Source organism: Pinus tabuliformis, chromosome 5_2 (genome assembly GCF_031772625.1).
Source record: "Pinus tabuliformis cultivar Carrire ecotype Pingquan chromosome 5_2, CPIR1, whole genome shotgun sequence".
Classification (NCBI taxonomy): domain Eukaryota; kingdom Viridiplantae; phylum Streptophyta; class Pinopsida; order Pinales; family Pinaceae; genus Pinus; species Pinus tabuliformis.
The window spans coordinates 879,224,955-879,369,133 of NC_142306.1; the positions used below are offsets into that span (position 1 = coordinate 879,224,955).

General features: G+C 36.0%; 1 protein-coding gene and 3 pseudogenes across 1 annotated transcript; 1 reads left to right on the forward strand and 3 right to left on the reverse strand.

Moving 5' to 3' along the window:
* The first annotated feature begins 13,717 nt into the window (after positions 1 to 13,717).
* Positions 13,718 to 15,476, forward strand: LOC149162110 (E3 ubiquitin-protein ligase WAV3-like; annotated as a pseudogene).
* Positions 15,477 to 38,036: 22,560 nt separating this feature from the next.
* Positions 38,037 to 38,486, reverse strand: LOC149162111 (putative 3-hydroxyisobutyrate dehydrogenase-like 1, mitochondrial pseudogene; annotated as a pseudogene).
* A 1,272-nt stretch (positions 38,487 to 39,758) lies between these two features.
* On the reverse strand, positions 39,759 to 94,321 carry LOC149162112 (large ribosomal subunit protein uL3 pseudogene; annotated as a pseudogene).
* LOC149162113 (putative disease resistance protein At4g27220) lies at positions 93,695 to 96,560 on the reverse strand. Its single transcript, XM_089435627.1, has one exon. It carries the CDS (start codon positions 96,470 to 96,472, stop codon positions 94,430 to 94,432), a length of 2,043 nt encoding a protein of 680 aa, XP_089291753.1. The 5' UTR covers positions 96,473 to 96,560; the 3' UTR covers positions 93,695 to 94,429.
* Between the last annotated feature and the right edge of the window lie 47,619 nt (positions 96,561 to 144,179).

Consider the following 144,179-nt stretch of genomic DNA (forward strand, 5'->3'; position numbering starts at 1 on the left):
GGTTGAAAGCTAAACATTTCTAAGGGTAGATGCTGCAGGAATTAGGACTCCCATTTAGAAGCTTGTGAGGAGAGATTGTCATCTTTTCTTGTTCTATTTGGAAGTGGGTGAGCTTTGTCAAAGTAAAGGAGAATTCTTGAAGGACCCTGGGAGGAACTTGCACAACACCAAGGCTCAGGTTGTAATTGTTCCTTTTGTTACCTATTAATGCAAATGAGTCCATTCTTCTCAATAACTTGTTATTTATGAGTTGTTTCATGTACTCCTTGGTCTATATGTTAAATATGTTTTATTCTATGAGATTATCAAGTGCTATTTAATTGTTTGATTGTTAGTGGATGCAGGTTTCAAAGTGAAGGAGGAGCTCATCCGGATCAGCGGAGCTGGACTGCTACAACAGCGTGGAACTACAGGTAGGATCTAAACACTTGATTTCTTGTATAGTAAATGCATGTTTAGAGAAGGATTGCTCTTGTTTGTCTTGTTTGTCACTAGAGAGTCTTAGGCTCCTAGGGAGGTTGATTTGTGTCCGCACTATCGACTCTTTCCGCCTGACATGGATTCTCTCAAGAGTACTATGCTTAAGTCATCTTTCATGGTTACTTGTGTACATTAGTGTGTCATTCATTTTTGTGCAATGTGATTTGGTGTGTTAGTTTTCGAACAAATTTCCTACTTACTATGTTTTCCTTGCTTTGCAGATGTCTGTGACTCCCCACATCGGTTTCGCTGATGGTGCTTGCCGTAGTACCCGGAACCTATCATCTGCGGCGTGGGCTATTTATGACACTCATGGTGAGTTGATGGATCTTCAAGGTATATGTTTAGCTCGCACAACTAACAACATTGTTGAACACAGTGTGATCATCGAACTATTGTCAGAAGCCATTACTCTTGACATTCAAGAATTGGTTGTCAACCTGGATTTGCAGCTTGTCGTCCTTCAACTCAATGGGCAATATTCCGTCAGAAACCCTTATATATTAAGAATGTATCTTCGTATTCGTCTACTGCAAAGACATTTTGATTATATTACATATCATCATATTCCTAGACGCATGAATACATTGACAGATGCATTAGCTAATTATGTGTTGGATAGACATTTACGAAACATGTGAAAAGATAAAACAAATCATTTGTACCATAGTAAGCAAGAAAATACAACATCTATATATATATATATATATATATATATATATATATATATATATGGTGATAATGTTTGATACATCAAAACCCCAAAAAATAATATGTGTGTCCAAAATAACATTGGTGGCTCGCAGGCCTCATATATCCGTGGCATGCAGGCCTCAAAAATGTAAAATGTTGGACCTAGGAACTAATCAGCATGGTGATCATGGTAGCATGACACGACTCGTGCAACACGAGTCAACAATCGGGAAATCTGATCCGATACTCCCACCGTATGTATATGGTACCAGCGAGGAATGTTTCCCACTCGAGCATACTCTGTGATACCACGAGTCAATCCCTCAAGATTCCTCATGATCTCCTCCTCATTGTCACTCCCCTCCTGATAAGGAGCGATAACATCAAATTGGAGGGTGACGTGCCTGACTATTAGGGACATCCCAGCAGGACGCTCTGATCCAACATCTGCATTAACAAAACGAATTGTTATAAACACATATATATATAAAACAATTAAAAAATCACAAAAAATAAAATAAAATTACCTTCATCATCAAAATCCTCTCCATCTGGTAGCAGCATGTCCGGATCTCCATGAAATTCGATACGACTATATGGCCAGACCTCCACGACAATCAGTTGTCGTCGTAGCCATGAAAATAAGCCAGGCCTGTACGATATGTGCTAGCCCCCAATGATCCTGGGCATCAAATGACTCTAGCGGGCCATCCGCAGGTCGCGTAGCAAGGGAGGATCTACCTCAGTCAACTGGTACTGGACACCCGCTCCAAGAAAAAGGTCACTAGTATGGATCCGAAGCAAAATTTCTTTAGATTCCCCACCTTAGATTTGGTCAGCTGGTGTTTCATGTTGATATTCATGGCTTCCGCCCAATTGAAGATTGTCGAAGCTGTGTAGTTGATAACATATAGGAATTTAGATTTGTTAGTCTCATGATCTGCCTGAGTCCCCGCCACTCTGTTGATAGTCAATAGTAGCACTCTCAGTGTCAGACCTCGGACGGTGGAAATCTCAATCTTACCACTCTTAGATTTGAGGGCTTCAGGGCAATGTTAGGGAAGCAACATGGATATTCTTGTCCCAATCGGTCGTGGTCCATATAAGTTGACTAGTTCCCCTCTCCGGGACAGTCTTATGATGAAATATATGTTTGAAGTTTCTAACTCCATCTCCTGGTCACTAGTGACGAATATTTCCCGATTTATGTCCTAGAGACTAATCAGGTACTGAAGCAACTCAGGTTGGGTCCGCATCCCTGGCGTGAGAAATAATTTGAGGAGCCCACAGTCCCTCAAAGCGTTCAGGCAATTTGGATCATTCAATTCCTGGGTGTCCACATCCTCATGCTCACGTTCTTTCCAGTCTACCATTTTCAGCGATTCTTTCCTGCAAAAACCATAGATTTAAGTCAATAATCATTTTTGACCCATAAATTTCAAATTCCAATGGTGGTTTTGAAGGGAAATTGGTTTTTTCCCTATTCACGGCACGACCGCGCCTGTTTTAAAAACAGTTGCATCGATGGTGGGATAGGCCATTTTAATTACCCTTAGCCGACGCGATTCTGTGCCTGGGTGTTGCGCTGACCGAGGGCGAAAAACTTTTGAAAAATCCTCCCTCAAAAATCCCAAAAATGGCTAAAATCTAGAATAAATAGTATGACAATGAAGCTTAGGGCTTTGGATCTTACCTGTAACTCGCGGCTCGGCAAATGACCTCCCAGATCTCCTGTAATCTACTCCAGAACAATTAGGGCAAAAGTGTGTAAAAAGCTTTTCATGGTAAGGTAAAATTGTAAATGGTAAAAAACATTTAATTTTCCTCCCATTTATTTAGTTTTTCATGAAATATTAGGTTTTTTAAATATCTTGACCTATTTTTCCTCAAGAATTGTATAATGCACTTTACCTTTTTGCACAATGTTAGGTGATGGATGTTCGATGATGATGCCGAGTCACCTTTACGCCCTTTTATGACTCGTAAAAGATGAAAAGATTGCCGAGTATTTTCTCCTTTTTGATTCATAAAAGAGAATAAAATGGAGGGTCCACTTTAAATCTCTTTCCGACGATTTAAACACGAAAAGATAGCCAAGCCCTTATCGTTTCAAACTCGTTAATGGGTGCGAAACATCGTGCGCCCAATATACTTTTACCCCATTTTTGGGCTGGTATGCACTATTTATGAAAAAGGTACTCCTTGAATGAAATGGTCAAGCGGTTCTCTCAAGTATTGTTTTCTACCTTTTTGGGTTCGAGAGACACAAATTTACGAAAAGGAACCATGTGGAGTTTTATTTTCCGTGTCTTTTTCAAACTCTCTAAACATGAAAAGGATATCGAGTTACACCATTGTCGGACTCGTTAAAATATTAAACGACATTGGATTTGTCACTGTGACGAACATGAGCTTCTCCTTCCTAGGTCTCATTAAACTTACTAGGTCAGATTCGTTCAAAGGATGAATTTACAGTGCAAGCATATGCTGTCCCTTTCAAGCTTGCAATTCAAAAATAATTGGGATACCTGCCAGAAATGGTGGGGGGAAATTTGGAAATCTAATCAGTTGTGTCGGCAGATCACTTTTGAACATGACACTTTTTGCTTTGTGTTGGGTTGGGATATCCTCCTTTTTATCATTGACCTTCCTGGGTTGAGCCATTCATTTTTTAACTTCCATTTGATCTCTGCTACGTCGTAATGACCACCGATCCTATGGATCCAAAAGCTGCCAAACTTCTAGTCATGTCGCCGATATGTTCAAGAGTTGTCCTTCTGCAGTTACACTTACCTCTGATTATCTGTATCATCCAAAATCATTTTTACATCCTTTTGTCTCGTGTCAATGATGTGGGATACATTATGACCCTCCTTCAACACGGTCGCTTTCTGTCGACTTCAACTCATTATCCGAAAAGTTGACCAAGAGACCCCCTTCTAGTACCTTAGAGCTTGCATGCCCTAATGGCAAGTTCTTCACACTCGATGACAAGTTCACATCATTAGCTTTCGATCGAGTGATTTCACGGGTTTTCGACTTCATTTCCTCTATTCACATTCCATGGATTGTGTTGATAGTACCTTGAGGACCATTGTCATTATTGGTGGTTTCTGTCCTGCTTGTTAACATTTTACATCATTGACTGGTAATCAAGCGACTTTCTAGCATGCTTGACATCACACATTTATTCACATGTTAGAATTTGTACTTCTATTGGGTTGTGTTGGAGTAAAATACCCTGGGCTCAGGTTACAAAAGTCCAGGTTGTGAAGCGGTGTAATGTGATGATGTTGATATACATGTCTCTCTCAGATGGATGGCTGCGACCATACCATGGGTTATCATGTGTGATCCTTCTCATTAATGGATGGTTGCGACCATACCTTGGTTTCGACATCATCCTCTTTATAGGATGGTTGCGCCCATGCCTGAATCCATTTACATGATCATTCTCCGGGTGGATTCGTCCATGCCACGATTCATGTATCATTTGATAGGGTTTTCAATTATGTATATATATCTGTACTTTCTTGTAGGTTTTCCGACGACAGATCCTGGTTCCCCGCACTGATTCATAAAGCATTTCATCCCTCACTCTTGTTCGACTTTCACGCTTTTGGGGGCATCTGTTACACAAAATTTTGTCATTGTCCCTATACTCCCCGTTCCTTGATCCTGGAGGACTTCTACAGTGAACCATACATGCTTTCCCATCATGAAGAAGCTCCCATTGTGCCCCTCTTCATGAGCAGAACAATTTCCTTTTGCACCATTTCCCCAAAATCTTCTCTTTTTCCCAGTTCAAGGGACCAGTGTTAATGACCCTTGTCCTCCTCGTGCCGATAGGCGGGGATTAACACTGTCCATAGCACCGACCACAGTGACTGAGATTTGTTCCAGTCACGCCGATCCTTTTATGGAAAGTTTTTAAATAAGGAGCCAAAGCTTCCAGCTCTAGAAGCTTCGTAACGAAAGTCTGGTAAATGGTTTGGCCGGATGGGGTCGAGGATGTCAGTTTGGTCTCCTTTCCCCTATAAGGATGGAACTACCTCAAGAGATGAGACCTTCTACCATGAGAAGAGAATCCATCTCCCATCCATTCGTGCTATATAAAACTCCATTTTTCCCAAGCACAAGCTAGTCTGTAGTGTTAAAGTATTAAGATTGGTGTGCTAGTGTTAATTAAGTTTGGAGTAAACAACAAGCTATTCATAGTTGTAGCTCTCTAGTTGTGTGAGGGAGAAGTGTGAATTTGGTTTAGTGTGAAGCCTAAAGGGAAGAGACTTAAAACTATCATTGTTGAGGCCATCATGGAATGCTAACGGAAGTGTGTGGGAACCTAGTTTTGTCAGAGGAGAACGACAACGTCAAGTCAATGGTTGTAATCTCTTCTTGATTCAATATATATGCAACTATCGATTGATTTCCTACATGATGTGTCATCTTAAATGTTTATGGCTTAATGTTTATTAACTTGTTAAGTAGGTTGAATTACAATTTGTCTATTATCACGATTATTGTTTGTTGTTGTTTACTTGTTTCAGGTGTTCGAAGAAGGAAACGAGAGATAGCTGGAGCGAGCAAGCAAGGTCATCACCAAACGGGATAAGCGTACTAAGAGGTAGGCCCTCTTAATTGGTTCTAACCTAAGGAAATCTTCTATAGAATGTATCAGTTGTGGCTAGACCCATTATCGGGCTAGAGGAATTGTTTGTGTCCGCACTCATAATTTTACTTCACCACAAGGTGTCTCAAAGTTAATGTCTTAAAACATTGTCTCTATAAACACAATATATAACACAAGTGTTATTGTCTCTTAGGAGACAATTTTTTTGGGTAAATTGTCTTAAGTTGAGACAAAAAAAACTTGTGTATTGTCTTAAATATTGTCTTTAAATGAGTGTCTCAAATTAATGTCTTAAAAAATTGTCTCTATAAAGACAATATATAACACAAGTGTTATTGTCTCTTAGGAGACAATTTCATTTTTTGTCTCTCCAGAGACAATAATTTGGATTAAAGACATTGTCTTTATAGAGACAATATGTCTTTTGTCTCTTTAAAGACAATATAAAACAATGAATCCAGAAAAATATCTCACCATTGATATAAATCAATATAAAATGTATTTAATTAAAAATAAACAACAATATCATTGATTAATTCATATTAGGGCACAATGGAATCGAACCACCAACCTCCTGCATGTAAAGCAAGTGCTCTTCCATTGAGCTAGCACCCTTTAAAAAATTATGTGATCAGGTTGGGAAGTTAGAGGATGTGGCAGAGATACATGAGGTGATGATGGAGCTCCAGGAGGGTTGCATGAGGTAAGCATGAAAAGAGGTTAATTAAGGTACCAATGGTACCTAATTGATAGAAAATAGACTTGGTATGGTGATCAGGCTACATTATAGAGAAACTAGTTGAACTTCTGGTTGAGGTTTGACCCTGGTAGAAATTTATATGTATCGTATCAGAGCTAATTATTAGCCAAGTTTAAGGAATTTCAAATTTATGGTGTCAAGGGCAAGGATCGGAATTAACACACCTCAACCTGGGTGGTTGGGGATGTTACAATTCGTAATAGCAAGATCAACGAGCATAATAACTAATGTTGCCATTGTCAGTGTCAAAAGAACCATCATCCTAAAGCATGTATGTATTTAGATTTATAGCGAGGAGTTGACGGAGCATGGGAAATACAAAGTTGCCGTCATGTGATATCATATGGAGGAGCTCTTGATGGCCAATCTACAATTGGCAGGGTTCTGCTTTACAATATCTTTGCATCGTGATTCTGAATGAGAAAGAAAGTTTGGAAGAAGAACTTATTTTAAGGATAAAGAGAATATTATGAGAAATAGGTAACATACAAACATCTACTTCTGCTTCTACATGGTCCCATCTCTGGACAACTCTCAATGGCCATAGTTACACAATTCCTTTCCTGCATAATAGACAATCAACTCTTAGATGGATCCTAAAGTTTCGTACTTGATTATTAAGGATCGCCTCTGCCACACTCTAGAGTGTGTAATTGCTCTTAGAAAATGAAGTGTTGGAAATCAAAATGTTGAAACAGGTTTACAATTTTTAAGAGGAAACATTGAAGGGATGGTTCACGAGAATGAATATACCCCTATTGGATTTCAAATTATCTTCCCTGGCATGTTGGAAGAGGCAAGAGTTTTGTGCTCGGAACTTCCTTATGATTTGACACACATCAAAATCATACTCACTCATCGAGAAGAAAATGGGAAGGGCAAAGCAATAAACAATCTGCATGACTTATCTTTAATCTATATAGTATAGAGAATTCATAAGATAGTCGATTGGAATAAATCTGTCAAGCATTAAAAAAGGATGGCTAGCTCTTCAAATTCTCCTTCTACGATTTCTTGTGCTCTGATTCTTATGGGGAAAAGAGATTGTCTCGAGCATTTGGAGTATCTGAGTTCAGTGCTACAAAAATTTGGGAATAGTGTGCCAAGTGTTTATCCCATAAATTTGTATGCTATGATCGAAATAATAGATTGACTACAATGATTAGGATTAGCAAGACATTTTTAAAATGAGATAATCCACACTTTCGATGATTCCTATAGCCACTAGACGCAGAAATAAACAAGCAGAGAGGGAAAATCGTCGACAACAAACATAAGTTTGAAATTCCATTGATTTCCTACTTTTAAGGTTGCATGGATATCATGTACCTGCATATGTCTCTTGTTGTTATGACCTCCATTTTATCTAGAAAATTGGTAAAGTTGGCCCAACAATGTTGACGTTTTATTTTTTTTCAAGATAGTGGGAAACCTTTCATAACTCATTTGTCAAACCAATAGTGGTAACGCTTTCATAACTCATTTGTCAAACCAATAATGGGATAGGAATTATTTTCTGTGATCTATGAATATAGGTTGATTCATCAACGTTATTCAAGGAAAATTAGACCACCTGGAATTACCCACTGGTGGTATGTAAGGGCAGGTTGTCACTCTTGCCAGATATCTTGGGCTATTAACTTGTTTCCTTACATTCACAATATTGGTAGTATTAACATGATCTTATATATGTGCTTGTAAATGTAATAGAGTATCACATCGATCACTGATATACTTACATAATACTGATCTTAGTCTGGTAAAGGATAGTGTTATTAATGAACATAACACTTCAGTCATACTAATATGTACTAGTAATCACAAAAGCACTGAAATCATAAAAGTAGACCAGTGGAATCTCAAAAGCAGTGGAATCACAAAAGCAGTGGAATCACAAAAGCACTATCCTTGTACAAATCTAGAGCTGATTCATGCTTAAAAAGAAAGAGAAGGAGTAGATCATCACTGCCTAGTGTCTTTCACTCTTTTTCAACCATCCTTGTCTTCGCAGCGTGTAGTAAATAGCTTGTAAGTTGTTAAGGACTCTTAAAAGGCCTTACTGGAAGTCTTGATAGGGCCTTTTTTCAATCAAATAGATTGAACAAGACCTTCTAGTCAAGCTTGTAAGTCGTTTAAGTCATTAAGGACTATAACGCTTGGTTTCTTTCTATCAGGAACTACTGAGGACTTATATTGGATGTATATCAGTATCCGATTAACAACATCCTTGCTAAACAATGAGGAGGGAAAAGTGGAGGGCTCGTGATTTTTTAAATATAGACGACCTTAGTCTGCAACTTAGGACAATCACATGGTAAAGTATGCGTAGTAGGAACTGATAGGGACTCTGAAAGAACTAGTGTGTAAGTTTGTTGAGTATAGTGGTGTCCTTGTAAGTGTTTATATTCCTTTGTATCCAACCTTCTGAGTTGTATAGCTTCTATAGAGGCCTTCAAAGTTCAATAAGGTATGAAGTAGTGACATATTATGACGTCTCTTTTAGTTCCTGTCAGGCTAACTATATACACTCTTAATTCCCAATGTTAAATTGTCAATCAAGGAGTCGTAGACTTAGAGGTGCAAGCACAGGAAATGCAGGATTGGAGCCTAGTCCAGCCTAATCTAAAGTCGATGACAATATGAGCAAAGTAAAACAAACGACAAGAAATTACCACTAAGAATTCATCATTGGGACACAGAAATAACTTGCGTTATAAAGGCTTAGATCACAGTCTTTCATGTGTGATCAATTGTAAGTAGCTTACTTCATTTTTTCTTTCCTTCAATGGATTCTTATAATGGTTAGCTAAGCTATGAGAAAACCAAATTAAACTAAATAAAACAAACTATAGGAATTGTTAGATATCACAAAAGTCTTCACTTAATGGCACATGCAGGTGAGTGGTGAGATCTCTTGTCTTAACCTTTCCCGTTCTCCAAAATAGAATACAACAATTCTAACATACAACCTGGGAAATAGAGTTTGCAAATAAATATATGATACTAGATGCATGTAACATAACAAATATTAAATTAAAATTAAAAATACAATGAGAAACATATTTCCAATATTGAGAGGCCCTCCCAAGCTGGCAATTGCTAGTGGAGGCACTTAAAATGAACTCCAAGGATGCACCACAAATCTGGATTCAGTCACCTTCCATATATTGAAAACTAAACTCAAATTACAACAATTAAATCATAACTCTCTTCCTCCTCCATTACAAAAGAATGATCATAATGACAAAAATTCCTTGCTCTCACAACCCTATGAGGCTTATTTATACATGAAAACCATGGAGGAATGGATAAAATGGATTCCCTCAAATTAGATTTTGGTTAAAACCAATTTTACAATTTTTAGAAGGAAATCCCAAAAATCTAGGTTTTTATGCGGAAATTACAAATCCGGGTGAAATACACTTCGATAACTCTCTATCCTCAACGAATTTTTAGAAACCATTTGTAGACTTTGTATCTGGCTATGTTTTCTCGAAACCCATTTGGTCATTTGAAAATATCCCTTTTTTTTGCATGAAAATCGAGGCGCAAGTTGGCAGCTTGAGATTTTTACTATTTCGTTTGCATAACTATTCCCCCTGAGCTGGAGGTCCACACATCTGAGTTGGGTGAATTCTGACTCAAGTGTCTGCATGTCGATGTCATTCCCGACAAAACCCATGTCCCCAATTTTCTTCTAGAAGCTTCAAAAATTTCAACTTTAATGCAGTACCGAATGAGCACAGTTTGGTACCGAATGAGCACAGTCTGGTTAATTCAGTACATGATGAGAAAATTATGGTTAATTCAGTATCGTGTGTTCACATTCTAGTTAATTCAGTACCAGATGAGCGTAGTCTAGTACCGTATTAGCAGAGAGCACAGAAATAGGTACCGGATGAGCACAGAAATATGTACTGGACGAGTTGGAGTACCAAACTAACTGTAGGAACATGTTTCTTGGACATAGAAACATATAAAATATGAAAAATTATGTATTAACCACATAGGATGAATAACAAGAGATAATGGAAGTTTATGGTGTAATCAGGGATATATTCTTGACGAAATGTGAGGAGAAGGTGTAATTATGAGTGTATTTATATAATATGACAAAAATGCAGCCCAACAGTTCCTTGGAACAAACTTGATCTAAAATTTTATGAAGAATTTTAATTTTTGAGCATTCAACTGATATAATGATTGCTCTCTTTGCTCAAGGATTCACTTTTAGGATCTCTAGTTTCCCAAGATTTAATTTGAGATTATCTTTCTGGTGTTCAGCTTTCCCATGATCCATCTCATCCATCACACATAAGGACTTGGACCATTCATGCACGCAATTCAAAGTATATTTTTACATATTTCAAGCACTGACTATAGAGATCATTTCACAGATTTGAGAAATCTGTGTGCTTATTTGCAACATTCAATTGCATATTTGCATGTTGTTGTTGTTGACTTGAAGCCCTACTTTGCAGATTTTCAGTGTTTTGATCAGCGAAATTACCTCAAGGACACACCCTCAGATTATCAAGCAGTCATTTGGAAATGAGAAGTTTGTTATTAGTGACAGGGACAACAAACCTAAATTGTTCTCAAAACACCGTGGGATTGATTACCCAAGGGGCATTTCTGAGTGACCACACCCCAACAAAGAAAATAAAATTATGTTAATGTCCACAAATGACCAAAATATGTCAATGTCAGTCCAGAAGACAACAATCAACAACAACAATAACCAGTTCCTAGAGCATGAGCATTTACAAAGACCAAGAAACCCAAAACTAAATCCTAGACTAGAAAAAGAGTAGACAAAAACATAGAAAGTGGGTGAACTCAAAAGTATCAACTTGGATAGTGTGGTATTTAATATATCAGAAGAAAACACTCCTCCATGAAGAGAAACTAACTCATATGAATAGAATGTCAAGGAGTAGAAACACCCCAAGTCAGTGATAGTCAGAGGAGGAAACATCATCACTGCCAATGACAATAGATGTGAATATTCTTCAGTCAAAATATTACAAGCTTCTTCATCCTTTATTCGACATTGGATGTTTGTACAGCCATTATTGAAACCTCAGACTTGCATCTTAGACATTTAGTAGACTCTTTAGGCCAATTGATCACCTGACCTGATTTGATGATATTGCCCATACATTGGGACATGACAACACTTTTTACTCCCCATTGACATATATTGTGGCCTCCATTTATGGGTTCTTGTCCTCTTGTTGAGCAGCCTTGATTCTCAAGTCCATTGCGACCTTGTTGGACTTGATCCTTTTAGACTTGCCCTTTTATGCTATTATATTTTGTACTTCATTTTTAACTTGAACTAATTATGATGGAGTGTGAGGTTCTGCCACTGACTCACTAGGTGCCTCCACAAATGGAATATTACAATGTACATTCACAATTCCATTAGTTGTTTTTCGCTACTACTGAAATTAATAAGATGTTTGTTTCATACTTCTTCCTTATTTTCCTGTGAACAAATTACCGGGGGAGAGTTAGAAGTTAGAACTATGCATGAATTTTAGAATTGTTAAGGGATATTCCAAGATACATTTGATGTAGCCTTCTTAAACTCTATTATGGATACGATTTTCAAAGAGACAATCCAAGAAAAATAAGAGATGTTTTGTCCATTTCTATTCCTGGTGAACATACACATCACTTGAAATATTTGCATAAAGAAAAGAAACAACAAGTTAAGAGACACTATGCAACTATCCAAATATATTGTTCAATGCATGACCAACATTTTCCAACAATTGTGTAGTTGTTTGAGGAGGAGGGCATTTCACATCAAACTTCTCACACGCAGCCAAAAGATACTTGTTTGCCTCCTCAGATGAGATATCTTTAGGGATGTTGAGTTGTGCGGCCTCTTCCAACCCTTGAAGCATGTCTATCCTTCTGAAAATAAATAAAGAAATAAATAAATAATAATAATAATCATAATCATAATAATATTAATAATAAATAATAAATAATAGATATAAATATAAATATAAATAAAAAAATAAAAAATACCTACATTTCCATTACCACTAAAACATCATAGAAAATGGCCCTAAAATATGAACATGTACATGTTGAACTATATATCTATATATATATATATATATATATATATATATATATATATATATATATATATATATATATATATATCTTAAATGCTTAGAAATCACCTGAAAGGAGTGAAATCAATTTCTATAGGATCCTTGTCCAACCCATTGGCCTTGTAAAGGATTTTATAACCACCAGTTCCAAGTTTTGGCATGCTTGTCTATCAAATACTATGTGCTCTTAATGGTTGCAGGTGAAATATTGGTTCGATGCAACATGTTTTAGAATGAAGCTTGATTATTTATCCAAGTCATGCTCAAGTCTCAACCTCATCATATATTTGAAACCCAATATTGTAGACACATGACTAACATTAGACATAGCAAGTCAAAGCTCCACAGATTAGAATACAATTTATAAAAATGGAAATCAGACGTTGGATATTCCCTTTATCCTGGTCATGACACATTATTCTTCCTATTCATAAATCTAGGATTATTCTTGATCTGGAAAATAAGAGGGCTATTGTGATTGAGCACACACAATATACACTGATCAACAGCTTTGGAGAAGAGCAATCTCAGAGCTAGATGGCAGGCTTCAGAAAGGGCCACCAAGCCATTGACCACATTTTCACTTTACAAGCTATCATTGAAGAAGATAAAAAAAACAATGCCAAGCCTTTTCCTTTGTTGTTGTTGTTTTCTTTTTTTCTCACAGTTTTAATGGATGGTCAAGACTGCTTCAAAACTAGACTCAAAAGAAAAGGAGGTAGATACTAGATTTTATTATTGTCCTACTTAGGAAACCCATTTTATTTGAAATAAATCTTTCTTGACAAAATGATGGTCATATTTATCTTATAGCAATTCCTTTTTGTGGCCACACCTTATCACTTGTTCTCTCCAAAAATTTCGAGTTGATTAATTTTCTCAGCAAAAAGAACCATGAAATTCTAAACTTCGTATCTCTTTGTATGAACTCTCCTACTATGGTTATGGGGTGTTTTGAAGAAATTGTAAAACTATGGTTCTGTGTATATAGATATGGCGATCTAATCCATATATTTTATGATGCAGAAAACATGTTCTCTTGATGCAATGAAACCAGGACATCGCTATGCCTTATTTACTGCAGAGTGTTCCCACACTTTCCACTATGCTTTCATTACTTCCAATAATGACACATGGAAATAGGGTATGTCCAGTTTTTCGAGCCAAGTGGAAAGGAGTTCCCTTACAAGGGATTCATTCAGAACCACTGTGTTTCAGAGCACAAATAAGTCTTTTGAATTGGCCACAAAAGAAATATAGTTGCATGACAATTTTATCCTGTTTTTCACTTGCTCGTCCCCCACATCATAAAGCTGCAATACATGTTATAGAGCCTGTTTTTTTTGTGGATGATGAGCCATTGGAGAATCGTTCAAGTGGAGAAAACATGTCAGGTGGGGAAATGGGAATGAACCTATTTTGGTTGAAATTGAGATAGCAGCAGGAAATTCAGAGGTTACGGATTCAACAGGAAAATTATCATAAGGAAGTGTCAGGCTTCAAGGCAAAGAAGTTGATAGTACATATGTACAGTTAAAAATGTTTCCTGAGTTTTTTGCAATTCCATGCTTAGAGTTTCGTGAGAAGTTTAGTGTCCTGGTACATCTGAAAGCTCCATGCTCTAGTGCAAAACAACAGCAAAGCCAAAGAACTTGGAATACTGGAAATCCATCCCAAACCCCTGATATGCCCAGAGATTGAGCCCCCATTGATCTTGTAATTGTTCTTGATGTTATTGGAAGCATGGGAGGCACAAAACTGGCACTATTGAAGCATGCTATGGGCTTCATGATTCATAATATTGGCCCCATGGACCACCTTTCAGTCATTGCCTTCTCATCAACTGCTAGGCGTTTGTTTCCTCTACGATGTATGTCTAAGGGGGGTCGGCAGTTTTCTTTGCAAGCAGTGAATGGCCTAGTGTCCACTGGTGGAACCAACATTGCTGAAGGATTGAAAAAGGGTGCCAAAGTGCTGGAAGACCAGCATGAGAAGAACCCTGTCTGTAGTATCATTTTACTCTTGGATGGGCAGGACACCTACAATGTGGGAAACCACAGGCAGGTTTCCATTTTGTCAAATTCCAGGAGGGTTTTGGATTATCAGTCCTTGTTTCTAGGATCAATAAGGCAACCTGCAGAGCAACATAACATACAGATCCATGTACACACTTTTGGATTTGGGACGGATCATGATTCAGCATCCATGCACTCCATATCAGAGACTTTTGGTGGCACCTTTTCCTTCATTGAGACAGAAAGTATCATTCAAGATGCTTTTTCATAGTGCATTGGTGGTTTTCTAAGTGTGGTGATTCAGGATATGTAGGTTATTGTCACATGTGCAAGTTCAGGAGTGCAATTGAGTGCCATACAAGCAGGCAGTTATGTAGGAAATATTCTAGACGATGGGCAGAAGGGATTGGTAAATATTGGAGACTTGTATGCAGAGGAGGAGAGGGACTTCTTGGTTCATGTTAAGCTTCCTCCATTTAGAAAACCTGAAGAGAGCACCATTGTTAATGAAATGAAAATGTTAAAGGTTATTTGTTCTTACAGGGATCCTGTTTCACAAGAAACTATTCATCCACCAATGAAAAAACTATATATTCAATGTCTTGAATATGTTAGCAGCAATGAACAGGATGTCTGTCTTGAGGTTGATAGGAAAAGAAACAGATTGTGCACTGTAGAATCCATAGTAGAGGCTAGAGCACTGGCAGACAGGTGATTTGACAGGTGCCCAGCTTGTATTGGGGATCAAGAGAAGGGCTTTGTAGGCATCCCAAGGCTTTATGGATCAGTTATCAGTTGGTTTTGCAAACCTGGTGGCTTCTCTGACCTTATTCTAAGCATTGAGGGGCTTAAACAGGGTTGCACTCTTTTCCCCATCTTAATCAGGATTTACATTGAATCATGAGCTTGACTAGTTTCTAAGGGAGATGACACATGCCAATGAAGGGTGCATTTTACACCATGGTCTAAGTACTTATTGTCATTGACTGATTTGGTCTTAATTTCTTCCTCTCTTGAGAGTCTTCAGTCACAACTTGATTCGTTGGCTTTCCATTCATAAGTTGGGGTTGTTAATCTTAGTAAGGCTAAGAATATGTTTTTTAGTGAAACCAAATATACTATGTCCTATTTGCATTTCTCCAATAGAGGAGAATTAGTTAAGATCACCCCTACCTATTCTTATTAAGTTATTTAGGTGTCCAGTTTTCAAGGCCACCTTTCAATTTGGGACCAGCTTCTCAAATGCGGCTATGCAAGGGATACACTTCTTTAGCTGTTTTGGAAAAGTAGCGCTTCCAATTTCATTTTCAAGACATCCATCAATGGCGACGATCTTTCACTATCTTGTTAGACCAATTGTATTGGATGGATCAAAGATCTAATTAGACCGAACTTGGGTGAGGCCAGTTGAACACTTATTGAGAGATGATTAGATGATAGATCAACCATCATGCTCCACCAGATGATCAGATGTAAGCACACAGTTCCACATGCCATTATACAAGTTGATTTGGACCTCACCCACTTCAACTAGAGACTTTGTTCAAGCTTACCTCTTACCTATACAACCTTTGCACTCTTGGAGATTTTGCCTTTGGAGAGGAGAGGTACCCCTATATGGCTCTTTTATCTTCCAAGGAGATTTCTTCACATCCTTCTCAAAGTACATTGAGGAAATAATGTTGGTAAAAATCTACATTGTTGTAGTCTATAGTTATTTTCATTGATCATCTTCCTCCCTACATGTCCTCTTTGAATTCCCCTTGTTTCCCTCCTTTGAAGGCAGAAATCAATTGTGCAGTAGACAATATCTATAGGAAGTTCATTCAAGCAACATGGACCTCCCTGCGCCACCACCCCCCACCACCCACTCAACAACCCTCTTATCCACTCAATCCTAAGTTGGGCTTCAAGGTTGAGACCTTAATAAGAATATTAGAGGTCATTCTTATTTGACCAACATACCTAAAATAACGTTGGCCTCATAACTTAAGAGATGAATTGACAAATGAACATGGAGAATTTATAGGTGTCCTAAAAGCGGCCTCTGACAGGTTGAGATAGTAGCCTGATTGAATTTTCATATCGTTGATTCTAAACTAATCTAGGATTACCTACAGAAGGGGTCTTGATAAGGACCTAGTATTCACTGTTTATGTAAGGTAAGGTCCAAACGTTGCATGCGTCTCTTCTTGAATTGTCCCTTTACCAAGGAATTGTGGATTCTGGACAACCTCAAAATCTCACAGTGGTGGAAAAGGAAGAAAGTTGGGAAGGAGAGTCAATTGAAGCAACCCAGGAAACTTGGCTAAAAAACAATGAGGCTAGAAAGAGCCACCATTCCCTGCCAGCTTTTGTCCTTTGGGAAATCTAGTTCAGAAGGAATGAGGCCTTTTTCCAAGAAAAAGTAGTCTCTGCTAGGAACCTCCCCTAAATTCAAGAGATCCTACCTTTTCTACCAAAAAGTATCAAAGCAAGAAAACCTAAAGAAATCTAGCAGTCCCTAACATCTCTCCTAAACTTTAATACTCCTCATTGATTCTTTGATGAGACAACAAGAAGAGATTCAAAACAAAGTGGGGGTGAGGGGATTCTGATTATTCCATATAATCTAAACACAAAGCCAATCTCCTTTAAATGTGGATGAGGTGTTGCCACATATCTTTTTGTAGAAGTAAAGGCTACCACCATCGTAATGAACTTTGAATGTGGATTACGTGTTGCCACAAATATTTTTACAGAAGTAAAGACTACCACCATCCTAATGAACTTAGAAACGGGAGGAGGTATTAGAAGCCTAAATATATATGGGGACTCCAAATTGGTTATTGACTAGATGTAGAGCTACAAAAATTAGAAAATGTTCAATTACAGTGGTGCCTCCAGTTTAAAGAAGAACTAAAGAACACCTTCACTTTTGTATCCTTTCAGCACGTCTACAAAGTATAACCAACAAGATGCTATTGTCTCAAATCAAACACACAGAAGAGAACATGGTTCCTTGCCGATCAAAGGATTAATCGTGGGTGGGGAAGAAATCCATCCATCCACCAAGGCAAATCGAATACTAGTTCAAGATTACTCTGGTTGAACATGAAGTTGTTTTATACAGTCTATCAAGGCTCTTTCAATGTATATGAAGAAAATACCAGTGTCGCCTTTGTAAAACTTGTTGCTTGAAAGATAGATTCCAACTTGAAAATTCATCCCATTTTTGGACAGCACCATAGGGACATTGCTTTTGGATGTACTCCTTTGATTTAATAAAGGTTTATGCACTGGTATCATGACCTGATATTTCCAATGGGGCAACGAAAGTGTGATATCACTAGCTCAAGATTAAGACCAGACAATATATCCCTCATGATAAGAATTTCATATATGTACAATATAGGAAGTTGATACCAAGGAGTATTTTACTTTTCAATGCCTCATCTACTATGATATACAAGTGAGATATTATTTCCCCTTCAAGGATTTTAGAAGGAGCCTCTCTATCTTTTTGGCTTATTTTTACTAGATATTTTTTTTGGCACTCCTTCAAAAGATAACAGTTCTCCGATGCTAATGCCAAACCATGAGATAACCATCTAGGTTGAGCTACTTGATTAATTCCAGCTTTCAGACCCTCAACAATATCAGTGGAGAAAAATGTCATTTAGGCTATTTGGTAATATGGTGGAGATACTACAAAGATAGTCAAGAGATACTGCCACTACGTACTTTCTTCATTCACTATCTTCCCTATTAGTTTGTGGTTATCTCTATCTCCTCAATGCTTCTATGGGGGCATCTGATCACCCCCCAAATTTTGATAACACAACCATTTTCCACACACAACCCTCTATTTTACAAATTCTTTTCCATTCCCTCACCCCTTTCCACCTGATTCCTCGTGCCTTCCACGTTCACATCCTTGTTTCCTATAGCGCTACCTTTGCATCACTATGCATTCATCTGTGACTTCTATCGGCATGTCTTTGCACCCTTTTGGTGCAAATGCTAGTATATGAACAAAAGGAATGGGCAGCCAAGAAAAAAACTTTTAATATCATTTTAAAGTAGAAATTATTATCACTGCAATAAAAAAAAATACGGAGAAAATAGTATAGAACACAAAATGCCATTACCTCAAGAAATTCAAGGTCATCAAGGAAATCTCACACATAATATATTATCTTTTCTCTTGTTTTGAAGATATGCCTAACCTCTGAGTTGACCATCAAATCTAGATAATGTTGCTGATATCTTGTTTCTTGTCAACCAAAACTCCACAATAATCAATTTGTGAGTAAATCAGCTTGATTGTTGTAGCGAGTAATGCAAAAAAAGAAGAGACAAATTTTCCATTCTATTAAACAAGTTATTCAATACAAACAAAAAACTAGAGTTTGTTAATGGGCTTACTCTGTAGGAAGTCAAAAGATACAATGGACCAACAAACTAAATGCTCATAAGAAGCAATTTCTAACACCATAAACATAAACGTATGGTAAAATAATATTCAGATCAAAAGTAACTATTTAGGGACACATAAATAATTTTTAAAAAATCAAATACCCAGTCTTTCAGAACATATCGTTCAGGGTTTCTAGGCTGACCAGGAGACCATATATCAGTCGTTTTATCTCCCTCATTTTCTTGGAACACCACAGGAAAGATGATATACATGTTCTATATTGCAAGAGAAATTATAAATATAGAAATCTTAAATGATCCTTGGAGTATTCAGAACCTTTGTCTAAGCCTGGTGGTCTTTCACTGGGAGAGCTCTTTGCCTTGGCATCATGTGTAGACAAGGCGAAAGAACTAAAAAGGATACATGAAATATGCTAAGTTCTCCCCTTTTTCTTTTTCTTGTAACGCAACCAATGGACATTTTCATTTACTCATGATACAATCTCCTCTATAAGAGTTTATAAACAACAATATAAAGAAATCCCATGTACACAACATAAATTTGCAGTAAACCAAGAAAAAAATAGAAATAAATCCTTGGTACTGCAGAAGAATTTCAAGTTCTTTGATCTCATATTATGGGGGACACTTGAAAATGGGGTGCATCTTCGTCTCCTACTCCTAAAGGTGGCACACTTGGTCGATCCTATCAAATCATGGTATATGCTAATCTGGAATCGATGATAGCCGACCAAGAGTTATCCCAAATAGATCATGAATAAGTGCATCCAATGCCTCTGCTCCCATTTTGGTGTTCCAGATTTGTACTGACATCAGTATACCTAACACATTTCCATTGACCTACTTTTATGGTCATTCATTGGATATTAATACATTGATCTTATCTTATCATTTCTGCAAATATGGGGGGCAAATGACAATTCCATTCCACAAAATAGCTACACACAATCTGTTATGAAACCAGCTCAAGAAAAGATAGAAAAGATAGATCAACACCTTAGAATTCAGCCTCTTCGAGGGGGAAACCTCCTTTACATTACATAAATGAACAATTCTTGGATGATTCAAATGACAAAACCTCCTTTCTATATATAGGAGTCTAAGGAGTCACAATATAATCCAGCCGACCTAACAATAATAATATAAAGCCACAAAAATAACAATAGAGGGATTCTATGGGGCACAGTAATAACAATATGGGGGCAATAGGGGCACAACAATATTAATAAGGGGTATAACTACAATAGTAATGGGGTAATCACTAGTATTATAGGGACCCAACATGCCCCTCTCCTTCAAAAAAGTGTTGTCCTCAACGCTTGAGTAGTTCTGGATACTTCTGCATAAAATTCTCATCCTCCCATGTGGAATCTTCAGCGGATAAGTTCTTCCACTTGATAAGATACTCTGAAATTGATCGATTTCGTAGCTGTCGAGTTCTTGTTTCTGTGACTGCTTCCGGTTCCAATATAATTTTTCCTTCCTCGTCAAGTTCTGGCAATATTGTTTGAACTGGGAGCTTGTCGCCTATAACCTTCTTTAAACATGAAACATGGAAAACTGGGTGCAATCGAGAAGCTGCAGGAAGCTCCAATTTGTATGCCATAGTACCAATCTTTTGCAACACCTTGTACGGACCATAATACTTTGGTGATAATTTATTATCCTTCTTAGCTTGCTTGAGGGACATTTGCTTATATGGTTGTAGCCGTAGGAATACCCAATCACCTACATCAAAACTTCTTTCACTGCGATGTTGATCTGCCTGTTGTTTCATTCTATTTTGTGCCAACACGAGGTTATCCTTTAAGAGTTGGAGGACTTGTTGTTGATGTTCGATGTGATGTTCCACTGCCTGAACCTTAGAATTTTCTCTTAAATATGATGTGATGGATGGTGGTTGATACCCATAAAGTGCCATAAATGGGGTCATTTTTGTTGCTGTATGGAAGGAAGTGTTATACCACCATTCAGCCAGAGGCAACCATTTGACCCATTGTGTCTGTTTATCAGATACAAAGCAACGAAGATATCCTTCCAAACATTTGTTTACTATCTCAGTTTGCCCATCAGATTGAGGATGATAAGATGAGCTATGAGCTAACTGAGTACCAAGACAAGAAAATAATTCTGTCCAAAAATTTCCAGTGAAAATGGGATCTCTGTCACTTACAATAATCTTTGGGTTTCCATGTAGCTTTTGAATTGTTTCCATAAATGCAGTAGAAACTGTACTGGCTTTAAATGGATGTGATAATGCACAAAAGTGTGCATACTTGGTAAGTCTGTCAACTACCACCATGATGACACTCTTTCCCTCAGACTTGGGTAAACCTGTGATAAAATCCATTGAAACCTCCTCCCAACGTTGGCTTGGAATGGATAAAGGTTGTAATAGACCTGGTGTCTTAATTGTTTCAACTTTATTTTGTTGGCAAACCAAACATTTCGCCACAAACTTTTGAATATCTGATTTAAGGCCATCCCAAAAAAATTCCTTCTTAACCCTGTGGTAAGTTTTTAAAAATCCTGAGTGCCCTCCTAAGGGAGAAGTGTGCAATTCCATAAGAATCTTTTGTTTTAGCTGGGAATTCTTACAGAGGTATAAGCGATCTTTGTACCATAACGAATCATTTTTCCAGCTAAATGTATCAAACGTACTGGAATCTTGTTGTAGCTTTCGAATAAGTGCCCACACTTCTTCGTCATTCTTCCATTCCTCCCTTGCTTCGTTTATCCAATCTGGTTGGATAATAGAAATGGCGCACAACAATGCTTCCACATCCTCATCCTTTCTTGAGAGTGCATCTGCCACCACATTTTGCTTCCCTTTTTTGTAGATGATTTCAAAGTCATAACCCAACATCTTTGTGACCCACTTTTGTTGCTCTTCAGAGGATAATCTTTGTTCTAAAAAGTATTTAAGGCTATCATGATCCGTTTTTACCTTGAAGTGTCTTCCCATTAGGTAGGGTCGCCATTTCTTAAGTGCATGGAGTATTGCCAACATTTCCTTCTCATAAATAGCTTTGCTTAAAAACTTTCCCTTGATTGGACGACTTTCAAAAGCAATGGGTCTTTCATCTTGCATTAGAACAGCACCAATTCCATTTCCTGAAGCATCACATTCCACAATAAAGGTTTTTGTGAAGTCCGGTGTAGCTAAGACCGGTGCTTGGCACATTGCCTCTTTAAGATGTTCAAAGGCCTTTGTTGCTTTCGGAGTCCATGAAAATGCATCTTTCTTCAATAATGTTGTTAGAGGTGCTGCTATTCTCCCATAATTCTTAACAAACTTGCGATAATACCCTGTCAACCCAAGAAATCCTCGCAGATGCTTTATGGATGTGGGGATTTTCCATTCCTTAATGGCTTTAATTTTGCTAGGGTCTACCTTAACTCCTTCATGAGATACAATATGACCCAAATATTCCACCTCCTGGACTCCAAAGAAACATTTGGATCTTTTTGCATATAATTGTTTCTCCTCCAATAGTTGTAGCACCCTGTCAACATGTTCAACATGATCCTTCCAAGACTTGCTGTAGATTAGTATATCATCAAAAAATACTAACACAAATTTTCTAAGGAATGGTTTGAAAATTGAATTCATCAAACCTTGAAATGTTGAAGGTGCATTGGTAAGGCCAAAAGGCATGACCAAAAATTCATAATGACCCTCATGAGTTCTAAATGTTGTTTTCGGAATGTCTTCAATCTTCATTCTGATTTGATGATATCCTGAACGAAGATCCAACTTGGTGAAGTAAATTGATCCATGCAATTCATCCAGTAATTCATCAATGACAGGAATGGGGAACTTATCTTTAATAGTGAGCTTGTTGAGCTCCCTATAATCCGGACACATGCGCCATGATCCATCCTTCTTGTGCACCAATACTACTGGAGCAGAGAAAGAACTTTGACTCGGTTGAATTATACCAGCCTCTAGCATTTCTGCAACCATACGTTCAATTTCACTCTTTTGGACATAGGGATATCTGTACGGCCTGATGTTTGGAGGAACACTTCCTGGAATCAGATGAATAGCATGATCATGATCACGCATAGGTGGGAGACCTTTGGGAGTCTCAAATACCTTGGAATGATTGTCCAGGACTTTTTGGAGATCTGGAGAAATAGATGATTCCGATGTGGAAACATCTAGCGAACATAATTGTGCAATTACACCTCTTTGCTCCTTTTTTAGAAGCTTTGTCATACCATTAGAGCTGATTATCTTTCCTGGTTTCCCTGCAATACCCCTTAATTCAACTTCCTTTCCTTCCGTAGAAAATTTGATGAAAAGTTCTTGAAAATTAAAAGCTATTGTACCCAAGGATTGTAGCCATTGGACTCCTAGTACAACATCAGCACCTCCCATTGGAATGGAAAGCATTGGGCTAGTCAATACATATTCTCCCATGGATAGCTTGATATTATGGCACTTTCCAGAGAAATTTATTGTTCCTCCATTTGCAATCATCACTTGACACTCTGGTGCTGGATATAGGAAGCAATTCAATTCTTTTGCTACCTTACAATGAATAAAATTGTGGGTGCTTCCTGAATCAATCAACACTATTACCTTTTTCTTCTTGATTTGTCCTTCTATCTTGATGGTTTGAGGAGTGGTAATTCCCGCCAATGCATTACAAGATATGGTCGGATTTATTTGTTCTTCATCTAGGCTTTGTTCCTGGAGTATATCCTCTTCTTTTGACCTTTCTTGCTCCTTTTCTTCTTCCTCTTCACAATCTATGTAGAATAATTTCTTCTCAGCACACTTATGACCTTTAGTGTATTTGCTATCACAACTGTAACAAAGCCCTTTTGCTCTTTTTTCTTCCAATTGTTGTGGTGTCAACCTTATAGGTTGTGGAAGACTATGGGCAACAACACTTCCGTCTTTATAGTTGTGAGTGGTATGCTTCCTGGTTGCCATAATTTTGCTTTCCATTTTTCTTGCTAACCTGAATGCCTTCTCTAATGAATCAGGTTCCCAAAGGCGAACATCATGTTGGATATTATCCTTTAAAGACCCTATGAACACATCAATCCTATGCTCCTCTGGAATATCTTTTACCCTTATGTTCAATTTTTGGAACTCCTCAATGTGCTCCATTATTGAACCCTTTTGTTTGAGACTTATCAATTGGCTAAAAAAAGTGTTGCTTTTCGTATCCTCATAATGTGCTATCAATTCTTCCGTAAAAATTGCCCAAGTGATAAATTGTTTACGAGAGTGATGAGCCCCAAAAATGGATAATTATTTGGGCTCATTCAACCTCCTAATTCGACTTAATCCACCATTCTCATTAGTTTATTGCATGTTTTTTATTATATTTATGCTAATAGAGTGAATTGTGTTAGTCATTATGCCAACAAGTCTAATGTGTGCTTTGTGTAGCCTTTTTGGTCAATTTGGAGACAAAATCAATGGTTGAAATGAGCACTTGGTAGCCAAATTCGTGGAGAGTATTTTTAGGAAGGTGTTCCCTTCATTTATGGGCCCTTACCTCGAATTCTCCACCATCAGCTCAGAGTTCAAGGGCCACCAAATCAATTAACACAAGGGAAGCCAAGCAAGTCAAGTAGGACTGCTGTTAACTACAAGTTTTGGGCAGCCGAGTCCCTAAAGTTTAGGAGGATTGTTGGGGTCCTCAATTTGTATAAATAAGAAGGCTTAGGGGCTCATTTTGGTAAGCTAGTAATTAGTCAATTTGTAGCTAGTAGTTAGCCAATGGTTAGTCATTTTGTAGGCAGAAGTTAGCTAGTTTGTATTTCGATTTTGAGGCAATAGATTAGCTTTTCTTTCAGCTCATTTTCAAGTTCTCCTTGTGGACAATTTTGATGTAACTCTTCTTTTCTTGCTCAATAAAGATGAATCCAGCTTTGCACCAGCTCTAAATATCTCTTAGGAGGCTGTAGCTCTTGGGGTTGGGCCCATCTCAAGTGCCCAGTACCTCCTTTGTTTATCTTTATGTGTTTTTGCTGCATTCTTAGAATAAAATCTGCTATTTAGATTTAAATATTGTGTTGTTATTTAGGTTGCTTTCGATGATTAAAAAGGTTCTTCATGTTCAGATTTACTTGATAGGTTAATCACAGGGAATATATTCAGGAAAAGGCTACCAAGTACTTTGGATCTCACCTCACCTTCAGTGGAATCATGAGCTGGGACCAATGTAACCTTGCTGCCCACAAAAACACATTCTTTGCTTCACCATGCAATTATTAGTGTTCGAATCTCATTTGCAGAACTTGATATCAGTTTTGGATGCATGTTTAGGTTTATGATTGCTTAGTTTCATAGTTGTTTCACATGGTTTCCTTGCAAATAAACTTCTGTTCATTTCCTTTTGCTGTTAGGTCAGATTAGAGTGAAGTAACTAGGTCATAGGTTTTATAAGTGTTTGTTTGTTTAGTTTGAAAAACCACTTGCAGAGTACCTGTTATCCTTCCTTACCTGCCCATCCTCCATCCAACCTACCTGCTTCACCCTTCACTTAAAATCCTTACCTTACATTTTCCTCATCCGCTTACTTTGCCATGATTCTCCTATTCTTGTGCAACATCGTTTCATCCCTCCTTGAATAGATCTCACGATCTACGCCACTCCTCAACTCCATCCTCCAAGTCTTGAACTCCCCTACACCCCTATTTCACCTCCATACTCATTCCTCCACCTTTTTTCCTCCATCCATGCTTCAAAACCCCATTTCTGAACATCCTGTAGAAAAATTACAGAACATCCTGTAGAAATCCTAAACATCCTGTAGAACCCCTGCAGACTTCCTGTAGAAGCTCACGAATGAGGTTTCTTGATAGCCAAACTCTGTGAAACTCTCTGGAAGGGTGTTGGGGACTCCTTAGACCCTCTCTCAACCTTCCCGACCTCTTCCAAGCATTTCTCCTCCTTGATCCACCTCTGCACAGTCAAAAATAGTTAAAAACGCATGCATGATAATTCCAACAACTTAATCAAAAATACAAAAAGATGTTTTCTTCAGATAGAGGCAGTCTAGACAAATGTATTTTACCTTCATAGAAGTAATGGCATCTCTTTCAGTGGTTTGCATGCTCTCCTTTGCGTCAGTAGGACTAGCTGGTAGAATTAGGGTTTGCTAGGGTTTGCGTTTCTTTTTGGCTTTCAATTTCTTTTTGCAATTAGATTAGCTTCCTTCGAGTTAGCTTTCATCCATCAATTAAAAAGCTTCTTCTAAGAGCTCATAGAAGTTGGCTTAAGCTCCTAGTGGACTTGTGCCAGCTGACCAAGTGATAGCTGCGGCAAGAACTAGTACTTGTGTATACAGCACCGTCGCTTCCAAGTTTGTTACGAACTACCGGGTTGATAAAATTAAAGAAGGGAGTTCCAGGAGTTGTAGCATTATTGCTACAATACTGGAGCCCACCATCTTTTTGGCGCCGTTGCCGGGGAAGCATCAGAGTATTGGTGATTTCTGCTTTTCTTCTATTTTCCACTACAATCTTCTGCTGAGTAGTTTATTTCATTTCCATTATGCAGTTTCGTTTATGCAAAAGTAGATTAGCATTTCCCGCTTTCATAGATTAGCATTTCAATTCCGCAATTTCATTTCTGCAAGCGTAGATTAGCATTTCAATTCTGCAAGCGTAGACTAGTATTTCATTCCTGCAATTTCATTTGAGAAAAATAGATTAGTCCTTTCCTGCTTTCATTTCAATTCCGCATTTTCATTTTAGCAAGATAGTTAGCTGCAGTTCAATCTATTTCAATTTTGCAGGTAGAAGTAGAAAAAAGAAAAAATCAACCAAAAAGATTTCTTTTCATGCCTTGTAGGAGTAGAGATAAGTTAGAAAAATGATTGCACAACACCCCCACTGCTTCACACAGTCAACCTTGTCTCTTCTTCGATGGCTGTGATTAAAGAACCCTTAGGTGGACAACAAGAAATATTTGAAGAACCTCAAGGGAAGAAGAAGAAGAAAACATTCCTCTGGAGCAAATGGATACAAACAGAAATCTTGGGAGCAGCACCCTGTCCAAAGAAGAATTTGAAAATCATATCAAAGATTTCAAGAGTGATATGAGGCAGTTTCTTGCCATGCAACTGGATACCTTGCAGATCCAAAAGAAGCAAGAAGAAGCCAAGAGGGCTTTGGCCATTTTTTGTCCTAGGTGCACTAGAAAGCATCCTAGGAACGAATGTCCATTGTACTCCATAGAAGTGTGTTTTGTATGTGAAGAATACCATCCTACAGATCAGTGCCCTTCCTTACCCAGAATCAAAGCTGCATATCAGAGAGCCAAAGGAGCCACTGAATCACTCTATTATATGAACCAAAGGAGGCCACATGAACCTAGATCTTATCAGCAGGAACTGCAAGGGACATCCGAGACCTATTATGACCCCTATCAAGCCACTTTCATGCCTTCTTGGGGTCCCCCTGCTCATCCTTCCTGGTTCACGCCTCCTCCTTGTTCCTTCAAAGATCCATATTATGCCCAACCAGATGCTCATTCGTTTCACTCTTACGCTCAGCCACAGCCTGAGTGGAATGCACCTCATCAGGGGTGGAGGCCCCAGTACAACACTCCTCCCACTTCTTTTCCTCCACCACCTGCTCGTCCACAACCATCACCTCCTCCTCCACCAAGGCAACCCCAAATGCCTACCCAACCACAACCCCATCCGCATCCATCTCAAATACACACCTCCACTCAACTACCCGTACCACCATTTCCAAAACCATACCATGGAGCAGCTCAACCCAATTGCAAAGCTGAGGCACAACATGTCCAAACAACTGCTCTTGAGCTCAATGATCTTCACCATAGCTCAGGAAGAGTATTGCAAAAAAGGGACTATATTGAAAGCATTGAAGGACCACATCACGCAAAAGAAGATTCAGAAGAGGAAATCAAAGAACCATGGGCTTTACTTGATGAAGAGAAGACATCAGAAGCAGAGATAAAGAAAGATCCTTCATGGTTACCATCAAATCTTCCATGTATTCAAGAGAAAGGTCAACAAAAAGAGGAAGATGAGGAAGTCATAGTAGAAAGTGACATGAAACATGACCCAGATCAGCAAAAGGACCAAGGATATCAAAGCTATATTGAGATATGGTTCCAGACAGTCACTAAGTTGCAACAATACTCTCTTCCTCAGCGATGTTTCATCCCTTCAAAGTCAGATCATTTTGTCTCTGAAATATGGATCGCTATCAAAGCATGCATTTTGAGCCTTCACATCATCTTGTCTCTAATCTCGATGTGCACATGGCTCCATTGGAAGTATTCTTATACTTGAAAATGATTTTGTTTTTCAAGTAGGGTAGGGTAGAAAAAAGGAAAAAATAAAAATAAAAATGAAAATAAGAAGAAAAATAAAAATCTAAGGTGAAAACCTCCTCGGAGGCACCTTAGATTGGCTCATTGAATGAAAACCTCCATGACGCGGTCAATGGGTTGGGAAAAAAGAGAAAAAAGAATAAGATCCCTGGGTGAAAACCTCCCTTGGAGGCGCCCAGGGCAGGCAATTAGGGTGAAAACCCCCATGAGGCGCCCTAGTTGTAAAAAAGAAAGAAAAGAGAAAAAGAAAAAGAAAAATAAATCTAATTTCCATTGAATAATTTCAGGTTGCAGCAATGACATTGCAGGTCAGGAGGATCACTCAAAACAAAGACAAAGGAGTTTTTGTGCCTTCTACAAGAAGTTCTGTATTTCTACAGGAAACATCTTGTAGATCCTTCAAGCGAGCCAAATTCGATTTTGGAAGGGGATCTAAAGCTTGGAATCCATTGGTTATGCCTGCAAGCATCCATGTTCCCATCCCTCACCCTTTTCCATCATCTTTTCCACCTCATTGTGCTTCTTCATTGTGCTTCTACAGGAAGTTCCTGTAGAAATTGTAGAAAGCTAGAAATGGATTTCAAAAAAGTGGTTTGGCGATCATGGTAGCTTCCTCAAGGGTTTAGAAGTCCTCCTGCAATCTTCAAACTCCTCCTCCATCATCTCCATACCTGCATCACAGCCTAAGTTCATTTTTCATACCATGCAACAAAATTGCAAAATGCCTTGAAGCAAAAATACCTAGAACAGAATTTGTTTTTGCCTTAACTTGAAAACCATGCATCCATTTGAAAAACCGTTTTACAGAGAATCATACAGGGGTGATGGTAACATGCTTGAGCAGTTTCAGCCAATTCCGGTGCACGGTTTCCAAGAAATTAGCCTCCATCACCATTAGCCATTTTTGCATATTCTCCACATCCGCGTGTCTGTTTCAAAACCTGTTTCATGGGGAGATGCACATGGGTGATAGTAGCCTACCCAAGCAGTTTTAGCCAATTCCGATGCACAGTTTCTGAGAAATTGATCTCTGAAATCTTCAGTCATTTTCCATTTTTCTCGAAATCTGTGCATCCATTGATCACGATTTTGCTATGGGAGGTGCATCATGATGATAGGAACATGCTCAACAAGTTTCAGATCAATTCGGTTCACCGTTTGGAAGCAATGGCAAAAACAAGTTCTGGTCCGGTGAAAATTCAACAACAGCAGCTTGAAGGTGCAGATTTGAACGTGGAAACAAATTCCTGCAGCTTAAATCTGGTCAGAGGACACCTGCACAAGGAAAAAAAAACCAAAAATCATCAGCCAAGCCCTCATGCAACCAAAGGATCCAGGCATGCAGCAGCAGAATATGAGCATGCAGCAGCAAAAAGCACTTCACAACAGCCATTTGACTTCAGGTACGTGACTAAAACCTGTTCCTCTATTGCATGAATCTAATCAAAGAAATGCATGAACGAATGGAATGGTGAAATTGAGCCACAAATATAGCAAGGTTAAGCCGATTGCCTTCTCTAGCACTCAACTGGAAGTCACGTAGTACACGTGGACAGCTGACTTACGTGAAAATTAAAGCAACGAGGAGTGTTGGCCGTTTAAACTTCAGTTCAATTCATGACAGTGATTACAGGGGGAAAACACACAATTCAGGGACAACACTTCCAGTTGCATGTGGTCACGTACACTTGGCCACTTCACTCTCTCACGTGAATCACGCTGCAGTTAAACGACGCTCAGCTGAAACTCTCACCACTCTTTGTTCAACTACGATCAACTGAAGCACATGTCCACCATTTCCAGATCAGTTAACCAGTGGTCCTCTACAAGATTTCTACCTGATTTCTTATATTTCTGCCGTTTAAAAAAAAAAAAAAATCTCCCACCTATCGCACTCTACAGGCGTTTCTACAGGAAGCTACTCTACAAGAAACCCAACATACGAAGAAGCTTGGACTGTTCACGTCGACGGTGGAAACTCTTAGTGAGGTAGGCCTGAACATAACTTTCCCATGCAAATAATTCAAAAGGTGGTGAATTCGACGTGTTGAGTGGGTAAGAAAAATGTGAATGCAAGTCTGTCTATGAATTCAAAAGCCGTTTTCTTATTGCTGCCTGGAATTGTCTTCAGTGCAACATAGCCCATGCTTTGGAGAAGACCAAATATTTAGATTCAGACATTGAAAAAATATGAAGAAAAATACCATTTCTCTTTTCAGTTTACTGCAGATCTAATTGCAATGAATCATATAGATTTTATTTTCACTAGCACATATCAAGAGATTGTTGGAAGCAAGGATATTGTTGGCCAGTATGGCAGGAACTGCTTTCACCCTTGCTGGTCTTTATCTTGTGGTTCATGGAATTAATGTTTTTTTATCCCAAGTCCAACATTGTTTCTCCTGGAGCAGACATGCAGAGTTATTTCCCTTACACAAAGAAGCAGCATCGTCTTACTGCTTTACATGCTTCAATTGAAAAACTCTTGTTCAATCCCGAACAGACAGCTGAACACGTGTATTTTGAATGACCATAAAAAGCCCATTATCTTTTCTATGGCAAGACTCAATAGAGTGAAAAACATGATAGGACTGGTTGAATGGTTTGCAAAGGAAAAAAAAAAAAACTTGAGGGATACTGTCCTCCACATTCTGGGGAGGAAACCATATACACGATTCCCATTCTGATCAGTGCAAGCCAAAACAGAGCGTGAGGAAGCAAGATATTGAGGCAGAGAAGAAAACTAAGGGTAAGGAAGCTAGGGGAAAGAAAACCTAGGGTAAAGCATCACAGTGAAACCATCACAAGGAAAGCAAGAGGAAGAGAAAGAAAGAAAAAGAAGGAAGAAACAGAGTGGAAAAGGAGAAATGGGCCAAATTGCTAAGCCTAAAACTGTGGGAGGAACAATGGCACAAACACCTCGGAAAAAAGATTGCAGACCCAGGAAGAAAAGACTGAAAAAGGCCAAACAAGTAAAGGCACACCCAAGGCAACCACAAAAAAATTAAAAGAGAAGGCACCCTCAGCCAAGCAGGCCAAAACAGTGAAGACTGTTTCTACAGGAAGACAAAAAACAACCACTACAGGAATTTCTACAGGAAGTTTGGGGAAAGGGCAGCAGAAGGAGAAATTGGCCGAGATTTTAGCTAGGGAGGCAGCACCTGTGCTGGCCACCCTAAGAACATCCATCCCCTCCATGAACACTCATTTTTTTTCAAGGTTCGGACACAATTTAGTCATGGTTCAACCTTCTAGAGGAAGCTACAGGACTTTCTACAGGAAGTTCTGTATTTTTACCAAAAACATCCTGTAGAAGCCTTTGGGCAGGCCAGAATCAATTATGGAGAGGGATTTGAAGCTTGAAGTCTGTTGAGGAGGCATGCAACCAATCTTTTCTTCCATCCTCCACTGGTTTCGCCTCCTTTCACCACCATTGTCGCCATCAGATTGAATATACTTGCACAATCATACCAAAGCTGAGAATTCTCTAGGAAAAGGAGCAAGTAGTGGGAAGAAGCAAAGAGAAAAGCATGGTTTCATGACAGAGAAGAGACATCACTTCAGAATCTTGGCATGACAGGGAGGCCACCAGGGCCATCAAAGATGAGGAGATAGATTGGTTGCTCAGAGGATGAGCAACACTTTCAGTAGGGGGGTGATGATGAGCCCCAAAAATGGATAATTATTTGGGCTCATTCAACCTCCTAATTCGACTTAATCCACCATTCTCATTAGTTTATTGCATGTTTTTATTATATTTATGCTAATAGAGTGAATTGGGTTAGTCATTATGCCAACAAGTCTAATGTGTGCTTTGTGTAGCCTTTTTGGTCAATTTGGAGACAAAATCAATGGTTGAAATGAGCACTTGGCAGCCAAATTCGTGGAGAGTATTTTTAGGAAGGTGTTCCCTTCATTTATGGGCCCTTACCTCGAATTCTCCACCATCAGCTCAGAGTTCAAGGGCCACCAAATCAATTAACACAAGGGCAGCCAAGCAAGTCAAGTAGGACTGCTGTTAACTACAAGTTTTGGGTAGCCGAGTCCCTAAAGTTTAGGAGGATTGTTGGGGTCCTCAATTTGTATAAATAAGAAGGCTTAGGGCCTCATTTTGGTTAACTAGTAGTTAGTCAATTTGTAGCTAGTAGTTACCCAATGGTTAGTCATTTTGTAGGCAGAAGTTAGCTAGTTTGTATTTCGATTTTGAGGCAATAGATTAGCTTTTCTTTCAGCTCATTTTCAAGTTCTCCTTGTGGACAGTTTTGATGTAACTCTTCTTTTCTTGCTCAATAAAGATGAATCCATCTTTGCACCAGCTCTAAATATCTCTTAAGATGCTGTAGCTCTTGGGGTTGGGCCCATCTCAAGTGCCCAATACCTCCTTTGTTTATCTTTATGTGTTTTTGCTGCATTCTTAGAATAAAATCTGCTATTTAGATTTAAATATTGTGTTGTTATTTAGGTTGCTTTCGATGATTAAAAAGGTTCTTCATGTTCATATTTACTTGATAGGTTAATCACAGGGAATATATTCAGAAAAAGGCTACCAAGTACTTTGGATCTCACCTCCCCTTCAGTGGAATCATGAGCTGGGACCAATGTAACCTTGCTACCCACAAAAACACATTCTTTGCTTCACCATGCAATTATTAGTGTTCGAATCTCATTTGCAGAACTTGATATCAGTTTTGGATGCATGTTTAGGTTTATGATTGCTTAGTTGCATAGTTGTTTCACATGGTTTCCTTGCAAATAAACTTCTGTTCATTTCCTTTTGCTGTTAGGTCAGATTAGCGTGAAGTAACTAGGTCATAGGTTTTATAAGTGTTTGTTTGTTTAGTTTGAAAAACCACTTGCAGAGTACCTGTTATCCTTCCTTACCTGCCCATCCTCCATCCAACCTACCTGCTTCACCCTTCACTTAAAACCCTTACTTTACATTTGCCTCATCCGCTTACTTTGCCATGATTCTCCTATTCTTGTGCAACATCGTTTCATCCCTCCTTGAATAGATCTCACGATCTATGCCACTCCTCAACTCCATCCTCCAAGTCTTGAACTCCCCTACACCCCTATTTCACCGCCATACTCATTCCTCCACCTTTTTTCCTCCATCCATGCTTCAAAACCCCATTTCTGAACATCCTGTAGAAAAATTACAGAACATCCTGTAGAACCCCTGCAGACTTCCTGTAGAAGCTCACGAATGAGGTTTCTTGATAGCCAAACTCTGTGAAACTCTTTGGAAGGGTGTTGGGGACTCCTTAGACCCTCTCTGAACCTTCCCGACCTCTTCCAAGCATTTCTCCTCCTTGATCCACCTCTGCACAGTAAAAAATAGTTAAAAGCGCATGCATGATAATTCCAACAACTTAATCAAAAATACAAAAAGATGTTTTCTTCAGATAGAGGTAGTCTAGACAAATGTATTTTACCTTCATAGAAGTAATGGCATCTCTTTTAGTAGTTTTCATTCTCTCCTTTGCGTCAGTAGGACTAGCTGGTAGAATTAGGGTTTGCTAGGGTTTGCGTTTCTTTTTTGCTTTCATTTTCTTTTTGCAATTAGATTAGCTTCCTTCGAGTTAGCTTTCATCCATCAATTAAAAAGCTTCTTTTAAGAGCTCATAGAAGTTGGCTTAAGCTCCTAGTGGACTTGTGCCAGCTGACCAAGTGACAGCTGCGGCAAGAGCTAGTACTTGTGCATACAGCACCGTCGCTTCCAAGTTTGTTACGAACTACCGGGTTGATAAAATTAAAGAAGGGAGTTCCAGGAGTTGTAGCATTATTGCTACAGTACTGGAGCCCACCAGAGAGCAAAGCCATTGATACCATACAAACTGATTTGGTTCCAAATATAAAGTTTCCATATGTACCTTTTGTGTGTTTTGCACATTATTGAGATCGAAAAATTTCTCCATCTGTAATATCCATGTTGCGGGATCCTTGCCATCAAACTTTCTCATATCGATTTTTGGAATATGGTGGGTCTTCGATCCAACCTTAGAGTCTATGATATCATTATTAACATTTCTTTTGTTCGCATCATGAGTTTCCTTTACTACCTTTTCACCATTAGTAAGTATTTCTTGTAGAAAATTTGTCAAATCTGTCTTCATATCTGTCATGCCTGTCTTCAAGTTTGTGTTCAAATCTATCTTCAATTCTTCCATGTCTGTCTTCAAATTTGTCTTCCAATCATCCATCTTAGCTTCCACACCCTTTATCTTAGATTCCATGCTATTTATCTTAGCTTCTGTTAGCTTTTGTGAGTGTGACATTTGTTGCACTTGTTCTAGTAATTTTGATATATCATGTAGCATTTCTTCCTCTTCTTCATGAGTCATGCTAGAGCTTTCAGGTTCCTTACTAGGTGTTTTCATTTTCTTTCCTCGAGGCATCAGTTACTAATAATGATTCTTTACTATACCCTTTGAATTCCTTCAAACCCATCTTACACAAAAAAAAAAAAAAACTACACACCTTTTTTCACTTTGTAGAAGCCTGATATTGAATCTGATGTATCTCTGTAATTAAATATCCTCCAATTCTAAAATTGCAACCTGTAGTAGTCTTCTGTGTCCTCTCTCCAATGCCACAAGTCTGACCCAAATTGGATTCTCCAAGGAAGAGTTATGCGAAATCTCCCACAGTGACTTGATTATAGACTAGTTCAGTAGAGTGAACTTGTACGACGTGCCACGAGTCACTGTTTTGACCTATGGATCTGAAAATGCATACAAGAAACTACAGTCCGTCCTCTTTCTGTACCTTCTTACGAAATTTCAATCTGATCTCCAGAGAGAAAGTTATGACGATTTTCCCCAGGTCACCTATTTCGAATGTAATTCAGGAGTCTTCAAAAAGACCAACTTCCTCAGATCATATCTCCGCAAATATCGCGCGAAAAGCTCTAAAATTCAGATCCAAGGTTCAACGTGATTTCTTCTCAAATGGGTTTTTTTTGTGACTTCTGAAACATCACAGAAAAAAGTTATAGCGAAAATGCCACGATGACCTGTTTGGAGCAGCGAAACCCTAGAATCCAAAGCTCTGATACCAAATGTTATGAAACCAGCTCAAGAAAAGATAGAAAAGATAGATCAATGCCTTAGAATTCAGCCTCTTCAAGGGGGAAACCTCCTTTACATTACATAAATGAACAATTCTTGGATGATTCAAATGAAAACACCTCCTTTCTATATATAGGAGTCTAAGGAGTCACAAAATAATCCAGCCGACCTAACAATAATAATATAAAGCCACAAAAATAACAATAGAGGGATTCTATGGGGCACAGTAATAACAATATGGGGGAAATAGGGGCACAACAATATTAATAAGGGGTATACCTACAATAGTAATGGGGTAATCACTAGTATTATAGGGACCCAACACAATCCTATCTAGATAGTAGGAGAAAATCATTTGTAGGAGAAAAATACTTGTGATGACCATTAGAAACATGGAGACTCCCATCAAAGAGAAATTATCCCAACTAGAAGAAACTACCAGCAGAATGTCAAGTTGGACAACAAACAAAATGGAGGGATGTGATTAAATATGTGTAGAGATGAAAAAAAACGAGAAAATTTTAGACCCAAAATCATCAATTAAAAGAGGGAAATGTAAGTCTAGGAAATAACTAAGAAAAAGAGGGCAGTTGCAAGCCCAAAAGTCTATTGTGAAGGGCATGACAATTTCCCTAGAGGCATTCCTTCTTTTCTAGAATTTTTTTTTATATATGGATAACCCATAAAAGTCAACCAATGTAAGGCAAAACAAGAGTAGTGTTTAGAAATGAAAATAATAAAAAGAGCAATGTCTGAAAATGGAAATTCTAACAAGAGTAGTCTTTGAAAATGAAATTATATGTTTAATTACATGTATTAGACATTATACACTTTGTTAAAAATATTGCATTTAGATATTTCGATAATGTAATATAACTTCATAAAGAATTAACCCTAGAAGGCAACAACATGTTCACCCCAATGAACCAAAGTAAAAAGAGGTATATCATTGATTGGTTTCCTATTATATAAGTCTCTAGGCAAGGAGGTGCTCAACTATGGGAAATTGTCTTGGTGACTTCTACCTTCACCTTCAATATGAGAGTGATGGAAACCTAATGGATGACCAATATCAGGTTCTAGAGAAGTGGTAAATATTGTTCAAGACAATGTCATATACTCAAGTGGCTCTTCTAAAAACTGAAAAAGCACCACCACCCCTTTCCTAAATAACCCATTGGGTGGGATATGACTTGTATTTGATGTTCACATCAACATTTTTAGCAGAATTCTCAAATGTAGAACTTCAAAATTTTGTATTGAGGTGGAGGTAAAACCTACGTAAAAATAAAATATGTTATTTCAAGTTAAAAAAGACTATTGGAGTGACAACATACAATTAATTTATCGTTGAGAATCATTAATGTTTATGCCACAATGTTTCAATGATTTAATGTCATCTATTGTGATTTATTGTGCGTTAAAAATATAATGTTGCAATATTAATACTAAGATATTTATTTTATTTTCTCTCTCCACCTTTTGTGGATCCTATTTTCCTACAGTTTGAAGGGCATGCCAACTAGAATCAAATTCTAGTTCATCCGTGAAATCATAATTATGATTTAGGAAAGGCAAGGGGAGAAAAGAAAGTAATAATAAGCTACAGAGGATATCATGCATGATGAGGATGTCTAAAGTGTTTATTGACATTGTATAGTAAAATATGTTTCCTTAGGCTATATTTGCAATCCACACGTCAACAATATCAAGAAGACAAAAACTAGTAGGAGTAGACCATACCCTGTACTGCCACTTTATCCAGTTGTTGATTACAAAATCTTAACAATTGATAATATCTGTTAGGGATACATTTCTACACTCACTAGATGAAAGAAAACATAGGAAAATATGCTCGGTTTCAATGGCAACCTCATTTATTCCCAAAATTCCAATGAAACCTTGGCTAACTCGTGAGCTCCTCTGGCCCCAATTCTCACTATGGTGTGCCTAACCAGAATGACATTTCAAAAAGGAATGAGGCCTCTTTGATTTCACACAAATATAACACCACAAAGAATTCTAAGAGCAAGCATGAGTCCTAAGGTATCTAATTGGCGACTCTTCCCGTGACGTGAAAAATAAAGGTAAATATCCACAGAAAATACACAACTAAATGAACTTTATATCCTTCTAATTTATATACAATGTATGTTAATCACGATATAAGAAAGCTAGTTTAGACTTCCCTAAAATAAACCAAAAATAGAGAGATGGGTTCCCACAAAGGGAAATTTTTGTCAATGTCATCTCCTAGGGTTTTAGCAAAGAACAAAAAATCAATAAGATTCAAGCAAGAAGTATAATTAAGACATAAAACCCTAATTTTAGTTCAGGTTCCATACCTCAACATGCAACAAATAGTCATAATTTCAGTTCTGGCCATATTGTGAAAATATTAACCCTTTTCGTGGCTGTTGAAAATCATGGAGACGTTGGATGGAGCAAGGGCTACGAGAACCCTCCATTTTGTAGTGCATGGCATGATAGTTACAATGTCAGATTGAGAGTGGCGTGACTGACAAAGAATGGTTACCAAGCCTCTCAGTGGCAATAATAAACGCATGAAAACCCAACCGCCCATCTCCATTAGCCTTCATAGATAGATAAAGTTGGTGATACATGACATTCTTGGGCAGAGAAATCCCCATTTTATTAGCGCCCTACAATTCCATACCTATATCGTTAACCATATAATATGCAAAAATCTCAGGAAAAAAATCTTGTCAGATAAGCCTCTCTACAAACAGATGTTCCATCACCTTCGACTTTGGTGCTCCATGGGAAAGAGACAAGTACTCAAACACATCCAACCCAACTTTGTCAGCAAATACAAGGCCCTCACCAAGACCTGCTAGGTTCCCCGCGACCGTAATTTGATTCGCTATCTTGTAGCTCTGGCTTGAGCCCGGAGACCCCAGATAAGTCGCTAATCCTAGCCCAACCATTTCTCCAGGTCAAAATAAAGGGAGTCAACAAAATATACACTAAGTGGTTCTTACCAAAAATATCGTTGAAGTACCACATTATCTTCAATGGTGAGGTTCAAATCCCCTACCAAAATAAGGGATCCCATCTTTAACAAGCCGTAGGATTCCAATTTATCCTAGAAGTATCTTCTGGAAGAATATGGCGCATATGTATTAAGAATATTAAATTTGTCCTTCGAGCCCCTGATGAAACCAGATAGAAGGATACCTGCAAAGGATTTATAGGCAAGAAAATTCATGACCTTAGGATCCCAAAAAGCCGCAAGACCACCAGAGTTCATTGGCTCTCTTTCGTAAGCAAAGATAAGTATACAAAACCCTAGTTCTGCACATTATCACATAAAAATAAAGAATGGCACTAAAAATCTCTTGGCTCCTTCAATTTTCCTAAATTTGCCTTGACAAACTGCGATGTCTAGCTAAGATTACGATAAAAATGCTTCAGAAAGCTTTTCCCTGTCTAATTTATAATTTTTTTCTACAATTTTTATTTTTGTTAAGATGTATGGCACCTACTAAACGTCAATTTTGACAAAATAAAATCCAATTTTGCCTCTTTTCATAAGTTTTGACTCATCAATCCCAAGTTTTAAATCAATTTCGACAAAAATGCAGTCTCAAATTGAACAAAATTCCTCTCATGTTTCAATTTAGACAAAGGAATCCAAAATATTCACACTCTACATCATTATTTAAAATAAGCAGCTAAAAATAAACTAAGTTTGTCCATTTTTCCACCCAAATTCTGCTTACAAATTATGGCATTGAGGAAGCCAAATCACATCACACATCATTTGCCTCCACATATCCGACAATTCATAACAGCATACATGGTCTGTTATAGGGTCTGAGATTAATCGAACTTACCATCCTAAGATCTGGCCATACATAATGGTCTCGTTTCCCTACAATAAATAAAGGGTCTGGAACTCAGCAAGAATTCCCCATCTCTGCAAGCTACAACCAATATCATGGCTCCACTCAGCTCCCCCATGTATCTCTCTCCATATGACCCTGACCTCATTCCAAAACCTATATTTCATGGAAGGTGTTAAAACCTCGAGGAACTCACTAATATGGCAATGGAAGTGAAGACTAAGCACAGGATCCATGGCCATTGACTTACCTTTACCATTGTTGTTACAAGAGGTTTGAAGACGAAACATTTTGCAAGGTAGAGCATAAATCAATGATCCACTGTTTCAATTTTCTCTCGGAGGTTTGAAGAAATTAGCATACATAAGCCTTCAATTTACCAAAAATCTTGGCCTTCTCCTAGATTTCCTGTAACCTCCCATGTCCAAACTTAGAGGATGTATCAATGAATTTCAACTTGATTTTCTCCGAGGCAGTATGCAAGATATGTTTCAAAAATGACTGTCATAAAGTAACAACCCGCTTCTTGGTGCCCATACAACATCCTCTGATCATAATGTAATCATCTTTTACAATACCGTAGTGAGGAAACCCACCTATTGGTGTTATATCCTTTTCATTCCTATCAAATTCAGTCATTGCACTGTGAGATTCTTGATATTTATTTCCACCCTTATAGATCTTCTTAGTCATCTCAATACAATGATGGTACCCATTCTGACCAACATTGGAAATAGTAAATGAAACCCTAGCTAGATTCCAAGCACCAATACAAGCAACCTTTCGCAAACCCCTGTGAGTTTTACGAGGTAGTATTGTAACACCCCACCTGGTTACAACACCTTCATTCCATTTTCCCTTAATTACATCAATAATGTCAATAATTTCATCTTTCTGAAAAAGAGCATCAGTCAGAACCCATTTTTCAAAGAAGTTATATGCAAAATCTACCTTCTAGGGAATTGTTCCCCCGTTTACTTGGATTTCCATTAGGTGAGCCATTTTATGCTTCAATCCTTTCATATTCTTAATCTGGGTGTGCACTAGAACCCTGATGATGGTAGCATACTTCTTCATTTTCTCGAACTCGCCCTAGATTTCCTTCTTACCCTCCTAAGAGTCATACTTATTGGCATATTTAGTGAAAGCCTTTTTCTTGGCCCTGTACCAGTTCTTGTAAAATTGCTTTCACACCTCCTTTTGAGGTGTTAATCCCAAATTGTGTTAAGGGTTCGAATCCCTCTAGGATTCATTATATAATGACCACACCCATGTTCAACATTAGCAAGGTCTCGATTACTATTACGGCTTCACAAGTCTGAGCCCAAATTGTGTTAAGGGTTTGAAGTCGTCGAGGAGTTTTTATAATATTGATCATGCCCACGATCACCAATGGCGAGGTCTCGATTATTGTTATGGCTTCACATATCTCCTTCTTGCAAAGCTTGGATCTGGGCTTCTCGACCTCTCTGACAATGTGGGTCATGCTAGCCTTCTAGCCCAAGAAGGTCATCAGCTTGCAAGGCTTCGATGGGTCATCCCAGGGGAATGACTTTCACTTTTCCTCTTGTGAGGGAGAAAGCCCAAAGAGCCATGCCTGGGATGCTCAAACTTCCTGTGACTAATATGAGACCCATGAGTTTGTGTATTTTGGGGGAAGGTTTAAGATGAAATGTTGATTTTTCTTAAAATATGTCTTAAATTAAATGGCATATAATTTAATATTAAATAATATGAGGGCGTGTTTTTTGCGGAAAGGTTTAAGACGAAAAATGTATTTTGTCTTAAACAAATGTCTTAAATGACCCTCATGTGTAGTAGTTCCTTATAGAAATTCTAGAATTTTGCATAGAATCAATTTACCAGAGACATGTTTGGCCATCTCATATTTGGAAACTACCAAACCTACCTATTGTAAAGAAATGTTTTGTTATTGTTTTCAAGGCTTGTTTTTCTTACTATGGAAAGCCAAGACCAATGCTAACCACCAATGCCAATGCACTCTAATTCCATATGACAATTGCATGAGAAATCTACCTTCCAATTTGGGTTCAATATTTGAGTGCTTACAATGCCAACTAGATAAATAGGCCTCTGTTTACGAATTTGCAACTCCCAAAATCTGTTGTGACAACACAGAGAACCATGATAATTTACAAATTTAGCTCCATAGATTCAAATATGAATGGTTGTTCATGAGTTACCATGCACATGCCTTGGTATTTTATGCCAAAAGTACACAATGGTGCATTGATTATTAGCTTGGGAAACATAGTAAACTGATTATTAGCTTGGGAAATAGAGCACAAGATTTTCCCACAATTGATTATTAGCTTGGGAAATAGAGCACAAGATTTTCCCACAACAGTAAATCCCACAAGAATATGTATGAGTTGTACATTTAATATTTAAGCAAATTTATAAGTAGGAGATCACTAAAACGATATTTGCACTAGTCAGCAAACCATCCAAATGATTTTAGTGTCGTAATATAGTTTATAGAAATTACCTGGATGAATATACCATAACCAACATACCATGAATGGATGAAACACTGGAAGTGTGAGGGAATTACACCAAGCAACAAAACAATGAGTTAGAGCCCAATACAGATGATTGTCACCAATGAAAATGGTCTGAAATTTCCACACAATTACACCAATGATTTGAGGGAAAGTTGACTCTCATTGAATAATGAACTAATCACTAGAATTCCCAGTCAAATAATGAGGCTGGATGTGCATTCAATTAACCTTGGAAATCCTATGAATTGATGATATTGTTGTGATTCAACAATTCATTGAATTAACTGTCATGATGCCAACATCTTGGTGCAAGGAACTTGGCAAGGTTGAGCAACATGGTCACAGGTATTGCCAAACTAGTCACAAGGTGAATGTGGACTTTGTTGGAATCATGTCTTGGGAAACAACATGTGCATGGAATCATGGACCCTAACTCTAAATATACCATGATGGAGTATGGTAGGATCAACTTTCTACAGGATCAACTAAAGCCCACTGGGAAAATGTATGTATTACTACCACATGCATCACCTAATTTTCAACATAATCTATTTATGCAAATTATGTCAAATGGGAAATATTGGCTAAGTCCAATGAAAATTAGGTAGAAAGCCTTATGGGGCCTTCAAACAATAATATCTTGATCTCAATGACAGCATAGGTAAATCATTAGGGACAATTTGTTTTTCAACCAACCATGTTAGTAGCAAATCTTCACAAAATGCAGGCATGCAAAGATTTCTTTTAGTTCTAAGGAATAACCTAGTTAAAGCTATCGATATATGACTTGGACTCTTGCATGTAGTTATATGGGATTCAATCTACCTACATGAAAGTTTCATGTTATGGTTATCTTTGAGATTTTGTTCCTAGAGACAACATAAGTTATAACATTTAGAAGGTTTCTCATGCCAACAGTGGATGTCATGAATTCTTATGGAACTGGTTACCCCTCTTCTAAGGGGTGCCTATAGTGATATTTTTCACTTTCATGGGCATTTTTGTGAGTAAAACAGTCTGGATACATGGTTACAGCATTAGGCCAAAACTTTTCCTTACATTTTTCTCCATTGATAATCAACATACCCCTGCCTAGAACCCATCTATCTCCCCCTTTTCTTCCAGATCCACAAATCCCTTTCTAGGTCATGAAAATGGCATCAGGATTTTTTTTCAAACAAAACTAAGCATTTATTTCGGCTCTCATAAGTTCAAAACCTGGTATGCTTGCAAAAGTTACAACAAACATGAAAATATCCCAAAACCCTAAACTTTATGATGACCTTAAATGAAAATAATCAAGTTGAATTCCATAATATAAAAAACTAACTCAACAACCCTAACAAAAATACCATGACATGTAGGACTTCAACGGTAGGAGTTCTGGAAACGAGCACGAGCACCATGACCTCTGAACTTCTTGGGCTCACAATGCCTTGGATCAGTCACCAGCAAAGTCCTGTCATACATGACGAGGATATCCTTTATATCCTTCTTCGAATGATCGTCCACATATTTTTGGTAGAAGGAAACTAGGACCTTCGCAATACTCTGCCTAATGGCATAGATTTGCAAGTGTGCCCTCCTTTCACTCTGATTCTCATATTCATGCTAGTGAAATGATATGCCTAATGACATAGATATGCAAGTGTGCCCTCCTTCACTCTGATTCTCATATGCACACTAGCAAAGTCGTGGCATCGCAATAGAAGAATGGACTCGAATGCCTTACGACTGAAGCATTGAATGGAATCCACTGCCACCATTGTTGAATGCTCAGTTAGTATCTCTCTAGTTTCACTGTAAAAATCTCACACCATATCTCGGGCTCTTTCTTAACCTTAGGGCTCATATACGATGGGTTGAAAATGGCATAAGAAATCGGCTTATGTTTCCATACAACCCTCCATTGGTTCATCATAGAGAACGAAGGAAAGGATAGAATCCCCCTTACAAGGGAATGATTGGGGAAAATGTGAACAAAGACCTCTCTACTGATATAACATGTGTTTGATATTTTTTTGGTGCCAGAGCAACTCCCTTAATAAAACGTCTTCCACCAATTTTTTTTTAAGACAATTGTATTTCACTTAGTTTACTACATTTTTTCTTATGACAATTGTATTTCACTTGGTTTGAGATATTTTTTTAAGACAATTTTAATGTTTAAGACTTAAAAAATGTCTTACACTACCCTTTCGTGTAGTCGTGCACCTTTCAAGACCTTTCCAAACTAGGAAAGGTACATCCACAAATCTCAGGGTGCCCTTAGCATCAGGCAATACTTATGAGCTAGTAAGAAAGTGCAGGCATATTAACTCAAGGATTTGAAACCCAAAGTTTATTTTTGGGTGGGAAATTTTATAGGCCCATACTATACTTGGCCAATATTTGGCACATGGAGAATTTGAATGTCTAGAATAAAATGAAATAATGATGTAGGACTAACCTGAGCCAAAGAATAGGGCAATGTAGAGTACATTCTTGCACCCCTTTCACTGTAGAACATAATTCTTTCTACTGCAACCAAAGGTTGCACATTTGAAAGTTGTTGACTCCTAAGAATATAACTACTCCATACAAAGCCCCAACAATGATAAAGAGATCATTTTTCATGCCCCTGATATGCAGTAATCTATTCATTAGTATCTAAGAAGAGTTTATATCATACAAAATGAGAACATCACACATTTTGATGATCTGTCTATCCAAACAAAATATTTTGGGCAGTAATCTGTCATACAAGATATTTTCAACTACATACTACTTTGTGTTGACTTTCCAAAAGATAGTTTCAAAGAGAAAAGAACAGGTAGGTGTGAAGAAGTATCTAACAACATTATAATCAATACTTTGTTAGTAAGTCCACCACTACTTCCATAGATAGGACGTGAATTGTCCAAAGAATGATTATGAGTATTGGGTAGTGAAGTATAGATCTTGAGTTGAGCTCTTTATCGAAGGTTCTATTCTGCCTTCATGTCCAAGAAAAATAATAAAATCTTAAAATGTGACTTTGAATTGGATATCTTAGTATCTTGTAGACTCGTTATCATGATAACGAAAGGATTCTAGTGCCAAAACATTAGCAACTTGAATGCCTACTTGTGGAGGGAATAGTTTTTGTAATTCTCTGCAAAGTCTATCCCTAGACAATGTTTGACAACAATAGAACTAACTTCCAACATCCATGTAATTGGGTTGTATTTTCTTTGATCTTTGCTACTCCTTGAATAGCCTGTAGTTTGCATGGTTAAAGTAAGAAAATTAACTCACATTTAGACATTAAATTGACAGACTTTTGTTAAAACCATTCCTTTTCTAGCTACAGGACTATGCAAAGTGCTTACCTAAAAATATTCAACAATCTTGCGAGAATTATGGCCTAGTGGCCTGAAGTGAATGACATTCCCTCATCTTTTCATCAACAATAATTGAACCCATTATAGTAATTCAAAAATCACCACTCTAAAATAAACAATATAAGTTATCATATACTCTAGACATTGCTTTATCTCATAAAAACCTTCAAATATGTCAATGTTAGGCTGATGAATGGTACATATAACCGTCCTTACAGTATCTATTGTATTACAAACAATTTACATCACAATTGCAGCTACTATGGCATCCAAAATATAAGTGGGCTCATCCATGAAAATTATAGAAGGATTTGAAACAAGCTCAACAACTATTGTTAGCCTTTTCCTTTGTTCTGTTGACAATCAAGTCACACTAGGCAGGCCTACTAGTGCATCCCTTAAATTGTCTAATTCTACAAGTTCCATGACTTCATCAACAAAGGCCTACAAATTGGTATCTTTTGCAAGTCAACAACATGAGAATTTGGCACCATGTCATAAGAGAAATTGATTAGTTTTGTAGACTTACAACTTTGGTTTCTTTGTCAACGTCCTTCAAAATACAGAGAAACAAAAAAATATATCAATGATTCCCAGACAGTGACATGTGGAGAATGTATGTCATTCTACTCACAGTTATCGAAAATCTGAGAAAAGGTTTCCTGTTTTTTGGGAAATCCATATATCTAGATATCACCCTCAATATATCCTCCAATCTTCCTTCCAGCTAAGACATCCATGAGAGTTGTCTTCCCTACACTAGTAACCCCCATAAATGTCATAAGAACACCAAGTATGAATGCACCTGTAACATAGTAATTGAAGTTGATCTTTAGTCACTCATTCCCTCAATTCCTACAAACGAATCCAAAATTAGTCAGCCAAATCCATCAAGTACGAGAATCCACAAAAAATGGCAATAGTTGGATCACATAATATATCAGTCTCAAGGGTCAAGTTCCATACAAGGGGCATGTCAACAAAGTATTTGAAATTTTCAAAAGACATGGCTAGTGGTTGAAATGGAAAAATCATTCCTCGCTTTGGAACAACACATGTTGCATCCTCCAATTCCAACTCATTATTCCCTGCTAGATTAGTTGGTCGAATGCTCATTTGTCTGATTTGCATTTCGGTTGCATAACCATTGATTTTTTTTTATATAATTGAAAATCATGGAATCACCTAAAATCTAGTTCCTTTATAGTTCAATATATTCAACAAAATTTGAGAAAGAGATGGTTAAAAATTTTCTTACAAGTATTATTGTCATTTGCAGAAGACAAAGAACATGAGAAAGATCCTCTTCTTAACCTTGTCTTGTATTGAGACCTTACTATGCACCATTCTATTGGGATTGCATTTCTTCATTAGCTTCTTCAGAAATAACGGCTTGAGGTTTCCCAAGAGCTACGCATAAACAAATCCCATATCATTTCATATTGGAATTGATTTGATAAAATAGAAATAAATAAAAAGAGAATGGCAGGTATGTGTTTAGTTAAGAAAATCGTGATTTAGATATGCAAGAGCAAAGTTAAGCAACATCACACATTGAAGAGTAATGAAAATACCAACAAAGCACCAAATCTTTTCCAATACCAATATCCTTGTGTAAATATGTTACGACACTTCAACACAGTAAGGCCTAGATTCGTGGTGTTTCATGCATTCTGAAGGCCAACATGGTTCCATAAAACTAGTTGATGTAATGCATGGTTGCATAAAAACTCTTCATAATTAAAAATATATTGGTTCTATATAATTTCACAGAATCCGTAGTGGATCAAAATGGTTGAACACTTACAATATTCCATCTAGGAGCAAGCATCTCATTCATGCAGATTGCATTCTTTGCATATATCAAAGGTTAGCACTAGTAGCCCCATATCCACCAATTTGGGACGATATTTTCATTTGAAATCCATCAAGCTTGAGACCTATTCATCATCCAAGGGAAGAACAGGAATATAGAAGGTGTATGGTTGGTTTGATGAAGGTTCTTCCAGAGATACATTTCACTATGAGGATCCATTCGGGCATGTTTTACATGTAATTGGAGGAATGGTTACATTTATTACATTCTCTATTTTCATGTCATTTATTGATATCCTTGTTCTTAGGTTAAAACTAGGGTGTAAGACCATGTGGATGAAGGATCTGAGAAAAAAGGAAGCTTTACAAGATGAACACCCAACTTGAGATCATTCCATGTGGCACTAAGTTACACATGGGTTTGGTCAAAGGCCCACTTGAGTCTTGAGGTTGGACACCCTCTTCAAGGAGGTGCTTGGGGGATGTTGCAAGTAAGAAGGGGTGATAAATAACCCTAATGGAAGAGATTATGTGTATTTGAAGGTGTGTTTCCCCCTCAAGTAGAAATTTTTGGGGACAAGGAAACATTTTCACATATTTGGAGGCATATTTCACCTTTTGAGGTATTTGGGTTTAAGTACATTACAAAAATTCAAACCTAGGTGACTATTATCCATATGATCCTAGTTAAATAGATAAATTGCTAAATTTAATATAATGTAGAAATTACTTTCATATCATAGCATCAATCACACAATAACTGAAAATTTAAGCAGTGGAAGAATAAAAGAGTTTTGTAGATACATAAGTAATTTCTTCTCAAAATCAGCTTTGCATACCTCAAGGAAATCTCTACAAGCTACTAAAATAACAAATGCATGGTCATCATAATCATCTCAAAATGAGGTATATGATCTACACAAAAAATAAAGGCAGAAGTTGTACAACTGTTGTATTGCTCCATATGGCCATACATATCCATATGATTGTATTGATTCTTTGTACAATTTCCTTTCAACCTATTGAAAACCTGTAATTTCATCCTTATTGTGCATTTCTTTCTCTCAGTTGTTCAATGTGGGAAATACCTCTCTATCTTGTCTTATTTATGCTTTTCTGAGACATGTACACGTTCTTGCTTGCACTACATTGCTCAATGTACATACTGTTTGAGACCCTTTCTTCATATCTAGAAGAAATTGTGCATGAGGAGATACCATGTGGTTGTTGACATAATCAAACCCTTAGATGAATATTAAATTCATGCTTTTAAATGATTTCATGAAATAGAAAGTGGAAAGTGGCAATATGGGCCCATTTTATTCATTCAAAAGACAAAAGGAGGTGCTCCACTTGAGGAGGATTAGGGCCTTGAAAATAACCATGAATAAAATGGCACAAGGCCACCGATAGAGACGTCATCTTAGAGAAGATTTGATAGGAACCAAAATTATTGTAAAGCCCCAACCATGGCCACCCAAATACAAACCAACAAACTGCACTAGCAGATAAGCAGAGAAAAAGAACCGCAGGGCCCATGGCATCACGACATCCTTCACACCGATGAACCCCGTCCCTTATTGTCTCCATCATATTGTGCTCCAGCACCATCAAACCAACATGAAAACTCGTTGAGGAGAAAATGTCGCCGAAAATGGGGTCAAAAGGCACAAATGCATTTTCCAGTGTCCCCTTGTTATGTATATCTCCCACCAAAGAAGAGGAGTTTAACTTAATCTTCGTCAATGAAGAACAACTATCATTGTCCTCAAAGCCACCAGAATTCACCTAACAACCTTTGGCATCTTCACCATGCCCAAGTCTACAACTTAATCCACATCCTCTGACTACGTTGTGTTGGATAACGCCTCCTCATACCACCATTCAGATAAACTATCAAAGCCTAGAAACCCTTGACCCTCATAGAAAACCTTCGCAAATCCCTCTCCATTCACATCTAAATTTGAAACATTATAAAAAAGTATTGGTAGCGTATAATCTTATCCCTCGTCCAACAAGTCGTCCCTTGAAGCGATGATGCCATTTTGGCCTTTGGTAATGGTCAATCCCATATCCTCTGATGATCCGTCATATTATCCCCATCCCTCTATGGACTGCACAAAATAATTCGGTCGTGAGGATCCTATCCCTCAAACTAAGATTGTAGTTGGGTCCTCCCCTCTTTCCAATAAGTCATCCTATGTAGTTGGGTTGCCATTTCAGCCTTTGGATATGGTCTCGTCCCCTAGTACATTTTCCCCTGACAAGGAATTAGAGGTTATTTTGTCCTCATCTAAGAATATGGCTCCCCTTTCTATTAAAAGATCCATTTTCCATAATCCTCTGGATTCTGGAGGTCAATCATATAAAAATGTCACACATAGGAAGAAGAAACCCCCTAAATATAAAAAGGTTTCAGCTTGTAACAAGATCAAATTGGGTTTTTCTGATGAGGTTGGATCTCCCAATAACTAGTTTTATATTGATTCTAATTTTACTATTGGGAATGTATCTATTTTGATTTTGATGGAGTTCAGGTCCTTAGAGGGGATGTAACCGTGCATGTGGTACCTCCATTATTATTCTTTCCATTAGCATTTGGGGTTTGGGAGTGACCCCAAAATTAAGCTCCCTCGGAGGTATTGTTTGGGTTCATAAACCCTCTCTAATCCTTTTCCAAGAAACGATGGTTTGCAGAGATAAGGCGTGGGAGGCAATGTTGTTTGTGTGCCCTACATGGCATGTAGTTGCAACTGATGCTATTGGATTATCTGGTGGTTTAGGGGTTATGTGGGATCCAAAAATTATTGAGATGCAGGAATTTCTGTTGTGTGTGGGGATTATCATGACCAGACACATGATGGGAAATTGTCAAAGGGTCTGAATTGTCAATTCATATGCTCCATATGTGGGGCATAGACTATTTTGGGACCAGGTTGCACAATCTGGAATCCTTCGATTAAGTTCCATGATCATCACGGGGGATCTTAATTTTTCGATGGGGAGGGAAGAGATTTGGGGACAAAAGTCTAGAATTGATAGTATGGCTTCTTATTTTAGAGGTTTGATGGAGGATTTTTCCCTATTGGATGTGACACCAGATCCTCTTGGCCCCACTTGGAGGAATGGGAGAACTAGTGAGGAGGGTGTCTCAAAAAGAATGGACAGGTTTATGGTTAATCAAACTATGGTTAATCATTTGATAGATATAAGATCTTATATTATTCCAACATTTATTTCTGATCACTTGCCCATTATGCTAACATGGGACGAAGGGAACATAAGAGATCATAACCCTTCAAATTCAACCTGAAATGGCTTAAAATGGATGAATTTGGGGATCTGGTCTGAAATGTTTGGTCTTGGTCATTGCTTCCTCCTCCACATAATCACATGACATCCATATTCCAAAAGCTTAGTGATGCACCTCAGTATTGCAACAAGAAAGTTGCAACTCCCAAAGCTACCAACTTTAATTATCAACCCGAGGTTCATACAAACTTAAGAGGTATCAACACTATATGTGCAACATACAATGTGTCATTATTTCACTGTCATGATGTAATGGAGTGAATTTAATGAAATCAAATCCTAAACTAATTGCATAAATGGAAATGTTACTTTGAAAATAAGTTAATCCTAGGCAAGAACAATAATTTGTAATTGAAATCCTAAGATCATGAATTCAAATAAATAGGCCTAATCTACTTTTTAAAAAGGCATGTCCTAATTCATTTTTACTCTTCCTCAATCACGAATTTAGAGCCTAGGGGTTATGATTCAACCCTAAGAGACAAAAGCCATGATTTTTTAGCAAATGTGGTCAAGTTTACATGTTTTAGGGGAGTGCTACAGGAAGTTACAAGTTTTCCCCAGGAACATATAATTCACAGAATGACCAATTAAATCAAATCCAAATGGGATGGGACATATTTTTTTTATTCAATAGGATGTCTTAGGTCTCCATTCCAAGTGGAATCACTCAGAAATATCCCTGTTAACACATGCTAAAAAATAGCAAAAAATTACTAGTCTAAAATCTAGAAATTTGATAACTAGTGAGCTAATTAACCCGTCAAATGACTAGCCAAATAAAGTGAAAATGCAATCGGCTAAATTTTTTGATTAACTTAAATTTTTTTATGATCTCATTCAAGTGGAATAAACTCAAATGAAGTTCATTAGAATGTTCTAAAAAACAATAGAAAATTACTACTATTTGCTACAAGGGACTTTCAAAATATTTTAAATTTGTGAATAAGAAACTAATCCAAGTAGCTCAATGATTACTATGGCCTTTCAAATTTGTTCCAAAGATGAAATAATGCTTGTGATCTTGAAAAAACTCATGCCAACCATTTAACCCAATCCTACAACAAGAAATCATCAATACTAAATGTAGAAATAGGAAAAACAAGAACAAGAGATGCATATGAATAAGAAGTGAAAAGAAAAAAAGTAAATTATACAAAAGGGATCTAAGGATCCTGGGATGGCCAAGCCCAAGGAAACTCAGATTTCTATGAAGGAGATCAAGTTTTAGAAGCTAAAAATGGAACCAATCTTCATTATTTGAATCAATCTAAGTACATCCCTACTAGAAATGAAAGTGGAGCTGCAAAAATACTGGTTTTCTCCACAAGAAGACTAAGAAAAACCAACCCCTAGAGGAAAATTAGAATTGGCACTTACAAAAAATTATGAGGAATCATTCTCCTTGAAAGGAGGAAGCTTTCCCCTCCAAAATCCCTGAAATAGTGGATCTCGTTCCCAACACTAGAATCTGCATTAAATGACAGGGAACACATTCCTAGATTTTCTCAATCATTGGAGCTCTAGAATTTGTGCAATAATTTCATAATATCTTGTTGATTTATTATCCAATATTGATCCTCCTGTACTAGGGAGCAAGTCCCTAAATTATCTCCTTCTCCAAATCTTCATAATATGCTCAATATTCTCACAATATTCTTTAAAAATAAAAAATATTAGGCACAAATGTGCAATTATCTCTAAACCTTCCCAATGAACATATTAAAGCTCAAAAACATTATTAAGTGTATAAGGAGAGGTTTCATATAACCTTAAAGTGCCTAAGAAATGATAGATGGGCCTTAATTTATGTCTAATTTGGAGGCCCATCATACCCTCGTACTGAAACTGTTGCTCATCCTCCTTTCCATGTGGTTCTTCATGTATGCTGGCCTGTTTCATTATTTGTTTGTTGGTCCATGTGTTGCTCCTTCTTATTCTCTTATTGATACTCTTCTATTTGCATTTCTTTCTTATCTCAGTTTCCCAAGGAAGCCCTAATGTAGGTTGAGGTTGCTTCTTTCTCTCAGGTGATTCTTCAACTGTAATGAGTTCTATTTTTGAGGGAAACACCTTACTTTTGGTTCATATTTTTGGCCACTTGGATCTTGTAAATTTACTGCAAACTCAAGTGCAATCTCATCATCATACCCCCTTACCTTTTCAAAGAATCCCATCTGGTTGCAATTTTAGAAAATGGTAAGCACTTCAATTGCAGGAGTGAATTTTTGGATTCTTAGCCATGACACACCATACTATCCATCATTTTCTCATTGAAAACACTTAACATAGAGATATTTATTCTTATAGAGGGATAAATGATGGTGAATAACCTAAAGCAAAAGAAAGGAATTAGGTGATGACCATTCTACTAACTTGGATACCTTTCACCCTTGGAGAATTTACCATTATGCAACCCAAACTTCTTGCAGCAAATCCTTTGCATCTCTATTGTGTTTCTTTTTACCTTTTGGAAATTAATTAATCATTGTTCAACACCCCAGTAACAAAATTTTTATCAAGGAGCTCTCATGTAGTATTGTTGGTACTCTTGTAGCACTATTGGTACTCATATTGCACTTATGTTCTTTCCTGTAGCAGTTTCTCAGCTTTCTTGTAGCTTCTTGTAGCTTTTCGGAGCCCTCCTATAGTGCTACAAGATCTTCTTGTAGCAATTACAATCTTCCTTTAGCAATCTAGAGAGGGGTTGAAATTTGGTTTTTGAGCTATTGGGATGATGGAGAGTGGTGAGTACATGAGCTTCACACAACCTAAATCCTGTAGAAACTAATACTTGCATGCAAAGAGGTGGTGGGTCCACCTTTTATTTCTTTCCTTTTTTTGTTGATTTTTTTTCATTATTTTTATTTTTTCATTATTTTTCTCTATTTTTTCATTGCATGCAAAATAAACTCCAAGTGATTTGAGTTAACTGAGTTGGACCTCACCTACCCCTTCGCACTACTTCTCTTCCATCATGACTAAATGATTACATCCCACTTTCTCAAGTCCTCTTCACTTTTGTCTTGTCCTATCCCCCATCTGCAGGTGTCTTGGTGGAAAACTGAAGTTAATTGCTATATAAGGCTAAGGTTGCTCTGCTACTAATCTTGGCTATAAAAACCTTTTCCTTCATACACTTGCAATGTTTTTCAAGCTAAAATAAGTTCGTAGGAAATATTTAAAGGATTGCATCCCTGAGCCTTACCCTTGATATGCTTTTGTAGGTGATATTGAGGTTGTTGTTATGAATCTTAAAGTTTCCTTTGGTGGTCCTGAAGTTACTACTAATGATCTTGAAGTTGCATGTGATAATTTGTTGGGGTATTCTAGATTTTCTTGTTGATTTTGTTGCTCTACTCCTGATATGATCTTGATGTGAGTGTTGTAGCTGATCATATATTATTTCTAAATAGAAGTAAGGTTGGTGTGCATGTCTTCTGAACTGAATTGCACCTTGACTGGTGATGTTCCTGTGTGTGTGTGTGTAGGTATTCATCTCATGAATGGGTTGCATCTGTTGGTAGAGTTCTTTTCTAAGGGTGATGACTCCCTTCTTGGGTGCATACATTGCTCCCTCATGCTTCCTGTTGGTGGGGAGAAAAAAATATCATAGATTTGTTTTGAATGCATAGGTTGTTGCAAGAGGAGTTTCTTCTGGTCTTCAGTTAGCATGGTGGTGTTGAGGGGAATGATGAAAATCCATGTAAACAGGGTTGGAGTCATAAGGAGGTAATGTAAATAATGGAAAAATGGAGAACAATTCTGTGTGTGTGTTTTAGGTAGGACATAGTGAACATTTTGAGCAAGTTTAGGTGAAATGGAGTGGATGAGTGATGAAAGTGGTGTTGGGGGACCTCTCTCAACCTCCCTAAAGAAAATATGACCTTTTGAACCCTTTCTCCAATCAGATCTGCCTCCTATAGCTTCTTATCGACCATCCTGTAGCAATTCAGAGCTTCCTGTAACATTTCAGGACAACTTCTTGTAGAAAATTTATTTTATGCATATCTCCCAAACGGTAGACTAGTGTAACTTGAAATTTTCTGAGCATGTTTCCATCATCCTTATGCACCTCCCCATAAAGAATTTTGGCCAATGGATGCACGAATATCGATAAAATTAAAAATGGTTGTAGGTGATGGAGGTTGATTTCTCGAAACTTGTGCATCAGAAGTTGCTGAAATTACTTGAGCATGTTACCATCATCCATATGCATATCCCCATGAAATAGATTAGAAAATGGATGCACGATTTTCAAGATATGATAAAAACAATTTTATGCTTTGTGTATTTTGGCTTCCTGTAGCAAAACAGAGCCCTCCTGTAGCATTTTAGGACAATAAAGAAAATGAATGGGAAAAGCTTCAGAATGATTGGTGGATGGTGGAAATAGATTAGGGTGATGGATTGGCATGGCCTTGGTCCTATTGGAGCATCTAGGCAAAGGAGGAGAAAGCTCAAGTTTGACTTCCTTTGACTAGATTTTTGATCAATTTTTTTTCCTTTTGGTGCTAAAGTGTCTTTGTTGCTTGCAAAAGTTGGAGAGAACATGCATTCATGAGAGAGAGATACATGGAGCAAAGAATTTTTTTCTTTTCGTTTTTTCATTTTTTCTTTTAGGCCTACTAGCTACCTCAATGAGGCTTTCAACTAGTAGGTTTGCGTACACACTCCAAAGGAGGTTTTCACTTAGAATCTTTTCTTTTTCTTTTATTTTTTCTCTTTTTTCCAACCCATTGACCGCCTCATGGAGGTTTTCAATCAATGAGCCAATCTCAGGCACCTCAAATGAGGCTTTCACCTGATATTTTATTTATATTTCCTCTTATTTTTTGTATTTTTTATTTATCCTACTCTACTTGAAAAAACAAAATTATTTTCATGTGTAGGAATACTTCCAATGCATAACAAGATGACAAATAAAATCATGTGTAGGCTCGAAACATATGCTTTGACATGTACCTGAATGTGAGATACCAACTTCTTTGATTGAGATGAGATAAAAAATTGTTGAAGAAGAGTGTGTTGCTGCAACTTAACAATTTTCTAGAACCATATTTCAATATAGTTGTGATGCCCCTAGTCCACTTGTTGATTTTGATCATCTTAGATGTCTTCTTCTTCCATGAAATTCATATCTTCTTCTTTTTGTTGATTATTCTATTGAACACATAGAGGATCTAATGGTGAACATGATGTAACTTCCTCAATCTATGATTTTGATGTCTACTCTTCATCAAGTGCAGCCCATTCTGAATGTTGTCCTTCAATGACAACAAGAGAATCTGTTTTTTGCAATACTCTTCCTAAGCTAAGATGAATACCATTTATATCAAGATGATATATTTGGAAATGTTGTATCTTAGCATTGTAAGTGGGTTGAGCTACTTCCTTGTGTGGGTTTGGAAATGGTGGTACAAGTAGTTGAGTGGGAGTGGATGTTTGAGATGGATGTGGTTGGGGTTGTGGTTGGGGTGGATGTGGGGTAGGGATAGCATGGAGTTAGGTATGGAGGATATTAAGGAAAATATTCAGGATATTGTGGATTTCTCTCATAAGGTCTGTGCCAATATTGTTTCCAAGATTGGTTTTAGGGTTGAGATGGCCAAGGTTTCCAAGAAAAGGGTGTGTTCCAATTACTTTGAGATGGATGTGCATAGCCTTTAAATTATGAATTAGGTTCTTGCATCATACTAGATTGACTAGGCTTCCATGGTCCTCTTGGAGCTACATAACATAGTTGCTTTGGTAATTGACTTGCTCCATTGTCTTCTTGGTAAAATTCCTTCAACCTTGGCAGTGATGGACAATATTTAATAGTATGTGATTCTGCATGCACAACACAAATATCAACATCTTATTTTTGCTCATTTTCCATTCTTAACATTTCTAATTGTTCACTTAGATTGCTAAGAATTTATGTTTTAAAGTTATCAAGCAAATTTCCAAGTTCAGCTTGACTTACCAATAATGATGTTGATTTACTTACTCTTTCCCTTCCTCTTGATATGTGTTTGCATGTTTCACAATTTTTTTTAAATGATAATTGGTATACATCACCTTTACTCATGAGATCAAGGAGATCAATCCACTCATCCCTAATTGTTATAAGTAAGAGGGTTTTTAGTGTGTCAGATCATAGATGATGTAATTTTTCCCTCTTAACGTTATATATGAACCTCTCTATTAGATCCTCAAGGCTCTCATCTTCTTTTTGAATCATTCTAAATATTCCTTCTTTAAGATCGTGATCTTTATATTTTTCTAGAAATATTTTTTGCATATCATTCCATGATATTATTGAATTAGTCTCTAAACTCATGAACCATTTAAGAGCTCTATCGTCCAATGTTTCCGAAAACGATCTCAACTTTTGAATGTTTAATAAGTAAACATAAGATCTACAAACAATTTCAAATTCAAAGAGAAAGGTTTATGGATCCTCTAACCTCATACCATGGAAGTTGGGAAGGAAAGATGAAGGGATGTTCATCATATGCACATTGATATCAGTATCTTGAATGGGAAATCCAATAGGATCTTCTTCATTGTCATCATCTCCATCCATTTCTTCTACCTTCTCTACCACCTCTTCTTCTTCTACATGAAAAAGTGGATGGTAATGTGGTTCTTACTGCACCACGTGATCAAATGGGGGGGGGGGGTTGGTGTTGGAGAAGTATTTTATTTTTTTCTTTGAATAAGAATGCTAATGCAATGCAAATTTTTAGTTTTGAAATGAAATATGCCTAATGCAAATCCTTTTTGTTTTTGAAAAAAGTAAAAGAAATGAATCAACTAGGTAAGAAAACAATGTATACTTTAACACCTTCTCAGAAACGATGCCAAAAGTTGATGAGCCTCAGTATTGCAACAAGAATGTTGCAACTCCCAAGGCTACCAACTTTAGCTATCAACTTTAATTATCAACTCGGGGTTCGTACAAACTTAAGAGGTATCAGCATTATATGTGTAGCATACAATGTGTCCTTCTTTCATTGTCATGATGTACTGGAGTGAATTTAATGAAATCGAATACTAAACTAATTGCATAAATGGAAATATTACTTAAAAAAAAAATTATCCTAGGCAAGAACAACAATTTATAATTGAAATCCTAAGAGCATGAATTCAAATAAATAGGCCTAATCTACTTTTTTAAAAGGCATGTCCTAATTGGTGTTTTATTCTTCCTCAATTACGGATTTAGAGCCTAGGGGTTATGATTCAACCCTAAGAGACAAAAACCAAGATTTTTAAGAAAATATGGTCAAGTTTACAGGTGTTGGTGGAGTGCTACAGGAAGTTACAGTGTTTTCTCCAAGAAGTTACAGGTTTTCTATAGGAAGATATAATTCATCGAATGACCAAGTAAATCAAATCCAAATGGGATGGGACAATTTTTTTTATTGAATAGGATGTCTTAGGTCTCCATTCCAAGTGGAATCACTTAGAAATACCCCTGTTAACACATGCTAAAAAATAGCAGAAAATTACTAGTCTAAAATCTAGAAATTTGAGAACTAGTGAGTTAGTTAACCTATCAAATGACTAACCTAATCAAGTGAAAATGCAATGGGGTAAAATTATTTATTAACTTTAATGTTTTTATGATCTAATTCAAGTTGAATAAACTTAAATGAAGCTCATTATCATGTTCTAAACAATAGCATAAAATTACTACTATTTGCTACAAGACACTTCGAGAATATTTTAGATTTGTGAATAAGAAAACTAATCCAAGTAGCTCAATGATTACTATGAACTTTCAAAGTTGTTCCAAGGATGAAATCATGTTTGTGATCTTGCAAAAGAACTCACTTCAACCATTTAACCCAATCCTACAACAAGAAATCATCAATACTAAATGCAGAAATAGGAAAAACAAGAACAAGAGATGCATGTGAATAAGAAGTGAAAAGAAGAAAAGTAAATTATACAAAAAGGCTTTGAGGCTCCTGGGATGGCCAAGCCCAAGGAAAACTAGAGTCCTATGAAGGAGAAAAATCTTTAGAAGCTAAAAATGGCACCAATATTCATTATTTGAATCAATCTAAGTACATCCCTACTAGAAATGAAAGTGGAGCTGCAAAAATACAAGTTTTCTCCACAAGAAGACTAAGAAAAACCAACCCCTAGAGGAAAATTTGAATTGGTACTTATACAAAATGATGAGGAAACATTCTCCTTGAAAGGAGGAAGCTTTCCCCTCCAAAATCCCTCAAATAGTGGATCTGGTTCCCAACACTAGGAATCTGCATTAAATGACAGGGAACACATTCCTAGATTTTCTCAATCATTGGAGCTCCAGAATTTGTGCAATAATTTCATAATATATTGTTGATTTATTATCCAATATTGATCCTCCTGTAGTAGGGAGCAAGTCCCTAGATTATCTCTTCCTCTAAATCTTCATAATCTGCCCAATATTCTCACAATATTCTTTAAAAATAAATAATATTAGGCACAAATATGCAATTATCTCTAAACCTTCCTAATGAACATATTAAAGCTAAAAAACATTATTAAGTGTATAAGGAGAGGTTTAATATAGCCTTCAAGTGCCTAAGAAAGGCTAACTTATGTCTAATTTGGAGGCCCAACACTTAGATCGAGGAAAAGGGCCGCTAAGGAATGGATTGGGGGGATGAAGGAGGGAGAAACTAAATCTCTTAGGGAGATTGACATTTTCCTATGTTATTTCAATGATCCTCAGGATCCATTATTCTTCTCAGAGGAATATCGACATAGGATCATTGAATTGGAGTGTATGATAAGGGAAATTCTCCATTCATGGGAAGAAGACATCCACATGAATAGCAAGGCAACATGGATAAAAGATGGAGATAAAAATACCAGATATTTCCATGCACATTTAAATGCCAGGAAACAGATCAATTCCATAAGGAGGATAAGAGATGACGTCGGAAACATATTCAGTTCACAGATATCTATTAAGCAGGCGATTGTCACACATTTCAAAGGCCAATTGGTGTCACGGGAGACATCTTTCTGGCCGCAAATTAATTTGATGTTCCAAAATGTTCACATCGGAGGATAATGAAAGATTGAGATAACCAATCACAAGGGAGGAATTGACGAAGATATTGAATGAATGTGAAAAGGAGAAAATTCTAGGCCCCGATGTGTGGGGGTCTGAACTTTTTATTCACTTCATTGATTTGATGATCCCAGATTTTTTGGAAGTAGTTGAAGAATCTAAGATTAATGGGTTCATCGCAAGGGCCATAAATTCTACTTTTGTAGCATTAATCCCCAAAAGGGTGGAACCAAGAACCTTTCCATATTGTCGTCCCATATATCTCTGCAATTCGGTGTACAAAATCATATCAAAGTTGATTGGAAGTAGGTTGAATCTGGTATTATCGAACCACATTACAGAGAAATAGTTTGGTTTCTTAGAAGGTAGACAAATACAAGATGTAATTGGTATTGCCCAGGAGATGATGCACTCTATTAAATCATAGAAACAAATAGAATTCCTTCTAAAGGTAGACTTGAGAAAGCCATATGATTGCATTGGCTGGGAATTCCTTTTCTTGGTCTTGTTAAAATCTGGGATGTCTCTATTTAACATTAAATGGATTTTGGCATGTTGCAAAACTATAAATTTTGTTGTCATTATTAATGGTTTTCCTTCACGGTTTTTCAATTCATATAGAGGAATTAGACAGGTATGTGCTATGTCTCCATTTCTCTTTCTCTTAGTTATTGATTGTTTCAGTATAAAAATGAGGGTGTCAAGGGATAATTGAATTATTAAAGGGATTAGAATAACTAGAAATATTTCCAAATCTCATTTAATGTCCGTAGATGATATGTTACTCAATGGGGAATCCAAGGTGGGGGAGTGGAGAACCATTAGAGACCTCATTAAATCATTTGGAGTTGCATTTGGTTTGTGTATGAATGAAGGCAAATCGGTCTTGTTACATGATGATAGTGAGGAGAATGTAAGAAATGACATATGTGACTTGTTTGGGGTAGTATCGTCAATCTTGGGTGATAGTTTCACCTACCTTGGATTTAAGATGAAACCGAAAGGATATTATAATCAGGATTGGGCATAGCTGATTGAAATATTTCACAAAAAATTGGACATTTGGAAGTAAAGATGGTTAACGATGGGAGGAAGGATGGTAATGATGAAATCAGTGCTACAAAACATTTCAGTTGCACCTTTATTTAATTCCAAGGGAGATCATCCATAAGATAGAAGCTATCATGAGCCGCTTCTTATGGGTTGGAACATAGTTACAAGACAAGATTCATATGGTACGATGGTCATCACTTGCAATGCCAATGGATGAAGGAGGTTTGGGTTTCATAGATGCATCCACTTTTAACAAGGCTTGATTATAAATAACATGTGGAGGGAAATGTCTGGAAATGGTGTGTGGTCTCATATCATTAAGGAAAAATATATGTTTGGTCAAACTTTCTCCTCATGGATTAGCAGTGGTGCGAAGAAGAAATTTGTTATATCACACATATGGAGAAGTATGATGCACACTCTGTTGAGAAATCTAGGGCATAGAAATTAGGTGATTTCTCTTGTAATGATAATTGATTGTGAATGCTTTCTACTCCTTTAGATTATGATATTCTCTTTAGTTATATTATTATAGTGTTCTTCATCAAACAATTGTCAAAGCATAAACAATAAAGAGACAAGAGACATAGAATATAGGTGATCAGCCAGGGCCAAAACCTCTCCCACTTGAGAGGAAAACCCAAACGAATTATTCTTCTTATAGAGACTTCAATTGATGAATACCAAGACCAAGACCCTTGACCTATTTGACCTCTCCAAGACCAAGACACCAAGCTTCTTATTTTGACCTCTATTTCTTAATAGAGTCAATGATAGTAAACTACCTGTTTCTTCTTTCTGCCTCTGCTACCTTTCAGATCTCGACTTCCTTTTCTCTACTTTAGACCTGCAACTTCTCGACCCTAATTCAGAAACCCTAGTACATGTAGATGACCTTCTCTTGTACCTTGATTTCCTTTGCTTTAGGTGGAGGCTACCTCCTTGACAACTCAGCTTGAGATACTCCTTAGTTTTCTCCTTGACTTGACCTTCAAAAGGGATTGCAGTACTTCAACTTCTTCTGCAATAGATAGTGTCTATACTTCACACTTGTGGAGTGATTCAACCCAAAACAAACCCAAAAACAAAGCTAAGTACATCACTCTTCCTTTCCTTCTCTTCGTTGGTTATGAGGCTCCTTTCCTAGTGATTCTCGCACTCCTTATTGCAGACTTCTCCTTGACCAAAATTATGTCCTTGAAATGAAGTCAATTTTCCCTATTTATAGTGGTTTTCCCATGTAAATTAGCCAACTTGAGTTGTGTGTGAGCCGACATGTCCTTTGGTGAAGCTTCATAATTTCATTTAAGGTCGACTTGAAGGAGATGCTTGAGCTTGATCTTGGAGGGTCTCTTTGACTCTTTCAATGACTCACATATATTTGTAACATGCCCAAGAAGGGTCTTCCATACATAATATTGACTCAATAGACTATTATGACTCAATGACAAACCTAAAGGCTCACAATGGGAAACTTAACTAAAATAAAATTCCTTGATCATGAAACCCATGATTCAAGCATTACAAAAATAATTTTATTTTCTTCTTTACATCAATTACATAAAATCATATTTACACATGTCATTATGAAGACCGAACCTAGTTACACTTTTCAACACACTCTACATTGGATGTTGGGGTTTGTCCGTTGGGGGGCTGGAGATGGATCCAAGATCAAAATTGGATTAGATGCCATCATGGGGAAGGCTGGAAATCATTCATTATCCTTTCAGATGTTGTAAATCCTTCACAGAAAGGACATTATCCACTTGCAACAGATATATCTGTCGGGGACTCAAAACATTGATCAACAGAGTTGGAGAAGGGTCAAAGATCTTGGCATACTAGAGACATATCATGAGGAATGGGGGTCATACGTAGCGCAACTTTGATATGCTGGCATCACTCTTGGTGATAAGCAAGATTGTATGATATGGGGGGTAAAATGAAAAAGAACAATCCGATGGTCCAAGACATCTACTTGAAGTTGCCAAGGACCGAGAGGATCAATGACTATAATAAGTGTCTACACGATATATGGAGATAGAATCTCCCGAACAAATTAAAAAAAATTTCCTGGCTGGCAGCACATGATCGTATATTGACATGGAACAACTTACAAAAGTGTGGGTTCATTGGTCCTAGAATATGCCCTCTATGCATGGGGGGGAGATACAGATCATTTGTTGATCAAATGCTCATATGCGAGGCTGATTTGGGATGGGGTTATGGAGGAAATGAAGCTTCATTTTGTTGGCACTAATCAACCCTTGTTTAGATGTCTTCTGTCATGGTTCACTTCACACAGGAAGTACAGGTCCCTCCCATTATATATCATATGTATTATATGGCGAAGTAGGAACACTAGCATTTTTTATCAGAAAATTGTGATTGTTAGAGAAGCCATTATCAAGATAGTTGTTTTTTTCAACGAGATCGGGTCGGTGATCAAGTCTAACAGAAACAAGAAATGCAAATTCATTGATATTCAAAAAGAATATCTGGTTGAGTTTTTTTACGGATCCAAGAATATAAGGAAATGCAGATGTGGTGCAATCATAGTTACTAAGCCTGGTAATTTCTTCCACTTCTGGTGGGAGGGCGGAATGGGATCAAACAACAAATCAAAGATTACAACATTATGGGGAGTCCTTATCACAGCAAAATGGCTAAGATTAGACAAAATTCAAGTATATGGAGATGCAAAAGGAATCACTGACTGGGTAAACAAGAATACTAATTTCAATCCCCCCATACTTGCAAATTGGATGATGAGGATTCGGAACCTGGTAAGGAATTTTAATCATATACATTTCCAACATATATATAGAGAACATAATTGGACAGCAAACCTCCTATCTAAAAGAGGTATTTCGAAGGAAACATGTAAAAAAAAAAATCTCAGTCTTTAGTCAGGGTATCATGGTAAATGCAAGGAACATCAACTACTCTTAGGAGACATTTTAACACAAACTTGATTTTGATGGAAGTTTTGTATCTTTAGATAATGAAAGTGTTCATTTATGAAAATGTAATGGTTATAAGCTAAAGTTTGATGTTAAGAAAGACATTTTTTGTAGAACAGGAAAATAGAAATGTATGGGCATAGGAATGATAGGAGAAGTATGAAAGGATAATATAATGAATGAAATATGAATTATGTACTATCCTTATATTTTAATATAAAGATAGTGTTTTTTCTTTATATATATATATATATATATATATATATATATATATATATATATATATATAAGTAATGTTCAAAATAAATGAAACAGTCAAAAAACACATTAAAATACAATCGATGGAGACCGCAAAAAGTACTCCAACTATGTTAATGCCTATCCACGTTCAGCGAAAGTGCCTCCATTGCTCCTCTCATGAAGCACACCTTTGTCATCGGCCTCCATTGCTCTGCTTCCTGAAGAACCCATCAACAACGTAAAAATGGACTCCTAATCCTTTACCTTTACCTTTTTTACTAGCGCCCCGTATTGAATATTTTAAAACAAAAGATTTCTTGTCCTAAAAAATTATCTTAAAAGCCCCCTTGTGTAGTAGTGTCGAATGCAACAAAAGACAAGTTGTCTCTAATCGTATCAACAAAGATCAAAGGGACATAAGATGAATTGATGTCCAAGAAATCTTGCTAGGAAAAGTTGTCGCATTCTTCAAAGTCAGCTACCCCCACAAAATAAAGAGCCCAACAAATTGTTGTCTTTATATAAGATAACATGAATGGTAAGTGAAATAACAACCTTGATGTAGGTGTGGGACAGTAGTAGCATGCAAGTTGGTGGACTTAGGGTGCACTTTTAGAGTCAATTTTGCAGTTGTTAGATAATATTGTCTTAAATTGATATGTTTTTGTCTTAATTGTTAATTGTCTTAAATGAGTTTCATCTTAAGTGGCCATTGTTTTAAATATAAAGTTTGTCTTAAAATATTTTTGCCTTAAATATAGTGTTTTGTCTCAAAATAATTTTGTAATATTTTTGTCTTAAATTGATTTTGTCTTAAATATATATATTTTTTAAATATTTTTGTCTTAAATATAAAGTTTTGTCTTAAAATATTTGAATTGATATCAAATTTTAATATAAAATAACTAAACTTTTTAAGACAAAAGATTTATTTTATCTTAAAAAAATGTTTTAATTACTCCTGTGTAATTTCTCTAAAATCCGCAGGAATTTATTGAAATCACAAACCTGATGGGTAATCCTGTGCAATCGAAATGCCCTATCCACATATACAGTGAAAAAAAACTAGTTTAAATAACACAAATCAAGATTTCATCTCAAATTTTTCCACTGATTCCACATTAAAAAGTCAAAAAAATCTCAGCGAAAACAACTCCTTTTAGAAGTGCAACCATTATAATCACATTGGTTTGGCAACCATTATAATCACATTGGGCCAAACCAAGGGATCTGTACACTGAATTGCAATAGCCTGTGGAAGGCCAAAATACTTGCATAAATCCATATAGCACAGAAGAATCGTTATTGTGCAGACGGGTTTGGTCTCAGCCACAAATTGATCAAGGTCGAGGGTATGCTCATACACCTCAGGAAGGATATTGGCCTCGTGAAGATCCGGAAGAAGAAACAATATTGCCACAAGTGGGAAATCGTTGAAGAAGTGGGATATCGTTGAACAATACCCACGACCGAGGACCATACAGTGGATTGGGCCACCGTGCACCTGTTAGACGGTCAAAGATAGGAACCAAGAGTTTGCAACGTCGAGACAGTGGGGATCAAGTCTCAAGGCCATTGTTGTGACTGCATCATCTCTTCATCACAGGGGGAGGTTATCTTTGACCGTCACCTTTTCTACCACAAAGAACACAAGTCGTTTCATTGAGTTGTATACGGCGGATACATCTCAGATAAGGGATTGAAGGCCATTTAGTTTATTGTTGTCGTGGCCAGAAGCCTTCATATGCCATATCAAGGTCGATCACTCATTGGTTGGGGCGTGAGACAATTGACTGTCACTATCATATACTCTCTCATTTTTGTGGGTTGAGCTCTATATCTTTATTCCGAAGGGTCATACTACTTTAACATGTACGTATTCAGTTGTTGATATTTAATGGTATATATTTCCCATATGATACTTTATTTGAGTTTAATATAAATCATATATTGTCGAGCTAAAAAAAATATAGTAATATAATAATAGTGGGGAGAGGAGTTTGTGAAAACAGTTGTCTATAATGTGACTTTTTGGAAGCTTTTCTGGTGGGTTTTTTGGTCAAAATCCGACAGCAATTTATTGGAATCGCAAGTTTGATAGCTAGTTTATGCACAATTGAAGCGTCCCAGGGGTTTTCCAGGGCGCTGAATCCAAATATGCAGTTAAAAAACCATTTTAACTGCAACAAATCAAGATTTAACCTCAATTTCTTTCATCGGATTCCGTCACCAGAATCTCCAAAAAGTCGCATTATAGACAACTCCGTTTGTGAAATTTGTTGGGAACTTTTTTTAAGTTTATTTTGAACATGGAAATTTGAAAGGAGACTTTTTGTTAAAAAAAAAAAGGAAGAAAGAGAAAATTAATTTGTTAGATCCATTGAAAATTACAACATTTGGGATCTTACAGTGGTATCTGCAAGATAAAATGATTTATTTTCACAAAATATTTCATCAGCTATTGCAGGGATTGATTTTGCAGAATGTGTCTTCCCAGTTATTATTGTAGAGGAATTTCTTCCATTAGGTTATTATTTTTATTGCAACATATTGTTTCTCCGTTATTATTGAAATTCAATCATAGCATAAATCAATTTCTCAAAAGGGGTAAATCAATTTTATTGAAGAAAGCTAGGGAGAGAGAATGAAGGATAAGTATTGAAATCCTTTGATTCCAAGTCATAATGTCATCACTTTACTTTTGGAAACATCTCACGAATCAGCATAGTTATATATCAGTTGCTCCTCTAGGTTGCAATACTTTTGTGGATAAAAAATGGCAACAACTTACATATCAGAATTAGCAAGAGTAGAACAATAGGCATTTCTCTCGGAAGTTCCATGCTATCCTTTAGCAGTCAAAGGATATCCGGAAGGAAGATGTAAGAAGAAAGTGTCTCTTTGAACTTGGATCCAAGTTGAAAAGTAAAAATTCAAAGGATGTCCCCCTATTGTTGGACATCTTGTACATGACTTTGTGTTTGCTTGATTAATCAAATTGTAAAGGATCAAGTTGGGCCTTGAAGCCATCCATGCTTGCTTTGATACAACCTAAGTTCTTGGAGCATTCTTGTGAAAAGGTTAGACTCATAGTTGCCTCTTGCCTCAGTAAAATCCTAGCCTTAACAGTGTCGCTACCTCCATAAAATGATGACATCATGAGAAGTATTTTTCAAATGATGGTAGAAGCCTAAGGGTTATAACACATGGTGAAATTAAGATTTGGTATAGTTATGTTGGATCTATATTGTGATGACTTAATCCTCCAGATTCTTTAATATTGTACACCAACATTACAACATCTCATTAAATTATGTCAAAACAGACATGCAAGAGATCATGTCACTGATCTTGGGAGAAGATGAGGTCATATGAAAACCAAGTGACATCCAAATTGTTGGCCATTTGGAGGAAGGAGCTAATTATATTTCTTGTTGCCTATGAACTAGTTAAAGGGTTGGTCAAATAGAATATCAAACTACTTAGGAAGTAGCTTACCAAGCATGAACTAACAAGGATTTATGGAGACAACAAGAGTGAACTAAGAAGGAAATTTTTATGCTTTGTATGCAAGGGACCTTGGGTACTTAAACACTCATTCTCAAATGTCATGAAGAAGATAATGGGAACATAGTAATATTCCTCTACTATAGTTGAGTCCATTAGTTTATAGGAGAATATCCATAGAGGATACGAGCAGTTAAGTAAAAGTTCACATGAGCATAAAATTATTTTGTGAGCACAGAAGACCAAAGAAATGACATTGAAGGAGACTTGCGGGATGAATCAATAACGATGGACCAACATGGTGAACACTTAGAGGTGCATTGGTGCAACATACATGATGAACACTTAGGAGAGAATGAGGATGAACCATAGATTGTTTCCATAAGTGGAGAATTCCATGGAGAAGACATTCAAGGAAACTAGAATGGGGAACCAATAGTAGTGAACTGACATGATGAGCATGAAAATGAAGAGGAGCATAAAAAACATAGTGTGCAGGATGAGCCACTTCCAAAGATCCAATCAAAATCTCAAGTTGTAGTTGTGAAAGTTGAGCATCAGGTGCAGACAGATACAAAGGCATTCAATAGGACACCAGAATCTCTAAGAGAGGACTTTCAGGGAATGTTTAAGAATTTTAAGACAAATATTATGACATTGAAGCAAAGAATCCAGTCAGTTCGAGGCATTATCTTACAGGAGAACATGAAAATTGAATAACTCATAGGAGTATGTGCCAAATCAACGACCATGTTATCTAGTGTTGAGGAACGACTCAAGTCCATCTCAAGGCAGTCAAAATAATATACTTGGGAGTTGCATAGCATCCCTCTTCTGGGATACATCGACAAGGCTAGAAACTCTATCAACATACCTTTTTGCATTGGAGAAAAGAGGGAAATACTTTCCATATGGATCTTATGTGATCCCTTCATGTTGGTTTTACAGATGGGCTAATACTGAGCAATGATTTTCCAACTTAGGAGCATCCTAATTAAAATCAGAGTAGCGCAACATCATCATGGTGGGAGTGTTTCTCGCATTAGTATGTACTCACAAGGATTTATGAGCTGGAACCTGATTGATGAGATTATTCTTAGATATAATATTTTGGGATTCAACTTTGTTAAGTAAGGCATTCATCTATGACCATTTCCATGAGAGGTAGTCATAACTAACTATTTTTTCATGATTTTTTAATAGTCCACTAGGTACTCATTGCATCGGGTGATCTCACAGTGGTGAAGAAGTGGGATTGAAACTAGTGAAATGAATCACATAGCGTCAATCATCACTTCCGAGGCTTGCACCTAGTAACCAGGACTTCTTGGGAGGTCACCCATCCTAGATCACCTCTGGCTCTAGTGCACTTAACTATGGAGTTTTCCCCACAATCAAGTCCACTTATCTTGTTACCCCATCTGCAAAACCTTAGCAAGTATTGTGCCTCATGAACTATTCAAGTAGAGTTCTCTTCACTCTTTTGAATTTAAGTATTGAGGGTTTTTCATAGTGCATTATATTAGAATAATTTTTTGGGATTCAGTTGTGTTAAGTAAGTCATTCATCTATGACCATTTCCATGAGAGGTAGTCATAACTGACTAATTTCTCATGATTTTTGAATAGTCCACTAGGCACTCATTGCATCGGGTGATGCTCACAAGGGTGAATAAGTGGGATTGAAACTAGTGAAATGAATAACTTAGTGTCAATCACCACTTCTGAGGCTTGCACCTGGTAACCAACACTTCTTGGGAGGTCACCCATCCCAAATCACCTCTGGCTCAAGCGCGCTTAACTATGGAGTTTTCCCACAATCAAGCCCACTTAGCTTGCTACCCCATTTGCAAAACCTTAGCAAGTATTGTGCCTCATGAACAATTCAAGTAGAGTTCCCTTCACTCTTTTGAACTTAAGTTTTCTTGAGAAGACATTCAGAGCCAAGGACATAATATAGTTATGGCTATGGCTCATGAGCTATGCATTGAAAAGTGTAACTAGGTTTGGTCTTCATAATGACATGTAATTCTGATTTTTGTAAATGATGAAAATAATAAAATAAAATTATTATTGTAATGATTTCTTCATGGGTTTCATGAGTAAGATATTTTATTTTTAGGTGGCTCCCATTGAGAGCCTTTAGGATTTGTCATTAAAGTCAAAGAGTCAATGTCATGTATGAAGAACCCTTCTTGGGCATGTTACAAATGTATTCAGGTATATAGGATTGTCTAATAGCCCACCAAGACAAGCACATGTTTCTTATCTTTAAGTTGGCCTCAAGATGAAGTAGAAACTCATGCCAGCTCACCCTATATGGAGACACACCTATTCAGATTTATAGGTCGACTTATTATATGGGGAAAACCACTATATATAGGTGGGAAGGGTCTTCTCATTACCAAAATTCAGAAGTCGAATATCTCTGAGATTTTTGGATGACAATTACAGTGCTAAGTTCAGATAAGAGTGTAAAAGAAAGTTCAATGAAGGATCTCGGTCTAGGATACAAAAGTATAGAAATAAGATTGGATTCCTTAGAAATTTGGATCACAAAATGGAGACACAAGTTCGGATGGAACTCAGAAAAGTAATGAAGGGACAATGAATATTTGTTTAAGGGTTGATCACAGTCATCAAGTTTGGGTCTCTGAAATTAGGGTGGAAAAACATAGAGACAAAAGTTTAGATTTATCTGAATTCGGATGGATAATTATAGTCAAGTTTGGATGTCATTAAAGTCAAGAAGTTTAGACTTCTATGAGAGAGTCTCGGTGTTATGAAGAAGACACATTTCAGTAATGGAAACCACATATTTGGTTCTATATCACAGTGATTTGCTGACATTACATTGACATGTTTCGGTGTTATCTCTAGTGTATCTACAGTTTGTTGAGGAGATGATCTCAGTGTTAAGAAGGTCGAAGAATAAGAGGATTCAAGAAGAAGAAAAGAGAAGAAGATAGAGAACTAGTGCCTTGGTCTTGGTATTCGTCAATTGGAATCTCTAGAAGAATAATTTGTGTGAGTTTTCCTCTCAAAGAGTGAAGTGTTTTGGCCCTCGCTAATAGCCTACATTCTTTGTCTCTTATTTATTTATGTTCATGCATTGGTAATTGTTTGACGAAGATCCTCATCTAAAGTTGTAAAAATCACTCATAAGCAGTTACTAATTAAAAGAGGAATCACCTAAATATTGATGCCCTATATTTCTCAACATGGTATCAGAGCCAAGGTGTCAAATTCAATAAAATGGCATGCAATCAAAGAGACACTCAAGGATCTAGTTTCAAGAAAGGCATCAAAGAAAGTTGAATGATATCAAAGTGAAAGTTCAAAATCTACATTAAGAATCAATCCCTAGATCGAAGAAGAAGCCTACACCAGCAAAAGTTTTGATCCTCTAAGTCATCGTTAGACAACAAAGACCCTCATCAAGTCGAAGATATCTACAATGAAAGGTAGCCCAAAGTATAGACATCCAAGAGAAGCATTTATGATCTGCAATCATTCACAACCGATAAAGTCGAAGTATCTTGAAGGCTAGAAGGCACTGTCATCATATTCAAAGGCTATAAGGTAAGTTCCCTCTCATTGAAGCAAGGTCCCCTCCCTTATCCTTAAACAAGATCATTCGATGAAGCATCAAGACATCTTCATCAATCATCATCATCAAAGGGAGTTAGATCAAAGGTGTTGTCATCATAAAAGAGGCAATCTCCTTTTTATTGAAGAAGGGATTTTATTTGGAAAAACATCATCCAAAAGGGCACTAATACCTCTTCATCAACCACCATCAAAGGGATCAAGTTGAATATTTCATCTTCACTTGTCAAGTAAGTATCTTTATTCTATAATCTAATCTATTAAAATGAATTCGTTTTGCAAGGAGATCTATAAGCTGGTTTTGTCATTAAACTTCCTAACATGGAATAGGAGGATAGAAATAATCCTCCAAGAAAATTAAGTCATTAGAAAAGTCTCCAAACCATCTAAAGGTCAATAATTATCTAATACATGGAAAGAGATCAAAGGACTCAAGGGATTCTTATGAAATTAGTCAAAGGTCCCTTCATATCAAGATTGGAGACATCAAAGGAGATGTATGATAAGCTAGTAAAACTATTCGTTGAAGCTGCTATAAAGAAGGTCACATCACTTAAATCTAATCTACACAAATTGAAGGTATCAAAGGATAAAGGGTTATCTTCATAAGACCTCAATTGCAAGATCTGGGAGAGATAATCTTCATTGTTCTAAACACACTAACTAATGAACAAAGTAACAAATATCTATAAGGATAAGAAGGCTATCCCATTCAACAATGTGTGATCTGTTTAGTCAATTTAGTATCCTAAATTGCTTGCATTAATTATCAACCGAGGTTTGTAGACTTATGAAGTGTGATGCACTATATGTGCTTAGTTAACTTTTCTCTTACTTCGTTGTTTTGAATTTTTATGTTTGTTTTGGGGGTTTCTATTCTCTGGTGTCTAAGAATATACAGTCTATGAGAAATTTACAGGAATCTAATGAGTTTTCAAAGAAAGGATAGGTTCCTAAGTTAGTATAGACTCCTAAAGAAATGGACCAAGAATCATTTTTGACTAGTTACAGAGCATCTATCTTATCTATCATTTAGTCTTAATCTACCATTTAGTCCTAATCTACCAATTAGTTCTAATGCATGGATCTAATTCTTAAAACCAAAAGTAATACTTATGCAGAGGGTAAGTCAACAATTGCATTCATTAGCCATTCAACCATTCAATTTTGGAACATGATAGAATCAATCTCCTTGAAATGATATTTTGGAATGTCAAGTGATGCAACTAAGTAATGACCTGAAAACATAAAAGAAAAGATGACAGATTGTAAAACTAACAATATACTGAGTAAACTCAATCACTGCATGCATTAGATATTCAACCAATTAAATTAGAATTGTCATCATTTCAAAATGGTTTTGAGAACATCGATTTATACATCTAATTCACAGTTTTGTGCTAAAATGAGTAATCAAAAACAATAAGAAGCTAAAACAACTGTGTATTCTCTTGTCTTCATTGTTCATTCATTCATTTCTCACATAATATCTCAGAAGAATAAGACTTGCACAGTTGTGTTTTTTACCCTGACATTATTGGTTACAAAACTGAAATGAAACAAAACTAGAGAAAATGGACTTGCAGAAAACAAAGTAGTAGAAATTAAAATGAAAACAACAAGTAAAAACCTCCTTCAGTGCAGGGACCCTTTGCAACTCATGTGGCTGGATAAAAGCTAACTAAAGATGTACTTTAAACCACCATTGACAAAACAGAGTTTGTATTATCAACAAAATGAATTCTGAGTAGATTCTTGTAACAAAAAGCTTGTAATCCTTCCTTAAATTCCAACTTATTCTCGATCTCATTTAACTGATATTTATAGAAAAACAACATAACTATCTAAGAGAAAATCTTGTTACAGGTGGCTTAATCCGAATTTTATCATGACTGTTTATATAAATACATGCTACAAATGGCTTAATTCGAATTGTAATGAGACTATTAGATTTTTGAACAGCTACAGGTGGCCTGATATGCATTAACTTTTCAACTCCTAATCAGCTACAAGTGGCTTACTCCGCATTAACTTCTTCAACAGAACCGTTAGACTCCTGATCAACTACGAAATGTCAAGAGTCCTACTGCTATTAGATAACCTGTTTGACTCCATATTTGACCAAGACTTTAGATATGATTTTCTATCGATCTAGATTGAGGGAGTAGGATAGAATCCATGTAGAGATGATTCTAGAGATGCCCATGTGGCCCAATTCTTCATTTGACACTTGTAACCTGCCAAACCATGAGAGTAGCTATGGAACTCACAGTTAGCTATAGAATAGGCTGCGTTCTGCAGCTAATTTGCAAAAATCTATTAAAATAGCAAGAACATGAAAATATAATATGGTGATCATTTTAATGCTTTCCTATGACAAAATCTAGCATTTATCATTGATTGGATCTGTAGTTTTGTGATAAATTGAGAAAAAAAGGTGAGAACAAATGTTAAGGGGAAGGTAAGTTTGAGGTTCAACATACCCCCACTGCAAAATCATTGCATGTCCTCATGAAATTTGCCAAAAATGTGAATTTTCTTCTCTAATGCATTTGCTCAGACACTTCTTCTAGTACATCCAATTTTCTTCTTTTGCTCTTCTTTGAAGTGACTACCATTATGGGTTTCCTCATAAGAAGCCTGTATTTAAGGTTGATGACTGTTTTGTTCAGACTTCTATTCTTCCTCTTCAACTTCCTATTTTCTTATACCACAGTCCTAGATGCAGAATGGTATTATCATGAATAACCTTGTCCAATTTACTTTGTTCCCTCAAGGTTTCATTTTCCTTCTTGATATGTCTGTTCACTATCTCTAATTCATAGATTTCCTGTTTGAGAGACTCAATTAGAGGTTCTTGTGGATTGACAGAGGGTTCTAGATTGACAGAAGATACTGGATTCATTGAGGCACTTTTCTTCTCCATTGATTCTATATAATCATATATTTGTTGTTGTATTGGGACTATGCCTGGAGATCCTCTGCTTGGGCTACCTTCAAAATGAATGTCAGGAGAGTTTTGAGCACTATGTGCAGAAGAGATGTTAACAAGAGAAATTTATGGGGTTTCCTCTTCTAAGTTTATGAATTTTGTCCTTTTTGATGGTGTTTTCTTTACCATCCCTCAAAGTCTAGAGCTTCTTCTAGGTTGTGGATGACTTACATTCTCTTTCTCTTTGATATTTTCCTCTTTTCTTGCCTTTCCTTGCTCTGATTTGTTTTCTGATTTCTGTCAATTCTTCAGATATTAATTTTTCATCATCTTTCTATGATAAAGACTCAGGTTTTTCTTCAATGACTATACCAATCTTCTTTCTTCTGCTTTTTCTAACATTATCTTATTTGGGTGACTCTAGTGCTTCTTGAAAATGATTTCTAATGAGGAAATCCTCCCAAGTATCTCCTATGTCCTTTAAATGAAACTCAATCAGTGTCTTTATCAACCCATGATGGTACACGGTTGTGTCTACGAATTATATTTTCTTCTGCACATTGGAGGCCATCCTTCTTAAACTATTTAGCAGGAAGAAAGGAAGATTGATTTCTTCATTTTCTAGAAACTTCATCAATAAACATATATGGTAGACATACATGCACCCGAATATTTCCTCACAGGTGATAAATTTCTGCAATATCAAAAGCATGCTTCTTCATTTACTTTTAAGAGCTGAAATATGAATTCCTTTTCTAAAAACAAAGACATCCATACCTGGGTTCCTAAGGATTAGTTTTTATGATTCACTGTGGAATTCCTTGTTTTGAACCATCTTTCACCATATCTTGGAAGTTTTGTAGTCTCCGTTATGAAGGATTCTGTTACTGCAAACTTAATGTCTCCAATTTCTACTTCTGTACCATCAAAAGATCTAGCAAAAGATTTTGTGATCTCTTTATGAAAACCATCAAATTTTTCAATAAAGTCGAGCCATCCAGCCTTCTGCAACATTTCCTTGAGTTGTGGGTATCCTTCCATATATTTTTCTCCTACTGGTTCTGACTTGACAATGAGTCCTGTGTCTTCTGTTTCGCAAAATTTCTTAACCTTCAGAATTACTCTCCTGGTTTATGAAATGGATTGACTGCGAGTATGGTGAAAAAGAACTACGGGTTTGTGTGGAATAAGTAGATGGTGAGGGTTTGGAGAGACGTGGACAAATATGTCACGTTGTGGTGATGACTGTTAAAACAATGAGGGAATTTAATTATGGACCGTTACGTGATGGAGAACGGATGGTGTGGTGGATATGCAGTACGATAGATATGGGAATCAAATCAAATGATGATTTGTCATGGAGGCATATGAATGCCCATATTAATGGAGTTATGGCTACATAATCAAACTAGCTACGGAATGGAGTTAGCTGCAGAACATAACAAAGATAAAATATGGCTATGGAACATGGATGTGAAATAAAATGAAAATGGAGTGTAATGAAAGGAAAATGGGATATAACAGTGAAATGGAATGAGAGTGAAGTGAGATGAAATGAATTTGCAGATTAGGCACTGCAAATGAATGTAGTGTTATGTCATTACTTATTACAGAAAGAGAAATAGGAAATATAGGATGTCAAAAATCTCTGATTTTCACCCTGTATTTCCTGTATAAGTAAGCCAATGAACAGTTGGTTTTCAAACTTATACATTTTATTTATATATTCTTTTATGTTTATATATATATATATATATATATATATATGTGTGTGTACAGGAAAACTAAGTTAGTGGAGAAGAATAATTCTTCTTCACCAACTTCATCTCAGTGTTATCTTGGAAAATTATGACAAAATCCTCCCTTGTAATTGGCTTATGATATATTTTTAATCGATGACCATTTACATTAAGAGGTACCAATTTCTCATCTATTGTTCTTATTCTCACTGCTCCATTGTTAAATACTTCTTCAATCTCATATGGCCCAAGCCAATGAGTCTGAAACTTCCCTTGAAAATTTTTGAATTTTGAATCAAATAAAAGTGTCTAATCTCCTGCCTGAAACTTCTTCTCCTTGATATAATTATCATGCCATTTAGCCCTTTGTTGTTGGACCAAACTGGTTCTTTGAACTACATCTTGTCTGATTTCATCAATCTCATTGAGTTATTGCAATCTATGTTTTTGTGCTTCTGATAAATCCAGTCCCGATTGGACTGCCATATTTAAGGTTCTGATTTGAAAATCTATAGGGAATAGGACTTGCTTCCCATAAACAAGCTCATAGGGAGTATGTCTTGTTGTGTTCCTCCTTGTAGTTTTGTAGGCCCATAAGGCTTCAGGAATCCTTTCTGCCCAATCTCTTCTGTGTAGATGTACAGTGTTAGTGAGAATTCCTTCTATCACCTTATTGGTAGATTCAACTTGATCATTTGCTTGGGGATGGTAAGGAGTAGGCTTCCTATGTTTTATCTTGTATTCTTTTACAAGTATTTCCACCATTTTAGATGTAAATTGAGATCCTTGATCTCTCACTATTTCTCTTGGAACACCAAAACGAGTGAATATGTCCTCAAAAAGAAAATTAACTACAGATTTCTCATTAGCAAAAGGTAATGCTTTAGCTTCTACCCATTTAGTGACATAATCAGTGCATACCAAAATATACTTCTTCTGTTTAGATGGAGGATTAATTGGTCCAACAAAATCCAAGGCCCATTTTTCAAAAGGTTCAATGAGTACCTAAGTTTGTAGTGGAATTTCATCTGAACAAGTAGGTTTCCCTACCTTTTGATAGTTGTCACACCTTTTGACATACTCTTTGGCATCTCTGAAGATAGAGTGCCAATAATATCCTAAATGAAGGATTTTATAAGCTATCCTTTTGTCAGCAAAGTGTCCACAACAAGGTTCATCATGGCATGCCTTAAGAATTTCAGGCATTTCATCCTCTCGAACACATCTTCTTATCATGAGATCTGGACTTGTTTTATACAATTCATTAGTAATCCATGAGTAATTTGCACTTGTTTGAATGATTTTTCTTTTCTCCTTAGGAAACAGATTTGAAGGTAATTTTCCTGCAACTAAATAATTAGCAATATATGCAAACCAAGGAGTTTTAGTAGTTACTGCAAAAATATATTCATCAGGAAACTTATTTTCAACTAGAGTGTTATCCTTGATATTTTGAATTCTTGACAAGAAATCATCAACTGTATTTTGTTTTCCAGGTCTATCTAACACAGTGATGTTAAACTCTTGCAGGAGTAATAACCATCTTGTAGCTTTGCCATTAGTTATCAGTTTATTCATTAAGTATCTAATTGCAAAATGATCTATATGAACAAAGGTTCCATAGCCTGTTATATAATTTCTGAACTTGTTGATAACATGAACAAAAATTAAGAATTTCTTTTCAGTTACAGTGTAATTTAACTCAGTGGGAGTCAAATTCTTGCTTGTGTAGTAGATGGCATAAGGGATCAATTCTTTTTCTCCTAATACATCTCCTAGAGATGTATCTGAAGATTTGTTGAAATATGAAAAAGTAGTTTCCAATTTGGACTTCTTAGGATGGGTGCCTCAGAATTTTTTGGTTTCAAGGTCTCAAATGCCAACTGGCAGTCAAGATTCCATTTGAATTCACAATCCTTGGTGAGCAATTTGAAGAGTGGTGATGCTAGTTTAGTGAAATTTTCTATAAATCTTCTATAATACCCTGTGAATCCTAGAAAACTTCTAACATCCTTTTGACAACTTGGAATTGATAATTTAGAGATGACTTCAACTTTAGATTTATCAACTTTAATTCCATCTCCTGAAATGTGATGTCCTAAAACAATCCCTTCTGTAAACATCATAAAACATTTTTCATGGCCTAGTGAAAGGTTTGCTTCCTTACATCTTTTAAGAACTTTTTCCAAAATTTCTAATGCTTTCTCAAATGTATTCCCATAAAATGTAAAGTCATGCATATATACCTCTACACAATCATGTATTAGATCAGAAAAAATTCCTAGTACTGCTCTTTGAAATGTTGCAGGTGCATTGCATAATCCAAAAGGGAGTACTTGGTAGGCATAAGTTCCCCATGGGCAGGTGAATTTGGTTTTATCTTGATCTTTAGGTGCCACCTGAATATGATTGTAACCACTAAAACCATCCAAGAATGAGAAGTACTTTTTACCTTCTAATGTATCTAACACTTGATCTATAAAGGGCAAAGGAAAATGATATTTCAGGGTAGATTTATTCAATTCTCAATAATCAATACATACCCTCCATTTACCATTCTTTTTAGGCACATTCACTAGAGGAGAAACCCACTGGCTATCTGAAATTGGGTAGATGAAATTTACATTCAACAATTTTTGCAACTCTTCTTTCACAATTTCCCTAAGATTTGGATTCATCCTTCTTCGAGGTTGTCTGATAGGTTTACAATTTTCCTCAATGTAGATGTGATGTATACAAGTCTTAGGAATAATTCCTTTCATGTCAGTGTATTCCCATGCAGATGCAAAAGAATGTTTTTGTAAAGTTTTGATTAGATTTTCCTGTTGTAATTTTTCTAAGTTATTGTTTATGTTCAATGTTTTCCCTAGAAAGATTTCAACTGTAGAGATACCAAATTCTTCCATAGAATAAAGAGACATCTGCCTAGATGACAAATATTCAATATTAGATCTTTCTTGGAACTGATCATGTTCATATTCTGGAGATGATTCAAAATTTCCCATTGTATTCAAGATTTGACTATCTTTGCTAATGGTTGAAATAGTAAAGAAAGGTTGAATATCATTTTCATCATCAATCCATTCTTTGTCATCTATCTATGTGATTATTTTTTTTGGAGGATATAAAGTGAATTTCTTAGTTGAATTACCATCAAAGATATACATGTCACCCGATCTACAACTAATGAATGCATCAATTGTGGCCAGTGAAGGTCTTCTTAGTATAAGTGGATGTCCTCCTAGATTGCTCTTTGGGGTTAGGATCATAAAAGCAATAGGGTACTCCCAAGAGTCTAAGGACACTAAAATATCTTCTAACACACCATCTGGTTTGGTTACAAATCTATCTACCAATTGCAATAATGTAGGTGTATAAAGAAGATTGGGAGTTTGAGTTGTTCCATGGTTTGTTTGCTCATGATGTTTATTGTTGCTCCTAAGTCAATCAGTGTATTTGGAATTTCAACTCCATTGATATGTGTTTTTACAACTGGACTTCTTGGATCTACATATTTTTGTATGGCAATTTTTCCCATCATTATGTCTGCTATTTTTCCTGTTAGATGGATTCTTTTTACTTATTTTGTTTTTCTTCCTGGTTTCTTCATGCTCAACTCTTTTATTGTTTTAGCTAGAATTGGAATCTCCTTAATGGCTTGTAATAAAGGGATTTTGATACAGACATTTTTCAATTCATCTTGAAAATCATAATTAGGCAACATAATATGCTTTTCTACCCCTCTATCAACTTGTAATCTTTCTGCAAAAGGAGGTGTAGAAGTACATATTGGTTGTTGCTCTATGATAGGAGTTGAGTTTATTGGTTCTTTCTGTTTTTTATTTTCAATGTTCTGGATTCAAGGAGATGTTCCTCCAAAACTTTTTTTTGCTGCATAGAATCTTCCTCAGAATTGTTCTTGAATAACCACAGAAGGTTTTTTCTTTTCTAATACCCTACCAGATCTCAATTGGACATCATTGAGATCTAATGGAGTGATCATGTAAGTAGGAAATTGTTGTCCCTCTACCATGTAGGTATTATGAGGATTTTTATTGTTGGGGTTAGGTAATGGTTGGGCAGGTAACTAATTTGGTCTTTGAGGAAATGGTAGTGAAAGTTGAGGGTTTTGGTTTTGAGGTTGGGGCTGTTGATTTTGTTGAGGAATTTTTTGGGGAGGATAGTTTAGATATGATGGAGGATATTGATAGTATGGAGAGGATCTTCCATAAGGATTCTGCATTCCTTGAGCCCAATGTTTAGTTTGAGACTGAGATTGAGGCCAAGGTTGTTTCCAAGAATTCCAATTTGGAGGGGGCTGCATATACATTTGGTTGTTAAAACATTGATTCTGTTGCCCTTTCCAAGGTCTTCTAAAGACAAAGAAAAGAGACTCTGTTGTATTTGAAACTGTTTCTTCTTGAAAAACAACCTTAAGTCTAGGGATTGAAGGACAATTTTTGGTCTCATGATTCTTTGAACAAATCACACAAGTCTCTATAACTTTTGCATCTAAAGGGTAGCCTATTAAAGTGTGCTTCTTTCTGCATTTGGGATAGAAAAGAGCTAGCGCAACAATTTCGGTTTTTTGCTCGTTTTGTAACTTAAGGGTGTCTATCTGTTCACTAAGGCTCCCTAGAATTTCTATATTAAATTCATCAAGAATGTTTCCAATTTCTACCCTACTTACTGCTCCAGTTGCAGATTTATTCACCCTAATAAGAGAAGGATCTCTTAGACCTTTCCCAGTTTTGGGTTTTCCTCTTGAGAGATGAACACATAATTCTCCTATGTCACTTAATCAGAGTTGAGAGATATCTCCCATCCCCATCATGTTAAGGATATCTATCCACTCATCTCTAATGGATTTTAATAGAAGATCTTTTAAGGTATCTTCATCTAAGTTATCCATGTTTGCTCTTTTTAAGTTATAATTGAATCTCTCAATTACATCCTCTAAATTTTCATCCTCTCTTTGTATCATTTTGAACACTTCATCCTTGTGATTGATGGGCATGCAATAATCCAAATATCTGTCCAAAAACACTTTATTCATGTCATTCCATGTTCTAATGGACTGAGTGACCAACCCCATGAACCACTTTAAAGCAGCTCCTTTCAACGTTGAAGGGAAAATTTTGAGTTTTCAAGAGTCTTGTAAATAATCATAAGTTCTACACAAGACTTCAAATTCAAATAAGAAGGTTTTAGGGTCTTCACTTTTTAATCCATGAAAGTTTGGGAGGACAGAAGGTGAGATATTTTTCATTGTGGCATCTGTTTGTTCATCAACTATAGGTAATCCAAAAGAATTATCAACTTCCATATTTCCTCTACCTCCTCCATTATTTCCTTTACCTTTTCGTCTACCTCCTCCTCCTCCAAACAGTGTGAATTTTCCATCCTCTCCTTCTTCTGCCATTATAGTTTCTTCAAAGTCAATATAAGATTCAACCTACAAGGTTAATTGTTCTTCCTCTATTTCCTCTATTAATGGTATGTGGGAGAGAGGTTCTACTTCTTCTTCCTCACTAGGTATTCTTAATTCTTCAACTAAAATATGTTCCCCTATGGAGGTGAAAAAGGCTACTCCTTTTGTTGGAGATCCAAGATTTTCCTCCTCTAGGACTACCTTAGTAGATGAAGTAGGAGATCCTCTTGATTGAATTTCTGACCTTAGAACTTTAGGAGGTCTATGGCTAGGAGTATGAGCTTGAGATGGAGGTGTATCTCTTCTTAGTCTTGGTGGAGTAGGTGGTGTTGTAGGAATTGAACTCTTGCCTCTAGCTATAAATCTACCCCTAGAGTCTCTTTCTCTACACATATCATTTATTTATTTATTTTTGAATGTTAGAGATAAGGTTACCTAATTACACTTCCTCGGCAATGGCGCCAAAATGTTTAGTCAACTTAATATCCTAAATTGCTTGCATTAATTATCAACCGAGGTTTGTAGACTTATGAAGTGTGATGCACTATATGTGCTTAGTTAACTTTTCTCTTACTTCATTGTTTTGTATTTTTATGTTTGTTTTTGGGGTTTCTGTTCTCTGGAGTCTAATAATATATAGTCTATGAGAAATTTATAGGTATCTAATGAATTTTCAAGAAAGGATAGGTTCCTAAGTTAGTCTAAACTCCCAAAGAAATGGACCAAGAATCATTTTTGACTAGTTAAGGCCTAATTAGAAAAAAACAGAGCATCTATCTTATCTATCATTTAGTCTTAATCCACCATTTAGTCCTAATCTACCAATTAGTTCTAATCCAGGGATCTAATTCTTAAAACCAAAAGTAATACTGATGCAGAGGGTAATTCAATAATTGCATTCATTAGCCATTCAACCATTCAATTTTGGAACATGATAGAATCAATCTCCTTGAAATGATCTTTTGGAATGTCAAGTGATGCAACTAAGTAATGACCTGAAAACATAAAAGAAAAGATGACAGTTTGTAAAACTAACAATATATTGAGTAAACTCAATCACTGCATGCATTAGATATTCAACCAATTAAGTTAGAATTGTCATCATTTCAAAATGGTTTTGAGAACATCTATTAATACAGCTAATTGACAGTTCTATGCTAAAATGAGTAATAAAAAACAGTAAGAAGCTAAAACAATTGTGTATTCTCATGTCTTCATTGTTCATTCAGCCATTTCTCACATAATATCTCAGAATAATAAGACTTGCACAGTTGTGATTTTTACCCTTACACTATTGGTTACAAAACTGAAATGAAACAAAACTAGAGAAAATGGACTTGCAGAAAATAGAGTAATAGAAATTAAAATGAAAACAACAAGTAAAAAGCTCCTTCAGTGCAGGGGCCCTCTGCAACTGATGTGGTTGGATAAAAGCTAACTAAATATGCACTTTTAAACCCCCATTTACAAAATGGAGTTTGTATTATCAATAAAATGAAGTCTGAATAGAGTCTTGTAACAAAGAGCTTGTAATCCTTCCTTAACTTCCATCTGCTTCTCGGTCTCCTTTAACCGATATTTATAGAAAAACAACATAACTGTTTAAGAGAAAATATTATTACAGGTGGCTTAATCCGAATCTTATCATGACTGTTTACAAAAAGACATGCTACAAATAGCTTAGTTCGAATTGTAATGAGACTATTAGATTTCTGAACAACTACAGGTGGCCTGATATGCATTAACTCTTCAACTCCTAATTAGCTACAAGTGACTTACTCCGCATTAACTTCTTCAATAGAATCGTTAGACTCCTAATCAACTACTAAATATCAAGAGTCCTACTGCTACTAGATAACATGTTTGACTCCATATTTGACCAACACTTTAGGCATGCTTTTCTGTCGATTTGGATCAAGGGAGTAGGATAAAATTCATGTAGAGATGATTCTGGAGATGCCCATGTGGCCCAGTTCTTCATTTGACACCTGTAACCTGCCAAACCATGAGAGTAGCTACGGAACTCACAGTTAGCTACATAATAGATTACATTATGTAGCTAATTTGAAAAAATCTATTAAAATAGCAAGAACATGAAAATATAATATGGTGATCATTTTAATGCTTTCCTATGACAAAATCTAGCATTTATCATTGATTGGATCTATAGTTTTATGAGAAGTTGATAGAAAAATGTGAGAGAAAATGTTAAGGGGAAGGTAATTCTGAGGTTCAACATGGTCTCTATGCAACATAGGAGAAGATAGGTTGAGGGCAAAAAGTATTCAAACATTTCTTGAAAGAAAAAGAAGAACATATTTAATATTCAATGTTATGAGCATTACAGGAAATATTGTCCTAAACTCAGAAGGGCAATAACAAGAAAAATAGAGTAGAAGTCCACTTCACCGAAGAAGTGGAGGAAGTTGAAATAAGGAAGTCGAAGGAAGAGCATTAAAAGTAAGAACTCATGACATCACCATAAGAAACATGAAGGATGTCTGATATTCAACTATGAAGGATATAGCTCTTGGAGGCCTCATTAAAATCTCAAGTAAAAAGGAAGAAGTCATCTAGGACAAGTCTCATCATACATCAGTCAAAAGGAAACATCTAATGGATAGGGATATGCAAGATTCTCTAATGGAATCCTCATCGAAAGGTTCGCTGATCTAGAGAGGAAGAAAGTGTTTCATCATGAACTCCAACTTGTGGAATTCTTGGGATGATGGTATGATGACATAAGAGACGAAGCAGATAAAGGGGTTGGAGCTCTCTTCAATCAAGGAAGTTGTTGAAGGAAGCCTAGATGACCTAAAGGTAAATGAGGTATGTATGCGTGTATTCAATATTATAAATTCATGTTGTATGGTTGCAGGCAACATGGATCACTGCTCTATCTTGAGAAGCATGATCAAAGGAAAGGAATCGCCTCCTATGAAAGGTTGTTGGAAGGCATGGGTCACACTAGATGAAATCAACATAATAAGTCCTCATATGAAGTATGAGGTATGTTATACGTAATTTATAGCTACGAATAAGTACATCTTCCCTAAGTGGGTAGTTACACTTAGAACAATAGAAGTAAATATGTTTAACCTTTTCCTACAATAAACAGATAAGATAAAGGAACCTACTTGTGATCCTTCACTTCCTTGGATCTCCTTTGAGTTTCTCCGTCGCTTCCGCTCAAACTGAATTCGCTCAGTTGGTATCTGCCAACATAAATAGAAGACGACAACAATCAAAGCATATGATCTATTTATTGTAAACAAATGGGATCGACAACATTTGAACATACATTCATCATAGATATAGACAAAAGTATTGGAAAAGGAACAAACAACTTTATTGATTGATAGAAGGAGAAGTTACACCCAATGTGATTCGATCCCGTGTCACTCATACAGCTTAGTCCAAACCCTTATCACACCAATAGCACATCAATCTAGCAACATAACATTACTTGAAAATGCTTTCAAGTCTCAAACCGACAATATTTATCTACAATATCCAAGTTCTAGCCTCCTGATCACTATGGTGAGTGGTCAATTTATAAGGAAATGCAAGTGGTTTTGTCATAAATTGGGCATTGAATGGTTTTCCAAAATTGGATATTTAGTTTCTATGGTGAAAGGGATGAGAGGATGGAGGATTAATTGATCCATAGCCTATCAAAAAACGAGCTCATAGGATGAGATAAGAGTTGGGCATCCTTCTAGAATGCTCTTGAATCAAGGAATATTCCTAGAATCCTATGTCAATTTTGCTCATCCTCGCCCAATGCAAGTTAAAGTGGACCTAAGTGCACTGCAACGCAGGTATGAATGTGCCTGCCTGCTATGCAGATCAGTTGACCCTGACCAAGGTTGTGCTGGTGTCCAAAAGAGGCATTTTAGCAGGGTTTTAGGATAGGAAACTTTCATGGATGAAAATATTCAATATGATGACTTGTCTAGGGCATGTAGCAACTAAATTAGGGTTTGATGAGCCCTAATTGTATTGATCTACTTGTTGGAAATGATATACCCAAATAGACCTATAACAGTTGCCCCCTAAAGCATGAAGTCAAAAATCATAATGTCGAGTGATATGCTTTATGATGTGATGAGGAGGATTTGAAGCGACAGTAACCTGCATCAATTATAATACATAATATCATGATATCTTTGAATTTTTCATGAATTGCTGAGGGAAGGTATACCCATTCTCAGCATATAAACTCTTCATTACATGTACATAAATCATATAGTAGTCTACAGATATAGACCCATGATAAGATGACCATCTGTGTAAAGCCATTGTACATATGATTTAGTACTCTCTTGAATTCGCAGCCCGGATGGATGAAACTAGATTCAGGGTCTTCTATCTCGTCTAGTCATTTGCTCAAGTATGAGTCTAAGCATGTGAAAATGTGATATGAAGTCGAACACGGGAAGACACCGTCTGATTACTAGCTAATGATGTAAGTTGTTAACAGACGCAAGAGAAATCACCGATAATGATAATGATTTTCAAGGTACTACAATACATTTTTCATGGTGTGAATAAATGTTTTGATGTCGAACACCATACAAAATATTTTGGTCAAAGGCCTTTGATGTCAACCTGTCGTAGAAAGTGAGAAACTTGCCATTGATATATGCAAGCCTCAAGGTACTGGAAGGGTGTTTCTAAGTGAACTTCCTGGATGATGTGTTGATGTTTACAAGAAGCGACTCGTCGTAGGAGGGCCTTGATGTATCCCCCACCAATGAAACGGAACGAGTGTAATGATTTTGAAGACAGAATGTGACTGAAAACACAATGTTCACTAATGGCGGTCATGAAAATGAAGGTTTATGAGCATTGAAAAGGATGAAGTTTACTGAGTGACTTCTCTTGAACATGTCGACGAAACTGAATGAATTGGCAACATTGACCCAAAACCGAAGTGATGGATGGCGTGATAGACCATAGGTATGATAACCATCAAGTAGATAACCCAACCCAAATAGTCACAGAGATGAAGTGAAAGTGTTATGTTCAAGAGCGACTTCCTACCATAAAGTGATTTACCCCTTTTCCCATTTCCCTAGGCATTTTTGACCAATACCTCTTTATTTTTTAACAAGCTTGAGGAGGATAACATATGTTTAATGTATAATTCCACCCTTCAGGTGAATCCATCACTATGTGATGTTTTAACAAGTCTAGCGAAGGTGAAACTCAGTCTTGTCATGATGGACAAGTTTGTCGCTATTTGATGTTTTAACGAGTTTAACGACAATGAGAACTCGATCCTTTTCATGTTTAGAAAGTTTGAAAAGGAACAAAAACAAAACTCCACAAGTTATTTTTCATAAATTTGTCTCTCAAGTTCGAAAAAGCATAAAATAATACAAGAGAGAACCTATTGACCATGTTCGATCAACGTATTCCTTTTTCGTAAGTAATCTATCTCAGTCCGGAAAAGGGTTAAACTTATACTGAATAGATGTGGTTTCCAATCCATTTACGAGCTGAAAAGGACAAGTGCTCGATAATATTTTCATATTTCGAGTCTGAAAAGAGCTTAAAGAGGACTCCAGGGGGGTTCCTTTTTCAATGTTTAACAAAGTTTGACAAAGAGATAAAAGTATGCTCTGTGGTCAAAAGTACAATTTAAAATCATGCATGTCAAATGGACTATGTCTGTTGTAAACCTGCTCGAAGAATCACCAAACGGATTAAACATATATGTTTCATTGGTAAAAATAGGTAAAAGCTATCGTTTATTCATTTAATGAACATGAAATAACCATAAAACAAGAATTTACCAATTCATTTTTACCATTTGATATTTACCATTCAATTTTGTGCTCTGATCCAGTTTTTACCTCAAACTTCAATAACTGATTGCGGGAGATTCTGTGGATCATTCTTCGTGCTGTCAGGACCAGGTAGGATATCTACCTCTTCTCTTTCATTTAAGGTCATTATTTTTCAAATTCAGGCAAATTTTTTAGGGTTTTGGGGTCCCAAGGGAAAATATACCACGCCTTGGGATCAACACACCCTAATGCAGCGAAAATATGGAATTGATACCTATGGATAAGTACATCTTCCCTAAGTGGGTAGTTACACTTAGAACAACATAAGTAAAGATGTTTAATCTTTTCCTACAATAAAAATATAAGATAAAGGAACCTACTTGTGATCCTTCGCTTCCTTTGATCTCCTTTGAGTTGCTCTCGTCGCTCCTGTTCAAACTGAGTTCGCTCAATTGGTACTTGCAAACATAAACAGAAGATGACATCAATCAAAGCATATGATCTATTTATTGTAAGCAAATGGAATCGACAACATTTGAACATACATTCATCATAGATATAGACAAAAGTAATGGAAAAGGAACAAACAACTTTATTGATTGATAAAAGGAGAAGTTACACCCAATGTGGTTCGATCCCGTGTCACTCATCCAACTTAGTTCAAACCCTCATCACACCAATAACACATCAATAAAGCATAATAACATTACTTGACAATGATTTCAAGTCTGAAACCAACAGTATTTCTCTATAATTTCCAAGTTCTAGCCTCTTGATCACTATGATGAGAAGTCAATTTATAGGGAAATGCAAGTGGTTTTTTCATAAATTGGGAATTGAATGGTTTTCCATAATTGGATAGTTAGTTTCCATGGAGAAAGGAATGAGAGGATAGAGGGTTAATTGATCCATAGCCTATCCAAAAACGAGCTCATAGGATGAGATAAGAGTTCGACATCCTTCTAGAATGCTCTAGAATCAAGGAATATTCCTAGAATCCTATGTCAATTTCGCTCATCCTCGCCCAGCGCAGGTTAAAGTGGGCCTAAGTGCACTACAACGTAGGTCTGAATGGGCCTACCTGCTATGCAGAGAAGTTTCCCCTGACCAAGGCTACGCTGGTGTCCCAAAGAGGCATTTCAGCAAGGTTTCAAGCTAGGAAACTTTCATGGATGAAAACATTCAATATGATGACTTGTCTAGGGCATGTAGCAACTGAATTAGGGTTTTATGAGCCCTATTTGTATTGATCTGATCGTCAGGAATGATGTGCCCAAATAGACCTGTAACAAGGTAGTTGACTACAATTAAGGAACTCTGATTGGAAGCTCTCGGGAATGAAATGTGTGAAGAAAAGAAGGAATATATCATGAGATATGCAACCATGGTAAAGGCAATCAACATTTGGAAGACCAAGAATTTGACTAGGAAATCTCCCAGACAGATATGAAGATTCCGATGGAAGTCTGAAAAACATGGAGATCCTTGACAATGGATATCTTTGGGAGATATGTCAACATGTATGAAGGATGATGATGAAAATTGGAAGATGTCATGATGAAAGAACATCACAAAGGTAATTTTGATTTAAGGGTTCAATTCTTATTTTTGAACAAATACCTAGATGGGCTTATGTAGGATTTCCACAGGAAGAACTATGGATGTCTTCCCCGAGGACCTTGTAGAAGGATGTAAGATTCTTCCAAAGAAAATGGTATGAAGAAGGCAACATGAAATGAAGCAAGGCTAGATGTAGATTAATGAATCACTTTATGATGAAAGGAGTGATGACATGATTGACTCATGGATGAAAGTGATGGATGGTTTGTGCCCTATGTAGAAGTCCCAAAAGATAAAGACTCAGGGACAAAGGAATTCAAGACATCGAAGGAAGGAGTTCTTCAAGTAGCTGAGGATTTTTTGTAGGTCCCTAATTAAGAGGGAGCCTGGAAACTAGTTTCTTACTTTGAAGAAGCTTGAAAATTCCTAAGATAAGAGGGTAAGTGCATACATTCCTTTTGTAAGAATGAGTACATTCCTTTATTTGAATTGATATGTACTCCCTAATTGAGAAGGAAAGATAGATGCATCATCTTGGTCTTCACCTGGGAAGACAGAATGGAGGATTGGGTAATCATCTGGCATCCGATACTCTTTGAGTATGAGATAGGGCATCCAAGATAAGAGTAGTCGTGGACCGATATTCTTTGAGGACTAGCTATCCAAGATAATAATAGTCCAAAGAAGGTCATATTCAGTGAACACTTGGGTGGAGTATGTACCTTGAGAGACAATGATTAGAGTGTCTATAAATCATTGGTCTCGCCAACATTGTGCTATGATCTAGTGGAGAGATAGAGTTGTTAGTCAAGGCCTTTCTATGTGACAATGTTGGTTGATACGATGCCATACAGATGGGTTACCAATCTGATTCTTCTTATGAGAAATTTTTCAGATTGAGAATGACATTTTCCATTATGAATACCTCCCTAGTTAAGAGGTGGTGCTGAAAAGTGTAACTAGGTTCTGTCTTCATAATGGCATGTAATTGTGCTTTTTGTAAATGATGAAAAGAAGAAAATAAAATTATTATTGTAGTGTTTGCTTCATGGGTTTCATGAGCCTAAGAGATTTTATTTTTAGGTGTCTCCCATTGAGAGCCTTTAGGATTTTTCATTAAAGTCAAAGACTCAATGTCATGTATGAAGAATCCTTCTTAGGCATGTTACAAATTTATTTAAGTCTATAGGATTGTCTTGTAGCCCTCCAAAACAAGCACATGTTTCTTATCTTCAAGTCGGCCTCAAGATGAAGTAGAAACTCAAGTCGACTCACTTTATATGGAGACACACCTATTAAGATTTATAGGTCAGATTATTATATGGGAAAAACCATTATATATAGGTGGGAAGGGTCTTCACATTACCACAGTTCAGAAGTTCAAATATCTCTGAGATTTTCGGATGGCAATTACAATGCTAAGTTCGGCTAAGAGTGTGAAAGAAATTTCGATGAAGGAGCTCAGTCTAAGATACAGAAGTATTGAGATAAGCTCTAATTCCTCTGAAGTTCAGATCACAGAAAGGAGGCACAAGTTCAAATGGAGCTTAGAAGATTAATGAAGGGACAACGAAATTTTTTTAATGGTTGATCACAGTCATCAAGTTCGGATCTCTGAAATTATGGTGGCAAAACACAAATACGAAAGTTCAGATTTATATGAATTCAAATGGATAGTTACGGTCAAGTTCGAATGTCATTGCAATCAAGAAGTTCAGACTTTTGTGAGAGAGTTTTTGTGTTATGAAGAAGAGACAGTTTGGTAATGGAAACCACAAATTTAGTGTTATATCACAGTGATTTGGTGACATTACATTAACATGTTTCGATGTTATCTCTAGTGTATCTACAGTTCGTTGAGGAGATGATCTCATTATTAAGAAGGTTGAAGAAGAAGAGGAGTCAAGAAGAATAAAAGAGCATAAGGCAGAGAACTAGTGTCTTGGTCTTGGAGTGGCTAATAGGTCAAGGGTCTGGGTCTTGGTATTTGTCAATTGGAATCTCTATAAGAATAATTTGTGCGAGTTTTCCTCTCAAAGAGTGAGAGGTTTTGGCCCTGGCTAATATCCTACATTCTATGTCTCTTATCTATTTATGTGCATGCATTAGTAGTTGGTTGATAAAGAAGAACATTAATAACTTAAGTGAAGAAGATCCTAATCTAAAGTTGTAAAAAGAACTCACAAGCAGTTACTAATTAAAAGAGAAATCACCTAACTATTGATGCCCTAGATTTCTCAACACTATGAAGTTGGTTTATGGTGGCATTTGGATCCAGGAGAATCTATTAACGACAAGTGGAGTCAGCAATTGGATTGGGATCCAGGGGGTAGTACACACACAATTGATGTGCAGTTGATTCGGAGGTTGGTTTGGGGTCCAGGCATCAGAAAATCTATCCTTGATCGGGTGATATAGTGGTATATTGTAATGATTCAGCGATTCATATGGGACCCTGGTATTGGTATGTGTCTACTTCGGACAACCTTATTGATAAATAATTGTGAATTGCTTGTAGACAAGAAACCTTGAGGTAGGAGGATTTCTAATATTCCTTTTTTGATATGGTCAAGATGGATGGTATTTTACATGGTATTTTCCAATACCCATCGTATTTGCCTTCGTTTTTTGGAAAATAATAAAATAAAAGCTTCTAGAGAGTCCATCAAGCCTATAAAAGGGGAGAGGAGCAAAGCCTTTGGGCATCCCCGAGTTGTTTATCTTATTATGTTTGATGAGAACTTGGTGTGGCTAGTTCTACTTTGATCCTTGGACTAAAACCTCGCGGTGAATTTGTTTGGTGGATCTAGCTAGGATTCATAAAGGTGCTTTAATGTCTTAGACTAGTCTTTAATGAGCAGTTGTGCATTCCATTTGCAGGGGCTCCAATCTTATTTGTATGGGCATGTACCTTTATATTCAACTATTAGTATAAATAAGTTGTTGCATTTGCAGACCCCCTTTGTGTTTAGTATTGCAAACATTTTTTAATTAGAACATTAAAATGTGCCATAACTATTAAAAAAATTTACATTTTGGATCTTACATTAAATAAAATATTAAAGGATTCATAAATACTTTTAAGGTACAAGTTGCATTCACTCATATCAATATTATAATTCTCTTTAGCCTTCTAAGTTAAAATGGTTCTCTAAGGAATTTTTTTACTAAGTAATATAGGCCAATGAGATTTTTCTTGATTGTATTTATGTTTCTCTCTTCTACTCTTTTATTTTAATAGTGATTAGAGATTTATCTAGGAAATATCTACTTTTTAGGCTTAGCAATCTTTATCATATCAAAGATTAGTCAAATTATTTTTCTTGTGAAAAGTATATAAAAGTGTCCTTGTTTATGCAAGTTAAAAAATTCAATGTAAATTTATGATACAAATCTTTAATATTATTATTATTAAGGAGGAGGTTGAAATTCTAATTTTATAAATATTTAGGTGGTTTAATTTTCTAATAAAATCATCTTCATTGAATAACTTATGTAAATATATGTTTTAAGTTATGAAAATACATAGGTATGCGATTCGAATCATGTTTGTGATTAATTAAAATATAAATTTTAAAATTAATAACATAGTCAACTATACTATTATGAAGAGCATGGGAGCAAGTCCTAGGTAATTAGTGTCATAAATTAAATATTCTCTTGTAAGTGTGAATTCCATCTTTAACCACATATAGTTAAGGCTAGAGATATCACTTATGATTCTAGGTTGCTTATTTGTGTTTTTTACAATAAAGTTTCCCAAAAACACTATTTCATACATTCTTTACATAGGAAGAATTTTTTTAATCCATTTTTTATAATTACTATCCATTTGATCATTTATGTTTGAAAGACATAGAATGTGTAATTTAAACGCATACAATTATATGTCAATTAAATTCACAATACACAATTTGAAATACTTAAAAAAAAACAACAACAACAACAACAACTCTTCAGTAAACCCAAAAAATGCTTCAATAGCATTTTTGATAAATTTGTTAAGAAAACCAGTGAAACTAACCCATTAAACATTTTTTTCATACATTCTTTACATAGGAAGAATTTCTTTAATCTATTTTTTATAATTACTATCCATTCATACATTCTTTACATAAGAAAAAAAAAATTAATCCATTTTTTATAATTACTATTCATCTAATCATTTATGCTTAAAAGATATAAAATGTGTAATTTAAACGCATACAATTATATGTCAATTAAATTCACAATACACAATTTGAAATACTTAAAAAAAAACAACAACAACAAAAACAAAAACTCTTCACTAAACCCAAAAAATGCTTCAACAGTATTTTTGATAAATTTGTTAAGAAAACCAATGAAACTAACCCATTAGCCATTTTAAACATATTCATGTACTCAAAACAATCCTTTTAGTTCTTCATTATTGAATGAATATCACATTCTTCATGTGCTCAAACATCAAACAACTATGTAAAAGAATATCTCATCTTTTCCCCTTTCATGTTCTCTCTCTCTTTTTTTTTTTTTAACTTTTGTCGGGCTCATGTATTCACTTGTTAAAAAAAAAGTATTTCATTTTAAACCATATCTTCTGCTTTATTTTTATTTTTTAACTTTTGTCTGGCTCATGTATTCACTTGTTAAAAAAAAAGTATTTCATTTTAGACTATATCTTCTGCTTTATTTGTGAGAAAGATGGATTCTAAAACATATTTCTAAATATTCAATATTTTATTTAAATCTTGTTTTTACCTAAATACATTATTATTATTAAAATAATGAAAATGTAACATTTTAAAATTTTTGATAGGTTATTTATTTTAGTTTATTTCTAAATATTCAATATTTTATTTAAATCTCGTTTTTACTTAAATACATTTTTATTATCAAAATAATGAAAATATAAGATTTTAAAAATTTTGATAGGTTATTTATTTTAGTTTAATCTAATTGTTTTATGTTTTGTATTTTAGTTAATATATATTAGTGAATTTTGTTTAAAATTCAGCAAAGATTTATTAAAATTGTAAGATTGAATTATACAATATACTAAATCTATTTATACATTCAAAAATGAAATTTAAATAACAAAAAATTATAAACTTTATCAATTAAATTTTCACGACAAAAGAAAAATATATAAAACAATTAAACTTCACGATAAAAAAAAATAAAAATATCAAAATTAATTTTAATTAAACTAAATAAATAATTACCTAATTTTAATATATGCTGAATGAATAATTACGTAATTTTAATATATGATATAATGCTACAATCCTATGAAATCTTGTATTAATAAAAACATATTATAAAACGATAACTTACAAGCCTTTAAAACGATTAACAATTAATGATTTATTGCATTAACAAAAACATATTATTTATCCCATCTCAATCTTGGACATCTCAGCACGCATAAAGACTTACAGCAGGTCGTAATGGTGACGCCACCTCTTAACCTCATTACATTTCAATGTATTTACTCTCACTCTCGAGTGATGTCTTAATGTTGGGATCATCCCATTGGATTGCATCCCACCATTCCCTGTCGCCTCCTATTCCCGCCAGACACTTCAACTTATCCCATCCCCCACGCAATCTCTTCAATTTCGGACATAACTCTACCCCTAGCGACTTGAGCATGGGGGTAATGGTCCCAACCCTCCACTTCCACTTGCTGCCCCCACGGGCCCCACACACTCCAACGACTCTAAACACCAAAGACTCAACACCTGTAGCTTTGGAAAACCCATCCCCAACTCCAACGCCTCCAATTTAGAACATCTATCTATCCATAGCGTTCTCAGACATGGCAACTCCGCGGGGAGCTCTTTCAGCTGGTTACATCCATCTAGACGAAGGTATGCGAGCTTTCGGAATTGAGTAACCCAACCAGGCAGCCGCTCCACATCGCATCTCTGAAGAAAGAAACTTTCCAGATGTTTCATCACCTGCATATCCTGGGGAAGGTAATCTTGACCAACTGCTTCCTCAAACAACAGAGACAAACTTTTCATCTTTGACCAATTCCTCATAACCCCCTCCTTAAGTGTCGATTTTATTCGGACTTGCAAAACCCTGAGACTGCTCAAACTTCGGAGATCCTTTACACAAGCATTCTTTCTTTATGCATCCAATGCCTCCTCCTCCTCCTCGAAATCCAATGCAATGTTGCTCTTCAATCTCTCCAGTGAAACCAATTCCGAGATCCCACGGGGAAGATGCCCAAAACTGTGGCACCCGCTTATGTCCAAAGCCCTCAAACGTTTGAGTTGACTTATGCTCTCCGGAAGGCACCGTAATTGGTTACAGTCATTAACATTCAAGAACTGGAGCTCCTTCAGATCGCCAATGCTTTCCGGCAATTCACTGATGCCCCTGCATCCTTGTAGTTGGAGGGAGGAAAGATGTTTCAGATTTCCGATACAGCTCGGCAGAGACGTTATGCGAGTGTAACTGAGATCGAGAACCCTCAGTGAGGACAACTCGCAGAGGAAAGTTTCTGGAACTTCTTCAATACCGGGATTGTTCCTTAACAGCAAAACTGAGAAGGACGAGCATGAAAAGGCTGCCGGCAGGGACCGTAGATTATTCCTCATCAGTGACAATTTTGTACAGCCGTGGAGGTCTTCCTCAGAGGGAAACTGGCTCACGCCCACCCCGGCTTTAAAATAACACTTGTGCTCCTTCTCCGCGATGCGAATCGCCAGATCACGCAGAACATCGTGTATTTTAACCCACATAATCCTTCCCACCTCATCATTCGCCACCACCTCAATTAAACAACGATCCCGTAAGAAGTTGAGAAAACTGTGGCCAGTGTCCGGCAAATAGCTGTCTCCACTGCTTTTCACCAGACCCTCTGCGATCCAGATATCTATGACTTCTTCACAAATGATTACTGTGTCTTCGGGAAAAGCTGCAAAACATACAAAACAAGGCTTCAAATACTCTGGTAGACCATCGTAACTCCATTTGAGAGGCTGAAATAGTTTTTTCTCAATTTCATGGTGCATGCCATAAAAAGTCTCATCAATGTTTTGCATCTGATGCAAAGCATGCTCCCACTCATGCTCATAAGTATAGCTTCTCATTGCGGCAGCAACTACGTTTATAGCGAGTGGTAAACCCTTGCACTCCTCTGCGATTTTCCTGGCAACATCTTCTATTTCCTGTGAAACATTTCCATTTCGAAATGCTCGGCTACAAAACAGCTGCCAACCCTCCTCTTCCGACAGCGGTTCCACTCTTGTGATCTCCTCCGCTTCCATACTCGTACACACTTCTCTACTCCGAGTAGTCAAAACAACTTTAGAGCCTCTGTCATTCAATGATGCTCCTAGGCTTTGCAGATCAAGACCCTCCCACAGATCATCCATTAGAAGAAGAAATTTTTTATCCCTTAAATAAGACCACAACCTATGCTTTCGCCCTTCCAAATCAGATTTGTCAGGGAAGTTTTGCTGTAAGGTTAATCTACTGGCTATGCAATCTTGCAGCTTTGAGATATCGTAATCTTTGGAAACTGTTACCCAAATGATGGGATCAAAAGAACTGCGTACCTTGACGCTGTTGTTGATGGTCTGAAGCAGCGAAGTCTTGCCGACACCCCCCATGCCGTACACACCAATAATTCGGACGTTGCTATCTTCTGTCAACCTCTCCTCAACCTCCGACTGTAAAGATTTTATTGCATTTCCTACAAAACCAGCTTCGGGGGTCAAAATCTGCAACTGGGCGGGCAGATTAGAATCCCCGTATTCCCCGGTTGGAGGAAAATCAGAATCCTTCTCTGAGTGGAGCTGAGCAACAATTGCTTTCCAATCTCTGATATCTTTGCTGATTCTGTAGAGGCAGAAGCAGTTAGGACACCAACTTAGGCACCTTCTGTGTTGCTCGTAATCCCTGCGAATAGATTCTGAACTTCCTATGGCCTCGCCCGCCTTATCCAGCCAAGCTTTCACTACTCTTTTAGGGTTCATTTGTACTCGAGCGAGCTCCATATTTATATCATGCCTTAGATTGTCCAGACGCTCAACTTCATGCTCCATGTCGCGGAAAGATTGAGGCAAAGAGATGACCAATTTCACCTCTTGAACAACCCTTTTCAAGAGGCTGCTTAAAACATTGGCTAAAGCCCCAGTCCCAATATCTGAGCAGCAGGCCATTGCGTTCACCAGAGTGAGAAAGCGCAAGGTCTTCCAAATGAGAGGCGCTCAATATTTCTCTTCCCACCGCAAAACCACTAACAATATTCAGATCCTTCTGCTAGCACTGAATGCATCCATGAAGTAGCAGGCAAGCATGAGTATTTATTTATTTTCTCCGTCCATTCACACTCAACAACTGGGAAGAATCAACTTGACCTGACTTTAGGTGGGTGGAAGCAAGGTATTTGTCCCTACAAGATGGCCCCATCTTGTTCTTCTTTTCACTATTTCCAGTGGCCCTACTTAAGAGGGGGTTTGGATGCCGACATTCCATTCCAACGCAATTTTGATGGGAATCAATGCCACATTTTATTACAGAATTTAACTTTCGTATTGTCTGGCCGGAAAGGGGATTTTACAGTTCCGTTATCGCTATATCTTTGTAGTTAAAATAACAGTTTAGCCAGTAGAACTATGACTATGGTTCGCCAGAAGGGTTCGTTTTGCAGGCCGGTTTTATAAAAGATCTCGTCATTCCAAAAACGTGAAACCCTAAATGACGTATTGCATGGATGGGAAGACTCTTTACGGATGGCTTCCAGATCGTGGAGCCGCCTCTCACAATTTTACAGACTGGAAAATTAATGCTTTCGCGAAAGCATTAGATTATAAAGCACTATGCAACGCAATTTTTTTCAACCCATGCCTGAAATAAAATAATGACTTCATGAAATGAAGTATGGAATATTTAATCATTTATCTTTAGTTTTTAGCTGGGTAGATGTTAAAATAATTTCCTCAATTCTTTGAATGTCATTTATTCTTCCCAAAATTTCATAAACACTTTATACGATTTATATCCATTTGCTTTATACACTTCAGGTTTTTATTCTTCTCCAAGTTCCCTTCAATTCTTTATTTTAAGTTAATAAAAATGAATAGAATCACCTTTTCAAAATAATGTGTAAAGGAAGATTATTTGTTTTTATTCTTCTCCATGTTCCCTTCAATTTTTATTTTAAATTAATAAAAATTAATAGTATCACTTTTTCAAAATAATGTGTAAAAGAAGATTATTGGTTATTTTTAAATCTAGATGATAAAATTAAATATCTAATCAAATTCTATGATAAATTTATATTTTAAATATCTCATTAAAAGTTATATATATATATATATATTTTACTATTTTAAGAAGATGTAATTCATATATATATATATATATATATATATCACTATTTTAAGAAGATGTAATTCATCAATAAATTCTAATTCTAAACAAGTACACATGGAGTTTTCACATTTAATTCATTTTTCTCACTAATTTATTTGCAAAAAATTGATAAGCATGGAGTGAAATGGAATATTCAACATCATAAGAGACTATTTAGTGAAATGGAATATTCAACACCATAAGAAACTACTTAGTTGTGACTTATAGGATATGATCATAGATTAATGACTTATTCTAAGCAAAATTATTTAAATTGATATCTCAAATGTTGTACTGCAAAAGCCCTTCAATGCTTAAATATTATTTTATTTTTAGTAATCTTTCATGATTATCACTATCCAATTAGATCACTAAATCTATTGAACCTTGAGAAAATTGTTAGTAAGTTAATAATTTATATATATATATATATATATATTTTAATTCTATTTCTATGCTCTAAAGCAATGTAAAGAAGCTTTCCTAAATCTTGTTACAAACATTTTTGAAATTGAGATTTGATGTGGGCATATGGAAGACAATCTAAGGGAGTGATTTCCATCCTTACTTTCTTAGTACCACAAAGATGACAAATTCTTTCATCCCTAGATATCTTAGAAATTGTTTTACTAAGGTTGGTGAGAGTTGGTTCTTATTTTAGCAATATTGACTTTCTTTTTTAAGCTAGCTACAATAGAAACATACTTTGATATTCTATATTTAGGTTAATGACCTCTTTAGTCTTCAATTCTCTTTCTTCTATTTCTTTATCACACCATAATTTCTCTTTAAATTCAAATGTGATGGTCTTTTCTATGACATCAATATTATGCAAGATGAGTTCCTCTATTCTCCAATGATTTAACCAAGACTACAACATTTATTCCATCCCCTCTTATGTTGTACGTAACTTTCATTAGTGTTTGTTATCTTGTGCTTGTACATTAGGTACATTAATTAATATCCATACTCTAAATGGAGCAAAGACTAGACGTTTTGAGGAGGATAAGATAGGGTGTATTTCTTTTATATAAAAGGCTTATAAATTTTGGTGCCCAATTTTCTCACAAAGTCCATGTTAACACACCTTTAGACTGGTGTGTTAGCACATTGAGATAAGCTATGTTAGAGATAGTTGTAACTAATTAGAATTGCAATGTAATAACCTCATTGTATATTTGAATGAGATGAAGAGTGTTAGGATTGGCTACATGTTAAAGTTGACTATAATATGTTAAGATTTTACATGAAAGAAGAAGAAATCAAAGGTTGAACTAACCTAAAGGTAATGTCGGAGACATATGGAGATTGTGAGAGTTATTTTATGGACAGAATATAAATGAATCTAATGTGCTTCCCCCTCTCATATTTTGATTATCTCAAATATGTGAGTGCATTATTGTTACATTCTGGAATATTTTATTTTTCAATAATTTACCTATGTCTCTATGATGGATGTCAGTGCCTCATGTGAGATCTTACTCTTCAACATGATATTGAAATTTGTCGACACTAATGGATTATTGTTGGCTTAAATGAAAAACTTATGGTTTGTTAATAATAATGCTAATAGTTGGATATATTGCTAAAGTAGAACATATTTTTGCAAGAGAAAATAAGGCATGTCGTGGAAGCCCACACAATGGGAGATACAAGATTAGATTATTGAAAAATAGATTGAATGTAATGTTTCAAAACTAGAAAATATAGTGAATATCAAAAACATGCACTAAGTTACAACAAGGAATTCCACACATCCAAACACAAATTTACACAAGCATATATGAATCAGTGAACCATAAAAGAGAAGCCATAAATCTAAACCATTTTATTTATCTTGAAGTTGGAACTGAGTACAATAGAGTGAAATGTTAGAACTTGGGCTTGCTTCAACAAACATGCAATACCCAGGTGAGAAAACAAGAGAAATTGCCAATTCAAATATCCCATTAAGCCCAAACGCAATGCTCAAAAAATTTTGTTGTTGTTGCTAAGGAAAATTGTAATATTACCCCTAAAAACTACTTAAAAAATCCTAAAAACATAGAGAGAGGTTCCTCACACCTCAACCAACAAAACCCAAAAAACGTTTGGGTTGATTCCAACTGAACTGGAATGCCCAAATTAGTGTGAATTTCCCAACCAACAGGTTTTGTGCCTAGCTAGAAGATTATTGTTGCAAATAGATCCTAAATCATCCCTCTAGCTGTTGAGAATGCCACTGAAAATTATTTCCAAAAATTAAGATAAATTCTTATCCAACACAGTCTCGAAAATCACTCCAAAAATCACAGCACTAAATGAACCCAAAAAGACTTACAAAGGCCCTTGGAGAGAAATTTGGCCCACCAAATAGTAGGAGAATCAACCCAGAAAACCTCCACAAAGAAATTCATCCTCCACTAGGAAAATTATCTACAATTTCTCCAGCTTGAATTCTACCAAATGCTTTATCTCACAAACTCCATGAAATCTACTATTATGCCCTCCGAGAATTTGCACAGTTAAATAATCATTGTGAAATGGCTCTCCAAATGCTCGTATGATGTTCTCAAATCCACTTCTAGACTGACACTCGAAGTTCATTGAAGAAGGGTTGGAATTCTCGCTTGGAAATTATTAGTGCTAGACTGCCACTCGAATTTCATTGAAGAAGGGTTCGAATTCCCGCTTGGAAATTATTAGTGCTAAACATCACTAGTTGGCTTGGCTAAGCAGCTCAAGCAAACTCTCCACTTTTGAAATGAAATGCCAAAAGATACAAAAATGAGGCTCTTCTCTTCCTTTTATAATTGTTTTTGAGCCCTTCCTTATGGGCTCCACCAATTCGATTTCTCCAAATGGTGTTGGTCTACGTACATCTTATGTTGGTTCTGCATTATCTGCAAGTTATTATTAAGAGCCCTTAGGATCTCCTAACTCTCGTGTATCCAATCCTTCATCTTAGGGTCTCGGATGGCTCCAAAAACCATGTTAGCAATGATAATGCATCATAACCATAAAGAGCATGGAAAGGTGACTTGCTAATAGACATATGGTGAGTGGTGTTGTATCAATATTCCCCCAAATGAATCCACTTCACCCACGTGCATTGATTCCTAGTTACATAGTTCCATAGATACCCCTCCAACCATTTGTTCACAATTTATGTTTGTCCATCTATTTGGGGGTGGTAGCTCATGGTAGGAGTGAGCTTAATGCCCACCAATCTGAATAGATCCTACCAAAATTCTCCCATAATTTTTTGGTCCTAGTCATTGGCAATGGTCTTAGGGAGACCATGGAAACTGAAAATCTCCCTAAAAAAGAACTCAGCTACCTATGAGTATGAATATATGGATGGAATGGCGAAGAAATGAGCAAGTTTGGTAAACTTATCCACCACCACATATATACAATTATCCCCTGCACATTTGGAAGTCCAATGATAAATTCCATAGCTATGATATCCCACTTCCTCTTTGGAATGGAAAGGGGTTGAAGTAAACCAATTAGATGTGTCTACTCCCCCCTGTTCCTCTAATAAATATCACACTCCCAAGCATGCCTCAAAACATCCTCCTTGAGGCCTCTCTAAGAGAAATGCTCCCTGATGGCCTTGCAGGTTTTCAAAAACCCCAAATGTCTAGCCAAAGGTGAATAATGAGCTGCATGCGAGATCTTTTCCCGCAACTGTGAACCCGGTACCAAATAGATCCTATCCTTGTAATAAATCACCTCATCCATCACTATATACCTGTCATCCCCTAAAATACCATCCAATATCTCATATTCATGTCGATCCTTGGAGTACTCCACCAATAGTTGTGTCTTCCAGTCCTGAGTGATGTCCATCAATGAGAGTGTTGTGGGCCTCCTCGATAAAGCATAAAACATTATTCTTTGATTTCCCTTGACATAGTCTATCTCAAAATCATAGGCTTGGATCTTATTGACTCACTTTTGTTGCCTCTCATGAAGCTCCCTCTTCTAAAAAAAAGATCGAAGATTATTTTGATTTGTCTTCACCTTAAACCTGTTACCGACCAAATATTGCCAAAATTTGGTGAACACATGCAAAATGGCCAACATCACCTTAGCATATATGGAATACAATCTCTCATGTGTTTGTAGCTTCCATCTCTAAAAAGAAATGGGGTGGCTTCCTTGTGTCAGAATTGCCCCAACTCTGTCTCTGGATGCATCGCACTCCAAAACAAAAGGCCGTTAAAAATATGGTAAAGCCAATACTGGGAAACTTATCATCACCCTCTTGAGGCACTCAAAATCCTCTTGTGCCATGTTTATCCACTCCAAGGCTCCTTTCTTCGTCAATTATGCGAGGGGTGTTGCCAACTAAGAAAATCCATTCACAAACCACCTGTAATAAGTGCATATGCCCAAGAATCCTCACAACTTCGTCACATTCCTAGGTGTGGGCCAATCCAAAATGGCCCCAATCTTCTCTTGATGGACCTTGACTTCATCCTCCCTAATCCCATGCCCCAGATATAATATCTCAGTCAACCGAAACTCGCATTTTGACATCTTGGAATACAACTATTTCCCCTCCAAGATGCACAGGACCTCCTCCAAGTGTTGCAAATGCTCCTCCCACGTCCTATTGTATATCAAAATATCATAGAAGAATACTAGCACAAACTGGTGTGACTGCTTGCAAAACACATGGTTCATGCAAGACTAAAAGGTAGTTGGTGTGTTGGTTAGCTCGAAGGGCATGACCAAGAACTCAAAATGTCCATAGTGGAAACATAATGCAGTCTTCATGATATCCTACTCTCTCACTCAAATCTGATGGTATCCCAAATGCAATTCTATTTAGAGAAGTATTTAGCTCCTCTAAGCTCATTCATCAACTCATCAAAGTGTGGGATTGAGTACTTATTCTTCGGTGTCTTCTTTTTCAGGGCCCTGTAGCCAATGCACATGTGAAGCATCCCATCCTTCTTTCTCACCCACACAACTGAAGAAGCAAAGGGATTGGAACTAGGTCTTATGTGTCCCAAGTCTAGAAACTCTTGTATGGCTTTCTCATTCTCATCTCAGTTTTCCTTGGGATGTTTGTATGGAGTAGCGATGACTGTATGCACACCCTCCTCCAACTCTATAGTGTGATCAAACCCTTTGTCTGGTGAATGACCTAGAAGAATGTCCTTGAATATTGCCAGATGTTTCTCTAGTAATGCTAAGATATATGGATGTGGTTGATGTTGCTTCCTTATCTCACAAATTCCTAACTCTACTACCCATGCTATATCCCCATGTCTCAAATCAGCCTCCATCCTGTGGGTTGATACAAGCTATGGCAGGTACGAGTGCATGCCCCTCAATACTACTAGCTTCCCATTTGTCACTATGAACTCCATCTCTAGCTTCTTCCAGTCAATAGTAACATGCCCAGAGGAGTATAACCATTGGACACCCATCACGACATTGCTATCTGACACATCAACCACAAATAGGTGATCTGTCAACGAATAATTCCCCATGGTTAGGGTCATGTTGGGAACATATCTCGTGTATTACATGGTCTGATCTCCCGATACAAGCACTCAAAACCCCTCAAATTTCTCTATGTGTATGTCACTCTAATCCACCATCCGAGCGTCAATAAAATTGTAAGTGGCCCCACTGTCTACTAGCATCGAGACTCGTTGTCCTTCCATTGTGCCCTTGACTTGCAGTGTCATATACGTCAAAACTCCCTGAAGTGAAGCAATAACTCCTCCAGTAGGCAAAAGCAGTCCTCCTCCCTGCAGTGGTGAGGTTGGTAGTCCACCTCCCATGGTTTGGGGTCCTCCATCTCCTGCTCCATCTCATCATTAGGCTCACTATCCAAATACACCTCAATGTAATGGGCCTTTCCCTTGGTGAAATTGTGTCCCAATGCCCACGGTTCCTGATACGTGAATCACAACTTCCTCCTTTATAGGTCCCTCCTAGTCTCATCATCAGGTTATCCACGCCCAACATCTCTATGTACCTATCTGGTGTCTCATCCCCCTTGGGGTGCAATGTATCTGACAAGTATAGGCCCCTTGGTCTTGGGCAAGGCATCAATCATGTATTTGGCTCTAGAGATGGCATCTTGCAATGTCGTGGGCCTATAGGCCCTCACCCAACCACGTAGGGGATCAACTAGCCCCTCAATGAACAACTTGATCAATCGAGTCTCTAAAATGTTTGTAAACATCATGGCCAATCTTTGGAACTCTGATATGTAGGCCTCAGGACTACCAGTCTATCTAAGGTGTTCCAAGTCCCTGAAGTGTAGCTTTAGGTCCTTCCTATCAAATCTCTCGATCAATATTCTAGTGAACTTAGTATAGGAAGTGATGTGTATATTCACAAGAGAGATTATGCCATGGTACCACCACTCCTATACATCTCCCTCCAAACGTAAGGTGGAAAATTCAATAGTGTCAGTATTTCCCACAGGATTCGAATGGAGATAAGTGTCCAAATTATGGACCCACACTCTAGCTGAACTGTTGGTTGACCTATTAAAGTATGGAAGTGTGGACTTCCCTTCTACCTTCTGCACCTCCTAGTTAAACTGTCCTCCTCTATAATATGTTCCATCCCCAGTCTTGCATCTCTCCTTGAGGTGTATAAACTCCCCAAAATACATGACGCATTGAATCCTAGGATCCAGGCCCTCATACTCATCAATTCTCATCTCCTTATAATGCACCAAATCTGTAGTAGGATTTGGTTCGCTCTCTCTCTCGCTCATCGTTCATCAATTGTGGCATAGTGGAATGGCTAGCTTGGCGACATGTAGGAGTATACGATTGTTGAATATATGATCATTTGTGTGACATATTCCACCTCCTAATCTGGAACCCCCATCTCCATTGGGATCATGCTCAGGTTGATTCTACACCTGTAGGACCATCATTTGCTACATCATATCCATCATCAACTGGATCTTCCTCAAAATCTATTGAGTTACCCTCAACAGCTCATCCATAAACTAGTTTTAACCTCCTTGCCTTGGCTGCTCGTTTCCTCCATTTCCATCCTGACCCTCCATGTGTTTTATGGTGTTGTTAAGCTCTGCATCAGAGAAATTGTTAGGTTCTTCTCCTCTTCCACATCCTCTTCCTCTACCCCTGCCTCTTCCTCTTCAGAAGACTAGACCTTGGTATCTGGGTGGCATCACCTATCAATTTTCTCCCACACAGGCCAAGAACATGCTTTGATACCATTGTAATGTTCCAAAACTATAAATATAGTGAATATAAAAAACATGCACTAAGCTACAATAAGGAATTCCACACATGCAAGCACAAGTTTATACAAGTATATATGAATCATTGAACCATAAAATAGCAACCATAAATCTAATCCATTTTATTGATTTTAAGTTGGAACTAATTACAATAGAGTGAAATGATAGAACTTGGGCTTGCTTCAACAAGCATGCAATACCTAGTTCAATAAACAAGAGGAATCTCCAAATAGAATAGCCCAATCAGCCTAAATGCACTGCCTATACATTTTTGTTGTTGTTTTTGTTGTTTCTGATGGAGGAAAGTTGTAATATTACCCCTCAAACTAATCCAAAAATTCTAAAAAATTAGAGAAAGGCTCCTCACACCCCAACCAACAAAATCCAAGAATCATTTGGTTGATTTTAGTTGACTCGGAATGCCCAAATTAGTGTGAATTTCCCATCCAATTGGTTCCTGCACCTAATTAGATGATTATTGTTGCAAATAGCTCCAAAATCCTCCCTCTAGTTGTTGGGAATGCCACTGAAATTCTGTTCTGAGATTAAGATAATGCATATCCAACACGGCCTGGAAAATCACTCCAAAAACCCTTGCACTGAATGAACCCATAAAAAATTGCGCAGGGACTTGGAGAGAGAAATTTGGCCCACCAAATAGTAGTAGACTCAGCCCAAAAAACCTTCACAAAGAAATTTGTCCTCCACTAGGAAAATTATCTGCAATTTCTCTAGCCCATATTCCACCAAATGCTTGTTCTCCCAATCTCCACAAAATCTGCTATTGTGTCCTCCAACAATTCACACAGCTGAATAATCACTGAAAAATGGCTCTCCAAATGCCTTGATACAATTCTCAAATCCACTTATAGAGTGACACTCGAATTTCAATGAATAAGGGTTGGAATTCTCACTTGGAAATTCCTTGTGTTGAACATCACTGGTTGGCTTGGCTAAGCAGCTCAAGTGAACTCTATAATTCTTAAATGAAATGCCAAAATATACAAAAATTAGACTCTTATATTCCTTTTATAATTGTTGCTCACCCCTTTCTTGTGGGCTCCACCAATTTGACACCACCCCCCCCCCCCCCCCCCCCCCCCCCCCCCTTTTCTCATCCCATTTCCTTGTGGTTCGATTTTTCCTTCGTAGGGAGTTCAATTTTCCTTCTTGAGTGGCTCCCACAACCCATTACCACTTTAATTTTTATTTTTTTCCGAAGTTGAGTCTTTATTTTTAATTTTCTCCAAAAAATAAATTAAGCCTCCATGCCAAAATTATTTAATGATCACCAAAATTGCAAAATTGGGAATTGCTCTTAGAAAAATCATTAATTGGGGAAATGACATTGAATTTTCATAGAGGGAAACACAAAGCCTGCACATGAATCTTGAATGGTGGAATAACAATTATATATATTTTTATAAACATGTAATTTTGTTTGTTTAATTTCCTGACTTATCACATAAGTGAATAAATAGACAAGTAGTAGTTAACACAATATGCCACCCTTAAGGACCTACAATTTGTGATCAAGAAAAACATGAAAAGTTCAATGTATTAGATAACTAGTGGATGCATGCAATTGATTATTTGTTCTAACAATTTAAATAGGGCTACATAGTAGAGTTTGTTATTGATTATAACTATCCCTTTTTAGCATGAATGAGAGAGATTTTAAGACAAGTCCAAGAGGAATATTTCTTGAAGTAATCCTATTGTGGAATAAAAGACTTTGTTTGTGGGCAAAGGGTTGATGCATATGATACCAAACACAATTGAAATGTAAGCCCTTGCAAAGGTGGGTTAGGGGAAACAGGAAGGGAAGATGAAATAGAGAACATGGAAAAGAAGGATCCAAAGGAGTGAAAGAAAGTCATGGTAGGGAGATATGAATGCAAGAATGTATTATGTGAAATAATTTGGAAGATACACATGGATATTTTGAGAAAAATGATAGGATGTACTATGCAATAGTAGTGTAGTAGGAGAGAGATAGATAAATGGCATGCTTGTGTATGTAGAGGAAAGAGAGACATTGGAGTTGTGTGTAGAGAGAAGAGAGGCACTAGATGATATACCATGATAACTTATGATAGAGTAGGAGTAGAAGATTTCAAATCATAATGGAAGATTAGAGATGAGAATGATTTGGAGGAACATGTGAGTGTTGCTTTAGATAGCAAGTACTTCCTAAGTGAATTTGAGGATGATTCCACTAAATATGAGGATGCTTTAGCAATTGTAGAGTGATTAGAGCAAATGAAGATTGAATAATTCTCTAGATACATTGAAGAATAAGTTGGAGAAAATGAATTTGAAAAAACCCCTTTAGAACCATTCCCTATATGCAATCTAACAAAAATAAAAGACAATTCGATAGATATGGAAGTTAGAAATATAACTCAACAAATAAAAGGAATAGTAGAAAAAATAATGGTGGAGAAATATAAAGACATTTGCATATTTTAATGGCAAGAAAAACAACGAATACAATTAGTATACTCCCCACGTTCCATGGAACTAGGAGGGATGATGTCGTACAATGTTGGTTTATGTGTGAAGCAATCTATACTGTGAATAAGATCATAAATAAAGCATTAAGGATTGTGCAATTGGAAACATTTTTTAGAGATAGAAATATACAATGGTACATACAAAAGTTATTTACCAATAGGATGAGCCAAAGTTATAAATGAGATAAAGAATGAATTGATTAAGGAATTTTAATATCCCAAGTCAAAAAAAAATAAAAATCATTATACAGTTGAAGGAATAAATCAAAAAGTGGGAAAACATAATATAGGATTGTGATCAAAGATTTAAATATTTGGTGGAATAATTGACATTCCAAAGCCAAGATGTCTAGCATATAGAGTTTTTCATTGCAGGAGTACTCCCTCATATTAGAAATCCACTTACTCAGCATAAGATATCCATATAGGTTGAAGCTTTAGAGATAGTTATACTTCCTGAATATAGAAGGGGTGTGTTCAATCAACCTTATGATTGGTGTAGGTTTAAAACTAATTGGATGCCTTGGCTAGTCAATTACAAAATATGGCCAAGTGTGAGGTTGTAAGAGAGAATGTGTCATGTACTTTATGTAGAATAGAGTGTCACCATAGAAATGAATGTCTAGTGTTGGCTAATTAAATTTTGATTGGTGCATCAAATCCAAACTTGTGTGAAATATGTAAGTAGTGGGGACATGAGACACATGCTTAATTCCCCATGCTATATAAATACTAGATGAATGCCAAAACACCATTATATAATTTTTGTAAATCTATGTGGCATGAGGTAAATAATTTTAAGTCACTACAAGAAGGAGCATATCATTGATACACATTGAATTCATGGGTCAAGTGATAGAATCACCAAGAGAAGAGGAGAATACTAAAGACGAGGAAGAGGAGGATATGGTGAACTACCTACATTCTTTAATTGTGGAGAAGTAGAGAAAATTGCACATTTTTGTACTAATCCCCACATATTGTGTAGACATTGTCATTGTACTGAATACAATATTGAAGATTGTTCTAAATCGATAGAGAAGTGGGAAGAGAAATGAAGGAGGGTGAACATGGTCATTGTAGAGCCTTAAATGGAAGAAGATAATCAACAAGTTATACTCAATATATTGACAAGAGGAGCATCAAGGAGTAATATCCTGGATGTGGACAATTCACAAATATTAGCAAGTAAGATAATTTAGAAAGTTGATCCAACATCACCAAAAATTGGTCTACCCCTATCGAAGTAGTTTCTACATGATGTTATAGAGATATTGCAGAATGCACCAATATGGGAGTGAGATGCACAAACCAACAAGAAGAAATATATTGAGGCAGAAAATAAAGTAAATTATTTCCCCAAATGTCACATTACATTACTTAATGGTTGAAAAGTATCTAGGAAGTTGATAAAGATTCTAAATGTTAGATAGTTATGTTTAGTATGAAACTCCTATTTTGGATCATCTTCCAAAACAACGTTATATATATTAAAAGAAGAATAAAAGGGCGTGTAGGGAATTCAAAATGAAAATGAAGCTATGAGGTTATGAGATGGAGTATGTTATGATGGAATTACAATCTAATATGAACATTCTTTCACATAAGTATTGTGATTTGATGGGGAGACCAATGCTAGTTTTGTCCCCTATTCAACTAGGATTAGGAAATATATATAGGATTTATCCCATCAAAGAGTAGAGAATGTAGAGGTTGATATGGATAGGGTAAAGACTCTAGTTTATTTTGAAGTGATTGATATAATGGAGGGAAAGTATCCTTACTCAAATATTTTTGGAATAGATTGGGTGTTTGATGACTATGAAATTCTAAATTTAAAGAAGAAGAAGATGTCGTTGAAATAGATGCACTAAGTATTGTTGCACCTTTGGATTCCTCTGAAGGTGAAAGATTCATACACTTAACCAATGATGAAGTTCAGAGTTTATTTACGGGAATATATGCAAATATTATATCCATAAGAAAAGGCTACATAAATTCAATTGCAAATGGAGAGTTGAGTTGGAGGGGTGTATATTCTTTTGATATAGATTATGAAGATGCAATGAATAGATGGTAGGAAAGAGCATGTGAGATTTTCAATTGAATATTCACATTAATTGAGAAATATTTTCACCGGATTGGAGATGTGTTGCAAGACCCCTCTAGATTTCATGGTACTTGAGGAGTTGATACTAGAAGAAAAAATAATACAATATTTCAATATGATTGTGAAAGATATCCTTCCACACAAGTGAGACACACACATAACTAATTTATAAAGTTGGGCACATATGGAAAATATGATTTTTTTATGCAACCAACTCACAAAATAGAAGCACAGATTGATCAACGACTTCAAAATAAGCCTCTTCGAGGGGGAAACCTCCTTTACATTACACAAATGAAAAATTCTTGGATGATTCAAATGAAAAAACCTCCTTTCTATATATAAGAGTCTAAGGGGTCACAATATAATCAAATCCGACATAAAAATAATAATATAAGGGCACAACAATAACAATAGTGGGTTTCTATGGGGCACAATAATAACAATGTGGGGACAACAGGGTCACAACAATAACAATAAGGGGCTACAATGACAATAGTAATGGGGGAATCACTAGTATTATAGGGACCTAACATTCCCCTCTCCTTAAAAAAGGTGTTGTCCTCAACACTTGAGTAGTTTTGGATGCTTCTGTATAAAATTCTCATCCTCCCATGTGGAACCTTCAGCGGGTAAGTTCTTCCACTTGATGAGATACTCTGAAATTGATCGATTTCGTAGCTGACAAGTTCTTGTTTCTGTGATTCCTTCAGGTTCCAATATGATTTTTCCTTCCTCTTCAAGTTCTCGCAACCTTCTTTAAGCATGGAACATGGAAAACTGGGTGCCCTCGGGAAGATGCAGGAAGCTCCAATTTGTATGCCATAGTACCAATCTTTTGCAACACCTTGTATGGACCATAATACTTTGGTGATAATTTATTATCCTTCTTAGCTTGCTTGAGGGACATTTGTTTGTATGGTTGTAGTCATAGAAATACCTAGTCACCTACATCAAAACTTCTTTCAATGCGATGTTGATCTGCCTGTTGCTTCATTCTATTCTACGCCAAAGTGAGGTTATCCTTTAAGATTTGGAGAACTTGTTGTTGATTCTCGATGTGATCTTCCACTGCTTGAACCTTAGAATTTTCTCTTAAATATGTTGTGATGGATGATGGATGATATCCATAAAGTGCCATAAATGGGGTAATTTTTGCTACAGTATGGAAGGAAGCGTTATACCACCATTCAGCCAGAGGCAACCACTTAACCCATTGCGTTTGTTTATCAAATGAAAAGAAACGAAGATATCATTCCAAACATTTGTTCACTATGTCAGTTTTCCCATCAGATTGAGGATGATAAGATGAACTATGAGCTAACTGATTACCCAGACAAGAAACTAATTCAGTCCAAAAATTTCCATTGAAAATGGGATCTCTGTCGCTTACAATAATCTTTGGGTTTCCATGTAGCTTTTGAATTGTTTCCATAAATGCAGTAGCAACTGTACGGGATTTAAATGGATGATTTAATGCACAAAAGTGTGCATACTTGGTAAGTCTGTCAACTACCACCATGATGACACTCTTTCCTTCAGACTTGGGTAAACCTGTGATAAACTCCATTGAAACCTCCTCCCAACATTGACTTGGAATGGATAAAGGTTGTAACAGACCTGGGGTCTTAATTGTCTCAACTTTATTTTGTTGGCAAACCAAACATTCTGCCACAAACCTTTGAATATTAGATATAAGGCCATCCCAAAAAAAAAATCCTTCTTAACCCTATGGTAAGTTTTTAAAAATCCTGAGTGCCCTCCTAAGGGAGAGGTGTGCAATTCTAAAAGAATCTTTTGTTTGAGTTGGGAATTCTTACAGAGGTATAAGCGATCTTTGTACTGTACCAAATCATATTTCCAGCTAAATGTATCAGATGTACTAGGATCTTGATGCAACTTTTGAATGAGTGCCCACACTTCTTCGTCATTCTTCCATTCATCCCTTGCTTCATTTATCCAATCTGGTTGGATGATAGAGATGGCACAAAGCAATGCTTTCACATCCTCATCCTTTCTTGAGAGTGCATCTGCAACAACATTTTGCTTTCCTTTTTTGTAGATGATTTCAAAGTCATAACCCAACATCTTTGTGACCCATTTTTGCTGCTCTTCTGAAGATAATCTTTGTTCTAAAATGTATTTAAAACTATCATGATCTGTTTTTACCTTAAAGTGTCTTCCCATTAGGTAAGGTCATCATTTCTTAAGTACATGTAGTATTGTCATCATTTCCTTTTGATAAATAGCTTTGTGTAAATACTTTCCTTTGATTGGATGACTTTCAAAAGAAATGGGTCTTCCTTCTTGCATTAAAAAAGCATCAATCCCATTTCCTAAGGCATCACATTCCACAAGAAAGGTTTTTGTGAAGTCTGGCATAGCTAAGGTTGGTGCTTGGCACATTGCCTCTTTAAATTATTCAAAGGCCTTTGTTGCTTATGGAGTCCAAGAAAATGCATCTTTCTTCAATAATGTTGTTAGAGGTGCTGTTATTTTCCCATAATTCTTAACAAACTTGCGATAATACCTTGTCAACCCGAGAAATCCTCGTAGATGCTTTATGGATGTCGGATTTTCCATTCCTTAATGGATTTAATTTTGCTAGGGTCTACCTTAACACCTTCATGAGATACAATATGACCCAAATATTCCACCTCCTGTACTCCAAAGAAACATTTGGAGGTTTTTGCATATAATTGTTTCTCCTCCAATAGTTTGAGCACCCTATCAACATGTTGAACATGATCCTTCCAAGACTTGTTGTAGATTAGTATATCATCAAAAAATACTAACACAAATTTTCTAAGGAAGGGTTTGAAAATGGAATTCATCAAACCTTGAAATGTAGAAGGTGCATTAGTAAGGCCAAAAGGCATGACCAAAAATTCATAATGACCCTCATGAGTTATAAATGTTGTTTTCGGAATGTCTTCAGTCTTCATTCTAATTTGATGATATCCTGAACAAAGATCCAACTTGGTGAAGTAAATTGTTCCATGTAATTCATCCAATAATTCATCAATGACAAGAATGAGAAATTTATCTTTAATAGTGAGCTTGTTGAGCTCCCTATAATCCAGACACATGCACCATGATCCATCCTTATTGTGCACCAATACTACTGAAGCAGAGAAAGAACTTTGACTAGGTTGAATTATAACAACCTCTAGAATTTCTGCAACCATACGTTCAATTTCACTCTTTTGGGCATACAGATATCTGTAAGGCCTGATGTTTGGAGGAACACTTCCTGGAATCAAATGAATAGCATGATCATGATCACAGATAGGTGGGAGGCCTTTGGGAATATCAAACACCTTGCAATGATTATCCAAGACTTTTTGGAGATCTGGAGAAATAGATGATTTCAATGTGGGAACTTCTAGTGAACATAATTATGCAATTATGCCCCGTTGTTATTTCTTTAGAAACTTTGTCATGTCGTTAGAGCTTATTATATTTCCCAGTTTCCCTGTGATACCCCTTAATTCAACTTCCTTTCCTTCCCAACAAAATTTCATGAAAAGTTCTTGAAAATTAAAAACTATTGTACCCAAAGATTGTAGTGATTGGACTCCTAGTACAACATCAATACCACCCATTTGAATAGAAATCATAGGACTATTCAATACATATTCTCCCATCGATAGTTTGATATTATGGAACTTTCCAGAGAAATTTATGGTTCCTCCATTTGCAACCATCACTTGACACTCTGGTGCTGGATATAAGAAGCAATTCAATTCCTTGGCCGTCTTACAATGAATAAAATTATAGGTACTACCCGAATCAATCAACACTATTACCTTTTTCTTCTTGATATGTCCTTCCATCTTGAGAGTTTGAGGAGTAGTAATTCCTGCCAATGCATTACAAGATATGGTTGGATTCATTTCTTCTTTCTCTAGGGTTGATTCCTGATGTATATCCTCTTCTTTTGACTTTTCTTGTTCATTTTCTTCCTCCTCTTCACAATCTATGTAAAATAATTTCTTCTCAACACACTTATGACCTTTAGTGTATTTGCTATCACAACTATAACAAAACCCCTTTTCTCTTTTTCCTTCCAACTACTGTCGTGTAAACCTTGTAGGTTATGGAAAGCTAGGGGAAGCAACGCTTCCATCTTTATAATTGTGAGTGGTATGCTTCCTTGTTGCCATAATTTTTCTTTCAATTTTTCTTGCCAACCTGAATGCCTACTCCAATGAATCAAGTTCCCAAAGGCAAACTTCATGTTGGATGTTATCCTTTAAATTCCCTATGAAAACATCAATCATATGCTCCTCTGGAATATCATTTACCCTTATATTCAATTTTTAGAAGTCCTCACTGTGCTCCACCATTGAACCCTTTTGATTGATATTTATCAATTGGCTAAAGAAGGTGTTGCTCTTTATATCCTCATAATGTGCTATCATTTCCCCCGTAAAAATTGACCAAGTGACAATTTGTTTATGAGAGCAAAGCCATCGATACCATACAAATTGATTGGGTTCCAAATATAAAGTTACAATGCGTACCTTTTGTGTGTTTTTCACATTATAGAGATCAAAATATTGTTTCATCTGTAGTATCCATGTTACAGGATCCTTGCCATCAAACTTCCTCATATTGATCTTTGGAACATGATGGGTCTTTATTCGAACGTTAGAGTCTATGAAATCATGATTAACATTTCTTTTGTTCTCATCGTGAGTTTCCTCTACTACCTTTTCGCCATTATGAAGCCTTTCTTGTAGAAACTTTGTCAAACCTTCCTTCAAACCTTCCACGTCTTTCTTCAAATCTTCAATGTTGTCATTCTTTGAATCATGATTAACATTTCTTTTGTTCTCATAATGAATTTTGTCTACTACCTTTTTTCCATTAGGAAGTCTTTCTTGTAGCAACTTTGTCAAACCTTCCTTCCACCTTTCCATGTCTTTCTTCCAATCTTCAATTTTGTCTTTCATACCATTGATTCCATTCTTCAAACCATCCATCTTAGATTCTGTTACTTTTTGTGAGAGAGAAATTTGTTGCACTTGGTCTTGTAATTTTGATATATCATGTTGCATTTCTTCCTCTTCTTCATGTGTCATAGTAGAGATTTAGGGTTTCTTACTAGGTGTTTCCATTTTATTTCTTCGGGGCATCAACTAATGATAATTTTCTTCAATATTCCCTTTTAATCACTTCAAACTAATTTTTCAAACAAAACTTATGAAATTTTTTAAAAAGACTACACACCTTTTTTTATATATAGGAGCTTGTTATTGAATATGATGTATCTCTGAAATTTCAAATCTCCAAGGTCTGCAATTACAAAATGTGGTAGCCCTCTGAGTCCTCTTTCCAATGCCACCAACCTGATTGAAATTGGATTCTCCAAATAAGAGTTATGCCAAATCTCCCAAGATGACCTAATTATACAATTTTTCAGTATAAAGAACTTGCACAAAGTTCCACGTATCATTGTTTCAACCTTAAGACCTAAAAACGATGCACAGAAAACTACTAGCCGATCTCTTTTTGTACCTTCTTATGAAATTTCAATCTAATACTCGGAGAGAAAGTTATGACAATTTTCCCATGGTTACCTGTTTGGGATGTAATTCAAGATTTTGCACAAACCCTAACTTACTTGGATGATATCTCCGAAAATATAGTGAGGAAAGGTCTGAAATTCAGACCTGAGGGTCATCACGATTTCGGATCAAATGGGTTTTTGTTTCAGCTTCTGAAACTTTGTATAAAAAAAGTTATAGCAAAAATTCCATGATGACCTGTTTGGAGCAACGAAACCCTAGAATCCAAAGCTCTGATACCAAATATTATGCAACCAACTCACAAAATAGAAGAAAATATAGATTGACGACTTCAAAATAAGTCCCTTCAAGGGGGAAACCTCTTTTACATTACACAAATGAACAATTCTTGGATGATTCAAATGACAAAAGCCCTTTTCTATATATAAGAGTCTAAGGGGTCACAATATAATCAAAGTCGACATAACAATAATAATATAAAGACACAACAATAACAATAGTGGGTTTCTATGGGGTGCAATAATAACATTGTGGGGACAACAGTGACACAAAAATAACCATAAGGAGCTACAATCACAATAGTAATGGGGGAATCACTAGTATTATAGGGACCTAACATGATTTCATTGGGATTTCAACCATCCAAGAAGATAGAGTTAATGTATAGATATAAGGACAAGGAGGATCGACATGAACATATATGTTTTTTCATAAGCGATGGATTGAAAATAACTTTTTGAAAGTGTAATCAACCATTGTTTTCTCACACATTTGATGTTGTACCAAGGAATCGGTAGATAGAGGAGGAGATTCAAAGACAAAATCCCATATAACATGATAAAAAGTAGTATGCACGCTAGAAAAGATGAAAGAACCAATGTATTGTAGAAATATGGATGGAGAGGAACCCACCAAGGAATGTTAGTTGAGAAGTTTGAAGTTTAACAAAACTATAAGAGAAATAGAAATCAATGGAAAAGAATCAGACCTTATTTTCGAGAACCTCTTAAAATAAAATAAAAAATAAAGAGAGAATTATAATGTTATTCTCATTAATTATGAAGTATGAATACTTATATTTGAAGAAATAAAAATAAAAATGAAAAGTATAATAAATTTATTGATGGAAATGAAGATATAGATAAAACCCAGTGAAGAACCCATAAAAAAATAACCATATTAATTATTATATCCAAAATTTAAAATAAAAAAAAATGAAATAAAAATGAAATAAAATTAATTATATCTAAGATTTTAAAACATGTGAAATAGAAATTGAATAAGTGGTTGAGTATTAAAAGTATCTTTAAATTATAACAAAATCCAAATAAAATAGTGTAAATGTTATGGCCATTTACAAAAAAAGACATAATGTGTATACATAACTCCTTCCCATATGATTTATGGAAAGACAGAATGTGTATACATAACTCCTTCCCCATATAATTTATGGATGAGAGGTTAGGAGAATGATGGAGGGGAAAGAACATTCATTAGTATGATGTTGGAGTATGGATGAGAGGTTAGGAGAATGATGGAAGGGAAAGAACATTCATTAATATAATATGATGTTGGAGAATGATGGAGGAGTGAAGACTATTCATTAACATTAGGGGAAATTATATATATATATATATGGGGTATTAGAAGTATAATTATAAATATTCAGTTAATTTTCTATCTCTATTCTAATGTATTTAACCACCAGAAAATAACTTAAATTTACTTAATATAAATATATTTCCATTCAAAATGGCCCATCATGTTTTTCTTTTCTCATTTTATCACTCTAAGCAAAATATTTATCCCTTAAAAATGGTCCATCATGTTTTTATTTTCTCATTGGCCATCATGCTTTTATTTTCTCACTGATAAAAGTTTTGCAGACCAGAATTCCTCATTAGTATCAAAGGGGTCCTATTTCCAGGATTCCAAAACTGAAATTAAAAAATGACTAATATAAAAGTGGATATGGAATATAAAAGTAGATATGGAATATTTACATTTTACTTCAAATAAAAAAATTGGATTCAAATTTGGTCGGTGAACGCACTGATTCTTCCCAAAATTTCATTAAACACTTTATTCCGATGTGAAAGGTTGACATACTTTTTTTTGCCTTGTAGAAGGAAGGTTTCTTGTTCTTCTCCATGTTTCATGAAATTCTTTATTAAGGTCAATTTAAATGTCTAATCAAATATGATTTTTTTTTGATTAAAAGTATTTATTTTCTTTATTATTTTACACCATTCATCATCTAAATCAATGTCCAAATAAATATTACTTTTAAAAATTGTCTGATCTAAATTTTGATTTTTTTTATTAGAAATATTTATTTTGTTTATTATTTTACATCATTCGTGCATCTAAATCAATGTCCAAGTAAATATTACTTTTAAAAATTATATATTCTTTGGAAATATGTTAATCCTAAGATTTTTTTAACTTATCTGTATTTAAAGGTAGGATTTTCTTCACAGTTAAATTTATTTAATTTATTAATATTATTTATGGATTATAGGTTAATAATTTAATTTATATAAATAATTTAAAAAAACATAGATTTTATCACAAAAATCTCTAAATATTTAAAGATTGTTATGTTTTTATTTTTAATAATTATTCATGATTGTTAGTGTTCAGTAATATCAGTTTTTGTTTATTCAATCTTAAAAAAATAAATATTAAGGAATTAATTGGTTTACTTTAAAATTTTATTTCTGTGCTAAAAAAATTGTAGAGAAGTTTTATAAATCTCCATAGTGTAGTAACGTTGTTATCTTAACAAATATTTTGAAATTGAGACAATTGGCATATACAAAATATTGCAAGAGAGTGTTTTTCATCCTCCACTTTCTTAGTATCACAAAGAAGATGAAATCTTTCATCTCAAGATGTCTTATAAATAGTTCAACTCCTCATTTCACTATGGAGATTGTAAGAGTTCATTCTCATCTTAGCATTATCATTTTTCTTCCTTCAGCTAGCTATAACAAAAAGATACTTTGATCTTCTACATTGGCATTAATGACATCTTATATCATAAGTGGCTTTGATTGGAGTTTGAGGAAATCTTAGGAAGTCTGTTTCCTTTCATGTTAGTTGTCTTGTGTTTGTACATTAGGTACCTAGTCCTAGACATACTCTAAATGGGAGAAAGACTAGCTTTTATGAGGAGGATAGGATAGGGCATATATATTTTAATTTTAAGATTTTAAATTATAAAATACTTTTAAATGTTGGCACCCTATTTGTGAAATTTTATGTATGCATGCAAAGTCCATGTCCACATGCCCATAGACGAATATCTTAACACATTGAAATGAGCCATGTTGTAGATTATTGTAATAATTTGGAATTGTATGTAATGACTTCTTGGTATTATATATTTGAATGATATCAAGAGTGTGAGGATTGGGTACATGTTAAGATTAGCTATTGTATCTTAAGATTTCGTATGGAGGAATGATAAATCAGAGCTTGAAAACTCTTATTTAAGGAGACATAAGAGGATCATATGACCTATTTTATGGATTACAATCAAAATGAATGTGATATGATTTCCCCTATCATATTTTAATTATCTCTTATGTGTGAATGCTTGCATGTTTTATGGTTAAGTTTTGGAATGTTTTGTTTTATTTAATAATTTATGCATGTCCTATAATGTTTGTAAATGCCTTGGGTAGGACTTTATTATTCACTAGGGTATTGAAAATGATGACACAAATAGATTATTGTTGGTTCAACTATCGAACCTAGATTTCTTAGTAATAGTGCCAATAACTAGTTATTTTTCCAAAATACAGGGAAAAAATGCAAAATAAAATAAGGTATGTCATCGAAAAACTCATAGTAGGAGATACAAATTAAATTACCAAGGAGATGAAGTGTGCACAGAGAAATACAAAACCTCCACATGGATCCTAAATGGTGGAATGGAATTATATATATTTTAATAAACATGGAATTTTCTTTGTTGAATTTCCTAGCTTATTATGGGAGTGAATAAAAAGGTAAGTATAAAATAATAGAATATGCTACTCTAAAGGACCTACAATTTTAGTATCAATAAATGCTTGAAACACTCAAAATATTAGATATCTTTTATGTGCATGCAATTGATTAATGGTTTGACCAAGATAAAGAGGGATACATAGTAGAGTTTTTTATTGATTATATCACTTCTTTTAGAATGGCTAAGAGGGATTTTGATGGAAAGCCAATGCAAAGGTTGCTTGAAGAACTATTATTGTTGATTATTGTTTTGTTTGTGGAGAAAGGGTTGACGTTGATGATACTAGACAAATATGGAAGCATAGGAAGTTTAGTTAGCTAGAAGCGCGAACTATCATAGCAGGAGGAAAGAGGAGATTTCTTCTTGTATTTTTTCGAACCGATGAACTCTTGTCTGTCTTTGAATCCATAGGCCATCATCACCCACCGGGATATGCCAGTCAGATGGGGACTAGGGAAAAGAGGAAGGGAAGATAAAATAGAAGACAAAAAAAAGGATCCAAAGGAGTTAAAGAAAGCCATGGTAGAGAGATATTAATGCAAGAATGTATTACATGAATCTCTTTTGAAGTTATAGATAAACAGTTTTAGGAAAAGGAAGAAAGCATACTAGACAGTAGCAGTAGAGTAGGGGTGTGTGTGTGTGTGTGTGTGTGAGAGAGAGAGAGAGAGAATGTGATTTAGGAGCATAAGGAGGAAAGAGAGGCACTAGAGGTGTGTGCAAAGAGAAGTGAGGCACTAGAAGAATATGTTGAGATAACTTATGATATATTAGGAGTAGGAGTTTTAAAATTTGAATGGAAAGTTAGAGATGAGAATGATTCGGTGAACATGTGTCCAGGTGGATATCAGTGGCCACCCACCTATTCCATCGTATCACAACACAATTTTCCTATTTTGGCAGTTCTCTATTTTTGGCAGTATTTAGGTCCTAAACTTTTGAAATCGTTTTGAGGCCCTAAACATTGCATTTTGGGGAAATGGGTTGATGAAAACCATGGAATCCATTAACAGTAAAAAAATTTACTCCTCAGATACACCTTTCCAACAAGCTATTGTGTGCACAATATGGAGATCATATGCCCAAGTTATGACCCCAGGAAGTTGACATTCCAACTTACCCCATGAGGGCCCATAAGCCTTTGCTACTTCATCTCCTAGGGTTATATTTTTAGAAGTTTAGGGTTTCTCATTACTTCTTCATGATAAAAAGGCCTTTGAGAATCATTGTAACATAGTTCAAGATGATGTGCAACCATCAAATCTCTTCTTAAAGATAAGCAACTACCATTCGAGCTAGTTCGCTTTCATTATGCATGTATAGAGTTTCAACACTTTCCATTTATTAATTGAATTCAAGTTTCATATTATATTTATTTTTTGGTTATAAATCTATATTTCGTTTCATTCCATTCATAAATTCAGATCAATGGTATCAAGGCAATCTACTTTTTCTCTATTTTTTGTGCATGCCCCCAACATGGCCATGATATAAGGAGTTGGGACTCAAACTTCTTGAGCCCTTACAAGACCATCCTCACTAACCCTAATGACCTCCCATGTAAAAAGAAAAGAAACATGAAGGAGTAGGAGATCCTAGAAACTATTGCTAGAAGAAGCCCTCCGTTGTAATCTAGGGAAAAGCATGCATTATTACCAGAAGACAGATATCAAGCAATCACGTAACAAGCATAAGTAAAGATAAAAGAGGCACAGTAATGGAGAACCAGTGAAAGCACTCAGCACTCAGGTATTATATCTTATTATTTGAATCAGAACTGATACATTGATGTGCAGACAGATATATATAGCTTGTCGGTACAATTACAGGAGTCTAATTGTCTAACTAGAAATTAACCTGACATTAATTAGCTTATTGTTACATTACATGATTACTGCCTCAACTTGGGCTACTCATCTAGAATGACTAGCTCCTCCAACATCTCCCCCACCGTCAAAGCCTTCTTCGTCTTGAAGAAGGAAGATTTGGAGTGATACAAAACTGAGAAAATTTCTTACATTTGATATTGCTAGCTCTTTGAGAGAAAAAATTTAGTACATAACAAATTACAATAAAAGAAAATTAAGATAATACAAATGGTAGTTCTTCGGAAAGTGCTTCTTTGGCGACGGTTGGAACCTCTTGAACTAGATATGTCGATTGATTTACTTCTTGCTTGACTTAAATTTCATAGGATTGTTGTTCCAAAGCTGCAGTGTACTTTGAAACACATGGTGCAAAGAACTAATGAGTAGGACGTATTGGTTGCAATGATGCAGAATGAACTGGAGCAGTGGAGGAGGTGCATTTGGAAATGCAGTCTTGTAAATGAATGGAGCAAATATTTGTATATGCTCGTTGAAAATGGACCATTCATGCACTACCAATCTAGCTTTAGCACTAGATTCTTTAAGGTCTGACAGGTATTGAACTTTCTCTTCCAAGGGTGTCTGTTGCTATCCTTTGACTGAATGGTTTGGTTGTTTCAATACTCATAACTCGACTAAGTGCTCCCTGCATAAACCTAGACGTGTTACTAGCTTCATGGTGTGCTTTGTTTCCTTCCTTGAGCCACTAACGCTTGTGTTTCAACAACTATGCATATATTTTTCATTCTTGTTCTAGTGTGTTATTGAGCGCTTGCCTTGCTCTGGAATCTGCAATTTGTCTGGAAGAAAAATAGTGAAGGGGCATGTCTTGAGCCCTTATTTTGGTATGATTGGACACCAGGTAAGTAGGCTAGTTGTTCAATGTAGTCATGAGAGTATCTCCCATATCGAGTGTGTTCTCACTACAACAAAACCAACGATTAACGTCCCTTTTTACTTCTTTTTTTGCATCTAGAGCCCATTTTTGGTGCTATTTGCATCCATTTATCAAATATGGTGCAAAACTTGACACAAAATTTGCATCAAGTTTTGCACCAAATCTTACACCAAGTTTAGCACCAGGTATTGCAATAGGTTTTGCACCACGTTTTGCACCAAATTTTATGCCAAGTTTTGTGTCATCCTTTGCACCAGGTTTTGTTCCAGGTTTTGCATCAATTTTGGCATCTATTTTTGTTTGACATACTTTTGCATCCTCATTTGCATCCACTTTTTGCACCTACACTTGCATCAACTTTTGCATCGACTTTTGCATCCTTTTTTAAATCATTTTTTGCATCCATTTTTTGATCCATTTGTGCATCACTTTTGCGCCAAGTTTTACATCGAGTTTTGTGTCTAGTTTTGCATATAATTTTGCATCCACTTTTCCATCTTGTTTGGCATCCATATTTACATCCTCTTTTGCATCTATTATTGTACCCACTATTGCATCTAATATTTTTGTGCCACAATTGGCGCCTAGTTTGGCACCTCCTTTTGCACCCACTTTTGATTATAATTTTGCATCCACGTTTGCATCCTCATTTGCATCTAGATTTGCATCAACTACTACATCTATTTTTGCATCCCTTTTTCTATCCAATTTTGGACCAGGATTTGCATCGGGTTTTGTGTCTCGTTTTGCATCTACTTTTTCATCGACTTCTATTGCATCCACTTTTGCATACAATTTTGCATCCACTGTTGCACCCATTTTAAATTTCACTTTTTGCATCCCTTTTTACATCTTCATTTGCATCATACTTTGATTCTTTTTTTTCATCTATCATTACATCCACTTTTGTTATGCCATAATTTGCACCATGTTTTGCACTCACTATTGTATCCATGTTTGCTTCCAATTTTTCATCCATGTTCACATCCTCTTTTGCATCAAATATTGCATCTATTTTTTCATCCACTTTTGTGTCAGGTTTATGCATTGGGTTTTGCATCTCGTTTTGTATCTACTTTTGCATCTACTTCCATTGTATCCATTTTTTTCATCCAATTTTGTTTTTCCTGTTGCATCAATGTTTTCTTCCACTTTTACATCCATTGCATATTTTTTGTCTATTGTTACATCCACTTTTGTTGCACCATATCTTGCGCCTACCATTGCAACCACATTTGCTTCCACGTTTGCATCCACATTTGCATCCTCTTTTGTGTTCAAGTTTGCATCAGATATTGTGTATGTTTTTGCATCCCCTATTGTATCCACTTTTGTTTCATCCATTTTTGCATCTACTTTTGTGTCCGTTTTTGCATCCACATTTGTTTCACCACAGTTTGTGCCAAGTTTTACACCTACCATTGGACCCATGTTTGCTTCCACTTTTGCCTTCATGTTTGCATCCAAGTTTGCATTGACAACTGCATCTACTTTTGCATCCACTTTTGTGTTAGGTTTTTCATGTTGTTGTGCATCTACTTATGTTGTATCCACTTTTCATCCACTTTTACTTCTATTGTTGCCCCCATTTCTATGTTCGCTTTTGCATCCCTTTTCCAACACTCATCATATTTTCTGCATGGATGATCCTTATGGCATTGACAATTATGAACAATTGATGACAATGTCAATAATATTGACAATGATGAAACTAAAGATGATGGCGATGACATGAATTGTGATTATGATGATAAAGACGATAGTGGTTACAATGACATTAATGATGATGATGGCAATGATTATGACGATGACAATGCTAATGACCTTGGCGAATCTTCCCAATTTTAGATGTTGTCATTGTCATAATCATAAGCATTATCTTTGGTGTCATCATCATCATTTTCATCTAGGTCATCATCAAAAACAATAATGGCATGAATGATGATGATGATTACAACAATGTTGATAGAAATTACATTAATGATGATGATGGGGATGATAAAAATGACAATGACGATGATAATGGTGGTGATGATGATGATCATCGATCATCTCTCAAAAATAGAGTTGTTATTTCTCTTACGTATATCAATGTGTCCTAAACAACCCTTTTCTAGCACTGATCACATTTTTTGGGTTGATGATATTTCTTACAACGTCTATAATTATAAACAATTGCAAACAATGTCCATAATGATGATGATGATGGAGCTGATGATGGCATGAATGGTGATTATGATGATAATGTAATGATGGCAATAACGATGCCAATGATGATGGTGATGATGATGACAATGATTATGATAATGAGAATGAACAATTACTAGTTTCACTACCATCTTCTGGATACATATTACTATCATACTTTTTAAATTTTATGTCTCTCTTGAGGTATCTTACTATAATGGTGTTGTCAACACTAGAAAGATATCTTGTTGTAATGGTGGTTCTAATGTTAGCACTAGCAAAGTTTTTGTTAAATTTTGGTTAAAAAAAATCGATTTATGCAATTATTTTGACAATCTATGTAAAAAAGTAAATAACATCCAATTATTTTGACTATAGTCCCATTGATTATCATGAATTCACCAGTCTGAAGACCATCTTCTACATACATATTATTATTAAACTTTTTGCATTATATCCCTCTTATATCTTGTTGTAATGGCAGTATTAGCACTAAAAAAATATCTTGTTGTAATGGTGATGTTAGTATTAGCACTAAAAAAAACACTAAATTTTGGTAAAAAAAAGTTTATCATTTATTTATTTTTAATTTGGGAAATTTTTGTTTTTATTTTTTTTTTGTTTTTAATTCTATTTTTATGCAGTAATATTTTTTTTGGTTGAATTTTGGTAGTAACTAGTTTTTGGTCGAATCATATGTATTAACCATGTTCTTTATGCTACAAGTCTAATTGTTGGGACAAAATTGCTCTTTCAAATAAGTTGCAAAAGCTATTTTACATCCATTGTTGCACCCATGTTTACAACCACTTTTACATCCCTTTTTGCATCCTATTTTTCATCTTCATTTGCTTCTTTTTTTGCATCTATCATTACATCTACTTTTGTTGTGACAAAATTTGTTCCATGTTTTGCACATACTGTTGTACCCACGTTTGCTTCCAATTTTGCATCCATCTTCACATCCTCTTTTGCATAAAATATTTCATCTATTTTTGCATCCACTTTTGTGTTGGGTTTTGCATCTCATTTTGTATCTTCTTTTGCATGTACTTCCATTTCATCCATATTTTGCATCCAATTTTGTTTCTCATGTTTCACCCGTGTTTGCATCCACTTTTACATCCCTTATAGCATCTTGTCTTGCATCTAAGTTTGCATATTTTTTTGTGTCTATTATTACATCCACCTTTTTTGTGCTATTATTTGTGCCATATCTTATGCCTATCATAGCAACCCACATTTTCTTCCACTATTGCATCCATATTTGCATCCTCTTTTGTGTCCAAGTTTGCATCAAATATTGTTTATGTTTTTTGCATCCCATTTCGAATTTACTTTTACATCCACTTTTGATTTGTCTAGTTTTGCAACTAATTTTGTGTTCACTATTGCACCCATGTTTGGCCCATGTTTACATCCCTTTTTTCATCCAAGTTTTCCTCCTTTTTGCATTCAAGTTTGTGTCCCTTTTTTTTAACATTCATTGGAGTATCCACATTTGTTTCACCACAATTCATGCTAAGTTTTATGCCTACTATTGTGCCCATGTTTTCTTCCACTTTTTCATCCATGTTTGAGTCCTATTTTGTGTTCAAGTTTGTATGAACTATTGCATCTACTTTTTCATCCACTTTTGTTCAATTTTTCTGTCTTGTTCTGCATCTACTTATGTTGTGTCCACTCTTCATCCAAATTTACGTCTATTTTTACCCCCATTTTTTTGTTTACTTTTGCATCCATTTTCCAACACACATCATATATTTTGCATTGATTATATTTCTTATGACATTGAAAATTATGAACAACTGATGACAATGTCAATAATTATAACGATGATGATAATGAAGATGATGACGATGACATGAATTGCGATTGTTATGATAATGACAATGATGATAAAGAAGATGGGAGTTACAATGACAATGATGATGGTGCTAATGACCTTGGCCATTCCTCCCAATTTTTAAATGTTATCATGGTAAAAATCATAATAATTATCTTTGGCATCATCTTCCAAGTCATCATCATCTGATCATCATTATCATTATTTTCATCTTGGTCATAATCAAGAACAATAATGGCATGAATGATGATTATGATGTTCATGATGAAGATGACAAAAATTATGATAAAACTTATATTAGTTATGATGATGGGGATGATGACAATTATAATGACGATGATAATGGTAGTGATGTTGATGATCATCAATCATTTCTAAAAAATAAAGTGGTTATTTTTCTTTCATATATCATGTGTCCTAAGGTTGGTGATATTTCTTATGATACCTATAATTATGAACAATTGACGACAATATAAAAAATCATGATGATGATGATGATCATGAAGAAGACATGAATGGTGATTATGATGATAATGAAATGATGACAATAATGATCACATTGATGGTGGTGATGATGGCAATAATGAAGATGATGACCCTCCCTCTAAACTAGCGAGGTACTCATAATGAGACAAAAAAGTACTCTCAAGTTGAAATATTCATATAAGAAGGGATCTAGATTGATAAGCATCAATGATGATTTACATTATCATAGCCAAAATTTTCAAAATAGTAAGGCCTTGACTAACAAGTTTATCTCTCCATTAGATCAGAGCACAATGTTGGGAGGCATAAATTTGGACACCACTGCCTTTCAAGGCACTTACCCCACCAAGATGTTTACCAGGTATGTCCTCACATGATCATTTCCTAATCCACTATCATAATATTTGACACCAGAAAATGTCAATCCTCATGACTATTCTTATCTTGGATTAATGTACTTGACTTATGGCGATTAGTCCTAGTCAATGTCCAAATTCTCAAAGAATATTGGTCCCATATGTTTATCCAATCCACCATTATCCCTACTAGTGCCTTTACTAGGCTTACGATTGTTAATCATAGCCATAGTACATGACACATGGATAACATGGTGTCTACCCTCACTCCCTCTCAACCAGGGAGGAAACATCCACAAGCATAAGATTTTCTCAAGAATACCCATAATTTTCGTAGAGAATAACATCATTAATTTGTTTTCATCACATGACGACTTTATGATTAAGCATTCATAGATTTGTGGCAAAATATTTCCCCTTTTGTATTTGTGATGGAATACAATAAAAAAGTGAAAGCCAAAATCATTAAACATACACTATATTGATTTATATAAGTCTAAACTCTAAGGTTGAAGTGAAAATTCATGTAAATCTTATATCTATGAGTTGTGCCAAACTTATGAAAACCTTATTCCCTAAGTCCTATATATAAGAAAATGAAAAAGAAAGAAAAATAAGGGCCAATAAATGGTAACTCATGTATTCACTCCCTCTTTGGAAAATATATGAATATATACACTCCTAGTCACACTTGATCACATGTATGTGATGGTTAAATCATGAATTCCTCTTTTCTCCTTGCATTTTCACTTCATCATTTAAGCACCTAATTGAGGATCTAAGGAATGTTTGTTTCCTAAGGCTTTCATGTCTACTCTTGGTTTACTTATGTCACACTACTGTCAATTTATGTGACAGAGTGAAATACATAAGTTTGTGGAGTTATTATAGAGGTGTATGGAGTTTGTAACTACACACACATGTATTACATCTCATTGATCCACATGTGTGGGTTGGAGACTCATTTCTTGACAACTTTAATGGAGACTACTTTGTGGCTTTAATGGTATAGCTTACAAAATATCTTGTTAAACATTTCGATTCATTCTTTCTTTTCCTCGAGACACTTATAATATTGAAGTCACTCCCAACAATCCATGGAGATGGGGAGTATAAATTACTTGTGCTAGAAATAGAATTGAGAAATAGAGGTTTTCCATTTGCGATATTGGAGTCATAGACATTGGATACATGGTAGTAGTCCTCAATGTCAATTAACTAAAATTGTATTGTCATAATGTGAAAAGAGGTAAACATATTGGTAACCTTGATGTCTTAATAATTTCAAATAATAACCATTCCACCCAAGTATCTCTAAGCATCAATCACTACTACTTGGAAATTCCTCCCCCATTTTCTAATTATATGAGGTTGAACCTCACTTAATATTTTTGCTTCTTATATCAACATTATTTATGGGTGCTTTGCATACCATTTTTCTTTTAGGAGTTTGTTTTCGCTTACTATTGACGCCCTCATGTTCCAAGACTATTTTCATCAAAAATTTACATAGAAAGAAAGTATAAAGTGACTAAAAAGAAACATGTCTCAAGATTTAAGTGCTTGGACAATTCCACTTCATGACTCCTATATTTCCTTAACCTGGGACCAAATGGTGAACTTGATGGCCTTAAGGGAAATTGATCAATGAAAATCTAAAAAAGAGGTGATTTTTGACTTTATCACATACAATTTAATATACTAAAAAAAATATCCATAACAATTTCATCAATCAATGAATCATTAAAAAAAATATCCAAAACAATTTCATCAAGCAAAGAATAATTGCATTATAAAATACAATCTATAAACATTTTGGGAAAGTTTTGCTAAAACATGCTTAAAAATCAGCATATTTAATATTAATATTTAACAATAATATGGACAATAACACATTTTGATAAATTAAATAACATATTATCAAGCCTAAAAAATGTCACTAACTGAAAACTACAAAGCATGCAACTAATGGAAGTGACCACTCAAGGCCACCACAAGACAATTAATCTATTAAGACCAAGATTAATGGGGACAAAGATCTATAAAGGACAAAGGAAAACCTATTTTAACTTTATTGTTTTATTAGCCTGGTTCAAGATGAACATTTCAAGATATCATGAAGAACATAATTAGTTTTATTGCATTAAGAAAACCCAAGCACATTCTATAACTTAGCAAGAAAGAGATGTATAACACCCATCTCAACAACACGACACATGACATTAAGTTACTTTACTATATATAATTTAAACTCCTATCATAAAATCACAAATTTAGCATGAATGGAATGTTTAAAATCCATTTTTATAAAAAAAAAATATAATTTTTCTTATAGAGAAATATACCAAAAACTAAATATATTTTTCTAGAAAAAAAAAATACTAAAACTAAATATATATTTAAAAAAAAACTAAAACATAAGCAAACTAGAATTTGAATTTGACATTCTTGGTCACTTTCGGAAACATATGGTGGAATGTAATCTCTTTATCCTCATCTTTAGCTTTTTCCTAAAAAATAAAAGCATACAAAAGTGGGAAAGAGCCATAAAGCATGGGGAAGCTTTTTCCTAAGCACAAAAGCATCTAAAAAGTGGAAAATTCCTTTTTTATATGAGGAAACATTATTCACCCAAAAGATTTTTCCCAAATTGAACTAATGAGGAATTTTGGAAATCTTCATAGCCTCCACTTTCCTATATATTAGAGGCTTGGCCATTGAAAAAATGATGGGAATTTTGTATTGTCACGCTCTTGAGATCTGTCTTGAGAGGGAGAGTTTTGGAGCTATGAGTTGGGGGAGGTGATGTTGCAACTATATTTGATTGTTGTAACTTTCCTCCAACTCCTTTATTCATATAGATCAGTTGTTCTTCCTTCCATATGTTTCTATTCATTCTTTACTTCTTCTATTTAACTAATGTATGCATGGGTTTTTGGTTTATATTTATTTATTCAATAATATTTATATGTTTTTTATAATTTTGATTATTAAGATATTATGTTGTGAAGGTTGCTTTATTCTCTCTCTTATGTGTAGGACCAAGCTTTGGAGCTAGCTAGGAGCGCTTCTTGGCTATACGAAAAACTCCAAGAAGACCTGCATGCGAGGACTCACAAGAATTCATTCTCTTTTTCTTAATCTATACTCTACATCTTGATCTACTAAGAATCCTAAGCCTTAGAACAACCTTTCTCTTAATTGGTTTGTCCTAGGTTTCTGAGATAAACTGAGAGGGTTTTGTTTTCATCTAACCATGCATTAAATCCTACAGCAAAATGATATTTAGAAAAATTAATATATTTCACTATGTAAATGAACTTAGTAAAATGAACCCATAGAGGTGGTCATAAATGGAAATAAAAGTAAAACTCTAAACAAGAAGCCAAAAGTGGATTTAACCATGGATGAAAAATTGGGAGTAGATTGGATGTTAAACTAGCCATCAAAACAATATGCAAACAATGACACAAAAAGATTTTTAAAGTAAAATTAAAAAAGGGTGCAACACAAGGATGCAAAAATGGGACACCAAAATGAGGATGCAAAGAATGGTGTAAAATTAGGATGCAAAAAGGATGTAAGAAAAGACACAAAACAAGATGCAAAATGGGACTAAAAAATGGTGAAACCAAGGATGTCAAAGATGATGCATAACTAGATGAAAGGATACCGAATTGGGTGCAAACAAGGATGCAAAAATGGACACCAAAATGAGGATGCAAAGAATGGTGTAAAATTAGGATGCAAAAAGGATGTAAGAAAAGACACAAAACAAGATGCAAAATGGGACTAAAAAATGGTGAAACCAAGGATGCCAAAGATGATGCATAACTAGATGAAAATTCCAACTAAAATCTAGGTGCAAAATGAGATGCAAATGTGGACACAAAATGTGGCAGAAAAAAGGATGCAAATTTGGAAGCCAAAAAGGATGAAAAACTAGATACCAAAAAGGATGCAATTTTGGACATAAAAAATGGTGCAAAATTGGACACAAAAGAAGAAAAAATGGTGCAAAAATGGGCATAAAAATGGCTCAATTTTGGATGCAAATTGGGATGCAACATTGGATGTAAAATTATGCAACAAATCATTCAAAACTTGGTGCAAAAACAAATGCAAAAGTAGACGAAAAAATGGCTCAAAAGTGAACGTAACAATAGGCACAAAATGGGATGCAAAGGTGGATGCAATATATGGTTCAACATAGGATGCAAATTTAGATGCTCAAAAGGATGAAAAATTGGATGCAAGAAATGGTGTTAAAAATGATGCTAAATTGGATGCAACAAATGATGCAAAATTAAATGTAAAATATGGTGCAAAATAGGATGCAAAAAAAGGAGATAAATAAAATGCAAAAGTGGATGCAAAAAATGGTGCAAAAATGCATGCGAAATTTGGCACTAAATCAGATTCAACATATGGTGCAAAATTGGATGGAAAAGATGGTGTAAAAAAAGGCAGAAAAATTGGCACAAAAATAGATGTAAAAATAAGTACAAAATTAGAAGCAAAAGATGGCATAAGACCAGATGCAAAAATTGGCACAAATTGGATGTAAAAAAAGGTGCTAAATAAGATGTCAAAGATGGTGTAAAAATCGATGCAAATTATGACACAAAAATAGAAGCAAAGAATTCCACAAAAGAGGAAGCAAAAAATGATGCAAAAATAGATGCAAAAAAGGCACAAAACTAGAAGCAAAACCTGTTGTAAAACCAAATGAAAATCTTGGTGCAAAATATGATGCAGAAAATGGTGGAAAATTTGGCGTAAAAAAGATGAAAAATTTGGTGCAAAAAAGGACGCTTTAAAAATTGTACAATAGAGCCATATTTAGCGCCAGGTTGTTCATCCCAATTGAGAAAAAATGCACTAGAATCTGGTGCTAAATCCGGCGCAAATTGCCTGTTTTGTTGTAGTGTCTCTAAAGTTTGTTTTGCCTCCAAAGAATCATTATGAGCTGTCTGCAAAAATTTTGTAAATGTCGGATTTCCAACAAGTGTAGGTTGAGCCTAAAATTCTATCACCTGTGCATTGAGCTTAATATTATGATCAATCAATTGTTGTACCAACTGTTGAACAAAAATGAGATGATCATCAACCTTGGCTGGAATCAAGATTTTAATTTTTTTGTTGCTTGGTTTTTACAAACTATCCAAGTCTCCCTTTCTCATTCTTATTATCGTCGAAGCTTGTTAGTTTCCTTCTTCCTCTTCTGCAACCTCTTCTTAGCAGCTTTGACCAATTATTCTAAAACCTGGAAATTTTGTTTATCAATGGCCAGTTTGAGAATAGAATATTTAGTGGGAATATCTGCATGTTCCTCTTTATCTTTGGTCTTCATGGTGCTTGTTAAAGTTGGTTATGTGGAAATGACGTAGGTCAGAATAGGTTTAGTAACATGTGGATTATTTACAACTGATGGATGTGGAAAATCCAGTAAGAAAATCTCAGTTTGACTTGCCTTGGTCAAACTAGAGAAAAATTGAATTTCCACATCAGCAGAAATCTTGGACGTAGTTAATTGAGGTGACATGGCACTTGTTGCTCAACTAACTCAGTTAATTTGAGTTGGGGAAGCTTGAGTTCAATTCAGTATGATTGATTGCTAATTTGTAGCAATCTATTTTATTTAAATTGAGTTATGGTCAGTTAAAATAGTTCTAATTGTTGGAGGAACTAGTGGAAGGTCAAGTAGTGGAAGTGTAACTTCAAGCATTGCAGTGATCAACCAGTTAACTAATCAATCAAACCAAAATAACTAATTCATGCATAGAATTCAAGTTACCTAGTTGAGATGGAGATTCTAAGGCAGTGTACTATCATTTGTAGATTATTTTGAGGTGTACAGGTGGTGCAAGTAGCCAGAGGATGATCCTAAAGGAATTGCGCAATCCGATTAAGGAAATTCCTAATTAATAGTGGCCTAATTCCTCAAGGAACAACGCAAGGAAATAGGAGCTTGTAGGGTTTGAAAATTGTCTAAGTGTTGGCCAGATTTAGTCAGTAAAGTAGAGGGATATACCATACAATTACAACAAGTGCTCAGGCTTGAGCAAGCATATGTATTCATTTATATTCTTTGATTAATGCAATACATATAGGAAGGGTTTTTGAGCAGTTGATTTCCCCTATATAAATATTTGTGTATGTGTAATAAATATTCTTGCATGTTTATGATTTGTGTTCTCAATAGTGAGCTAATTTCTGCAGAGCAGTAGAGTAGATTTGAGTCTTGTGTTTTAGTAAATTACATGAGGAGTTTCATATATACACGTTAATTCCTACATGTTATTAGAGCATGATTCATAGTAGAGAAGAGATTTCAAAGTTGTTATTGTAGAAGGATCGAATTTGCGGGATCAATTCCTTAGAGCTAGAAGGATGTATTTTTATGGACTAAGACTTGAGTATGCCCTTGAGGGAATCTCAAATTATGTTTCTTGGAAGGGCCGCATGGAGGAAGTGCTAGAAGATAATGGGTTGAAGGAATTTGTTGATAATTATATCTCGAAACTAGTAACAACTAATACTTATAATCTAGCAGAATGGAAGAAGTGTGTAGCCAAGGCGAGGATAATCATATTGGAGGGAGTACGAGACCATATTTTCTCAAATAACCATGGGAAAGAGACTGTATGTAATGTGGCAAACACTGACAGATTTGTTCCATAACAGTAGTGACCACGGAAATTTGGCACTAAAGGACAAACTTCGAAATATCAAGATGCAAAAGAACAACACAATTACACAGTACCTAAGCAGGTTCACACAATGTTGTGATAAACTTGGTGGAGTTGGATTTACTGTTGTAGAAGATGATATGGTAAGCCTAGCCCTTCTAGGCCTTCCCAAGGGCTGGCATAGCTACCAAGATTTGGTGAATGAGGGGGATAAGATACCAAATTGGGAATGCTTATAGTCTGATTTGGTACAAGAGGAAATAACGTGGAATACCTGAGATGGGACTTCATCCAAAGGAGCAGATGAAGAGTAATTTTCTCCAGTGGGAAAAGGAATGAAGGCCAAGGGAAAGAAGTCCCAAGGTGAGGTTGATTCTAGCCAAGAGGAAAAGAATAAATACTTGTCCAAAATTAAGTGTTTAAATTGCCATGAATTCAGGCATCATGCCATGAAGTGTCCATACAGGAAGGAAAGCAAGAAGATTCTTGCAGTAGTAGCAACAGGTGAAGCTTTGGCTTCATAGTTCGATCTTTAATTCAACCTTATCGCATGTATGGTCAACGTTATTATGGGGAGTGTGTGGTACTTGGATTCGGGTGCCTCATTCCACATGACGGGGAATAGATAATTTTTCAGTGACCTAGACGAGAAATATCTCTAGATGAATATTGAATTTGGGGACGACAAGAGGTACAGTATGGCCAAGATTAGTATAGTCACCTTTCATAGGGAGTTTGGATCTCCTCTCAGACTCAGGGATGTCATGTTCTTTCCAGGACTAAAGAAAAATCTCATCTCTGTATCAGTGTTGGAAGACAGTTGTGGTTATGATGTGATCTTCAGCAAAGGAAATGCATTCCTGAGACACATAGCCATGGGGAAGGTGAGACAGATAGGTGATCGAGTCAAGAACCTGTATGCACTTGAGGTAGAAGATGCATGCACATCCTTTAGGAGTAACACAAGTATTAGAGACATGGTGGTTGAGATGGGGCATAATTTACTTCTCAAAATTGAGCCTCAAAAGCAGCCTTTGGAAGTTGTCGAGCAACCACAAATGGAGAAGCGTGCAAGAGGCAGAGTGGAGACATCCACTCAAGAAGAGACTTCCAATAGGGGGGAATTTTGAGTTAAGTGGGCAGAGGGATCACATGCAACCATACCTTATGTGTGAGGTGGGGCAATGTGAAGCCCTAGTTCCAAGAGTGCAAAAATTTAGGCAGGGTCCATTAAGGCATTATCCTCATGGATCATTACCCTAGCTACAGGGGTCCACAACATTTAGTAGCAGGAGGATCAGATTCATTCAAATACTGAGGAGTGCAGGAGAGTGTTGAAAGCAGAGTAGGAGGCTCAGTAGCAGAGTCATTAGTGGCACAGTTTTCCCAATAGAAAGTTGCAAATTGATTCAATGATTTTTATTTTTATTTTTATTCTTAGTTGCAGGATCGGGGTAACTAATAATCCCTTTCTTGCTGAGAGGGAGTATCGAAAATGCAGCAAGAAAATCTCAATTTGACTTACCTTGGTCAAACTAGAGAAAATTTGAATCTCCACATCAACAGAAATCTTGGAGGTAGTTAATTGAGGTGACATGGCACTTGTCACTTAATTAACTCAGTTAATTCAAGTTGGGGAAGCTTGAGTTCAATTCATTCTGATTGATTGCTAATTTGTAGCAATCTATTTCAGTCAAATTGGGTTATGGTAAGTTAAAATAGTTCTAACTGTTGGAGGAATAAGTGAATGTCAAGTAGTGGAAGTGCAACTTCAGCAACTATGGTGATCAACCAGTTAACTAATCAATCATCCTATAATAACGGATGCATGCAGAGAATTCAAATTAACCAGTTGAGATGGAGATTCCAAGGTGGTTTACTATCAGTTGTAAACAATTCTAAGGTGTGAAGGTGGTGCATGCAGTTAGAGGATGAGCCTAAAGGAATTGTGCAATCCAATTGAGGAATTTCCTAATTAATAGGTGCCTAATTCCTCAAGGAACAACACAAGTAAATATGATCTTGGAGGGTTTGAAAATTGGCTAAGTGTTGGCCAGAGTCAGTCAGTCAAGAAGATGGATAGACCGACGGGGGCGTCACTGACAAACCAATATTATATCACGTGCATTCATATTGGGGCATTAAAAATGGAAAATTCACAAAATAAAATATTGGGGTTATAATGAGGGCCTAAAGGGTTTTAATATACCATACAATACTATATATAACCTAAGGTGTTGTTTATACATTTTTTTGGCCAAGCGGAGGGAAAAAATCAGGCTACACGTCATCGGTAGAGGGAAAGAGTTACATTTTGGAGTCGAGCCTCTCTGCAACCCACCTACAACCCTAAGCCTTTCTGCTCATTTGAACCCTAGCAGGACTTTAGCTATCGAGTTTCTCAGGACTTGACTGGGTCGCCCGATGCAGGACCTTACCTGAGCAAAGCCTTCACACCTTTGCTCTTCAAAGGCCAGCCAACCATTTGAGTGAGAATGATTCTGCCTCCTCACTTAACCAGCAGTTGCACCAACATGAATGAAGACCGTTAGCGGCCATAAAGAGTATCAGCAACATCAGAAGACAAGAACCACATTGGTAGGAAGCATTCATCAAAATCTAGCGAGCAAGCTCAAGAAGCCAAAACCATTGGCTGTTGTTCATCCGGTTACCACCTACCTACTCCCGCAGGAGCTGTGTTTCTAATTTTGAACCAGATTCATCAAGTTTAGTTTGGTCTGACCACCTTTCTACCTTTCCATCTTGAGCGAGACCTACTTCTTTCATTCGAATCTTTGAGCATAGTTTTCCTGGTAAGATTCTTGTAAAGTAGCCTCTAACTCTGTCTTCTCTACTCTGGAACTATCTAAGGCTATTTCAGTTGCATCTAAAGATTTAGGTTGCATATACTTAGACTTTGTTATAACTTCCTGAATAGTTTGCTAGCATAGGTCACTTTGTTTTGTGGCTATTACATGTAATCGATCAAAATCAGTCTGGGTTGGTTGCTCCTTATTCTTCCCATCCCTCTAACTAATCGACCGCGTCGATCACTTTGAACTAATGATTGGTCTGTGGCTACTTACTGGCCTACATCATCTGGCCTAACAACTCAAGATACTTTGCACATGCCTTTGAGCTAATATTATGTAAGCCAACACCGAGACTATCTAATGAAGCCATGCAAGTGCTCAACAATATAGGAGAGGCTATTTTAGTATCTTCTAGGCCAGCTTTCAGATGTTCATACTCATGAGCATTTTGAGTAAGTTCACTCTTTTCATTCATAAGGGTTTGAACTTCAGTTTGTAACGTGGCTAGCTTCAGAGACAACTCTTCAATCTGACTCCTATAATTAAGTTCATTCTTCACTTGTTTCTCAATCTCATCCAACCTGGTTTGTATCTTTGATGACAATGCTTCACTCTCTTTCTTTGAGAGACCTAATTGGTTCATAAGTTCTTGCATATTGTCCTGATATTTCTTTTTCATAGATGCAATCTCTTCTTCAACCTTTCTTAGTGATTCTTGCAGATTAGTTTTTTGTAGGCGGAATTCAAAAGCTTCTTTAAGTGCTTGTGTTGCTAGGTTCTCATTAACATCGAATCTTGTTGACATATGTTGAGAAAGCCTCTTAAATTCTTCCTGAAGTCATTCTATTGTAGTAGAATTATTCCATCGAGTCATTCTTAGTGCTTCTTCTTCCATTTTGGGCCTTTGTTCCTGTTCCCTTTTAGATTGCAACAATGCATCCAAATTTGCTGCAAACTTTGTTGTCTTTGTATCTATCTCCTGTTGTAATTGTTCAACCTTACTCTCTAGGATACTTATGGTTGAAAAAGAAGTTGCATGCTCATCTCTGAGATTTTGTAATTCTTCTTGTAGTTGTTCCTCCGATTTTTTAGATGAACACTTCTCATGATTGTGATGTCCATCAATATCAACAGGTAGTGGGAGCCCACAAATTCAACTCCCTTAAGAGACTGGTTGATCTGCATGTGATCTGCATGGACTATTTGTAATTCTAATGCTAGAAATAATGGTTTTGGGAGAGAAAGCAAGAGAGGCCTTTCGAAATCTATGTCCTAGATGGAATGTATATTCAAAAATATCTGCGATATTGGCAAGAGGGATACTCTTCATCTTGGATCAAATGGCTGCAAATTTATAGGCCTTTTCATCCTCAATAGGAATCATAATATAATGTTTTTTAAGGGGTTTGTCACATCCTATAAAGTTGGCCAACTGTTATGGGCCTTATGGATAGATAAATGTTTATTGGGACCATACACAAGCGAGTGGTTTTCTAATGGATTAGTCCTTTATTTTGGCAAGGGATCTGAACATCACTACCTCTACTAGGGAAACTTCAGAGATTAGAGCCCATTATGATCCCCATGATAACCTAATTTTAAGAGACGTTGAAAGAACAAAATTTCCTTGATGTTATCTGTACTTCTTTGGAATCAAACTGGAGAAATGGAAGGGTTGGGGATGAAGTAATAGCTAATATATTGGATAGGTTCCTGAAAGTAGGCCATCTTGCTGCAATTTTTGGAAGATATAGATCATGGACTAGTCCAGAAAGAATTTTAGATTACCTCTCTGTTTTCCTTGACTTTGGATTTCGAAGATCATAATATTAAATACCCTTTTAAATTCAACCATTCATGTCTTGAATTGGATCCTTTAGGTCACTAGTCAGGAATTTATGGCATAATAGTATGTTATTAATTGCTTCTCTAATATGTACTCCCTTTTTTGGAAATAGAAGAAACATAAGAAAGTTTTTGTAGGTTGGAAAAGAAAAAGAAAAGTAGAGTTGAAAGAAGAATTGTTAACCCAGGAGGATGAATATGCAAAAATCTCATAGTCTTTCATTAATTCTAATTTCTCAAATTTCTCAAATTTTGATCAAATTCGGTTGACCAAGTGGGACATGTTTTTCTTATTTGTTTTAGAGACCTACTCTTTTGAAAAGGGATCCTTATTGGTCACATGCTTATTAGTTTGATAAGAGATTGGATCCATTTCTTAATCAATTTGATCAAGTTTGATTGATGATGGAGACCAAAATAACCCATAGTCATTCAAGAATGACCTAGATTAGGGAGAATTATTTGTTTGAAGAAAATATTGAACCCCCTCATTCATAAGGTGGAACCTATTTCATTTCTAGATCGAGTGCCAATGAACCAATAATAACTCATCCAAATTTAGGTGCAGATTCAGGGTACAAATGATTTGTGGTTGATCTAGTTTTGGTAGCTTCTACTAATGAAAACTTCCACATAGTCAATCTCTTCTTCTATAGAGGTAAAAATATCAACTAAAAGCTTAAATATGTCCACCGTTTAAGTTCCAAGCAAGCCCTAGCTTTCAATCACATCTATATTGGTATCTAATTGTGTTCAAGAATCAATCAAATTTGAATGAACAATGGTCCTCAATGCATTGATTCATTATCTTCACTCATAAATTCTTTAGTGACTTTTATTATTTCCATCACAGTTCTAAGATTCCCATAATTTGTTTCTAGACATGCTTGAATTCTGGAGCAACAAATTTGTGAGTGGAGACAAGGAAAGATGATCCAACAATAACCCGAAAGTTGAAAATTATTGCCTTTGAGAAGAGTTTGTGACCTGTTAGAGGTAATTCTACCAAACCTGAGTTGTAATTTGCAAATTGTCTTGCTAGTTGAATTGTAATAAGTAGGTTATTTTTGGTAGAAGCCAACACCCTTCATTTGTTGATCTCAAATTATTGAGAAAATGACTCAAATTGATGAGTTATTAGAGTTACTAAATACTCTAATACTCTCTACTATCAACAACAAAAACACACTCAACAAAGCAACTTCTGCTAGACAACAATTTGTGGTCATGTTTGAAACACCATTAGATATCACTTTCTTTTTTGCATAAGACGTCATTTTATAACTATATTTGTAATTATTCTAAGAACTATTTCAAGTTAAGTTCTAAAGTTGCTAGTTAACCTTAAATAATCATTCATCAAAACGATTTGGCTTCTCCTACCATTTGTTTGTTATATTCCTTAAAACATCATATTCCTAGAATATATTTATTCCTAGAGTATATTTAACTATTGGATACTATCTACTTACATGTTTCAGCTTTGTTTTTTCACTCTCATACACCTTAAAAGAAAAAAGGTTTGAAACATGATATTTAAACATTATGGCAAATTTACATTATTCATCCACAAGGAATATGAAAAGTCATAAATGAACTTGAATATTCTTTGAGAATCCCAAAGGCCTCTTAAAAAAATAAAACTCAAAAACTAAAACTCGCGTAATATTATACTATATTTGAATCTCTGTATCTAGTTAAGACTTATCCTTCCATTTATGTCTGCTCGACACTTTTCTTATCCAACATAATCTCAAGGACTCTCTGTAAAAATTAAACATTTTGTATAGTCCAAGAAGAGAGCAGCAACTGAATGTCTTTAATATAAAATTTCAGGCACATTTATCTCGTACACCTTCACTTTTGAACTTTGAAAATGGTGGAGGCTCTCTCACAGGGTTTTGAGTTTCCAGACTATTTGATTGAAGAGTGACCTAGATTAGGGAGAATTATTTGTTTGAAGAAAATATTGAACCCCCTCATTCATAAGGTGGAACCTATTTCATTTCTAGATCGATAGCCAATGAAACAATAATAACTCATCCAAATTTAGGTGCAGATTCAGGGTACAAATGATTTATGGTTGATCTAGTTTTGGTAGCTTCTACTAATGAAAATTTCCACATAGTCAATCTCTTCTTCTATAGAGGTAAAAATATCAACTAAAAGCTTAAATATGTCCACCGTTTAAGTTCCAAGAAAGCCCTAGCTTTCAATCACATCTATATTGGTATCTAATTGTGTTCAAGAATCAATCAAATTTGAATGAACAATGGTCCTCAATCCAATTGACCCCAGGTTGTAACTTGCAAGAGCTTCCCTTGCTTTCTCTTGAGATGAATGCAAGTACTTTCTTTATGCTTCCGTGTAGAGTTGCAAGTGTCTTCGGACCTGCTCAAAAGAGAGGCACACAATCAATGTGACATTTTAGGTTCAGGATTATCTATAGCATAACAGAGCCATGTACAATGAAAGGAAGCCAGGAAAGGATAGCCCTTACCCATCTTGGTTCTCACAACCTTATTTGTACCTCCATATGCATCCACAAGGTCCCTATGATTTGCAATGTGTTGAGATAAAAGTAATGTTAGCTAGATCTTCCTTCTCTTATTACTTCATTATTCCTAACAATGAACCATCATTTGGAGAGGATAAAATGGTCTATGGACCAGAAAGAAGAGGCATGGTCTCTAACAAAAATAAACCAAAGCACACAGTCTCGACTCTCCTCAATCCCAACGGAAATGAAAACCTTTTTTACAAATTCACCATCGAAACTTTGTCAAATTCTAATGTTATTTTTTAAACTGATGTGCTCTATAACCTGTGTGTTTCAAGGCCTCCTCCTTGTCTAGGCAATGGTGTTATCCATTTATCAACCTACTTCTATCGAATATAGAAATACGTATCTCAAAATATAATTGACGAAAGTACCTTGGTGGATTTGACATGACACAATACAAACATTCTTGCTGGAAGGAAGGCTACATTTTCCAAAGAAACAAAATAGTTTTAAAGAGGAATCTATTAAGCCATTTGGCAAAAACCTTTTGGAAAAATTCCACCATCGCTTGTAGTCAATATCGAGTCGGGTTTCATCTGCTTTCAAGACAGGTTTGGAAACACAATTCAAAGCACACACTGGGTGCCCATAAGCTAGAAGATCTTTCATTTTAACCTTCAGCTACAAGAACCTTTCAGATTTAGCTCCAGTTCTTGTAAGGCAATTTTTTTCTCAGCCTATAGATTTTAAATCTTCTCATGAAAAACCGTTAATTTATTCAGATTGGAGACTTATACTTCTTTCAAATCTTTCTCAAAGTTAGTTGTGGAGCACAAGAATCATGTGTCATGGTAAATTCTCCAGAAAATCAACGTTTTCTTCTCTATTTTAAAATCAGAAATTAGTAAGTTTGAAATCCATATTAGTTAAAATATGCATTTCCTCCACCAATTCTAGTCCTCTGTGGAACTGTATTCTCTCTGACAGTCTCATGTAAAAGGAAAATAATCTCAGATTATATCATATTGCCATGTACTTTTTTTATTATTAAAAAACTAAATAACAAAACAATTTTTTTTTCTTTCTTTTTTTTAAATATCCATCCATTGTGAATATTTGTGTTAACCCTGCAAGCTTCTCTTGTACCATGATCATTGACATCGACAACAATGTGCATATAAGTGTCATAAGTTGCTAGTGCAAACTTAAAGGAGAATTTTGGTGCCTAATAACAATTGAGTGAGTGCATAATAAGTATGAAGAGAAGTTTTGAATCATGAGCTTCACAAACTCAAGATTGATAACTTCCTCAAATATGCTACTAAACCATTTGATAGTGACTCTACAACCATATATTAATAATAAGCTATGATTAAATACGAATGCCAAGTCAACAACCCACCCATGTTAAAATGCATAATGCCTTACATTATTGAATCATAATTTTCATTAAGTCACCTCAACCTATTTCTCTTTAGGTAAAATACAGGGAGAGGGACCAATGTGTATGCCCATACTAAACTAGAATATTTGTTTAATGACAATTTAAATATTAAGTTTCACCAACAAAAGATTCAATGAAAATACACGAGATTCTTTATGAACACAATATTAGTTAGTAGATACATAAAGTCTTCCATGAAAACATGAATGTTTTTTGGAAAATGGAGCAGACCAAATCCACTTAGGCATGCATTACAATTTATATGATCTTTTGAAAGTTAAAAGAAGTCTTGACCCAACTCCGTGGTACAAATAACAATTGAAGATCGAATTTTCAGAGTGTATAGTTGTATAATTGCATTATTTGTATCATCATACATCTATGGAACAATGCCTATCCTGTTAAAGGATTCAACCAGGGCTAAAAATTAAAGTGAAAAGAAGAAAATGCTAGTTATTTTTGTGCAAAGATACAACACTAGAAAATCCTAATGTTGTTGCCATGGGTCGAACAACCAGTACTCCATTCATTTACACACTTTGCTTTTCACCAATTAAATGATTTTGATTTTCTTCTGCTTGTGCTATGTCACTAGTATCCTTCTCATGCAAAAACATATTGAAGAGTACTTGGCCCTAAAGAAAGGAGAAGAAAATTTTTCTTCTGTTGGCCATTCTTGCAGCCTCATATGTTTTTCTATTTCTTCCCGCTAAAACTGTACTATTATATCATATGGGTGTCGTGATTGTTTTCTAACACCAACCTTAAAATTCTCTATATCCAGCTTTTGCCATTTGAATTGAGGAAACTATATCCAGAACATTTTGTAGGCTAGGATTATTGAAGGGAAATTTCATATTCTCGAAATAGACAAGATATTTTAGGCAGTAGAGAATGTCAAATCAGAAAATGTAGACTTAAAACATTCACTTTTCACTTTTGACACCAACTCAGAAAGTTTTGAACAAGTAACTTCCAATCCAACTAACCCCAGGTTGTATCTTGCAAGAGTTTCCCTTGCTTTCTCTTGAATTTACTACAAGTAATGTCTTTGTGCTTCCTTACGTAGTTGCAAGTGCCTTTGGTCCTACGCAAAAGTGAGGCACACAATCAATGTGACATTTTAAGTTCATAATTCTCTATAGCATAGTTGAGTTATGTACAATGAATGGAAGCCAAGAAATGAATTATAGCCCTTACCTCTAGTGGTTTCATGCAACCTTTTATGTACCTCCATCTACATCCACAGGGACCCTATGATATGCGATGTGCTGAGAGAGTAGACAAGAATGATGGGTGAATCTTCCTTCATTAGGACTCCTAGAAAATGAACCATCATTTTTAGAGGATAAAATGGTCTAGGGACCATAAACCGGAGGCAGAGTCTCTAACAGAAATAAACCAAAGCACATAGTCTCCACTCTCCACGGTCCTAACAAAATTGAAAACCCTTTTTTATGAAAACAACATCAAATTCTGATGGTGCTTTTTATACTGAAATGCTCAGTAACCTAGGCATTTCAAGGCCTCCTCCTTGTCTAGACAGTGACCCGTTTATCAACCTAGTTCTATCAAACTTATGCGATCTCACTGGATCCTGACATGGAGTGTACTCGATATTATAGAACTCAAATGTCATGTCCTTTGAAGTCTCTTTTCCCCAAACTGCATAATGCGCTTCAAAATAAGAAATTATCGGAGTTAAAGAATTACAAACCACATTGGCCTTGCTCAATCTAGATGCTTTAAATGGTGGAGAACATGTATTCTAACACCAACCCAAGAGGCTGAAAAGAGTTCTAGTGCGGCAATAAATCAACTCTCAAATATGTTTTAGTAATATGTTTTATTTCTGGTTTCATTTCCATTTGAGGGATCCACTGATAGTACATTTTGAATCAAGGTGTTTCATCCAAAGAGTAATATTTCTTCATGTTTTTTGGAGCTTTGAATTGAAATTTCACACCTTGCTTCCTTGCTCTTTGTTTTATAATAACAAATATGCTTGTGGAATTTTACTTACTTTTTCATTTATTTATGTGCAAAAACAGATGGAGTTGTTTTATAAAATTGCTACTAGTGAAGAGAATTCTATCATTGGCGTGGTCAAGTGTTGAGAAGGTTGTACATTTGCTGAAATTCGTGATGAAATTGTGGATGAT

Coding starts and splice junctions, on each gene's coding strand:
- LOC149162113 (XM_089435627.1), bottom strand. CDS start 96,472: ATGGCCTGCTGCTCAGATATTGGGACTGGGGCTTTAGCCAATGTTTTA.